The 121896-nt window shown below is 45.7% G+C and overlaps 1 protein-coding gene across 1 annotated transcript; it reads right to left on the reverse strand.

The window, feature by feature from the left end:
* Positions 1–22312: 22312 nt before the first annotated feature.
* On the reverse strand, positions 22313–121532 carry rspry1 (ring finger and SPRY domain containing 1). Its single transcript, XM_038806861.1, has 14 exons — positions 120632–121532; positions 94892–94944; positions 74869–74981; positions 69357–69483; positions 67287–67345; positions 50817–50883; positions 47428–47559; positions 44081–44196; positions 39797–39940; positions 39090–39201; positions 34136–34238; positions 31115–31267; positions 30789–30893; positions 22313–23987 (listed from the first exon to the last, which is right to left on the reverse strand). Exons 1-14 carry the CDS (start codon positions 121084–121086, stop codon positions 23891–23893), a joined length of 1836 nt encoding a protein of 611 aa, XP_038662789.1. The 5' UTR covers positions 121087–121532; the 3' UTR covers positions 22313–23890.
* Positions 121533–121896: the final 364 nt, after the last annotated feature.

Here is a 121896-nt window from a genome sequence, read left to right on the forward strand (position 1 = left end):
TTTTGCCTTTGTGGTTCCTCAATTCTACCCACACAGACTCCACATCATCCGACCCTGTGTCGTTTCGTGCCATAGATTGAATTTTGTTCTTAACTAACAAAGCAACCCCACCCCCTCGGCCCACCTCCCTGTCTTTTCGATAGGTTGTATATCCTTGGATGTTTAACTGCCAGTCCTGAACCCCCTGCAGCCATGTCTCTGTGATGCCTACCACATCATAATCATTCACGATGATCTGTGCCATTAGTTCGTCTACTTTGTTACAAATGATACGAGCATTCAGGTAAAGTGCCTTAATGCTAACTTTCTTATCATTACAGATATTGGAAGTCCTAAGATGTCCAAAGTTATCCTTCCTTTTTGTTGAATTCCTAGTCTGCCTCAAGCTTAAATCCACCTGCCTACATGTTATCCTCCTGCTTATCTTGCCATTTAACTCCATGCTCCCTGTCGCTTTCACTTTCCCTTCCCCCCAACTCCGAAGTTTAAAGTCCTACTGACCACCCTATTTATCCTCTTCGCTAGAACACTGGTTCCAGATCGGTTCAGGTGGAGACCGTCCCAACGGTACAGATCCCCCCGGTTCAAAAACTGATGCCAATGTCCCATGAAGTGGAATCCCTCTTTCCCACACCAATCCCTTAGCCACGTGTTTACTTCCCTAATTTTCTTGTCCCTATGCCAATTGGCACGTGGCTCGGGCAGTAATCCGGAGATTATGACCCTTGAGGACCTGTATTTCAATTTTCTTCCTAGTGCTTGATAGTCCCCGAACAGGTCCTCCACCCTAGCTTTACCTATGTTGTTAGTCCCAACGTGGACCACAACAACTGGATCCTCCCCCTCCCGCTCCAATATCCTTTCAAGCCGGTCAGAGATGTCCCGCACCCTGGCACCGGGCAGACAACACACCTTGAACTGGATCAAGCCAAGTCTGGCACATGATGAGGGTGAATTGATTCTCTTCCAAGGCTTTTTCCCCACAGTTCAATTTCCAGCTCTCCTCCCAGTTCCTCTTCCCACTTTCTCTTCACCTCTCTGATAGGGGCCCCTTCCCACTACATCAACTCCTTATATATCTCCGAAACCCTTCCCTCTCCAACCCCTGTTTTTGACATCACCTTGTCCTGTAGTCCCCTCAGGGGGAGGTGAGGAAAGCTTGGAACCTGCCTTCGTACAAAGCCCCGCACCTGTAGGTACCAAAACCCCTTCCCACCTGGCAACTCAAACTCCTACTCTCATGCTTTAGGTCAGAAAGCCCTCCTCGATGAATAGGTCCCCAAATCTCTCAGTTATGCACGCTGCCCTCTCAAAGCCCCCATCCAGCCTCCCTGGGGCAAACGGGTGGTTATCATAAATCGGTAACCACACTGACACCCCCTTCAATCCCATGCGCTGCCTCCATTGCCCCCACACCCTTAAGGCTGCCACCACTACAGGGCTTACAGAGCACCAAGCCGGCGAGAATGGCAAAGGTACCATTAGTAAAGCCTCCAAACGCGTAGGCTTGCAGGATGCCTCTTCCACTTGCTCCCAAACCAACCCCTCCCCCACTAGCCACTTCCTGACCATCGATATGTTGGCCGCTCAGTAACTGGTAATAAACCTCAGGAGGGCCAAGCCCTCTCGACAGGACCCCATTCCAGGAGTGCCTTCTTTACTCTCAGGGTTTTACCTGCCCACACAAAACCCGATATTGCCGCGTTCATTTTCCTGAAAAAAGCCTTTGGGACAAAAACCGGAAGTCATTGAAAAAATAAGAGCAGTCTTGTAAGGACCGTCATCTTCACCGTCTGGACTTTTCCCGTCAGTGTCAGTGTCCATCTGCGAAAGTCCCTTTTCATTTGATCGGCCGCTTTGCCCAGATTTAACTTATGAAGTTGCCCTCAATCCTTAGCCACTTGAATACCCAGATAGCTAAAACTCATCTCAGCCACATCAAAAGGTAACTCCTTCAGTCTCCTTTCCTGCCCCGTGCCTGGATCACGAACATCTCGCTCTTTCCCATATTTACTTGTAGCCTGAAAATTGCCCAAATTCTCCTAGTATCTCCATGATTTCGCCCACCTCTCCCACCGGGTCTGTGACATAGTGCAGCAGGTCATCCACAAAGAGACCCTGTGCTTCAGCCCCCCCCCCCCCCCCCCCCTCCCCAACCACCCCCTCACTATCCCCCCGGCAGGCATTTGATGATCTAAGGCAGGGGTGGGCAAACTACGGCCCGCGGGCCGCATGTGGCCCGACAAAGGTTTTTATGCGGCCCGCCAATGAGTTGCCCAGAATCATAACCGGCATTTTTGAAAAGCCGCTGATGAAAAGCCGCTGAAGTAAATGCGCTTATTCAATCCCCCCGGCAGCTTTTCAAAAATGCCGGTTATGATTCCGGGCACCTCATTGGCGGGCCGCATAAAAACGCGCGTAGTGGGTGGATGAGTGGGGCTGTCTCATTGGTCGGTTTAGTTGGTTGTGCGACCAATAGGCGTCCAGGTTACAAACAATAAGCCTTATTATTGTTTGTAACCTGGACTCCTATTGGTCGCACACCCAACTAAACCGACCAATAAGGCAGCCCCACTCATCCACCCCACTACGCACGTTTTCATCGTTGACTCGGCCAGGCTGTGCTTCTGTCAGTGTTAAGGATCAGCACAAGCAACTTGACACCTGATTTCAACAAACTGGTAAATGACTGCAGTCAGATGCATCATTCTCATTGACATTTTTCTGTTACTTACTGAGTTACTTTGTTTTTCAAATAAATGTGCTTTTCTTTCTTTAAAGACCTTTTATTTTTGCTATTTCAAATATTAATTATTTTACTTAATATACTATGCGGCCCTTTAAAATTGTGAATTTCTGAATGTGGCCCTTGCACGGAAAAGTTTGCCCACCCATGATCTAAGGCATTCTTCAGATTTTTTTTCCGGGGACCAATTTTTACCAACCGGTCAAACTTCGCTACCCACGCCGGCCGACCTGCACGACACATGCCGGCCGGCCTGCGCGACCCACCATTTTCTCTTGCCTTGTTTGCTGCTGACAAAAATGGAGGAAATGGTTTTGGGTCCCTTTGGCCCTCGTACACGCTCCTCCAATGGAACCTGTTGGATGAAAGTGAAGCCTTCCAGTGTCTAAAGTCTGCATTTTTTTCCTGCAAAATTTTATCAAATAAACCCCCGCCCCCGAACTTGTGTAAAAAAAATAAATAAAATGAGTAAAATAAATGAAAAAAAATGAATAAAACCCCCCGAACTTGTAAAAAAAAAATAAAATAAAATAAATGAATAAATGACTAAAAACCACTACAGAACTTGTAAAACAAAAAGCTGCAAGCGTTTAAAAAAAATAGCGGCCGCACTGCGCACGCGTGCCCGATCGTCGTGCGTGCATGCGCAATGCGGACAAATTTTTTTTTTTTTTTTTTTTTAAAAACATGCTCGCAGCCGGCGTTATGAAAAGCCGGCTGCTGCGCGGGGATTTGCGCGATCGGGAGCGCTGCGGACAATGGCTTCGCGACCCACCTGTGGGTCGCGCCCCCAACTTTGAAGAACACTGATCAAAGGGCCATTGCTAAGGCACCCCTACAGAGACTAAAGTATTCTGATCGGACTCAGTTGGTTCTTACATTTGCCACCGGAGCCTGATATATCAATCCACAAATCCCTGCTTGAACCCAAACCTGCCTAAAATATCCCATGAGTACTTCCACTCCACCCAGTCAAAAGCCTGCTCCGCATCCATGGCTACTGCCACCTCAACATTGTGCCCCTCTGCTGGTATTATTATAACATTAAGAAGCTGTCTAATGATTTCGGGTGACGTGGGGGAGCAGGGTGGCCGCAGCGCGAAGAGCTCCCGCCGGCGGCCGCGAGCCGTGGTGTTTTCGGGGCTTTCCCCGAACTTTAACGCACCCCCCGACTATTGTCACGAGCAGCCTGCGGGCCTGTTTAAAAACTGGCGAAGAACCCCGCGGGGGTGTCGGGCGGTGGGGGTTGAGCTACGAGGAGGCCGAGGCGACATACCCCGAGGCCAGAGCACAATGTAGGTAGGGTGCTCCACATCGGATGGCTCCCACCTAGGAGGAAGAAAGAAGGCTGAAGTCCGGTCCCAGGGGGGCTCTGGGTGAATGCAGAGGAGAACGATAGAAAGTTCAAGAATGTTTGGTGAAAGTTTGTTTTTTCTCCCCCCTTCTTTCAAAAAAAAGAATAATTCAGATTGATGAAGGACAGGAGGGTGGAGGGGGAGAGAGGAGAAAAGAAAGAAAATAAAAAACAATAAGCCGCTAAAGGATGCGAAGAGCAGCGTCGAAGGAGGAAATGCGGGTTCGCCGCTGAAGGAGAAGACGAGCGCAAGTGTTGCCAGGATGGCGGAAGCCGAACCACAAGGCGGAGCCGCACTACTTACGGTGGAGAAGATGACCGAGGTGATGGCGGTGGAGCTGGAAAAACAGTTTGCGAGGCACATGGAGGCCTTGAGGAAGGTGACGGTGGTCGCATTGAAGTCATTGGTGGAGGAGGCAATCGCCCCGGTGAGGGTGGAGGTGGCAAAGGCATCGGCCAAGGTGAGAGAGCAGGCGAGAAGATGAAGGAAGTGGAGGAGGCCGTGTCACGGCACAGCGACCAGGTCACCTCGATGGGGGACGAGCTGCGGAGGGTGGTGGAGGTTAACAGAGGACTCCAAGCAAAGCTTGAAGACTTGGAAAACCACTCAAGTCGGCACAATTTGAGAATTGTGGGCTTGCCCAAAGGGACAGAGGGCCCAAGGCCAACACAATACTTCGCTAAGAAGTTGGCGGGGCTGATGGGGGAGGGTGAGAACCCCTCCCGGTACGAGCTAGACCAAACTCATCGATCATTAAGGCCGAAGCCCAAAGTGAACGAGCCACCAAGGGCAGTAATTATCTGCTTCTATAAGTTCTGCATGAAGGAGAAGGTATTAAGCTGGGCAAAGCAGAAGCACGAGGTGCTGTGGGATGGTACTGCGGTTCGGACCTACCAGGACGTGACGGTGGAGTTGGCAAAAAGACGAGTGGCGTTTGGGCGAGTGAAGGCGTTGCGATTTGGTATGGTGTACCCGGCGAAGTTAAGGGCAACGTATAACACCAAAGACTTTTATTTTGAGACAGCGGAGGCAGCTGAGGCATTAGTGAGGGCAGAAGGCTTGGGACAGACGTGAAGAGCGGAACTGGAAGAGAGAATGTGGACTGTTTGAGCAGCTGGAAAATGTATAAATGTTACATCTTTCTTTTTACGGATTGGTATTGTAATTTACTTCTCTTTGCATTGTAACAGAGTTCAAGTTAATGGTTGGGTGGATGGGCGCTCTGTGTTGCGACGGTTAAATGTTATGTTAGTGAATTGTAGGGGTTGGATTGTTGGGTTTGGGTTGTTGTTTCTTTCTCTGGGACTGGGTGGAAGGGGCAATATGTCTTGGTGGGGGGAGCCACCCACGCTAGCTAACTAAAGTCAGGTAGTGAACGGAGGTGAGGTGAGAGGAGGGCTGCGGACGTTGGAGCTTGGATAGCAGGCTTCAATGGGCCTACGAGGAGGGGGGGGGGGGGGGGGGGACGAAGGGGTTCGATGTTAACAATGGACGGGGCGGGTCAGGCTTATGGGGCAGGGCCCATGGTATGATGATGGTGGATAAAGGTGGGGGGGCAGTGAGAGACCTTCAGTAAGGATAGTCACGTGGAACATGAGAGGGCTAGGAGGTCCGGTCAAGAGGTCAAGGGTGCTTGCGCATCTTAAAAGTTTGATGGCCGTTGTGGCAATGCTGCAGGAGATTCACTTGAGGGTGAAGGACCAGGTGAGACTTGAGGGCTGGGTTAGCCAAGTGTTTCACTCTGGAATTGATGGAAGGGCTCGAGGGGTAGCGGTGTTGGTCAGCAAAAGGGTACGCTTCCAGATGGAGAAGGTGGTGGCAGATCAGGGGGGTAGATATGTGATTGTGGCCGGGGTGCTGGAGGGGAGATTAGTGGCACTGGTAAGTTGGTAAGTGTATACGGTCCCAATTGGGACGATGTGGGATTCGCGAGGAAGGTGTTTGGGGCCATTCCCGACTTGGACACACACAAGCTGATTGTGTGTGTGTGTGTGTGTGTGTGGGTGTGGGGGGGGGGGGGGGGGCTGGAACTTGGTGCAGGAGCCACGGTTGGACAGATCACGGCCGCACTCGCTGGTCCCATCGGGGGGGGGGCAAAGGCGCTGGCTGGGCTAATGGTGGAAATGGGAGGGGTAGACCCTTGGAGGTTCCTGCACCCAGGGAATACTCGTTTTTCTCAGCAGTCCATAACGTATACTCGCGGATCGACTTTGTTGTGGTGGGAAAGGCTTTGCTGGCTGGAGTCAAGGGGTCAGAATACTCTGCAATTGCAGTGTCCGATCACGCACCACATTGGGTGGATATGGTACTGGAAAAGGAGGTAGTGCCGAGACCGGGGTGGAAACTGGACGTGGGGCTTTTGGGGAACCAAGTAGCACGGTAGCATGGTGGTTAGCATAAATGCTTCACAGCTCCAGGGTCCCAGGTTCGATTCCCGGCTGGGTCACTGTCTGTGCGGAGTCTGCACGTCCTCCCCGTGTGTGCGTGGGTTTCCTCCGGGTGCTCCGGTTTCCTCCCACAGTCCAAAGATGTGCGGGTTACGTGTATGGGCCATGATAAATTGTCCGTAGTGTCCTGTAAGGTTAGGGGGGGGGTGTTGTTGGGTAACGGGTATAGGGTGGATATGTGGGTTTGAGTAGGGTGATCATTGCTCGGCACAACATCGAGGGCCGAAGGGCCTGTTCTGTGCTGTACTGTTCTATATTCTATGTTCTAAGTATTCTATGAGAAAATTGAAAAGGTAATTAAGGAATATGTAGGTTTCAACTGTACGGGTGAGGTGTCGAAGGCAGTCGTCTGGGTGGCTGCAAGGCAGTGGTGAGGGGTGAGGTAATTTTGTTTAAGGCCAGGGTGAACAAAGAGGAGAGGTTGGAGCAGCAGAGGGTAATAGATGAGATGTTGGAGGTAGATTGGGGTTATGCAGAAGATGGGGACCCAGCGATGCTGGGAAAGAGGAAGGAACTACAGGCGAGCTTCGACTGACTGTCCACCGGGAAGGCGGTGCGCCAACTGTGACGAGCAAGGGGTGCAGTTTATGAACATGGAGATAAGGCAGGCGTATGTTACCAGGTCAGCTCCGGAGGGAGGCAGCAGCAAGGGAAATTCTTCAGGTGAGGGATAGGGCAGGGAAGTTGGTGGTGGCTCCGGAGCTGATTAACAAGGTATTTGAGTTTTATGAGGTTGTACAGGTCAGAGCCACCCGGGGGAAGACTGTGAGATGCAGGAATTTCTAGATGGGTTGGGGTACCCGAGGCTAGGGAAGGGGGACAAGGCTACATTAGAAGGAGCAATACTGGAGCAGGAGTTAAAGGATGCAATTGGGAGGATGCAGTTGAGGAAGGTGGCAGGGCCGGATGGGTTTCTGGTGGAATATTATAAAAAAATTTAAGGATAAGCTGGCACCCCTGATGGTGGGGATGTTTGAAGAGGCGATAGGGAAGGAGGTGCTGCCACAAACCTTGGGGCAGGCATCGATTTCATTGTTGCAAAAAAAAGATAAGGATCCGATGGAGTGTGGGTCGTATAGGCCCACATCACTTCTGAATGTGGATGCAAAGGTATTGGCGAAGGATCTGGCAGGTAGGCTGGAGGGGTGCCCCCCGAAGGCGATAGGTGAGGATCAGACGGGGTTCGTGAAAGCGAGGAAGCTGCTGGCGAAGGTACTGGCGGGTAGGCTGGAGGGGTGCCCCCGAAGGCGATAGGTGAGGATCAGACGAGGTTTGTGAAAGCGAGGAAGCTGCTTTGGGAGGGTTTTGAACCTCGTTATGGCACCGGCAGAGGGGAAGGAAACAGAAGTGGTTGTGGCATTGGACGCGGAGAAGGCGTTTGACCGGGGAGAATGGGGGCACTTGATGGCAGTTCTGGAGCGGTTTGGGATTGGACCAAAATTTGTGAACTGGGTAAAGTTATTATATGAGGAGTCGAAGGCAAGTGTCCGCACAAACAATATTAGTTCGAGATACTTTTCTCTCCACCGTGGGACGAGACAGGGATGTCCTATGTCCCCCCTGCTGTTTGCACTTGCGATTGAGCCGTTGGCCATCGCATTAAGATGTTCGGCAGCATGGAAAGGAATAGTGCGGGGGGGATAGAGCATAGGGTGTCCTTATATGCCGACGACTTGCTGCTGTATGTGTCGGAACCGAGTGCGTCGATAGGAGGAATATTGGAGCTACTGCGAGTATTTGGGTCTTTCTCGGGGTATTTTGTGGTGTCTCGGATGGGGGTGCTCCCATTCCGGAGGGCAGGGACTCACTTTAGGTATCTGGGGGTGCAGGTTGCCTGGGAGTGGCGGAGGCTTCGCAGGTACAACATCATTAGTTTTGTGGGGAGAGTGAAAGCTGATCTGGCGAGGTGGGATGGTCTCCCTCAATCACTGGCGGGTCGGGTACAGGCGGTTAAAATGAATGTGTTGCCGCGATTTCTGTTTGTTTTTCAATGCCTACCAATTTTCCTGCCAAAAGCTTTTTTCAGGGGGGTTGAGGAAAGGATTACCTCGTTCATATGGGGAGGGAAGGTCACCAGAGTGAGAAAGGTGCTGCTACACAGGGGAAGGCATGCAGTGGGTTTGGGTCTCCCGAACCTGATGTACTACTACTGGGCGGCGAATGTGGAGAAGGTGCGGAGCTGGGTCAGAGGGGTTGATTCCCAGTGGGTCAGAATGGAGAGTTTGTGCAGGGGGTCGGGGCTGAAGGCACTAGCAACAGCGCCACTCCCGATAGCTCCAGGGAAATACTCTGGGAGTCCGGTAATAATAGCTTCATTGAAAATCTGGAGGCAGTTTCGCCAACACTTCGGGTTGGGGGTAGGGTCAAGGGAAATGCCGATTCGGGGGAACCACAGATTTGAGCCAGGGAGGTGGGACGGAAGTTTCTGGAAATGGGAAGAGAAGAGGATTAAGACGCTAAAAGATTGGTTTCTTAGGGGTCGGTTGGCAGGATTGAGGGAGCTGGAAGCGAAGTATGGGCTGGAGCAGGGAGAAGTGTTTAGATACATGCAGGTTCGGGATTTTGCCAGGAAGGAGATACAGAGCTTCCCGGAGGAACCGGCCTCTACATTGCTGGAGGAGGTGCTGACGACAAGGGGACTGGAGAAGAGGGCAGTGTCAGCGGTGTACGGAGCTATTTTGGAAGAAGATAAGGCACCACTGGAAGGGATCAAAGCAATGTGGGAGGAAGAGTTGGGAGATGTTATAGAGGAGGTCTGGTGTGAGGTGCTCCGGAGAGTGAATGCCTCCACCTCATGTGCGAGGTTGGGGCTGATACAGCTGAAGGTGCTATATAGAGCACACCTCACGAGGGCAAGGATGAGCTGATTTTTTGAAGGAGTAGAAGATGTGAGAGAGTGTTGCGTGGACCAGCCAGGGTTGGAAACGGGTGTGGAGGCAGATATCATAGCCTTCGCCTCGTTGATTGCCCGAAGGTGGATCCTGCTGGGATGGAGAGCAGCCTCTCCACGCTGTGCCCTGGCGTGGCGAGGGGACCTGTTGGAATACTTGACCCTTGAGAAGGTTAAGTTCGAACTGAGGGGAAGCTCGTTGGGGTTCTACAAGTCATGGGCACTATTTATTATGCACTTTCAAGAACTGGATGACATCGAACATTAGTTGGGGGGGGGGGGGGAAAGAGTTTGGGGAGGGGGACTGTGTATATTATGAATGACTATGGGTAATCCCTGATTCCGTTTTGTCATTTGCTTATGTAAACATGCAGGCTGATGTTTGAGGGTTGGTGGGAGGATGGGATTATTATTGTTATGGGGTTTGACATATCTGTTGCTGATTATTTTCTATTGTTGGTGGGTGTAAATTTGGGAGAAAATGTGAAAACGGAGAATTAAAATATTTTTTTTAAAAAGCTGTCTAATATTGGACGTCAGGTGCCTGCCCTTCACAAATCCCGTCTGATGCTCCCCAATTACCTCCGGAACACAATCCGCTATTTGGGTGGCCAAGATCTTTGCCAGCAATTTAGCATCTACATTCAAAAGGGAATTGGCCTGTTCGATCCACAGTTCTCCGGGTCTTTGTCTCGCTTCAGGATAAGAGAGATTGATGCTTGTGATAGCGTTGGGGGAAGCACTCCCAGCTCCTTGGACTCATTAAAAGCCTTGACCAGAAGCGGCCCCAGTAGCCCAGAAAACCTTTTTAAAAATTCTACTGGGAATCCCATCAGGTCCTGGCGCCTTACCCGATTGTTTCCCCCCCCAATCAGTCTATCACCTCCCTGAGCCCAATTAGCCCCCCAGGACTTCCACCAGCTCCTCATCGACCTTCGGGCACTCGAACCTCCAGGAATTGATTCATATCCTCCTCCCTGACTGGGGGTTCCGACTCATATTGTCGACTATGGAATTCACGGAACACGTCATTAACCATCCCTGGGTCCATCACTACTTTCCCCCTCATCCTTTATTTTCCCTATTTTTCTCACCGTCTCCTGCTTGCTCAGCTGATGTGCCAGCATCCTGCTAGCTTTCTCCCCATATTTATATATTGCCCCTTTTACCCTCCTCAGCTGACCCTCCGCCTTACCTGTGGAAAGGAGCCCAAATTCCATTTGGAGTCTCTGACGCTCCTTCAGGAGCTCCTCATTCAGAGACTGCACATATCTCTTGTTCACCTGTAAGATTTCTCCTGCCAACCTGTCCAGCTGCGCCCGTTCAGTCTTCTCCCTATGGGCCCGAATCGAAATACATTCCCCTCTAATAACCATCTTCAATGCCTCCCAAACCACCCCAGCCACGGTCTCTCCCATTTTGTTGTTCTTTGTATACCCCCGAATGGCCTCCCTCACTCGCTCACAGATCTCGTCGTCCGCTAAAAGCCCTGCAGCTCCACTGCGGGCGCTGGGACTTTCCTGTGCTTACCCGCAGGTCTATCCAATGTGGCGTGTGGTCTGACACCACAATTGCTGAGTACTCATTGTCCTCCACCCCCTCTAACAGTGTTTTATCTAGTACAAAGAAATCTATCCTGGAGTATACCTTGTGCACATGGGAGTAGAATGAATATTCCTTGCTCTGTGGCCTCTCAAATCTCCACGGATCCAACCCTCCCATGCACTACATGAACCCCCGCAATTCCTTCGCCATTGCTGATACCTTCCCTGACCTAGAACTCGACTGGTCCAGTCTATGATCCAAGACAGTGTTGAAGTCACCCCGCATAACCAGCCGGTGCGAGTCAAGGTCCAGATCTTTCCCAGCACCTTCCTGACAAATGCAACATCATCCCAGTTTGGGGCATATATATTTACCGACACCACTGCCATTCCCTCCAGTTTCCCACTAACCGTAAGGAATCTGCCTCCTGGGTCTGCCTCCATCTTCCCTACCTCAAATGCCACCCTTTGGTTAATTAGGATGGCCACCCCTCTTGTTTTAAAGTCCAGCCCCGATTGGAATACCTGTCTGACCCATCCCTTTTCGGTCTAACTTGGTCTCCCAGCTTCAAGTGTGTCTCCTGTAGCATGGCCACATCCACCTTTAGCTGTCTCAAGTGTGTGAACACCCGAACATCCCACACAAGCAGTGTCGATCAGCCATGACGTTTCCGCGGCCAGCCCTTAGCCCATGTCCCGCACCTTCTCAGGCCCGCCCCTTGGCAGCCGCCACCACCTGGTCTCCATCTCCAACCTCCTAAAAGTCCCCTAGTCGTCAGCAGTCCCTCACTCTCTCTCTCTCCAACCCCCCCCCCCCGGTCTCTCTTCAGCTCTCCCCCTACTTCGCTCCCGTGAACCAGCTGTCCCAGCTAGCCTAGCAGCTCCCACTCCTGGCACCTAGCATCCTACCACATGCTGGATCCTCATCCCCCACCCACTCTTATTGCAAGTTTTCAAAACAATAACAAATGAGAGAGAGCAAACAAACAATCCCCAAAAGGTCCGGGTGCAGAGGCCCAGCCCTCCTCCCTTTACAACATCTTATCAGTCCCATCACCTTCAAACAGAGCCAAAAACAATACAAGAAAAATCCAATGGGATAAGAAAAAAATCTATGCATGCAAAAACTCAAACTTTTTTTCCCCCACCCCCTGGAACATCGCAACTTAAAAACTTTTTTTTACTGTACCTCGGTACATACAGCAACGTATCAAATTCAAATCAATGAGACATCCTTCTTTTCCCAATAACCGCAACTTAAGTTAGTGAAAAGTTGAGATTTTTTCAATATAAAGCAACACAAAACTTTAACTCGGCCCACTACCATCTAGGTTTTAAAGTCATTCTGCCTCTACCAGATTATTGTCCTTCATAAAGACCGCCAGTTCTTCCGGTGAGCCAAAATATAGTTCCCTGTTCTCGTAGGTCACCCAAAGACAGGCCGAGTAGAGCAGTCCAAATTTTATTCCTTTCGCATACACGGCCGCCATAACCTTATTAAAACTCGCCCTCCTCTTTGCGAGTTTTGGTCCCAAGTCTTGATACACCCAGATCTCAGCTTCTTCCCACATGAGCCATTTTGTCTGCCTGGCCCACCTCATAACGCGTTCCTTGTCCAGGAACCAATGCAGCCTCACCACCATCAGCCTCAGGGCACACGACCCTGGGGTTTACGCATGAGCATCCTGCAAGCCCGGTCCACCTCTAACGGCCTGTCGAACGCATCTTTCCCGAGCATCTTCTCCAGCATCTTCCTCATATACGCACCGGCATCCGATCCCTCCTTTCCCTCTGGCAGACCGACGATCCGGATATTCTGCCTGCGAGAATGATTCTCCAGGTCCTCCACCTTCTCCATCAGCCGTTTCTGCCGATCCTGTAGGATATTAATTTCTATTGCCATCGCAGTGGACTGCTCCTCTTGTTCCGCTGCCAGCTCCTGCAACTTTTTTTCGATCGCCTGTCCCTGGGTCGTCACTTTCTCCTCCACCCGGTCGACTAACTCCTTAATCGAGGCCACCGCCCAGGTTAGGTCCTCCACAGCCCCAAGGTGGGGTCTGATGGGAAGATCCTTACGATGCCAGGCGAACTTCTCATCCAAGTATTGAACCCACTGATCCATCGTCCATTAAGCTGGCGTGATCGAACTTTGCTTCTCTGCCATTGCATCCACCAAACTCTGAACTTCACGTCCAACCAACTTTTGATTTCTTCTTTTAAAACTATTTCTTGGGCACAGCTCCATAAACTGCAGGTCGTCCTCCTCTCGCTTTTGTCCACTTATGTTGAAAAATTCCCATGGAAATCCAGCTTAAAAGTCATTAAAAGACCACGAAGAGCAGGAGCTGCTAAATGTGCGACCGTTCACTCCATGGTTGCCACCGGAAGTCCTCCGGTTTTCAAGAGTGCACAACGATTTCTTCTTAAAAACCAAACCATCCTCTCTCTGTACATTGCAGGAATGTGGTGCTACTTCTAGTACAATGACTTTTTTCGACCAATTGCCTGAATCTTCTACTCTCACAATGTCATCACTACTCAAGAGATGGTAAAGTTCTTGGCACTATCACATAACTGCTTTTGTTTCTCTAATGTTTTGCATTTCCTGCAGTACCACTGCATTCTCCTCCTTCTTTGCCAAGTATGGAAGGGTAGTACTCAACCTTCTATTCATGAGTAATTCTGCTGGCGATCTACCATGTGACAATGGTGGTGCTCTGTAACTCACTAGTGTGAGATATGGATCAGATTGGTTGTCCATTGCTTTCTTCAACAATTGCTCAACAATATAATAGGGCGGCACAGTAACAGCGGTTAGCATTGTTGCTTCACAACACTAGGTCCCAGGTTCGATTCCCAGCTTGAGTCACTGTCTGTGCAGAGTCTGCACGTTCTCCCGTATCTGTGTGGGTTTCGTCCGGGTGCTCAGGTTTCCTCCAACAGTCCAAAGATGTGCAGGTCAGATGGATTAGCCATTCTAAATTGCCCTTAATGTCCAAAATGGTTAGATGGGGTTACTGGGTTACAGAGATATGGTGGAGGTGTGGGTTAAGTAGGTGCTCTTTCCAAGGGTTGGTGAATATCCGATGGGCTGAATGGCCTCCTTCTGCACTGTAAATTCTATATAAATCTAAGTAATATATACACCTTTTATGACTTTTCCATTGGCTTGAGGGTACAACAGACTTGACGTGATTGAAATCATCCGTGACTCCGAAGTGTTGCCACTCTTTAACAGTTGAAACAAAGACCGTTGTCACTCATGACGACTTGCAGAATTCCGTGTCCAGCAAAAATTGACTTTATGCAGTATTACACTGCTTGCCGTTATGCTTGACAGTAGAGCCATTTTGGGATAGTTTGAAAAATAGCCTATGATCATTAAATAATATTTCCCTTGTAAGTGAAAGAGATCAATAGCTACTTTCTGCCATGGTGGTGTAGGTAAATCAGATATTTGTATAAGTTCTCTTGTTTGCTTGCAACGATGCGTCTGGCGTCACAACAACTGACCATCCTTTCAATATCCTGGTTTGTACCTGACCCGTAAAACATCAGTTTACATTTTTCGATCCCAGGATGTCTTTCCTGTATCCTCTTTAATACATCCTGGTGAAGAGATTGAGACATAACTATAGTGTTCAAACAAAGCACCACGCCATTACTGATACGGAGTTCAGATCTTATATTGTAGAACTCCATACATTGACCTCTGGGCCAGTGTGAGTTGATGTTCCTCATAACCTCTTGGAAGATATTCATTCTTCTTGGGCTAGGGAGATCTAATAGAAACGTACAAGATAATGAATGGCTTGGATAGGATGGGCGTAGGGAAGTTGTTTCCATTAGCAGGGGAGACTAGGACGCGGGGGCACAGCCTTAGAATAAAAGGGAGTCACTTTAGAACAGAGATGAGGAGAAATTTCTTCAGCCAGAGAGTGGTAGGTCTGTGGAATTCATTGCCACAGAGGGCGGTGGAGGCCGGGACATTGAGTGTCTTTAAGACAGAAATTGATAAATTCTTGATTTCTCGAGGAATTAAGGGCTATGGGGAGAGAGCGGGTAAATGGAGTTGAAATCAACCATGATTGAATGGTGGAGTGGACTCGATGGGCCGAATGGCCTTACTTCCATTCCTATGTCTTATGGTCTTATTCTTGCATCTCACGTAGTTTCGTATCTGATCCTTGTAGTAGTGTGGAAATTAGACCTCAGTAATTTTACCACCAATACTTTGCATCGGCACTCTCAATAATGCATCTGCTAAGAATAAATATTTGCCTGGCGTGCAGATGAGTTTGAAGTTATAGCGTTGTAATTTCATCATCAACCTCTGAATGCACAAGAGACATCTGGTTGAGATTTATTTTGGCGATGTTAACCAACGGACGATGATCTGTCTCAACTGAGGTTCGAAGCCCAGAGACGTAGTCATGGAATTTCTCCAAACCTACAACTAAACCCAGGCATTTTTTTTTTTGATTTGAGCATACCTCTGCTCTGTTGTGGTCATGGATTGTGATGCATACGCGACTGGTTTCCAATTGTCATGCTTGAGTTGCAGAAGAACTGCACCCAAACCATCTTTTGACATGTCTGTTGACACTTTAATCTGCTTAGATGGGTCAAGAAAATGTGCGAACTAGTGTGGTGGTTAGTAAAGTCTTGAGCTTCTAACACTCTTGCTCATGTTGCTCAGTCCATGTGGAATCCATTGTCTTGTGCAGCAGATCCTGTAGATGTGTTGTTTTTGCTGAGAGTTTTGGAAAGAATTTCCCCATAAAATCAACGAATAAACGGGCATCGTGCGACTATCAACAGGCAGGACTGTTCCCTTCCAGTTGGGGAACACTTCAGCAGTCAAGGACATTCAGCCTCTGATCTCCGGGTCAGCATTCTACAAGGAGGCCTTCAGGAGACGCGACAACGCAAAATTGCTGAGCAAAAACTTATAGCTAAGTTCCGCACGCATGAATGCGGACTCAACCGGGATCTGGGATTCATGTCGCATTACATTCGGCCCCCACCAACAAGCCTGGACTTGCAGAGGCCTACCGACTGAACTGGCTTGGGACAATTCACACCTCTTTAACCTGGAGTTACCTCTCTCTCTGCATCTTTGATGATTTGATTGCCTGCAGGTGCTCGCATTCCGGGGCATCTCTGACTGTGTCTATATAAACATTTCTGGAACAAGCCTTTCCATTCACCTGAAGAAGGAGCCGTGCTCCGAAAGCTCGTGTTTGAAACAAACCTGTTGGACTTTAACCTGGTGTTGTAAGACTTCTTACTGTGCCCATAAAATTGATCATACCCATCACTCTGAAGATAGTTTTCTTATGGTGTGGTTTTGGCATGTTAAGAAATGCTTGGATTTTGTCGTCAGCTTCAATTATACCAAATTAGCAATTTTGCTTGTTGAGCATCAGCCCTCCTGACATTGGTTAGAACTCTAAGCAACTCACATTGTGCTCTTCTATGGTTGAGCCCCAAACGATATCATCCACGTATACACATGTAACCTTCAATGCCTTCAATTATGTGCTCCACAGTATGGTGAAAAACTTCTGATTCCAAAATGTCAAACAGCATTTTCAGAAAGCACTACCGTCTAAATGGCGTATTGAAAGTACAGTATTTTGTTCCTCTCGCTTTAGTCAGAAGAAACCCTGAGATGTGTCAAGTTTCGTAAAGAATTGTACACCAGCCATCTCAGATGTGATTTCCTCACACTTTGGTAAAGTCCTCTTTTGATATTCTTGTTCAGATCTTTAGGATATGTACATATGAGAATATCGCCGTTCTTTTTCTTTACACAAAACATTGAGTTTACCCAGTCGGTAGGTTCTTCTATTTTTCTGATTACCTTTAATTTTCTCATTCTGTCCAGCTCCTTTTTGAGGCGATCATGAAAAGGTGCAGATACTCTTCTGGGTGCCTGTACCACAGGTTTTGCATCATCCTGGAGTTGTATCTTGTAGGTGAATGGTAGTGTCTCAAAATCTTTGAACACATTGTTGAATTTGCTGATAATGTTCTCAGAATTGTTGAAGTGTTGATCCAGTCTGTTGTAGATGCTAAATACCAACTGCACTCGACCGAATTCTTCACAGAACCGATCACCTAAAAATGAATCTAACTCCTCGGCTACAATACAGAATGGGACGGAATAAACTGTGTTCTTCACCACCACACTTGGGTCACAAGCACCATAACATTTAATGCTTGAACCATTATAATCTCTCAAGAGATATTTTGCAATTTCTTCTAATCGGCTGAATGTTTAGATTTTTAAAGTCAGTTATGCTGATTAAATTGGTTTTGGCACCAGTATTTAAATTCAATTGGACCACTGTACCGTTCACTTCCAAGTGATTACAGGCATTTCTCCTCATGAATATCAGTTTGCATTTTTTTTTTTTGAAGCGTTGGAAAAATTTTTGATGTCTCCAAAAAATTATTCTTCTGTGCTATTACTCTAACAAACAATGACGTCTCATCAGTGGAGTCTGCACCTTCCACTGTGCTTACTGGTCTGGGGTTGAGCTTAGATTAACAGTTCTGAGCATTTTATTTCTTTGCATCTGGAACAAAACTTGCCAAACGCTGGACACTGCCTTAATTTGTGCCTTTGACCACATCTTTTACACAAAAATACTTCATCCTGATCTTTAACCTGTTAGTTGGTGTGCGAAGAGCTGCAGGAACTTTCCCGCCGTTTATCGAAAGTATTCCGCTTTTTTGGTAAAAGGGCGGCAACCGGAGTTTTCTCCTCCAAGAAGACACTAACATTAATGAGAAACATTTCAGAATGATGCGTTGCTTGCTCATGAACCTGACAACTCTTAACTGTTTGCTCCAAAGACAGTTCCGATTCCCTCAGCAACCGTTCCCTCAGCTTATTTTCATTCATACCAAACACAATCTGGTCCCGAATCATGGAAGATTCCACTGCAGAAAAATTACAGGTTTTGGCTTTTAACTTTAAATCAGTGATGAACTGATCTATGGACTCTCCTGTATCCTGCAAATGTGATCTAAACGCATGGTGTTCATAAATTTTATTCTTCTTGGGGCTGCAATGAGCATCAAATCTTCGAATTACGTCATTAAAATGTTTACTATCTTCAGTTTGCAAATTTAAAATGTATTAAACACAGCAATTGCTTCTGGCCCTGCAGGTGTTAGGAGCATCATTACCTTATATGAATCTGATTGATCTTCTAAATTTACTGCAATAAGAAACAGGTTAAATTGTTTAAATATTTGCCAGTTGTTGCCTACATTACCATGAAAGCCGAGACTCTTTGGTGGCTTCAACAACTCCATGTTGTTAAATTCTTGCAGCCTGCAAAATCTTTAAATCTCTGTGGCAGGCTGATAGTTTTTTCAGTGGTTAATACCTTCCCAACCTGGTACCATCTAATGTTATTGTCGGATGGCCTTATTTATTACAAGAACGCTTGTAGTAGTTAAAGCCATGAATGTTTAATTAACTTTAACTGTGCGTAAACTATATACAAGAGAACAAATGAAAAAAAGTGAAATCATACACAAACAGCCTCTCTTCAACTTCCTCTAGCCACTCAGGGGTCAGCTGACATTAACTTATATACTAATGAGATTCATAGTGGTCAGTCGGTGAATTACACACAACCATATCACTACGCCCTGTTCCATCAGGGAGACAATCAGACTGTTTGTGTGCTCTGCTCCGCCAGGGGAACAATCTGTACGCTCTGCTCCACCAGGGGAACAATCAGACTGCTGGTGTGCTCTGCTCCATCAGGGGGACAATCAGACTGCTGGTGTGTTCCGCTCAGCTAGTGGGATAATCAGACTTGCATACTCTGCACTGCCAGGGGGACAATCAGACTGCTGGCACACACTGCTCCGCCAGAGGTACAATCAGACTGCTGGTACGCACTGTTCCTCCAGGGGGACAATCAGACTGCTAGTGCGTTCTGCTCCGCCAGGGGAACAATCAGACGGCTGGTGCACTCTGCTCCACCAGGGAGACAATCATCATAATAATAATAATCTTTATTCGTGTCACAAGTAGGTTTACATTAACATTGCAAAGATACGGTGAAAATCCCCTAGTCGCCACACTCCGGCGCCTATGCGGGTACAGAAAGAGAATTGAGAATGTCCAATTCACACAAGTAAGTCTTTCAGGACTTATGGGAGGAAACTGGTGCACCCGGGCGGAATCCCATGCAGGCACGGGGCAAACGTGCAGACTCCGCACAGTGACCCAAGCTGGGACCCTGGCACTGTGAAGCACAGTGCTAACCACCGTGCTACCGTGTCAGCTCTGAAACATTAACTGTTTGGCTTTCCCAAGATGTTATCAGACTTGCTAATTATATCCAGCACTGTGGCTCCAGGGGACAATGTCACCAATAAAAACAATCATGCTGTTGGTGCGCCAAACTCCACCAGGGGGGGCAATCAGACTGAAGGTGCACTTTGCTCAGTTAGGAGGGCCATCAGGTTTCCGTTTAGAGTTGTTAATTCCTACTGCCTTCATCAGCAAATGATCATAATTCATAAAATGATTTGCAGACTGTTACCTCCAAATGTTATCTCGCCAAATCCCTTCATGGTCTCCAGAAGATTGTATTTGTTCTTCTTTTCGGACTGCTCCTGTCATGACAAAATTTACTGACCAATTCAAGCTACTTTAAAAAGCAGGTGCCTTTTCCTGAAGAACCTTTTTGAGAGGGGATGTCCGGCCCAGAAACATGGCAGTTATCGCTTGAAGGGATTAGCAATTCAGACTCCAATGCATGAACACATTAACTGGAACAAGCTGCGACTATACTCTGGAAAAGAGCCACCTCTCAATATCTAACCCCGTGCACAATTGGGACTCCTGGTCCTTTGAAACCAAAATAACTCAACTGGAATACGATAGATTTCTTTTCATCGTCTCATAAAAAGCAAAGCACATCATCCCATGCCCACATTTCCTTAAAAAGGGCAATGTGCAAGGAGGAACAGTGCAATGTTAGCAAAAACAAAATTTGGTTTTACTGGTGACATCATAGAACATAGAACATAGAACAGTACAGCACAGAACAGAACAGGCCCTTCAGCCCTCGATGTTGTGCCGAGCAATGATCACCCTACTTAACCCCACGTAACCCGTATACCCATAACCCAACAATCCCCCCATTAACCTTACACTACGGGCAATTTAGCATGGTCAATCCACCTAACCCGCACATCTTTGGACTGTAAAGATGGGACGCACCTAAAGCAGCTCCTGGCAAGGTCGCATACTCAGTCCCTTTTCTCCATTCCCCCCCCCCCCCCCCCGGCGTTTATGGTGCCCAAACCTGGTGAGGCTGGTAAGGAAACCTTTCTCTACAGGAACATGAAGTCAGCAGCAAAAACTCCCAACACAAAAAAGACTCGGGGGAAAGCCCGTCGAAGCAAGGTGAAGGAGGGAAGATGGCCGCTGCTGCACCCATTACACTAGACACGTTGGCTGCGGTAATGGCACAAGAATTTGAAACATTCGCCAAGCAGCTAGATAGGCAGCTCAAGCGGCAGGGCCAAGATATTTAAGAAGCTTTGGCCTCAATCTGTGAAAAACTGGTGTGAACGTTAAATGCGGTGAGGGCACAAGGCGAGATGTTAAAGGGGTAGAGACACGAATTTGCCTCGATGAAGGCAGGTGTTGATGATGACAGAAAACAACAAAAGCCTGAAACTGAAAGTGGAGGACCTCGAAAACAGGTCACAGCGGCTAGACTTCAGGTTGGTGGGGTTGTCAGAGGGAGTGGAGGGTTCAAAGTTGAAAGTAATTTTCTGGAAAGATATCTAAGCTGGTGGGAGGAGATGAAGTGTTCACTCCTCCAGAATTGGACATATACATTGGGTGCTTAGACCAAAAATGCCACTGCGGGCGGTTATAATCTGCTTCCAGAGTTACAAAAAGGAAAGAAAGGGTCTTGCGAGTAGGTGTGGAGGGCTGGGAACATCGACTGACACAGGTATATGGTCCAAAAATTCATCAGGATGTTAGAGCTGAGTTGGTAAAAAGAGCTGCTTCAACAGGGCAAAGGCAGTGTTTTAGAAGAAGGTTGTCAGCTTTGGAGTGGTGTACCTGGTGTGGTTATGGGTTACAATTAATTCGAATGACTACTTTTTGCCACTCCAGTGTCATCCGAGAGAAGAAGTTGTGACTGTTGTGACAAGGCCTATCTTTGGACTCTGTCTCAAGGAGGATGTAGATATGCTACTGTTTTTACCCATTTCCATTTGGGCTCTGTTGGGAGAAGGGGTGTTTGTAAAAAGGAGATTGGTACAGGTTCCTTGGGAGAGAGGAGTGTTTTTTTCTGGGCCGTATTACAATTGGGACTCGTTACTGTTGTTTTTTCTGATATATGTATTGCTACTGTTGTACTGTATAATTGTTTCACATTTGATATAACATGCTAAAAGTTCAATAAATATGTGGCAAGGTAGCTAGCACTGCTTCCTGGCCCCGGTCACTGTGTGTGGAGTTTGCACATTCCCCTCACAAACCCAAAGATGTTCAGGGTAGGTGGATTGGGCATGCTAACGTATCCCTTAATTGGGAAACAAAATGAATTGGATACTTTAAATTTATTTTTTAAAGTTCAATCAAAATAGTGTTAAGAAACATAATCTGGATTGCAAATTAACACGGAGTACTGAAATCAAAACAGAAAATGCTGGATAACAGGTCTGGCAGCATCTCTGGAGAGAGAAACAGAAGTGGAGACTGTGACACCCAAGACTCAAAATGTTAACTGTTTCTCTCTCCACAGATACGGACATACCTGCTGAGTTTATTCAGCATTTTCTGCTTTGATTTCAGATTTCCAGTGTCCGCAGTATTTTGCTTTTACCAAGAATACAGAAAGCTAAAGTTTATTAAAAATCATAGGACATATTTGCAGTCTCCAGTTGAACAGTCTCCCGAAAACAGTAACTAATCCTCTCAGCTATGATCAAACATAATTTCCAAGCCATGTCAAAAGGTATTCTAACATCGCAAGCTTTTTCACATCCAGTTTTGTAAGAGCAATAGGAATCAATATATTTTAAAATATTTGACAGCAATAAGGGACTGCATTTCAGCATCAGGGAAGGTATTTCTAACTGCCCAACAGAAGGTTCATTTCTGATCGTAACATGTCACATATAAAATATTCCTTTTTCTAGGCAGTGGAACTAAATCTGAATGTTATATATCTGTTCAGGTAAAAACGTGCAATGTACATACAAAATTGAATGTGAAGATGTCACTCACTTTTTCCAATGTTCCAACAAATGTTTCTCAAGTCTTCAAACATTTTCTGTATTCAAATTTATTATGCAAATAAATTTCTGAAAACACCAGTTTTCATGTTTGACATTGGACAAGAATACCATTATCTGATTTTTGTACAGTGGTAAATAGGAATGTAGTAAAATCTTGTAAAGTACTTTTGGTGCAGCATAATAATGATCAAGAGTAACCAGTGGAATTGTCCACCAATAAAACCCAACATGACATACCAAACTAGTCCAAAAATGGCACTATGCTCCATTTTTAAGCCTAATTATTCAACAATTGTTCCTCAAACTGCTTCATGAATTTTTTTTAAAACAAAAGTTGCTATATCCCTTTCCTGCCCTAGATTTGAGAGAAGTGTTTTTGAAACAGACTTTCATAATTCATTGCTCCAGCAAGTGCTTTTCTGGTCCGAAAGAAATTAGAGGCGGGGAGGGGCGGGGAGAATGCACAAATCTGTTGCATTACAAAACTTGGCAAATGCAATCATTAATGTTAAAGATGAATGAAAAAAATCTTGCATCAGTGAAACACGCATCGTTTCATTAAATAAATAATTTATAATTTTGCTATCCACAAGGCTTAGTTCTGTCGACAGATTACAAATGTTTTTGTGATTAAACAAAACTTGAAAGTATGTTGATTACCAGAGATTTCTTAATTTTTTTTAAACGTTCAATGTTCTTTGGATCCATCAGATCTCAAATTCGAAGTAATTTGGCAAATCTTGCAGTTTTGCGTAGCTCATCTTCGATGTCATTTTTCTCCAGCAGAAGGTGATACTGTTAATCTTGACACAAACTTGTACCTTGTGGAACACTGCCCATGAAAGTAAACATTTCTGCATATAGGTAATAATGGAAAGCAGATTTCTCAGTATTCATGAATGTTTATTCTTGATTTGCTGCCATTGCATATATCTTAGAGCCTTCTGTAGCCCTTCAGAGCTATTGATGGATGGGATGATGTACCAGACTGATGCGAAATTAAAGTACGTATGGTGGGCAGCACCTTCTTATAGTGAGGGCAAAAAAACAGAAACAAGTGATCTCTTTCTTCTTGAAACAAGGTGGAGTTTGCATCTTTTAAAAACTTCAGATTTTTTTGTGCTCTTCAAGAGGAAGGATATTAAGTGCTCAGGAATAGAACACTTCCCATTGCAGGTACCCAATATCCATGTCAAGCACTCTCAGGTCAGATGTTTTGTTAGATTCAGAGTAAGGTTTCTCCACACTGCCCCATAATGTGCCTCACCCCAACCACTGAACCTCAAACCACCATCACAGCACTCTACTGCAACAATATGACATTTTATATATTCCCACAGTAGCCAACATGTGGCATCAGCTAGATCACCAATATAGTGCTAAAATGCAGCCAGGTATGTGCTGAGAGTCCATGCACACTCGGAACTTTGCTGAAACTGCCCAAACTTATTCCATTGGAATCTATGCCAAGTTAGCCCTTTTTGGCCAATGGACTGATACTAGCATCCACAAGCATTGCACTTGGACAGTACATGTCCCTGCTGGAGTTTCAGTTGTTAGCACTTGGTACACTTATGTTGATCAGAACAGGTCATAGAAGCAAAAGTTCAGGAAACGTGTGAAATCAGCCTGACCCGGGTCTTTATTTCTTGTCGACACAAGGGACAGGTGTCCAGCTGCAAGGCACATTCCATGCATAGATCACTGGTAAACAGAAAGATCAACTGTTAAGATAAACTTTCCAAAATATCTGGGTGACCATTGTAGCGCCACACATATTGCAAAACTAGATTATCCTCAATTAAAACTGCATACTTGTAATTTAAAGTGTGAAAATACTACTGTACTTGATTACAGAATAAAACATTACACTGCCCCAATATTTAGTGCCACTGTATCCCAGTCCAGCACAGATAAGAGTACTGCAATTTTAGGGAATCTGCAAGACTAGTTTCCCCCATTATACTTCCCATGAATTATTCTGGCCATTTCCTTAGGAGATATCCTAGTGTACATTAATGGGAAAGCCAGAGGCTTCCTATAACTCGGGAAAGATTTGTTCAGCCAACAGGGAAATGGATCACTTCAGAAAGTTATATTGCTGGCAATCTATTCGGCCATTACAGCTCATGTTCCTGGGATGAACAGAGATAGAGTTATAACGCAGTTGCTAAGAAATCTTGTGGGGTTGTCCCAGTCAGGTGGGGTAGTTTCAGCTCGGACAGAACTAAAAGTTGGTCTCTTCAAAGATGAACAGGTCTCAAATGAACCATCCTCATCCAGTTTGCTGGTCTGCGGGTCTATGGACTGGACCTTGGAGCACCAATGAATTTTTCTTTTGTCTACTCAACAGCCCTCAAAATGTTCTATAGTCACATACAAGATTGACAGCTGACAAAATAAGAATTAAAAAAAAGGGACTCAATACTCCAGCCATCACTGGATCAGCAGTACTTGCTGGGCCATGAAACTGCAGTTTAGAACCGAAGGGACATAGCAGCCTTTATAGAATGGACATGCTATACACCGGCACATCTTCCTTCATTTCATGACTTCATTGGCATTTTATAAAATCAAATGCACTCATTCTTCAGGGACAAATGAATGGTTTGAACATAGTAGAACAATTTTCTTAAATATGTTTCAAATAAATTGGGGCAACTTTATGCATGTTAATACTCACAGGGAAAACTGCAGCAACAAAATAATCATGCTTATACACAAGCGCTTTTATTTACATAAATCTGAAACTGATTTACAATGCACACTGCAGAGTGGTCAGCAAGCCATAAAAAGGCTTTTAATCTTTGGGAGGGATAAGACAGTAAGCTTTTTTATAGTATCAATTTTGAATTGAGCGTTAAAGGGGTACATCATTAAGCACCTCCTTTTACAGATTAGATCACTAATTTTCCCTTCTTTTACCAAGTTCTTTCCTTCGGGCCACAGAATGCTGGTTAGTGAAGGTAGCCCATCAGGTTTTAAAGACAAATAAATGAAAAGGCATCATGCAATGTCCAGTGGACATTGTGCAATATCCAGTGGTTATCTGAAGTATCCGCCCAGTGAACTAACGGACACTACAAATAAATAACCAAAGATTCATTAGCCACACAGCCAGATCAGTTTAGTCGAAGAATTAATCATCAGCAATTTAAAGAACCATAGTCCGATAAATATATTATGTATGCTCAACAAGCTGAGGGGTAGACACCAAGAATGTGAGCAGCATCGATTAAGAATTTAATTTACTGAAAACTCCTGGCAAAAGGGGTTGATTTTGTTCCTGGTGCATACCAAGACAAAAAATGGTAATGTGGGTGTTAACAAGGCAATTTGCTATTGTAAAAGGTGCAGTTTCAGAGACTATTAGTGAGCACAAAAAGGATTTATTAACAAGAAATGTACAGCAGCCACATGGCTGCAGCCAGCTCTCAAAATGTCTGCCTAGGAGCCTTCCACTATGGGGTGATCCAAAACCGAGCCCCGATTGGTCTCACAGGCCAGGTGACCCTTACTCCGCTGTACTGCCCTGGAAGGAACAACCACCACAGCTATTTAGGTGTTAGAATGCATTAACAGGACAGAGTTAAAGTGGTATGAAAGGAGGAAGAGCATTGAAACTTTAAGCACCAGGCTGTACTTTGGTCTACGCCTGCAAAGGTTTATTTTACATGTGCAACTGCCGAAATACTTTGAGTTAAAATTCAAAATTTAAGAACTGTCAAGAAAAATTTGTATGGAGGTCGAAAACAGTTAATTGCACCTCAGGCTTCTAAAAGCTTTGTTGTCTTTCAATCCAAGATTCTTAAAAACATGACTGCAACAGTCAAACAGACTAACCCAGGCTTTTAACCCGTACTTCACCAAACATGTACATACCTACATTCATCACAAGCTGGTGATTTCTTCCCTAATGCAGGGAGTCTAGTAAACCAGACAGATGAGCTGAAGACCGATAGAAATACTTGGAAATATAGTATCATAGCTCTTCTTACTGAAATGTGGCAAGGGCAGGAATGGCAACTCATCATTCCAGGTTACAAGGTTTTTAGGCAGGATAATAAAGAGACTATTTTTTTTTTAAATGATAGGGCGACCATACTGTTGGTTAAAGAAACCCTCATAGCTGTGAGGAAGGGTGACATGCTCCAAGGAGCATCAAATGAGATCACATGGGTTGAACAAAGGCAGAAAATAAGGTCATGATGTGGAGATGCCGGCGTTGGACTGGGGTGAGCACAGTAAGAAGTCTTACAACACCAGGTTAAAGTCCAACAGGTTTGTTTCAAACACGAGCTTTCGGAGCACGGCTCCTTCTTCAGGTGAATGGAAAGGCTTGTTCCAGAAATGTTTATATAGACACAGTCAGAGATGCCCCGGAATGCGAGCACCTGCAGGCAATCAAATCATCAAAGATGCAGAGAGAGAGGTAACTCCAGGTTAAAAAGGTGTGAATTGTCCCAAGCCAGTTCAGTCGGTAGGCCTCTGCAAGTCCAGGCTTGTTGGTGGGGGCCGAATGTAATGCGACATGAATCCCAGATCCCGGTTGAGTCCGCATTCATGCGTGCGGAACTTAGCTATAAGTTTTTGCTCAGCAATTTTGCGTTGTCGCGTCTCCTGAAGGCCTCCTTGTAGAATGCTGACCCGGAGATCAGAGGCTGAATGTCCTTGACTGCTGAAGTGTTCCCCAACTGGAAGGGAACAGTCCTGCCTGTTGATAGTCGCACGATGCCCGTTTATTCGTTGTCGCAGTGTCTGCATGGTCTCGCCAATGTACCACGCTTCGGGACATCCTTTCCTGCAGCGTATGAGGTAGACTACATTGGTCGAGTCGCACGAGTATGCGCCGCGTACCTGGTGGGTGGTGTTTCCACGTGTAATGGTGGTGTCCATGTCGATGATCTGGCATGTCTTGCAGAGATTACCCTGGCAGGGTTTTGTGGTGTTGTGGTTGCTGTTCTGAAGGCTGGGTAATTTGCTGCAAACAATGGTTTGTTTGAGGTTGCGCGGTTGTTTGAAGGCCAGTAGTGGGGGTGTGGGGATGACCTTGGCAAGATGTCCATCCTCGCTGATGATGTGTTGGAGGCTGCGAAGAAGATGTCGTAGTTCAACTACGACATCTTCTTCGCAGCCTCCAACACATCATCAGCGAGGATGGACATCTTGCCAAGGTCATCCCCACACCCCCACTACTGGCCTTCAAACAACCGCGCAACCTCAAACAAACCATTGTTTGCAGCAAATTACCCAGCCTTCAGAACAGCAACCACAACACCACAAAACCCTGCCAGGGTAATCTCTGCAAGACATGCCAGATCATCGACATGGACACCACCATTACACGTGGAAACACCACCCACCAGGTACGCGGCGCATACTCGTGCGACTCGACCAATGTAGTCTACCTCATACGCTGCAGGAAAGGATGTCCCGAAGCGTGGTACATTGGCGAGACCATGCAGACACTGCGACAACGAATAAACGGGCATCGTGCGACTATCAACAGGCAGGACTGTTCCCTTCCAGTTGGGGAACACTTCAGCAGTCAAGGACATTCAGCCTCTGATCTCCGGGTCAGCATTCTACAAGGAGGCCTTCAGGAGACGCGACAACGCAAAATTGCTGAGCAAAAACTTATAGCTAAGTTCCGCACGCATGAATGCGGACTCAACCGGGATCTGGGATTCATGTCGCATTACATTCGGCCCCCACCAACAAGCCTGGACTTGCAGAGGCCTACCGACTGAACTGGCTTGGGACAATTCACACCTTTTTAACCTGGAGTTACCTCTCTCTCTGCATCTTTGATGATTTGATTGCCTGCAGGTGCTCGCATTCCGGGGCATCTCTGACTGTGTCTATATAAACATTTCTGGAACAAGCCTTTCCATTCACCTGAAGAAGGAGCCGTGCTCCGAAAGCTCGTGTTTGAAACAAACCTGTTGGACTTTAACCTGGTGTTGTAAGACTTCTTACAGAAAATAAGGTGGAAACACACTTCTGGGAATATACTATAGACCTCTAGGCTGAAGGATGTAGAAGAGCAATTATGTAGTCAAATTGCCAAGAATTGCAAAAAACAAAAAGGACAGCAATGGTTGGGCAATTCAACTATTACATTAACTGGGAAAAATTCAGTTTAAAAGATACAGGGGCCTCACGGTAGCATGATGGTTAGCATCAATGCTTCACAGCTCCAGGGTCCCAGGTTCGATTCCCGGCTGGGTCACTGTCTGTGTGGAGTCTGCACGTCCTCCCCGTGTGTGCGTGGGTTTCCTCCGGGTGCTCCGGTTTCCTCCCACAGTCCAAAGATGTGCGGGTTAGGTGGATTGGCCATGCTAAAATTGCCCGTAGTTACGGGTTATGGGTATACGGGTTACGTGGGTTTAAGTAGGGTGATCATTGCTCGGCACAACATCGAGGGCCGAAGGGCCTGTTCTGTGCTGTACTGTTCTATATAGAACACACAGAATTCGTAAAATACATTCAGAATTCCTTCAGTCAGTTTGCAGCAAGCTCAACACGAGGGTTAATTCTGGACCGAGTTTTAGGAAGGTGCATCAAAATAATGCATTTCAGTAGCAATTATTCTAATGCAGCTCAATTTAGGGTAGTTATGGAAAAGGTTGAAGATAGATCAAGAGAAGGAATCTTAAATGGAAGAAAGGTCACTTTTACTCTGGAGCGGAAATAGCTACCGTCAGGGCAGTGGAAGTCATTGGAGGAGGAGTTAAAGAGGATTCAGAACAAATATATACTCGCAAATAAGGACAAGACTCACAAAGCTAGACTCCATTATAACCCCGAGGACCAATTAGAGAGCAAAAGACTCGTGTGTAGAGGTGGAAGATGTGGGCATGGTTCTTACTAAATACTTTGCATCCGTCTTCGCAAGAGGGATGATGCAGGCATTGTACTTAATCCAAGTGTGAAACATTGGATGGGATAAACAGAGAGATAGGAGCAATTAAAGGTGTTATGCATCCTTGAAAGTAGATAAATCATCAAAGAACAGTACAGCACAGGAACAGGCCTTGCGCCGATCATGATGCCCGTTTAAAATTCTGCACTTCAGGGGTTTGTATCCCTCCATTCTCACCCAATTCATCAAGATGCCTCTTAAATGCTGCTATCCTATCTGCTTCCGGGGGTGGGTCAGCTGATTAAGGAGCTGCGCTCCTTAACATTTGACAAGATACCCAATTGGAATCATAAAAGTAAAAGCTCATGGGGTTCAAGGGAAATTGACTCAGTGGCCATGAAGCAGATAGTTATGGTTAATGGGTGCTTTTATGATTAGAAGGCTTCCAGTGGGGTTCCACAAACTCCATAGCTGATTTCTGTGCTGTTGGTAATATACATCAACGATTTATAAATGAATGTTGAGGGCATAATAAGTTTGCAGATATAAAAATTGACAGTGATTGATAGCAAGGAAGAAAAATGTAGACTGCAGAAAAATATCAATGGATTGGTCAGATGGGTGAGAAAAAATAACGCAAATGGAATTCAATCCAGATATAAAGCATTAGAGGACAAACAGGGCAAGGGAATGTATAATAAATGATCGGACTTTTGAGAAGTGTTAAAGACCTTGGACTGAATGTTTATAGGTAGGTAAAATGGTCAAAGCAAATGAGAGATAGAACCTACGTTAATAAAATTGAGGGGCTGACATCAACTTAAAAAGGAGGAACCCAGGCCTATTTCTCTTAAAAGAGTGTGTCAATAACCACGTAATTAGAAGGATTTTAGAGTCATAGAGAAATATTTTCACCCAAAGAATGGTAGGGGTCTGGAACTCACTACATGAATGGGACAGTATAGATAAGAATATTCATCACCTTTTTAAAAAATCATTTGGATATGCACTGGAGATACTGTAACCTACCAGGCTAGGAATCAGAAACCGGATCGTGTGATTAGACTGAATAACTCCGCTAGCATGGACACGATGGGCCACGTGGCCTCCTTCTGTGCCATAAATCAAAGTTGCAAAAGACTCAGGAAGCACATGAATAAAAATTCAAAAAATTTGAAGCTTCTCCGAAAACCTGTGAACATAATTCAAACCTTTCCCTTTGAGGACTTGGTCTTCTAGAAGATACAATGCGAGGATCAATTTTCTAATGCCAGAAATTATACAAGCATTTTCAGGAATGCCACTTAGAGGCTGGACCCTTATAAGGGTCATTCTTGTACAACTCCTACAGGCCACTGAAGCAACAGATGAATTGGGCATGGCAGACATTTTATTTTGTTCAGACCCCTCTATTCTGGGAAAGATAGGCAAGGGCAATTGAAGTCACCCCCTATAACAGCACAAAGACGTCAGTACCCAGAATAATGGAAAGGTATGAAAAATCTGGTATGTGAAAGGTAGCTTGCTTCAAATATTAAGAAAAAAAACAGTGGTTCCAATGTGAAAAGAAGAAACTGTAAACATGGACAACCATGATAAATAAGCAGAGATGCTTTGGCTAAAACAAGACTGTAACATACCTATGTCCACATGGTTTGAGTTCTGTATCAGCCATCTCATCACAGCACAGTGTGCAGCAGTTTTCCCGTATGCTCACTTGTTTTAATAAAGCTAGGCGCCTGTGCCTGAAACACAACACAATTGACAGTTTTATAAACCATTATACTAGATCTTTGATTACATTCACTTTCTAATCATTACAACATACAGGCATCTTTTGAGGACCCAACAGAAGAACATCTATTGGTTATTTAAAATGGGGATTTTTTTTAAAGCAAGGCCTCAAGACCTCAAATATAGCATAGTGCAGTTAAGTCTTTTTTTGTTTGATACTAATTGTACTCACCTTGGAAGAATGATTTTTTCTTCTGGCGAGAGGGAAGCATATTCATTAAATGTGCTGAACTTCACTGTTGGTGGATACTTAAATGGTTTTGCTCCAAAATTAAACTCACACTGTTGGTAAGACATGAAACTGGCAGCAGCAAAGAAGCCAGATCTGCAATTGAATGCAATGTTAAGAAAATAGTAAATATAAAACCATACTCGACATTTAATCTTCACAATTTTGGAAATGCAATAAAAGTATACTCTGTATATCGAAAAAAGCAGTATTGTTATTTTCAATGGTGACATTTGCATTCGATGTTGACAGGTCAGCGTCGCTTTAGTTCTTCAGTGGTGGAAGTGTCGCAAAACAGTGGGGGCCAAATTCAAGTTGAGATGGCTGGACAGCCTTTAAACACTGGCTGATCCAACAAAAAAAAACGGTGGGCTCCACCGGTGGGATGCTCCGTCCCACCGCGCCTCATTTCTGCCTCACCCCACTGGTGGGATGTTCCGTTACACCGGTCAATGGGGTTTCCCATTGTGGGGCAGCCCCACGCTGTCTGGAAACCCCCAGGCTGCCGGCAAAACGGAGCATCCCGCCGACAGAGAATCCCGCCCCACATACAGGTTGTGAAGTAGGCATACCACCATGGGATTTAAAATATATCCAACATATTGTCTCTTCTCTGTCCTTGGGTTGTAAAGCCATGTCTCTAATAATCTTAGTCATACCTACAAAACCCAAATTTATTTGTTTATTCTTGTAAGCATTTCGGCTATGACTCTCGAAGGAACTCTACTTCCAGCAAATGTAACTCCTCTATTCAAAAAAGGAGACAGAAAGCAGGAAGCTACAGGCTAGTTAGCTTAACATCTGTCACAGGGAAAATATTAGAAACTATTGAAGACGTCATAGCAGGGCACTTGGCCACATTCAAAGTAATCAGATCGATTTAACATGGTTTTGAAATCATTTTTAATCCATTTATTGGAGCTCTTCAAAGTAATAAAGTATGGCGTGGATAGAGGGGAACTGGTTGGTTGTGTACTTCGATTTCCAGAAGGAATTTGATACGGTACCACAAATGACATCACAGCAAATAAAAGCTCATGGTGTCAGGAGTAACATAATATTAATAATAATGATAATAATAATCACTTATTGTCACAAGTAGGCTTCAATGAAATTACTGTGAAAAGCCCCTAGTTGCCACATTCTGTCGCCTGTGCGGGGAGGCCAGTACGGGAATTGAACCCGTGCTGCTGGCCTTGTTCTGCATTACAAGCCAGCTGTTTAACCCACTGTGCTAAACCAGCCCCTTTATTGGCATGGATAGAAGTTGGGCTAGCTAACAGGAAACAGTAGGCATAAATGGTTCATATTCTGGTTGGCAAGATGTAACAAGTGGGATCAATGTTGGGGTCTCAAGTCTTTTACAGTATACATGACTTGGCTGAAGGGAATAACAGTTTGTTTGCTAAATTTGATGATACAAAGTTAGGTAGGTAAGTTTTGAAGAGGACACAAGGAGGTTACAAAGGGATATAAATATGTTAAGTGAGTGGGCAAAGATTTGGCAAATATAGTATAATGTGGGAAAGTGAGAAATTGTCCATTTTGGCAGGAATAATAAAAAAGCATATTATCCACATGAGATATTGCAAACCTCTGACACAGAGAGATCAGAGTGTTCTAGTGCATGAATTGCAAAAGCTTAGTCTGCAGGTACAGTGAATTATTAGGAAAGCCAATTGCTTATTCGGAGGACAGCTAAATCCAAAAGTAGAGGTGTTATGTTGCAGTTATATGCTTCACTAGTTGGAGTGCTGAGTATTGGTCTCTGCATTTAAGGATGGACGTAAATGCTTGCAAGCAGTTCAGAGAAGTTTTACTAGACTTATATGTGGAGTGCAAGGGTTGACTTATGGAGGAACGGTTGGACAAGTTAGATTTGTTCTGCTGGAGTTCAGAAGAGTAAGATGCAACTTGATTGAAACATGCGAGGTCCTGAAGGGTGAATGTGGAAAGGATGTTAATTTTGTGGGAGAATCTAGAACTAGGGGCTACCGTTTAAACTAAGTGTCATCTTTTTAAGACAAGAGATGAAGAGAATTGTTGTCTTGAAGTGTCAAGAGTTTTTGGAGTTCTCTTCCTCAAAAGGTGGTGAAACCAGAGTCTTTGAATATTTTGATGGCGGATAGACTTCTTTGTAAGCCATGGGGTGAAAGGTTATCAGCGGTTCGATGGGAAGATGGGGTTGAGGTATCAGATCAACCATGATCTTATTGAATGGCAGGTTCAAGGGGACGAGTGGCCTAATCTTGGCACTAATGTTCTATCTCAGTTCCTCCCCCTTGGCTTCTTGCACTCTTAACTCCCAATGCCTCCCCTTTCCTTTACAGCAGATATTATTTCTCCCTTCTCTGTTACTTTTTCTCCCTCCCACCAATCCCTGGTGGACAAGCTTTGGGGAAATCAGGATGAGTAACTCATGTCCAGCCTCTGACCTATTCTTGTTGTCAGGTCATATTTGTATGGTTGGCTCAGTTGGGAGTTTCTGTCAATGGTAACCTCCAGGATGTTGATAGTTTTTTTTGGGGGGGGGGGGGTTTGTACACCCAGAATAAGTTCTGTGTTCTTGCCGCCCTTCTTACAATTGGTGTTCAACACGGAGGAGTTTTGATTCATCAGCTGTGCGAGTGCAGTAGTGGTAAATAGGTTTCCTTGTCCACTGTTTGACATGACTCCATGAGACTTTATTTGATCTACAGTCAATGCTCAAGACTCCCTCCTTACTGTACGACTGTGCCATGAGCTCCAGTCACAACACAATGAAGGCAATTGGCCCATTATATCCCTGCAAGCTCTCTGCAGGTGTAATGCCCCGGCCTTCCCCCATAGCTCTACAATGTTTTCTTTTCAAATAATTATTCAATTTCCTTTTGAAAGCCATGACTGAATTTACCTCCACCACATGCTCAGGCAGTGCTTTCCAGATCGTTACCATTCGATGCATTTAAGTTGAAATTTACTTACATGGCTGATGAAAAGACTTGCTTCTCTGGGGGTAGCTGGTTTCCATTAAGATAGAAAATCATTGCCTTCTTATTCAAGTCTAAAAGAAATCCTATTGTGTCCCCTGCATGGAAAGAGAACAAGGAATATTACTAGTGAATAATCTACATGAACCATAAAATGTTAGGTCGTTTCAAATTCAATTTGAAGGGCATAATGTTTCTGGATAAAGTCCACAACAATTCACCAAAAAGATAATCAGATGGATGGATTTTTGAATTCTTGAATTCTATGCAACTTATTCACAATAAACAGGAGCAAAATGAGAGATCTTTTATGTTCAGTTAATTTATGTGATCATTTACTCACTAAGACTCTAAGGACCTCAGCTCATGTCATCACACAATCAATGTCAGAATGCATCAATATGGTATCAATTTGTCTACACCAAACTTATCAATATGCAACTCATCTCACAGCAATCATTTATTAATTTAAAAAAATTAACGGGTTAGTCTGGAGAGAGGACAACGCCCGCTGTGGAGGCTGGATGTGGGGTTGTTAGCGGACGAAGCAATCGGTGGACGGGTTAACAAGTCCATCCAAAACTATCTGGAAACAAATGATACAGGGGAGGCAGCGACGGTTTGGGAAGCTTTGAAGGCAGTGGTCAGAGGGGAATTAATCTTGATATGGGCCCACAGAGAAAAGGCGGAACGGGCAGAGAGGGGCAAGTTATTTGAGGAGATACTCTAGGTGGACAGGAGATACTCGGAGGCCCCTGACTCGGGGCTCCTGAGGGAGCGGCGTAGATTGTAGGCGGAGTTTGGGCTGTTGACTACAGGGAAAGCGGTGGAACATCTGATGAAGACAAGGGGGACGATTTAGGAGTACTTGGAAAAAGCATTTAGAATGTTAGCGCACCAGTTCAGAACAAGGGAGGCGGCCAGGGAGAGTAAAGAGTAGAGTTGGGAATACGGTCCTAGACCCAGTGGGGGTGAATGAGGTGCTTAAGGACTTTTACAGCAAATTAAATGAGTCGGAACCCCCGGCGGGGGTGGAGGGGATGAGGCAGTTTTTGGATCAGTTGAGGTTCCAGAGCGTGGATGAGGATCTGGTGGAAGGGCTGGGAGCCCCAATTGAAATTGAGGAAATAATTGAGGGGCTGGAGGGACTGCAGTCGGGCAAGGCCCCGGGGCCAGGCAGCTACCCGGTGGAATTCTATGAAAAGTTTTCAGATATTGAGCCCACTGCTGGTGGGGACATTTAATGAAGCAAGAGAGAAGGGATTTCATTGATCCTGAAATGGGAGAAGGATCAATGCGGGTCATACAGACCAATTTCTCTTCTGAATGTGGACGCCAAACTGCCGACTAAGATACTGGCCACAAGGATAGAGGATCGTGTCCGGGGGGATCTTAAACAACACCAAGGGACAAGGCAAGGGTGCCCCTTTTCCCCGCTACTGTTTGCTCTGGCCATAGAGCCATTGGCCATGGTGTTAAGAGCCTCAAGGAACTAGAAAGGGCTGGTTTGGAGAGTGGTGGAGCACCAGGTCTCGCTTTACGCAGATGACCTGCTCTTGTATATTTCAGACCGTTTGGAGGGGATGGGGAAAGTAATGTGAATCTTGGGGGAATTTGGTAACTTTTCGGGATATAAATTGAACATGGGGAAAAGCGAGGTTCTCGCGATCCAGGCAAGAGGGCAGGAGAAGAGACTGGGGAGCTGCTGCTTAGAATGGTAGGAAAGAGCTTTCGGTATCTGGGAATGGGAGCCACTGCACAAGTTAAACCTATCCCAGATTGTAGAACAAATGAAAGAGGACTTTGAGAGATGGAACATGCCCCTGCTACCACTGGCAGGGAGGGTACAGACCATGAAAATGAAGGTCCTCCCCAGATTTCTGTTCGTCTTTCAGTGCCTCCCCATCTTCATCCCAAGGGCCTTTTTCAAGCAGGTGAATAAGGTTATTGCAGGCTGTGTGGGGGCGGGTAAAACACCGCGAGTGAAGAAAGTGTTTGTAATTACTACTGGGCGGCTAATAGAGCCATGATTAGGAAGTGGGTATGGGGGAGGAGTCGGTGTGGGAGCGGATGGAGGCGGTGTCATGCAAAGACACAAGTTTGGGAGCACTGGTAACGGTATCTCTTCAGTTCTCGCCGGCCCGATACTGCACAAGTCCGGTGGTGATGGCGCCCCTGAGAATCTGGGGGCAGTGGAGGAGATATAAGAGAGAGGAGGGAGCATCGGTTTGGACCCCGATTGAAAATAACCATCGGTTTGTACCGGGTAGGCTGGATGGTGGGTTCCGGAGACGACAAAGGGCAGGGATTAGGAGGATGGGGTATTTATTTATAGATGGGAGCTTTCCCAGCTTGAAAGCCTTGGAGGATAAATTTGAATTGCCAGCAGGGAATGGGTTTAGGTATTTGCAGGTGCGAGACTTCTTGAGAAAGCAGGCTCCGGCCTTCCCGGTGCTGCCACCAACGGGGATACAGGATAGAGTAGTCTCCTGTACCTGGGTTGGAGAGGGGAAGATATTAGGTATTTACCAGGAACTTTTGGATGCGGAGGAAACTCCGGTGGAGGAGCTTAAGAGCAAGTGGGGGGAAGAGCTGGGAGGAGAGATAGAGGCGGGTCTGTGGGCGGATGCCCTATGCAGGGTGAATACAACCTCATCATGTGCCAGGCTTAGCCTGATACAATTCAAGGTAGTCCACCAGGTACACACGACAGTGGCCCGGATGAGCAAGTTTTTTGGGGTAGAGGACAGGTGTGTGAGGTGTGCAGGAAGCCCAGCAAATCATGTCCACATGTTTTGGGCATGCCTGAAGCTTGGAGAGTTTTGGCAGGGTTTTGCTAAGGCAATGTCCACTGTACTAAAAACACGGGTGGTGTCGCGCCCGGAGGTGGCAATCTTTGGAGTGTCGGACGAGCTGGGAGCTCAGCGGGCGAAAGAGGCCGACATCTTGGCCTTTGCCTCCTTTGGCTTTGTCTTTCAGAATTGAGCCAGCTCAGTCAGTTATGGTGCCACAGGGTCTCCCTTTAGAGATGGACATTGAAGTCTCTCGCCTGAAGTACATTTATACCCTTGTTACTCCAAGTGATGCCAACGTATAGGAGCACTGATTCAATAGCTCAGGGGGCAGTATCCGAGAACCAGCTGATTTTTTTCCCCAGGTTTTACCTGATGCCATAAGACTTGAAGATCAAGACCATTGCCCATTACCTCCTGACTCTATTACTGCTGTACTGTCACTTTGATTGGTCTGCTTGCCAGTAGCAGAGGGTACACCAAGAAATTCTGATGGAGGACTCGGAGATGTTGGTTCAAGAGTATGATTTTGTGAATGTAACGATTCTGCTGTTGCTTGACAATTTTGAGGGATAGTTTGCCCAATTTTAGCACAAGTCCCCAGATATTAGTTCAGAGGCAGCTAAGAGCCAACTAGATTGTTAGGAGTCTTGAGTCACATTTAGACCGGCCTGGATAAGGATGGCAGGTTTCCTTCTTTGAAGGTCATTTTCAGCTACTTACCAAGCTTCCAAGAAGTGCATGGAGAAGTCTTTAATTATATCTCAATTTTAACATTAGCAAATGTGATCTCTCAAATTTCACCATTTCAAGTAATAACTTGGTTGAGAATTTGGCGGCAGTTTCGACAGAACTTCGGGTTGGGGGAAGGGTCAAGGGAAATGCCGATTCGGAGGGATTTGATTCGGATTTGAGCCAGAGAAGTGGGATGGAAATTTTTGGAGATGGGAGGAGAAAGGAATTAGGACACAAAGATTTGTTTTTTCGGGGTCGTTTTGCAGGATTGAAGGAGCTGGGAGCGAAGTATGCATTGGAGCAGGGGGAAATATTTAGATACATGCAAGTTCGAGACTTTGCCAGAAAGGAGATACAGAGCTTCCCAGTAGAGCCGGCCTCCACATTGCTGGAGTAGGTGATGACGACAGGAGGAGGAGAAGGCGCCGCTAGAAGGGATCAAGGCAAAGTAGGAGGAAGAGTTGGGAGAGGGTATGGAGGAGAGGGTATGGAGGAGAGGTTCTGGTGTGAGGTGCTCCAGAGGGCAAACGCTTCCACCTCGTATGCGAGGTTGGGGCTGATACAGCTGAAGGTGGTGTATAGAGTGCACCGTACAAGGGCGATGATGTGCCGGCTCTTTGAGGGGGGTAGATGTGTGTGAACGTTGCGGGGGGCCCCCACAAACCACGTTAATATGTTTTGGTCCTGTACAAAGCAGGAGGACTACTGGAAGGAGGTGTTTAGGGTAATCTCTAAAGTGGTGCACGTGAAACTGGACCCAGGCCCTCGGGAGGCCATATTTGGGGTGTTGGACCAGCCGGGTTGGAAACGGGCGCGGAGGCAGATGTTGTAGCCTTCGCCTCGTTGATCGCCCAACGGCGGATCCTGTTAGAGTGGAGATCAACCTCTCCACCCTGTGCCCTGGCGTGGCGGGGGGACCTGCTAGAATTCTTGACACGTGAAATGGTCAAATTCAAACTGAGGGGAAAGATGGAGGGGTTCTACAGCTCATGTCCATTATTCACTTTCGAGAACCAGATCACATCGAACATTAGTTTGCCGGGGGGGGGGGGATTTTCATCATATCAGATTGAGAAGGTAGACAGCCAGAGAGTTGTGGGGACAAGGAAGCAAGAGGGTGATCAGGGACACGCACACACCGGGTCCTCAACGCCACGCACCAGCAGTGCTAAACACTGCTGTCATGCCGCCAAAAATGCTGATCAATACTACTCAATCATTAGAAAGCAAGTTCCAGGACCTTGTGGGCTGCATAGTTTTGCTATTTAGAGCTTTCAAGAAGTAGAGAGATATGTTCATTATATTCCAATTTTAACATTAGCAAATGAAATACGATAAATCCCAAAAGTGTCTAGTAATCAGAAACTGAAAGCTAGAATATAAAGTTCAGTATGCCTGATTGAGCAGCATTTAACACAGTACCTTCTTTCCAGCAAGGGTGGATGTGTGGTTCACTTCTGGCATTGTACCAAATCAGCTGCCGGCAGCCATCATATGCACACGAGTATTCATCATCTCCAATCCCATAACCTTCCTTTAAAAGAACACACACAGCAACTAACTAAAGTACTTCACTTTTGAAAAAGTTAATTATCTCAATGTAGCCCAGGAAGTAGTTTCTAGGATATTGCGACCAATAATTATAGATATGTTTACCAAAATAAATGTTTGATGTATTGAATGTTAGAGGTTAGGAAATATAGATGAAATTTCAGCAAGGTACAATTTATTCAATTGAATAGCGTTGACTGTATGCAAGTGATCACAGGTTACCATTTTGACAGCATTTGCTTACAAATAAAAGGGGATTCCTACGCTTCCCACAGGTTTATCCAAACCAGGAAAGCTCCAGGTTAGATTCACATGTATGGAATTTGGGATGGTGCAAGGGTACTGAAGTAAAAAAGGACAGATTGATAAGGCTCATAACCATTTTGCAAAGTGCACAACCAGGCAAATTTGGAATGGGTTGAAAATAAAACGTATTACCCACACTTTAATGAACTGATTCACGACATATCATCTACAAGAGTCTAGTGATGCCACCTGCATGAATTTCCTATCAAAATTTAGAATTAAAAAATGTGGAATTGGAGTTTTTTGTTCACTTGAGTACTTTGATAACTTACATGATTAAGAAATTTACTATCCTTGGTCGCCCAACCAATCTGCATTACACCAGAAGTAATTACAGTTACTTCATAGTACCAAATTCCAGAGTCCACACAGAATGTACATCGGACACTCTCAAATGAGGATGCATCACATCGTGCCTGCAAGAGAAAACACATTGAAACTCAACTTATGCAATAACTGACTAGATTCAAGCCCAAATTTTCATGCATTAAATCAGAATACCAGCAAAATTAGAATTCAAAATTGAGGAAGGATGCTTCAGTTATACCAGTGGCGGGCAACGTGCAGCCCAGGAGCCACATGTGGTCCATCAGAGGTAGCACAACCTAGGAGACATTTTGTTGACCATTGCCCACACGCAGGGTTGCCACATTCCACTGGTTTCCATTCATGTTGTTTTTTCATATCTGTACAACTGAGTGATACGCACATGAAGAGAGGTGCATGTCGATTACACACAGCATTGACTGTGAGAATCATGCGCACTCTCAGAATCCAATCAAGTATAAATTCAAGGGCAGCACAGTGGTGCAGTGGTTAGCACTGCTGCCTCACAGCACCAAGGACCCAGTTTTGATCCCGGCCCCAGGTCAATGACCGTGTGGAGTTTGCACATTCTCCCAGTGTCTGCTTGGATGTCACCCCCACAGCCCAAAACGATGTGCAGGGTAGGTGAATTGGCCATGCTAAATTGCCCCTTAAGTGGAAAAAAAATAATTGGGTACTCAGTATTTATATTCGACAACTTTAAAGCAGAACTGCTAAATTGCCCAATGTTCAACCCCAGCCTATTTAATCTCAATCAGGAAAACTGTGAGCAGGGTTCAACAGACTATGATTAGTGTGTTGACAGGTAGACAAGTTTTTGATTTTGTACTAGGTCTGCACGAAGAGCAAAGCAAAAATCTGGTAGATCTGATCAAAATGGAAATGGTTACTTCCATCTTTTACAAAGGGTACATCCAACAACTTCACTTGGTCTAAACTGCAATGTCAGCTCTTCAGCTTTATAAACTGCATTAACTATTCCATAACATGACAACTTGACAAAGCCTACAAAAAAAGGGAGATAGAAACAGAAATCTTTAAAAAGAATTCTCCATCCCAATTTCCCCTATCATCTTCTCACTCCTGAAGCTGCAAATGCATGCCCAATGTACTCCTGGGTAATTCAGCAATTCAGCCTTCCATTAACCCAGTCTCCATAGTCAGTTTCCAAAAAGAATCAAGTGCCAGTAATTGACAGTTGGCTTCATGGCTACGTTTTCCCTTTCTGGACTCAGAATTCCTACAGTGCAGGAGGCCATTCAGTCCATCGGGTCTGCACCGTTCCTCTGAAAGAGTATCTTAGCCTGTTCCCCTGCCTGATCCCCATAACCCCGCCTAACCTGCACACCTACACAAAGGGGAATTTTAGCACATCTGTGGACTGTGGGAGGAAACCCACGCAGACATGGCGAGAAAGTGCAAACTCCACACAGACAGTTACCCACGGTCAGAATTGAATCAGTGTCCCTGGCACTGTGCCACCCCTTGACATCACAACTGGATTACACAGTGCTTTTCTTATGGAATTGCTTTATTATCATAATCATCCATTCTAATATTAAACTGAAGTCGTCACACATGGCTACAGGTGCTTTAAAACATTTCAATGTCAGGTAGAAAATCACGCATTGAGCACAATAGGATTACAATGCCAACATCCTATTTAATGCCCTGTTGAGGTCAGCTAAAGACTGGGGGATCAAACCAGAGTGCTGGTTTGTGTGTCAAGGTACCACACACCACAGAATATAACTACCTCACCTCACCACCTCCACAATTCCATCAGTGGATAAAATAAACAGTTAGTTAATCCAGTTATGCACGAGACACAGTGGGTGCAAACCATGAAGTACTGGGAGCCATGTAAAACTTAAATCATTAGTTTGCATACATCTCTATCTTTGGACAACATATCTGAGGTGCTTCTCATGCTTTATCCACCAATACAAAATGCTACTGAACCAGTTCCAAAGCCCTGAGCTGACAAAATTCAAAGAGGACAAACCAGACAATAAGAAATTAACACAGAGAAAAGCAGCTCCATAGCCAAAGTAGATCATGTTGACAGGCCATAGTTTGGATATTGCTGAATTAAACAATTGGAATAATTCATTAATGTGTATTCAACAAATTCAAATGTTTGTGATGCAGACAAACTTCCACTTTCATGAATAAATCCCAGCAGTAAACTTGTGCGTAATAGTAAAGGTAAATTGAAGGGCAATAGAAATGAAAGGATTTTGTCTTCATTAGAAAATTCTACTCAGACAAAAAAGTCAGCCTGCAAATTCATTACTTGTATTCTATGCCATGGATAATAAAGGCAAGAATCCAATATGACTTTTTAACCACCTTATTTAGCTGTCTTGCTGCCTTCAAGGACAGACACCCAAAGGTCCCTCTGGCCTTCTGTACTTCCTCGCGTCCTACTGTTCATTCCCTTGCCTTGTTAGCCCTCCCAAAATGCATCACCTCACACTTTTTAGGGTTAAATTCCATTTTCCACCGTTCTGCTCAGCTGACCAGTCTATCTATATCGGTCTGAAATCTACAGTTTTCCTCCTGACCATTTACCACACCGCTAATTTTTGTGTCACCGGCGAACTTAATGATCAACCCCCCCATATTTCCATCTAGATCGTTAGGTACACTACAAACAGCAAGGGTCCCGGCACCAATCCTTGCGGTACACCACTGGACACAGACTTCCAGTCCCCAAAAAAATCTTCGACCAATACCACTTTCTATACCCCTCTAGACAATCAACTTTTTACCTCCCTGTAACTGCCTTCCTTTTTTTCTCCTTATCCAATCCTTTCCCTTGGCAGACAGGATTCTCTGGACCCTTTGGTCCCAACCTTTACAGGAACACGTGGGCTTTGTACTTGTATCCTTTTGAATGACTCCCACTGCTCTGATGTGGATTTTCCTAAAAGTAGCTGCTCCCAATCCACTTGAATCAGATCCTGTATTATCCTAGTAAAATTGGCCTTCTCCCCATTCAGAAACTTTATTTCTGGTCCATCTTGGTCCTTCTCCATAACTACCGTAAATCTTACTGAATTATGGTCACTATCACCAAAATGCTCCCCCACTGACACTTTTAACAACTGCCCGACATCATTCTCTAATGAAGGCCAAGTAACACCCCACTCTTGTATGACTTCCTACGTGATGGCTCAAAAAGCTCTCTAGGATGCACTTTAAAGAATTCCACCCCTCTTGGCCTTTCACACACTGCCTATTCCAATTAATACTGGGAAAGTTGAAATCCCCAACTAGTGTTTTTACACTTGAGATTTGTTTTTTCGCTCATGGGATGTGGCATCACTGGCCGAGGCAGCATATGTTGCCCAACCCGGAAGGCATTTAAGAGTCAACCACATTGCCGTGGGTCTGGTGTTACATGTAGGCCAAACCAGGTAAGGATGACAGATTTCCTTCCCAAAAGGACATTAGTGAACCAAATGGGTTTTTACAAAATAGACAATGGTATCATGGGCATCATTAAACTTTTAATTCCAGATTTTTAATGAATTCAAATTCCACCATCTGCCCGATGCTCAAGCTCTGAAATCCAGCTCTCAAGCTGGTCAAACCAGTGGCACTTCCTACAAATGTGGTCATCCAAACTGCAAGGAGCATCTAGGAATTCCCACATACTGCAGACCGTACAAAACACAGGACTGAACCTGTTATACTTTAAAAGACGCTTATGAAATTAAGTTATTTTTTAAAAAGCTAGTACTCTAGCTTTTCGTTAACATAGCTTTAAATTGGAGCAAAACAACTTACTCACTGCTTACCAATCAGTTCTGTCCAGCTCTAGGTGCACTTTTGTCGCTTGCATTCTTTTGTCTGTGTGATTACTTGTGTGCAAGTTTGATAAATAATTTTGACTTGATTATAGTCTGACCAGAAAGGTAGTTGCTATGATAACTAGGAGTGGGGGCAGACTGCGCAATTTCCTCATGAAACCTCACAATAAAAGAACAATGCAAATTGCGTTACATTATTCGTATTGCATGAAATAACTGTCTATGGATTTTTTTCCAATATATGGAATCAGATTTTTTGTCTCAGTTCTATATTTTTTGGCAACAGTAACAAATATCGCATTGTGAATTGCAATTTGAGCAAAATTCAGATTTCACGTGATCCCCGATACCCCCAAAAATGTTAAGGAAATAAAATGAATTTGTGTAACAAATAAATAAAAATGCACTCACCTCTAGTCCATCTGGTGAAATTTTGAGGTATTCACTAACGTCATTGCTGTTCAACATAGCATTAACGTGGCTGAGATTTACTTTCTCATATGTGAACTGCCTTTTCGGTTTCAAAACTGCATTATATTAAAAAAAAGAGAGCAGGTTGCATTAAAGGGAACAGCATGCAGAAACATTGTGTTGGTCAGCAAGGATGCGAAGAGTAGGAGACAATTCTAAACTGGTTAGGCCATGCACTCGTGCAGAACTGTGATATACATGATACATCCTCTCATCAAATAGCTGCTTTTAGATTTTCTTAATCATATTATTTATATACAGTAATTGCAAGTCCTAAACTTGCAAATTCTAAACATGGTGAGGATGGTCAGTGTATGAGCTGCGTAGGACAGGTTAGGCATCACTTCTGAAGTTGCCTCTAATTTTACTGGTTTTCACATTGTTCAGCTTTACTTCTAATTGTCACATCACTGTTACCGTGTATTTTTGTGAAGCCATCTGTTGCTGTGATAGGCTTTCAGGAACCGCAGAAAAGGAATCGCTGCAGTCATGACTTGTTTTTTTTTTAAAAAGATACTTGCCACTATATTTTTGAAGAGGGGAATAAATACACATGCTGGCATTCTGATCTTGTGCGGTATTTTTAAATTTTTGATATACAAACCATGCATTAGTTGGAGAAAAAAAAGCTTTCCTCGTTAATGACCGGTTACACCTTCAATAAAAATTCATGAAGGGAACAGGAGGCGAGTCAGGTCAACTGTTCTTTTCAGGAAGTGAGAGTTCTAAATACTCATGATCTTCAGAGAATTTTTCCTTTGCCTGATCTCAGTTTTAAAATGGACGACCCATTATTTTTGAACAGTCAAGGGGCAGTGAGTAGCACTGCTGCCTCACGGCGTTCAGGTTCAATGCCAGCTCTAGGTCACTGTCCGTGTGGAGTTTGCACATTATCCGCGTGTTTGCGTGGGTTTCGCAGCCATAATCCAAAGATGTGGTTAGGTGGATTGGCCACACTAAATTGCCCCTTAATTGGGCAAAATGAATTGGGTACACTAAATTTAGATAAACAAATTAAAGGTTTTTGAACAGTCAGCCCTAGTACTAGGTTCTCCTACAAGAGGAAACATCCTTTCCATCTCCACCCTGTCAAGACCTTTCAGGACCTTATATTTCAGAACCTCTCAGGACTTTAAAGCTCCAGCAGATACAAGGTAGCCTGTCCACCCTTTCCTCATAAGACAGCCCGCCCATTCCAGGTATTAGCCTGGTCAACTTTCTCTGAACTGCTTCCAATGCATTAGCATCCTTCCTTAAATAAGGTGATCAATACTGTACACAGTTCTCCAAATGTGATTTCACAGGTGCACATGACCTCCTTACTTTTGTATTCCATTCTATTTGCAATAAATTAAATATTCTATTGGCTTTCCTTGCTATACCTGCATCCTGGTAGTCCTTGTGATTCATGAGGACTCCCAGATCCCCTTGTAACTCAAGAGCTCTGCAATCTCTCACTATATAGATAATATGCTGCTCTTTTACTCTCCCTGCCAAAATGGTCAACTTTCCCACACTGTACTCAAATTTGGCAGATCATTGAGCACTCACTTTATCTATATAGTTTTTAGCCTCATTATGTCGTCTCGACAAATTACTTTCCGACCTATATTTGCAACAGCAGCAATTTTAGCAAGGTTCCCACTTAGCCCTTCATCCAAGTCATTTATATAACTTGTACACAGTCGAGGTCCCAGCACTGACCCTTGCACACCACTTATTACTTCTGGCGACCTGAAGACGACCCATTTATGTCTACCCTCTGCTTCCTGATAGCCAGCCAGTCTTCTATCTCTGCAAATACAAGGCAGCACAGTGGCTAGCATTGCTGCCTCACGGCGCTGAGGTCCCAGGTTCAATTCCGGCTCTGGGTCACTGTCTGTGTGGAGTTTGCACGTTGTCCCAGTGTTTGTGTGGGTTTCGCCTCCACAACCCAAAGATGTGCAGGGTAGGTGGATAAGCCATGCTAAATTGCCCCCGAATTGGAAAAAATGAATTGGGTACATATATATATATATATATTTTTTTTTTTTTATAAAGTCCATGCAAATACGTCACCCCCTACACCAAGGACTTTTATTTTCCACAACAACCCTTGATGCAGTACCTTTTCAGCTGCCTTATGGAAGTGCAAGTACAGTACATCCACTGGTTCCCCTTTATCCACAGCACATTATTTCCTCAAAGAACTCCATAAGTTGGTTAAACATGATTTTGCTTTGACAAAACCATGCTGACTCTGTCTGATTATTTTGAACTTTTCAAAGTGCACTGCTATCAATTTTATAATAATAGCTAACATTTTCCCTAGGGGATGTTAAGAAAATTGGCCTGTAGTTCCTGCTTTCTGTCTCCCACCCTTTTTGAATAACAGAGTTACATTTGCTATTTTCCAATCGAATGAGACCTTCCCCGAATCAAGGGAGTTCTGAAAAATGAAAACCAATGCATCAACTAACTCATGGGCCACTTCTTTTAAGACCCTAGGATGTCGTTAATCAAGTCCTGGGCACTTGTCAGCCCGCAGCTCCAACAATTTACTCAGTATAATTTTTCTGGTGAATGTAATTATCCCCAAGTTCCTCCCTCCCTCGAATATCCTGAATTACAGCCGCTTCTGGTACGTTGCTTATCCTCCATAGCGAAGACTGATGCAAAACACCTGTTCAATTCATCTACCATTTCCTCTTTTTCCAATTCTCCAAATTCATTTTCTGTAGGACCAATGCTCACCTTGTTAACTTGCTTCTTTTCAAAGTATCTGCATAGCTCTTACTGTTATAATATTTATAGTTAGCTTTCCCTTGTACTATAATTTTTCCCTCATTATTAATCTTTTTGTAATCCTTTACTGACCCTTACATTTTGTCAATCTTCTGGCATTTCCGCTATCTTTGGATAATTTATTGCACAAGGCGTCCATCATAAAACAGCATTCTAAACCGTATGACCCACAACTTGAGAAAATCATTAGGATACAACTACTGAGATTTAAAAAAAATTATGTTATGAAATGGCACCTTTATTAGAAATTAGTGGAGCAGGGAATATAGATGGCTCAACTTGAAGAACTAGGACGGTGATTATCCTGTGTAAAAGAGACACGTGGTTTCTTGGATTAGTTTTGATCACCTGAACTAGGATGGGCAGGGGCAGAAGAATTACTAAATCTGTCAGTACATTAAGAATTTTCAATGGATGTAACATCAATAACTTTATAAGTTTCCAACAGAATGTTGCCAAATGCTTTAGTTTGTGAGATGCAAGCAATAAAATCTCAAACTTACACAAATTATCGAGGCTCCACTGTGCACAGAAGCCAACCTGCCTTTTCAGGAAATCCGTGTGATTTACCCAAGACTCCAGCGTAAGCAGTTGATCACTAATACACGACTCAGAGACTGTTAATTTATTTTCACCTGCAATTAAAAATTGCATTGTTTCAACAAGTGTCCGCTGCTGATAATTTAATCAAAATATTTTATCATGCTTTACCCACAAGAACTTTCATTTGATAATGCTTGTAGTTATATAAATCAGCATTAAATTACGCAAATACTAAGTAAACAGAATTTGTTCTCCAAGTTTAAAAATAAATATTTAAATTGTGTAAAAGGTGTCTATATACAATTGAGTAATAAGGATTTGTAGCAGCATTCCTGACATCTGATGCAATAAATACATGTGCTGATTTCGGTTTGCAGTTTGTTTTGTTTCTTTTCCCTTTTTGCACGGTTATGTAACTTGTGAATTGCGAAATACAAGATGTGAAAACCCCAATAAAAACACGTATAAATGATGTTTAGGACTTCCAGTGGCGGCCATGGAGTGCGCGGTCACACACTAAAGCAGTCGCTCCCACTAAAGGTGGCCTTTCCTGGTCCTTTCCCTGTCTGAAGGTCAAGGTTTCTGGATGGAAAGATGTGTAGGAGTACCTGAAGAAGATGCAACTCCTCTGGTGTGGCTGGTGGATGGATCCACGAACTAGGAGTGGGATGAGAAGAAAAGAGCTGTTGGAACAGGAGAGTCTTCGTGGTGTGCCACAGGTTAAGGTGGCGGAGGGCAACTGCATTGTTCTGCCCACCCAGTGGTCAACAGAGCAGTTAGTGGAGTTTCTGAATGCTAAGTTTGGACTGCAGAGGGAGGCAGCTGTGGAAGACCTGGCCAAAGTGGTGGAGCCGATTAAAATAGGGATCGAGAGTGTGGAGCAGAGGCTGGAGGCTGCAGAGGGTCGGCACGCTTGTGGCCAAAATTTGGAGCAGTTGATGGGGGAGGGGGCCTTTGAGCAGCCTCTGGAGGTCGACCGAGTGCACAGGGTACTGATGAGGTGGCCGCAAGTGGGTGAGCCACCACGGGCAATGATGGTGTGGTTGCACATTTTTCTGGATAAAGAAAAGATTCTTTGGTGGGCGAGGAAATGCACCTGGAAAGGGTATGAGCTGCGGGTGTACCAGGACCGGGGTGCAGAACTGGCAAAGAGGGGCGCCGGGTTTAATCGGGTCACAGTTGCCCTCTTTAAGATGGGGTGAGGTTTGGGGTACTGTACCCGGCCTGCCTCTGGGTGACTTTCTAGAAGCGCGAGTATTATTTTAGCATGCCAGAGGAGGCGATGGAGTTCATGAGGGACAATGGACTAACAGGAGAAGGAGGAAATAAATGGTGGTTAGATCATATTTGGATCAGAAGTCGGCATGATACTCTATTACCAAAAATAATAAAGAAGCACTGGAGAAGTGCCAAAAAGGATGATGCCAGAACAGAGAGCGTACGTTGTAAAGAAAGAAAAGGACAAGGTGACCCTACAGCGGTCTTCAAAATTAGGAAGAGAATCAAGAGGGTAGATGCAGCAAAGATGTGTGAGAAATCCAAGACTAGGGGCCATAAATATACATAATCTCACTGATAAATCCAAGAAGGAACTCAGATGAAACTTTACTCAATGATGTGAATGTGCAACTCTGCCAGTTGAAGTGATTGAGGCTAAGAGCATAGAGACATTAGTGGGAGCTAGCCAAGTACATTAGGGAGAAAGGAATAAAAGAGTGGGTTTTGTGGGGATGATATGTGGATGAAGTAGACTGTGGGCTCCTGCAAAGCATAAACACCAGACACATCTGTTGGACTGAATGGTCAGTTTTAGTGCTGTAAATTTTGTGATGAATTTCACCCACACATTAATTTTTCAGAGAGCTACATTGGTGAAAATCCATCTTCTGGATGAGACATTTAACAGCCATCCAAATAGCCAATCTCATGGATTTAGATCCCTTGATACTCCAGTACAGAGCCATACAGGCAAATTGTTCAATCAGATTGTTTGAATCATACAATCCCTGAAGTACAAAGAGGCCATTTGGCTCATTGAGTCTGCCAATCCTTTGAAAAGTGCACCATACTCGGGCCCACGCCCCCACCCTATTCCTGTAATCGCAACCATCCTTTTGGACACTAAGGGACAATTTAGCATGGCCAATCCACTTAACCTGCACATCTTTGGACTGTGGGAGAAACTGGAGCACCGGGAGGAAACTCATGCAAACACGGGGAGAACGTACAATCTCCACAGACATAATCAAAGGCTGGAGCTGAATGCGGGTCCTTGGCGCTGTGAGGCAGCAGTGTGCCACCCTGAAGGACAAGTATTGGTGGAATTTTGTTTGGAAAGAAGGTTTGAAAGAGAAAGGAAAGTATGAGGGAAATAAGCAGAGAGGCATGATTCCTGGTGTCCCAAGTTACTCCATCACACAATGATGGAAATAATAATAATAATAATAATAATAATAATAATAATAATAGCTTATTGTCACAAGTAGGCTTCAATGAAGTTACTGTGAAAAGCCACTAGTTGCCACCTTTTCGGGGAGACCGGTACTAGAATAGGTCTCCAACACAAGATTTCTCAAATATTAACTGCATTATTGAACAATGATGGCTGCTGAGTGGAGGCCTGGTACTTTCAAGGTCGAGTGGAAATGTCATGAATCTATTATTATTAGGAAAAAGGGGAATAAATTTTTACAGCAAAACAAATTCTTCTCCAATAGATTAGATTTAGGCCCAACTCATGCATGAATATAACACTCCCACAGTGATTTATGCTAAGTGTATAGTTCTGGAAATCATTAAATCAATTAGGAAACTTTTGTCAAGTGAAAAGGACAAATTGAGCTAATTACAAGGTTGGTTGACTGAATTTCCAATAAGCCCACTTGACTTTCGTGCAAACTGAACATAATTGGCTGGTCTTGTTACATGTTGTAACTCTGCAACAAGTACAAGACCATTGACTATAATGAAATTCCAGGGCACTCTGCAGTCAGAAGTGGCTGAGGCAGCTGGACTACGTCCTTGAATGCTGCTAAGCACAATCACCAAGTCAGCCCCAAGAATTGCAAGCAGAGGCAGACGTTCAAAGGCATGAACTCAAAAGTACTGACTTTTTTGTGTGGCTAGATGCAGTTTCTAGGAGACTAACCTTCAACACTTGAAGACTTCTGCAGGACTGAAAGCCTTGTTAAACACAATTACTTTTAAAGACTGCCATGAACCACCTTATTTTCATACAAAACTGAATATGATGGACAGAGTTAATACAATGCAGAATTTGACCGCAAATTTACTTTGTTTTAAAAAAAGAATCCTACCAGGGTTTGTTTCTATACAAGCAAAAACTTACTTGTTTGTGCAAACTTTTCCAGGGCAATAAGGGAGAAAAGCATGACTGTGGGGTGAGACTGCCCACTCTGTAATATTAAAGAGTCAAAAAGTAAATATAAATTTACACAGATTTAATTGATATGCCACAAATATTTTTAAAATGTAACTTTAAAATAAAAGAAAAACAATTTGGACTTGGTCAATTGTGAAACACAACATTTTGACAGAGGATATGCAAAGAGAAAACATATTTACATCGCTTCGGCTATATGAAACAAAAATAAATTGGTTTGAAAACAGTGACAAATTTCAAAAGTAATTCAATGGCCGTCAAATACTTTGGGGTGCCCAGATAGAGTAATAAATGCAAATTCTTTAACATTAAATTATTTTAACACATTGAGATTAAAAGTGGGGCAATGTTAAATAATTAAACTGCAATAATGCATGTATCCAAGTAATCATAAAATTATAATCACATTCTACCAGTTTATACTCAAGTACATATTCTCTTGAAATATTCTATTTGAAAACAACTAAGGTGAAATAAACTGTCTACTCTACAGCCTCACATATAGAATTAACCACAAGCAAAGATAAAAGCAATTGCATCTCAACTTCAAATGATAATTTACTCAGTTAGGTCATCTGTAGCCTCTGAAAGAATAATTGTTTTAGGTTGACTTATGATATTGGTCATCATGTCAACAAATCAATAAATGACAGATGGATTTTTACTGTACATCCTGCAACAATAGTCACGGAGCAGTTTTCAAGAAATTGGTTTCAATTTAGCAAGATAAGTGTTAGATGAAAAGTATTCACATACACCAAGACTCTCAGGAACATAACAGGACTATGCCATTTAGCTCCTCCCGCATGCTCCACCATTCAATGAGGTCATGCTTGATCTGTGACCTAACTACATTTGCCCACCTTTACACCAATAAAATCTAAATCTCAGATTTTAAATTAATATTTGACGCAGCATCAATTGCCTTTTACAGAAAGGTTCTAAACTTCTTACCACACTGTGTGAAACTGTCTCCTAAATTCATTCCTGAAGTTCATGGCTGTAACCTTTAGACTACACCTTGAGATTGAGACTCCTCACTGGAAACATTGTCGAGCCTCTGTATTCCCTTTAATATTGTAAACTTAAATGAAATCCCCTCTTGACTATCCAAATTCCAAAACACGCTACATTCATCCATGTAATCTTGCCTCAGTTTAATCTAGGAGTCCAGGCACGAGTCTGGTAAACCTACTCTGCGCTCCCTTCAAGGTAATATAGCCATTCCAAAGCATGTACCCAGAACTGTTCACGATCCTTTAGGTGTGGCTCAATCACACAATACAGAAGGCTACGGGGCCTCACGGTAGCATGGTGGTTAGCATCAATGCTTCACAGCTCCAGGGTCCCAGGTTCGATTCCCGGCTGGGTCACTGTCTGTGTGGAGTCTGCATGTCCTCCCCGTGTGTGCGTGGGTTTCCTCCGGGTGCTCCGGTTTCCTCCCACAGTCCAAAGATGTGCGGGTTAGGTGGATTGGCCATGCTAAATTGCCCGTAGTGTAAGGTTAATGGGGGGATTGTTGGGTAATGGGTATAGGGTGGATACGTGGGTTTAAGTAGGGTGATCATTGCTCGGCACAACATCGAGGGCCGAAGGGCCTGTTCTGTGCTGTACTGTTCTATGTTCTATGCTCTATGCTACTCCAAGAATTGAGAAAGAGCTTCAATAACTGTTATTCAGTAAGAGGCTTCAGAGTTAATTTTAATCTTTTTATTATTCCAGTATGGCTGTATCAACTCATTTATCAATATTCATTATTAGAGCAGATGCAAATTCTAGTTACTTGTCAGCTAAAGAACTAATAGCTCGCCTTAAGTCAGGAACCAAGGCAATATCAATCCAATTAAAGATCACGCAAAAGTAGAGTGAAATGGTTACTGAAGTAAAAGTTAGGAGAGCAATTTTAAAAGCATCATGTATAACTCTATTTAGGAAATCCAAGCAGAACCACCACTTTATTGAAAAAAAAATCAGAAAACAGTTAGACAAAAGCTGCGATTCAGCTCAAAATTCTGAATGCAACACAGTTGACATATTGGTAACTCTGCATGCAGTCCACATCAAGACAGAGTGTCCAAATGCAGTACAGTAAATCAATGAGAATACTTTGCATCTGAAAGGTCCCTAAAAGGAAAGCAGAGTAACACTGCACCACTATTTGCTTTAATAAAATAAAGCCTGGTGTGCTGAAACAAAATATCAGATAAAGAGGTATTATCAGTCTACTGAAGGAATCAGTGTTTAAACTTGATTCTTTTCAGAACACCCTTTACTTGAGTATTACTGTGCTGTTATCTGGCCTCCACATTGGAGAAAGAATACAGTGGCACAAGAGACCCTGGAATAAAAGTTTGTGATAATGATTTCAGAACAGAGTTCAGGAAACAATTAACAAGCTTTGCTCTAGATGGTGGACCTGATAAGAGGTCTTTAAAATTTTAATGCGGTTCAATAAGACGTTTGTAGAAAAACATTTTTTCAGTTGTATCGCTGTAAACAAAAAGACATGCTGTCAAATCTTTTCATCTCTCACTCACGAGAATAAATTCATAAGACCAGAGTCCACTCATTAACCAATCAGCAACTGTCTTCACATGGAGTATAAATTGTTCCTTTTGAGATTTAGTATTCTTATGAATCTGCCCTGCTGCATACAAGACAAAAGCCATGACAGCATGAAGTTCTGCACTACAAAGTGACTATTTGTTTTCAGTTGTGTGGGAGCCTGAAACTGTGGGTCATAAATATAGATTATGGGGTAATTTCGTTAAATGGCGAGGATATGTAACTTGCTACCATGTGCAGAAATTAAGGCGAATAACAGATGCATTGAAGGGACCGTTATGACAAGAAGGCAAATGGTATGTTGGCCTTCACGGCGAAAGGTTTGCAGTGTAGGAATAGGGATGTTTTCTGCAATTGTATAGCATTGGTGAGGCCAAACCTGGAGTAGTGTGCGCAGTTTTGGTGTCCTTATCTGAGGAAGGAGGTTCTGTCGGGTGAGAAAATGGTTAGATTCTATTCATTGATTCGGAGTTATGTGGAGAAATGATATGGGGGAGCCTTCGGAAGCCAAGGTATGGGAGGCGTTGAAGGCAGTGGTCAGGGGGGAGTTTATCTCGATACGGGCACATAGGGAGAAAGTTGAACGGGCGGAGATGGATAGACTAGTTAAGGAGATTCTTCAGGTTGACAGGAAGTATTCCCCGGCCCTGGAGGCAGGGTTGTTGAAGGAACGACAGAAGCTGTAGATGGAATTTGGAGTGATATCCACAGGGAAGGTGGTGGGGCAGTTGAGAAAGGCGAGAGGGACGGTGTATGAATATGGGGAAAAGGCCAGGAGGATGTCAACACACCAGCTTAGAAAGCGGGAGGCGGCTAGGGAGACAGGGAGAGTGAAGGATAAAGGGGGAAAAACACAATCATGGACCCAGTGGGGGTGAACGCGATGTTTAGGGAATTTTATAGTAGACTGTGCGAGTCGGAACCCCTAGCCGGGGTGGAAAGGATGAGGAGGTTTTTGGAAAGTCTCGAGTTTCCAAGGGTGGAAGAAGAATTGGTGGAAAGTCTCGGGGCCCTGATTGGGCTGTTCGAAGTAGTGGAGGAGCTGGAGGCTATGCAGTCGGGCAAGGCCCTGGGGCCGGACGGTACCGGTGGAGATTTACAGATAGTTTTCAGGGGTGCTAGAACCCTTGCTGGTAAGGGTATTTAATGAGGCTAGGGAGCGAGGGGTACTTCCCCCAACGATGTCACAGACCTCAATCTCCCTTATCCTGAAGCGCGAGAAAGACCCGGAACAATGCAGGTCATCCAGACAATCTCCCTTCTGAATGTGGACGCCAAATTGTTGACCAAAACCTTGGCCTTGAGAATAGAGGACTGTGTTCCAGTGGTGATAGGAGAGGTTCAGATGGGATTTGTGAAAGGGAGGCAGTTAACGGCCAACGTCAGAAGGCTTTTAAATGCGATTATGATGCCTTCCGAGGGAAGGGAAGTGGACGTCGCCACTGATGCGGAGAAGTCCTTTGATGGTGTATGGTGGGAGTACCTGTGGGAAGTCCTGGGTCCTTGACCCCACCGAATTTTGGGAACTACTACTGGGCGGCGAACATAGCAATGTTCAGGAAGTGGGTAGTTGGTGAGTGGTCGGTATGGGTGTGGGTGGAGGAGGCATCGTGTCGGGGCACTGGTAACGGCACCTCTGCCGTTCTCCCCGGCTCGGTACTCCACATGCCCGGTGGTGGTGGCGGCTTTTAGGGTGTGGGGACAGTGGCGGAAGCATATGGGAGTGGGGAGCAGCAGTATGGGCTCTAATTTGTGACAATCACCGGTTTGTGTCAGGGGGCTAGATGGAGGTGGTGGCAGCGAGCTGGGACTGAGCGGTTAGGGGACTTGTTTATTGATGGCAGCTTTCCATGCTTGGAAGAGGTGTTTGAGCTGCCAGGTGGGAATGGGTTCCGCTATCTGTAGGTGAGGGATTTTGCACAGAGGCAGGTCTCGATCTTTCCGCTCCTACCGCCTCAGGGAATACAGGACAAGGTAGTTTCAAAAACGGGAGTAGGGGATGGGAAGGTCTCGGAAATTTATAACGAGCTCATGGAATGAGGGAGAACTCCGATAGGGGAGGTAACACGAAAATGGGAGGAAGGGTTTGACAAGGAATTAGAGGCGGGTCTGTGGAAGGATGCCCCGAATAGACTCAACGCGTCCTCATCGTGTGCCAGGCTTAGTCTGATACAATTCAAGGCATTTCACAGGGCGCACATGACTGCGGCCCGCATGAGCAGGTTCTTTGAAGGGGTGGGAGGACGGTTGTGGGTGGTGTGCGGGTGGGCCCGTAAATCATGTCCATATGTTTTGGGCATGCCCGAAGCTTAGGGGATTCTGGCAAGGATTTGCCGATGCCACGTCAACGATATTGAAGATACGGGTGTCTCCGAGTTCAGAGATGGCAATTTTGGGTGTGTCAGAAGGCCCGGGCGTCCAGGGGGCGAGAGTGGCTGACGTTTTGGCCTTTGCTTCCCTGGTAGCCCAAAGACAGATCTTACTGGCTTCACCCGGAGGTGGCAGCCGTTTATCAAATTCTTTAGCAAATATTAAGCTGTCAGCAGATATAAAAAAGGGGGAGGGGTGGTTGAGGCGAATTGGTGAGTGGAGGATGGGGGCTGGGGAACTGTGTGTGTAAGCCATGTTGGCTGGGTGTGATTGCTGGTTGGGGGTGTGTTACTTACGTTGTGTTTTCTCTTGAAATTGTTAAAACATTTCAAATGCGTTTATAAAATGTTTTTTTTTTTTTAAAAAGGATTATATTCAAACAGGATTACACAGGGTAGATTCAGAAAGAATGCTCCAGAGGGTGGGGGAGTCCAGGACTAAGGGTCATAGTTTGAGGGTAGTCGGCAAACCTTTTAGGAGAGGCGAGGAGAAATTTATTTATCCAGAGTGGTGAATCGGTGGAATTCATCACCACAGAAACTTGTCAAGGTCAAAACATTGTGTAATATCAAGAAGGAATTAGATATAGCTCTTGGGGCTAAAGGGCTCAAGAGATATGAGAGGAAGACAGGCGCAGGATATCGAACTTGATGATCAGCCATGATCATAATGAATGGTGGAGCAGGCTCGAAGGGCCGAATGGCCACCACCAGCTTTTATTTTCTTCTATGTATGTTTCTAAAGTATACGAGGAAAAGGGAGTAGGATATGTTCACCCTCTCCAGGGCGTCCGACCACGTTCCATCCTCAATCTCTTCCTCCCACTTCGCTTTGAGCTCCTCTACTGAGGCCTCCTCCTCCTTCTGCATCAACTGATAAATTGCCGAGATCTTCCCCTCACCGACCCACGTCCCCGAGAGCACCCTATCCTGCACCCCCCTTGGCGGTAGCCGCGGAAACTCCGCCACCTGCCGCTTAACAAATACCCTGATCTGCATATACTTGAAAGCATTCCCAGGGGGGAGGTTCCACTTCCCCTCCAGTTCCTCCAGAGTCCCGAACTTCCCATCAAGGAAGAGGTCCCCAATCTGTCTGATGCCTGCCCTGTGCCAACTCCCAAATCCACCATCCATTTTCCCCGGTGCAAAACGGTGATTGCCCCGTATCGGGATCCAGACTAAGGCCCCCCCCCCCCCCCCAATGCCGCCTCCACTGCCCCCAGATTTTGAGGGACGCCACCACTACCGGACTCGTGGAGTACTTTGCCGGGGGGAGTGGAAGTGGGGCCGTCACCAAAGCCTCCAGACTCGTACCCACACAGGACGCCACCTCGAATCTCTTCCATGCGTCACCTTCCCCCTCCATCACCCACCTGCGAATCATTGCCACATTCGCCAGCCAGTAATACCCACAGAGGTTGGGCAACGCCAAACCTCCTACCTCCCCTCTTCGTTCCAAGAATACCCTGCTTACTCTCGGGGCCTTCCGCGCCCACACGAACCAGAGAATAGACTTATTCACCCTTTTGAAAAAAGCCTTCGGGATCAATATGGGGAGGCACTGGAAAAGAAACAAAAACCTCGGGAGCACCATCATCTTAACCGACTGGACCCTGCCCGCCAACGAGAGCAGCAGCGCGTTCCACCTCCTGAACTCTTCCTCCATCTGCTCCACCAGCCTCGAAAGGTTAAGCCTGTGCATGGCCCCCCAGGTCCTAGCTATCTGGACCCGAAGATATCTAAAGCTCCTCTCAGCCCCCTTCAACGGGAGCTCACCTATCTCCCTCTCCTGATCCCCCAGGTGCAGGACAAACAGCTCACTTTTCCCCACATTGAGCTTGTAACCCGAAAAGTCCCCAAATTCAAGTATCTTCAACACCTCTGTTATCCCTTCAGCCGGATCCGCGACGTACAACAGTAGATCAGCAGCGTACAACGACAGCCGGTGTTCCTCCTCCTCCCCCCCCTCGCACAATCCCAGTCCAACCCTTCGAATCCCTCAGCGCCATGGCTAGGGGCTCAATCGCTAAAGCGAAGAGCAGGGGAGACAAGGGGCACCCCTGCCTCGTCGAACCTACGGTTGTTGCAGGTGGGAGCTTTGTCTGACATTTTGGTCAGGCCAAATTGCTGCCGCAGTTGGTTCCAGGATTGGAGGGTGGCTATCACCACCGGGCTACTGGAGTGTTTTTGGGTGGGGATGGGAGTGCTACCGTGGCGAGGGCCCGGAGGGAGGTCCCCACGTAGGAGGCCTCCTCCGCGCGCACCCACTCGTCCTCTGTTATGTTAGGGGGCTGTCCAGGATGGCCGTTGTCGCTGCTCTCTCCATGTGGTCGGGTCCCTGCGCTCCGGGGTTTCCCTTTGTCCCGGGGACACCCGCCATGGCCGCCCACTGTGCGGCCGCCACTCGGGTAGTCCCCTGCACTCGTGGTCTCCCTTCGCCCAGGGACCGTACTGGGTGGGTGCTTGCAGCGGTTCCTTGTTTTGAGCCCTTGGTTGTGGCACTTTGTAGCCCTGTTCCTTTTCTAGCCTCGTTTGTCCCTCCTTCCCTGCATCCCCCTCCCCGGTCTCTTGCTCCCTATGTACCCCCTGCCCCCGGTCTCTCCCTTTTCCCTCCTCCCCCGTATACCCTTCCTTTGTCCCTCTTTCCCCTGTTCCTGTCCCCGTTTGGTCGAAGAGGTAACTTGACAGGTCTTTAAAATTATGAAGAGCTTCAATAGAATAAATGTGGTTAAAGTGAGTCCAGACTAGAAGCCATAAATATGCTAGCAGCTTTACTCTGTGGTAAACTGTGGAACTTGCTATCACATGCAATAGTTGAGGCAAATAACATAAATGCGTTTGAGAGGAATCAAGATAAGTACACGAGGGAAGATGGAATACAACAATGTGTTGATGAGATGAAGTACGGTGGAAGGAGGCTTGTGTGGAACATGAACATGGGGCAAAGACCTGTTGGACTGAATAACCAGTTCCTGTCTGTAAATATCAAGCGTGTAGCATGTTTACTTAATAAATACACGGTGTGGCCTTAAAGAAACATTGCTGCTCTTCAGTAGCCAAATAATTGTGGAGAATGCTTATGTGATTGTAAAACAGTATCATCTATAGTGTATGATCTATATCATCTATGTATCATCTATGAATAGTGTTATGGTGTGCCTTTCACTGTAGTACGTGCTACTCTGAAGGTGCTGCATAGGGCGCACATGACAGGGGCCAGGATGAGCCGGTTCTTTGGCGGGGAAGACAGGTGCGGGAGGTATTCGGGAGGCCCAGCGAACCACACCCATATGTTTTGGGCATGTCCGGCCTTGGAGGGGTTTTGGAAGGGGGTGGCGGGGACTTTATCTGAAGTAGTCTAGGGTCAAGCCGGGCTGGGGGCACGCGATTTTTGGGGTAGCTTCGGAGCCGGGAGTACAGGAGGCGAGAGAGGCCGGCATTCTGGCCTTTGCGTCTCTAGTAGCCCGGCGCGGGATTCTGCTACAGTGGAGGGACACGCAGCCCCCGAGTTCAGAGGCCTGAATCAACGACATGGCTGGGTTTATCAAGCTGGAGAAGGTTAAGTTTGCCCTGAGGGGGTCGGTACAGGAGTTCTTTCGGCGGTGACAGCCTTTCTTGATTTCCTGGCGAAGGGGTAGAATGACGTCACCTTCAAAAGGTGGGGGCAGGACGGAGGGACACTGTCAGTCAGGGACCTATACACGGACAGCAGGATCGCAACACTGGACGAACGGACGATAAATTTCAGCTAGCCAGGGGGAACGACAGCTTAAAAACTTCCTATGAAAGGAGACAAGGACGTACCCACAACCACCACGACACTACTGGAAGAACTACTGGACGTAAGCATACTAGACAAAGGAAACTGTAGTGACATGTATGACCGACTGATAGAAAGGGCCGACACCAGACTGGACGCAACAAGAAAGAGATGGGAGGATGACCTGGGGATTGAGATAGGATGGGGACTCTGGGGTGAAGCACTGCATAGGGTCAACTCCACCGCCACGTGCGCAAGGCTCAGCCTGACGCAGCTAAAAGTGGTACATAGAGCCCACTTAACAAGAACCCGTATGAGTAGGTTCTTCCCGGAGGTGGAGGATAGATGTGAACGGTGCCAAGTAGGCCTGGCCAACCACGCCCACATGTTCTGGTCTTGCCCCAGACTTGTGGAGTACTGGACAGTCTTCTTCGAGGCCATGTCCAAAGTGATTGGGGTGAGGATGGAGCCATGCCCGAAAGTGGCGGTCTTCAGAGTCTCGGACCAGCCAGATCTATTCCTGGGGAGGGTGGACGCCCTTGCCTCCCTGATCGCCCGCCGTAGAATCCTGTTTGGCTGGAGGTCAGCAGCACCACCCAGAGCTGCAGACTGGCTGTCCGTTCTCTCGGAATCTCTCCAAATGGAGAAAATCAAATTCGCCATCCGAGGGTCAGACGATGGCTTCCACAGAACGCGGGAGCCATTCACGCAACTGTTCCGGGACCTGTTTGTGGCCAACAAACAAGAGGAAGAATAGCCAGGCAGCCAAGAATCAGGGGAAAGTAGCCATGGCATGAAAGGGAGAGATAGACCGGGAGGGAGGGAGGAAGGGGGGAACACAGCTAAACCGGAGGAAAGAAAGGCGAACCATGGAGGGGGGTGGGACAAGAGAGGAGAACCAGCGAGGTGGGGGGAGCAGGATAATGGGAGCCGGAAGGAAGGCACGGGGTACCAAGATACCAAAACGAGCATGACATCTCCAGGAGCGGGGAACGAGGAAAATAAAGACAGAGGACGGGAGGAGCAGCAGAAGCGAGCACTAGACGGCAGCGAGATCCATCCGGGAGAAGCAGGCGACAACAACACGAAACACAGCCAAGTATCGTACACTGTAATTATCTCCCCGGCACCCAAATGTATATTTGCCTCCCCAATATCCCCCCCCCCCCCACAAACAGTCGCCTACTTACATGTTGTAAATAATATTGCCAGGTGTACAGAGCTGGCGCTGTCGAGCTGGTGCACAATACCCTACCAGTTATTCTATTTCATTTTTTGTTTTTGTTTTTTTTTAAACTATGTACTATTTTCTTCTCCTTGGTATGTTTGGGTGTGCCCTCCTCTTCTATATATGTGTGTATATATTTTATATATATATCTATATATATGTTTCTTAGCCTGTGTACATAACTGTAATGTTCAAAAACCCAATAAAAAAACATTTATAAAAAAACAAAGTTACCTCTTCGACTTCTTTCCTAGAGAAATAAGCTGGCAGTGTCAACTGATAGTCATACCGCTCACTTCTAATATTACTCGTGTAAATCTATTTTTTGTATATCCCTGCCTGTAATATGGAGACCAGAATGCAGCATAGAACTCCCTTGGTTTACCATAGTCCTCTAAACACCTTAACTGTTAAGATGATGATTATAAACTGCCAAAGGTTTACTCGGATGGTTTATGACATCTAAACCATTCTATGAGATTACTAACTTGTAATCACATACTTGTAGTCAAGCTTTTCTGTTCGATTTTTGATTACCAAGAGTTCAATTGCACAAATTCATACGTGCATCTGGACTGTATGTGAACCTACCTGCAAGTTAAGGCAGTTTTGTCTAAATAAGCTTTATTCAATTTGAAAATGATTACGGATGGATTTCAAAATTAAATTGATATCCAGTCAGAAAAAAATTTGGTGCCTGTAACCTTGTGAAAAATATTCTTACATAAAGAATAATATTATTTACATAAAATTTCCACCGTTTTTTTATCCATGTCCAGAAGATCGTATTAGCCCCCATCGGCAACACATTCCGGCTGAATAATCCAAAAGATGCACGGCACCATCTCACCAGGATGGCCTAGATGTTTACAGCATGGAAACAGGCCCTTCGGCCCAGCTTGCCCATGCTGCCCAGTTTCTATGACAAAGCTTGTCCCACTTGCCTGAATTTGGCCCATATCCCTCCATACCCACCCTGCTCATGTAACCGTCCAACTGCTTTTTAAAAAGGACAAAATTGTACCTGCCTCTACCACTGCCTCTGGAAGCCCACTCCTGATGCTCACCACCCTCTGTCTGAAGAAATTTCCCCTCCGGTCTCTGTTGCATCTGTCACCTTAAACCTATGCCCTCAAGTTATGGACTCCTCCAGCTTTGGGAAAGATGTTGACTATCTACTTTATCTATGCTCCTCGTTATTTTATAGACCTCTACAAGATCACCCCTAAGCCTTCTACACTCCAGGGAAAACAGTCCCAGCCTATCCATATAACTCAGACCATCAAGTCCTGGTAGCATCGTAAATTTTTTCTGCACTCTTTCTAGTTTAACAATATCCTTCCTATAATAGGGTGACCAGAACTGAACACAGTATTCCATGTGTGGTCTTACCAATGTCTTCTACAACTTGAACAAGACATCCCAACTCCTGTATTCAACATTCTGACCAATACAACAGAGCATGCTGAATACCTTCTTCACCACCCTGTCCATCTGCAACTCCACGTTCAAGGAACTATGAACCTGTACCATAGATCTCTTTGTTCTGTAACTGTCCCCCAACTCCCTACCATTAACTGGATAGGTCCTGCCCTGATTTGATCTACTAAAATGCATCACCTCAGATTTTTCCAAATTGAACTCCAACTGCCATTCATCAGCCCACTGTCCCAATTGGTCAAGATCCTGTTGCAACCTTGTTTAACCTTCTTCACTATCCACTATGCCACCAATCTTGGATGTCCTCATGCAAACTTGCTTACCATAACCTCATACATTCTCATCCAAATCATTAAAGTAAATAATAACAGTGGACCCAGCACCGATTCCTGAGGCACACCGCTAGTCACAGGCCTCCAGTTTGAAAAACAACCCTCCACAACCACCCTTCGGCTTCGGTCGCCAAGCCAACTTTGTATTCAATCGGCTACCTCACCCTGGATTCCGTGAGATTTAATCTTTTGCAACAACCTACCATGCAATACCTTGTCAAAGGCCTTGCTAAAGTCCATGTAGATAACTTCGATTGCACTGCCCTCATCTACCTTCTTGGTTACCCCTTCAAAAAAACTCAATCAATTTCATGAGATAAGACTTTCCCCTGACAAAGCCATGCTGACTTTTCCTAATTAGCCCTTGCCTGTCTAAATGCCTGTAGATCCTATCCTTCAGAATACCTACAAACAATTTACCCACTGCAGAAGTAAGGCTAACCGGTCTGTAGTTCCCAGGCTTATCCTACAGCCCTTCTTAAACAAGTGCACAACATTTGCTACCCTCCAATCTCAGGCACCTCTCCTGTGGCTGTCGATGATTCAAATATCTCAGCTAGGGGGCTGGCAATTTCCTCCGCTCTAGCCTATCACAATGGCCCGGGACAAATTGCCCCCTGCAAACTCTACCAGCGAGAAGGACAAGAGGACCAGTATCATGGGAAGCCATCAGTTCGGAGTCAAATATCATTACTGCAGAATACCGTAGGGGGCCTCACGGTAGCATGGTGGTTAGCATCAATGCTTCACAGCTCCAGGGTCCCAGGTTCGATTCCCGGCTGGGTCACTGTCTGTGTGGAGTCTGCACATCCTCCCTGTGTGTGCGTGGGTTTCCTCCGGGTGCTCCGGTTTCCTCCCACAGTCCAAAGATGTGCGGGTTAGGTGGATTGGCCATGCTAAATTGCCCGTAGTGTAAGGTTAATGGGGGGATTGTTGGGTTACGGGTATACGGGTTACGTGGGTTTAAAGTAGGGTGATCATTGTTCGGCACAACATCGAGGGCCGAAGGGCCTGTTCTGTGCTGTACTGTTCTATGTTCTATTACAATCTGGGCAGGTACCAGCACCGAAACATCAATGCACCAACATCCTAGAATTCGATATCTAACAACAATATGCGGAAGCAAAGACAGCTGTAACTTAGGATGGCCCACTACCATTAGGCTAAGTAGTGATAATTATTCTACTCTTCTGTGTAGCACTAAAAATGCTCGGTGTCCCTCAAAATCTGGCTTCTTGCACATCTTTTGACTGTTGTACTTGTGCCTTCAGCATTCTCGGCCTCAAACTCTGGAATTCCTTCTCTAAACCTCTCCACCGTTCTGTTCAAGACACCTCGTAAAACGTACCTGCTTGGGGCGGCATATGAGTATGGGGAGAAGGCAAGTCGGATGCTGGCCCACCAGCTCCGGAAGCAGGAGGCAGCGAGAGAGATAGGGGGAGTCACAGATGAAGGAGGGAACTTGGTGCGGGGTGGCAGGGACATTAATGGGGTGTTCAGATCCTTTTACGAGGGGCTGTACCAGGCGGTGCCCCCTAGGGAGGTGGGCGGGATGGACCACTTTCTGGATAGGCTGGAGTTCCCAAGAGTAGAGGATGAGCGGGTGGAGGGTCTGGGGGCTCCAATCGAGTTGGAGGAGCTGATGGAGGCGCTGGGGAGCATGCAGACAGGGAAAGCACCGGGACGTGACAGGTTCCCGGTGGAGTTTTACAAGAAGCTTTCATATCTGCTGGGCCCGCTGCTTGTGAGGACCCTGAATGAGGCGAGGGAAGGGGGGCTCTGCCCCCGACGATGTCTAGAGCAATAATTTCACTGATCCTGAAGCGGGATAAGGACCCCCTCCAGCGTGGGTCTTACAGGCTAATTTTGCTCCTCAACGCGGATGCAAAGTTGTTGGCGAAGGTACTGTCCAGAAGGGTGGAAGATGTGGTCCCGATGGTTTTCCATGAGGACCAAACGGGGTTTGTGAAGGGGAGGCAGCTGAATGTCAATGTACGGCGGCTTCTTAATGTTATGATGATGGCATCGGCGGCTGGGGAGGCGGAAATAGTAGCATCGATGGATGCGGAGAAAGCTTTTGGCAGGGTGGAGTGGAGCTACCTGTGGGAAGTGCTGAGGAGGTTCGGGTTTGGTGAGGGATTCATCAGCTGGGTGAGGTTGCTGTACAGCTCCCCGGTGGAGAGTGTGGTGACGAATGGGAGGAGGTCGGAGGACTTTCGGCTTTCCTGGGGGACGAGGCAGGGGTGCCCCTCGTCTCCTCTTCTCGTTAGCGATTGAGCCCTTGGCCATGGGATTCGAAGAACTGAAGGGGGATTGTGCCCCCCGGGGGGGGGGGAGCAGCACCGGTTGTCGTTGCACGCAGATCATTTACTGTTGTACATCGCGGATCCGGCGGGGGGGATGCCAGAGGTGTTGAAGATACTTGGGGAGTTTGGGGACTTTTCGGGTTACAAGCTCAATGTGGGGAAAAGTGAGCTGTTTGTGCTGCACCTGGGGGACCAGGAGAGGGAGATAGGAGAGCTCCCGTTGAAGAGGGCGGAGAGGAGCTGTAGATACCTTGGGGTCCAGATAGCTAGGGGGCCCTGCACAGGCTAAACTTTGAGGCTGGTGGAACAGATGGAGGAGTAGTTCAGGAGGTGGAATGCACTGCCTCTCTCTTTGGCGGGCAGGGTCCAGTCGGTTAAGATGACGGTGCTCCAGAGGTTGTTGTTTCTTTCTAGTGCCTCCCATATTGATCCCAAAGGCTTTTTTAAGAGGGTGAATAAGAGTATTCTGGGGTTCGTGTGGGCGCGGAAGACACCGAGAGTGAGGAGGGTATTCTTGGAGCGAAGAAGGGGAGGCAGGCCAGTTTGGCGCTGCCCAACCTGTGTGGGTATTACTGGGCTGCGAATGTGGCAATGATTCGCAGGTGGGTGATGGAGGGGGAAGGTGCCGCATGGAAGAGGATGGAGGTGGTGTCCTGTGTGGGTACGAGTTTGGAGGCATTAGTGACGGCCCCGCTTCCACTCCCCCCGGCAAGATATTCCACGAGTCCGGTAGTGGTGGCGTCCCTCAAAATTTGGGGGCAGTGGAGGCGGCACAGGGGGGAAGTAAAGGCCTCAGTGTGAGCCCCGATACGTGGCAATCACCGGTTTGCACCAGGGAGAATGGATGGTGGGTTTTTGAGTTGGCATAGGGCAGGCATCAGGCGGATGGGGGACCTTTTCCTCGACGGGAAGTTTGCGACTTTGGAGGAGTTGGAGGGGAAGTGGGGCCTGCCCCCGGGAATGCTTTCAGGTATATGCAGATTAGGACGTTTGTTAAGGGGCAGGTGGCGGAGTTCCCGCTGCTGCCGCCTAGGGGGGTGGAAGATAGGGTGCTCTCGGGACGTGGGTCGGTGAGGGGAGGATCTCGGCGATTTATCAGATGATGCAGGAAGAGGAGGCGGCCTCGGTGGAGGAGCTGAAAGCAAAGTGGGAGGAGGAGCCAGGGGAAGAGATTGACGATGGGACGTGGGCGGATGCCCTGGGGAGGGTAAACTCATCCTCTTCTTGCGCACGGCTCAGCTTAATTCAGCTGAAGGTGCTGTATCGTGTGCACATGACTGGATCCATGTCCGGCATTGGAAGGGTTTTGGAAGGGGGTGGTGGGGACTTGTACAGGGTGGTCGGTTCCACGGTGGAGCCGGGCTGGGGGCTCGCGATCTTTGGGGTAGCAATGGAGCCGGGAGTGCAGGAGGCGACAGAGGCCTGTACCCTGGCCATTGCGTCTCTAGTAGCCCAGCGTAGGATTCTCTTACAGTGGAGGGACGTGAAGCCCCCAAGCCCGGAGGCCTGGATCAATGACATGGCCGGGTTCATCAGGCTGGAAAAGGTTAAGTTTGCCCTGAGGGGGTCGGTACAAGGGTTCTTCCGGCGGTGGCAGCCTTTTCTCGATTTCCTGGCGGAGGGGCAGTGGGTGGTCAGTCTCAGCAGCAACCCGGGCGGGGAGGGGGGGTTGTTTTTTGCGACTGTGTGTTTGCTACTTTCTTCTTTCTTGTACTGCTATTAGTTATTAATCTATTACCTTGTATTGGGGGGGGGGGGGGGGGGGGGGGGGGGGGGAAGAGAGATTTATTTTTCTTTTGTTTAGTTTTACACTTTGTTTACTTTAACTGTTGGGAGAAAATTTGTTGAAAAATTTGAATAGAAAATTTTTTAAATTTTTTTTTTTAAAACGTACCTGCTTGATCCAACATTTGGTCATCTATCCTTTTTTAAAAACTAAATTTAGAGTACCCAATTATTTTTTTCCAATTAAGGGGCAATTTAGCATGGCCAATCCACCTAGCCTGCACATCTTTAGATTGTGGGGTTGAGACCTACACAGATACTGGGAGAATGTGAAAACTCCACATGGACAGTGACCCGGAGCCGGGATGGAACCCTGTTCCTTGGCACGGTGAGGCAACAGGACTAACCATTATGTCACCATGCCGCCCCTTTGGTCATCTATCCCAATGCCTCATTTATTGGTTCAGTCAGGAATCAACAACAATTTCATTGACATGCAGTCCAGATTATTTAAAACTGAATAATGTGTAAAGTACAGATATGATCCAAAAACACTCAAGTGTCACAAATTAAAGTCAACATTAATTGATCTTACAATGTAGAAAGACTTTCATTTACCAATTCTATGAGTTTGAGAGGTACCAGTAATTGGCTCTTAGGGATTTACTAGTTGCACATCTAAAGTACTCACCAAACTTTCCAGTAGATATTCCAAGGTCCCCGGGCTGAGAAGACCTATGCTGGTAGGACCTGCAAATGTTAGAAGTTTTATCAGAGAATCTGCATGTTCGCTATAAGAATGAGTTGCCATTGAAAATTATCACAATTAATCCAAACTTCATAATTCATTTCAAAAGTTGCTATTTTCTTTTTTTTTTTAAATAAATTTAGTGTACCCAATTCATTTTTTCCAATTAAAGGGGCACTTTAGCATGACCAATCCACCTCGCCTGCGCATCTTTGGGTTGTGGGGGCAAAACCCACGCACGTTAGGGGAGAATGTGCAAACTCCACACGGGGCCTGGATCGAACCCAGGTCCTCGGTGCCGTGAGGCAGCAGTACTAACCACTGTGCCACCCATGGCACATGTATATATTAAGTGGGCACACAATCTGTCCCATGTTTAGCACCATACCTGCACTGCAGAAACTGACAGTTTGCCAATGCCCAATAGTCCAGTAGAGCATCTATTTTTGTGTTTCCAATACCAAAGGCACACTTAAAATTACACATGTAGGATTTACATTTGCAAAGAAAGCAACCGCCTTTATGATCTGTTCTTCCCAGTGAAATCAGCCAACAGGAGTATAAAACCAACCATCAGCAAATATATCAGATCACTCTTTGCAAGTTTTTATTTTCCCTTTCTCCCACCTTCTTGTAGCACCGATACTTATTCATTCTCTGGATGGGGCACCACTGGAAAAGCCACCATTTATTACTCACTTGATTTTTCCTGATTTAGTGACAAATGTTTAACGCATGTAGTGGTGAAGGGTATCCAACAATGTTTTCTCGTTATTCTTGTGTATAGCTACAAGTGGATTCCTGGGCTATTTCAGAGAACTACTAACAGGCTATTCTTTCAGAGAGATATGTCCAAGATAGTTATCTATTGAAAAAAATAAGCAATATGCAAGACCCGTGTAGGATGAAGAACAGGATCCTTGGATGATTTTGCCTCTTCTTAGACTAAGGTCAATGTTGGCTTTCTAGGGCAGCACGGTGGCGCAGCGGGTTGGCCCTGATGCCTCACAGCGCCGAGGTCCCAGGTTCGATCCCAGCTCTAGGTCACTGTCCGTTTGGAGTTTGCACATTCTCCCTGTGTCTGTGTGGGTTTCGCCCCCACAACCCAAAGATGTGCAGGCTAGGTGGATTGGCCACACTAAATTGCCCCTTAATTGGAAAAATTAATTGGGTATAATAAAATTATTTAATTAAAAAATTAAAAAATAAAAGAAATGTTAGCTTTCTAGAATTCTAATGATGAGGAAAAAACCTGCAGCAATTGATTTTGGGATCTTTTGATCCAAATGGCTAACAGGCACACTTTTTGTCCATTGGTAGCAGTTTAACAGTTTTTCCCCCCAAAAATATTGAAGACTTGCCGAGTACAAAAAATGACGGTGATAAACGCTATTCTGGATGGTCGCCAACAGAATTATTCTCTACCACCCAAATCTTTTGGAAAATGGTTGTGACAAATTTGCTGCTTTTGAAAACCGTTTTGATTATCAAAATTCCATCTTTCTCTTTCCCACAAAAGTAACTTGCAATTTTAATTGAGGCTGTTGAGGGATGCCAAAATATAATTCAAATCAGCTATTATTTTTGGAAAGCTACAACAAGGGATACAGTTAGACAATTTAGTAAGATATATCATGCAAGGCACAACCTTCCCCGCAAAATAAAATTCCCAGTCTCATCACTCAGCCACTTCTTCCTCTAGAAACCGTGAACATAATTAATGCAGCCTGCAAGTATTGAGTACATAATGTACAAATGCATCAAAATCCTGCTTTACACATGATTGGAAGACTTGAAATACAAGTGCATTATGTGAAGCAGTGGTGATAGCAGGTGATCACAGCATTAGATCTGCTGTCCTAACCTGACATGGTTTTGTACACCACCAATTCATACCTTTAAAATGTAATAACTAGGCTTATGTTTAGCCAAAGATCAATTCAAGTACATATAATAATTGTGCTCAGCCAAGAAAACCCAAGAAATCAGGGAGTAAACAATTGGTTGCCATACCTGCTAGCTTTTCAGCCAGGCATCCCAGTACTGCAGTAGTGTTGCGGTGCTTAGCTGGATTGCAAGCATCTTGCTTTGCTAGAGATGCACTTAAATTTAACATGGCTGACAGTTTCTGTAATGCATCCTTTAAAAAAAATTACAAAACTAGTTAGTGTGTTCTCACATTTATTACTCAATCATGTGTTGATCAAAAGCAATTTGCCATATCAAAACAAAACACAACATTAAGTGCAGCATGGTGGCGCAGTGAGCAGCACTGCTGCCTCACGGCGCCGAGGTCCCAGGTTCGATCCTGGCTCACTGTCCGTGTGGGGTTTGCACATTCTCCGAGTGTCTGCATGGGTTTCGTCCCCACGACCCAAAGATGTGCAGGGTAGGTGGATTGGCCATGCTAAATTGCCCCTTAATTGGAAAAAATTAATTGGGTACTCTAAATTTATTTTTTAAAAACACCGCATTAAATTTCATGGGAACTTCACTAATCTTGGTTTTATCACCAGTTCTCTCAATTCCCTTCAGTGCAAGTCAGATTCAAAAACAGGGCTAGTTCTCTCCAAAATATGAACTATAAATTGCAAGGATTATAGTCACCATCTATTCTAAAATCAGACCTGATGGTATTGATTACTGGTGTCCACTTTCCTGCTGGTGTCCTGTTTTCATTTTATATATTTAACCTGTAGGTGGGCAGCACGGTGGCACAGTGGTCAGCACTGCTGTTTCACAGCGCTGAGAACACAGGTTCAATTCCAGCCCCGGGTCACTGTTCATGTGCACATTCTCCCCGTATTTGGGTACTCTAAATTTATTTTTAAAATATTTAATCTGTAGGTAATAGTCAACCTGTGATATTGTCATACTTATTAAGATGAAAGCCGGGTGGGTTATCCCAAAATATGTTTAACTAATAAGCTTAAATTCAGAGCTATCTAACTGGACAGTAAAAGAGAGACTGCTGTTCCTAAGACATTGCCTGTTCATGGAAACTGGTTTAATCTGGAGCACAAGGCAGGTGTCAGGTGGCAAGAGTCCCAGCCATAACACCCACTTACTCACAACTAAGAGTACAGGTTAAATGAAAGCATCAAAATAACTAGCTACTTAATACCACATTTTAAAAATTAGAATAGGAATGGTGTATGGTGGGAAAGCTAATTTAACTATACAGGCAGATGTCCTACTCAGACCATGGAAAATCAATTTGGCTGATAGTAAAATACAAATCTTTCATAACTATTTAATCTGAAAAGTTTCAATTGCAATTAGAGTTACCAATTTTACGTAGTGTTTCACTAAATTAAACGATGGACATAACTTACATATTATGCCTCAGGCTATTGGACCATTATATGCCAAGTGCTTAGTTTAATTTTCATTTACATACTGCCTGGAACCAATCAGTGGTTAGTACAGTTCCTTCACAGTTCCAGGGTGCCATGTTCGATTCCGAGCTTGGGTCACTGTGTGGACTCTGCATGATCTCCCCATGTCGGCGTGGGTTTCCTCCCACAGTCTAAAGATGTGCAGGTTAGGTGGATTGGCCATGCTAAATTGCCCTCAAGTGTCTAAAAAGGTTAAGTGGGGTTACCGGATTATGGGGACAGGGTGGAGGCGTAGGCTTAGGTAGGGTGCTCTTTCCATGGGTCGGTGCAGACTCGATGGGCCGAATGGCCTCCTACTGCACTTAAAAATCTATTATCCAGACAGGTTACAGCACAGGAAACGTCCATTTGGCCTGTCAAGTCCATGTAGGCTGGCTGCAAGTGCAAGTTAGCTCATCCCAACATTGCTGAGGACTGATAGGATAGCCATTTGAATTGTTTTCAGTTGATTTGCCTGGAATGACAGACACTTTCTGAAGTTTTTATTTTTGGGTTACTAAACATGCATACAGTGGCTTCCCTGAACAAGGTTCTTCCTGTGGTTGACAGAACACTTTGCTGCAGTGAAGCACCAGCAGGTTCATGTGCTCATCCTTTCCCCAAAGTTGCCGATAGGCTTGGCCCATGAGGCAACATTGATTTTATGAAGTTAACTGCATTCAAGCTCTCAAGGTAGCTGATGGGAACTAATGGAATATTTAAATAGTATGACCATACTAACAAAGACTCTCATGTACGGTGTGTAACATCTGACTGCATTTTCTGAAGCACATGAAACTAGGAGTGTGCGGTGCACACACACAAACCAATCTTGCAAAATATGCCTGATGTATATATATTTTTAAAATTTGAATTACCTGGGCTTGCATTGGTCACATGACCAGCCCATTTCCAACTCCTTGTTTATAATTAGGAGAACACGGAGCAGTCTGATGCTCTTGAACTCCCTCAGTGGTCACCCTAGGGGCTGGGAGCATGAAATTAACAATCTATTAATGTTTTACATGCATTGTGTTGGGTGGGGTGGTTTTTGGAACTTCACTCCTATGTTTTGACACATTTTAGAAGCTTTACATTTAATTCAATATTACACTTCATGTAAAAGCTGGAAAACATTTGGATTATTACGATCCAGTTAGGGGCCAGTAACTTTTTGTTTTAAGTAAACAAAGTTTGAAATCTCAGGTACTTAAGAGAATGAATGCAAGTCTCTCAATCTCATTAAAACAGTTTCCCTCAGGAGGAATTTCAACTTTGAAGCTCCAGCTGCTGAATTCCCTCCAAAAACGCTCATACTCTGACTGCCATCACAGCTGTTACCCTCCCTGTGGATCAATCTCTCCTCCTGACACTATATCCCACGGAATGTACAACGCTGCAATTCCACCTTGAATTACCAGCACACACTTTTGCAGACTGCAGGCTTCACTGAGCTGGCACTGCCCAGGATATCTCCAGTCACCCAGCTGCAGTGAACTATAAATGGGTCCCAGGGCTTGGAGCCATAAATGCCTGGCACAGAACCAATGAGGTTCTGCTATTTTCTCAGCTCCCCAGGACTTCTACGAGCCCTAACCTCTTGGATCCTGGTAACAGCTCCCAGTGCTTCTCTGCGAGCTGCAAACCTAAGAGGTCAAAACTGCAACAGTCAGCTACACTGAAAAGGACTCAAGAAACCTTGGTGGCAAGATCCTGCAAACAAAGGCATCCCTTCGGTACCCACTTCCCCTGCTGCAAAAGACTCACTTAGCAAGTAAACACAATAATAATAATTTTTATTAGTGTCATAAGTAGGCTTACATCAACACCGCAATTAAGTTACTGTAAAAATCCCCTAGTCACCACACTCTAGCACCTGCTCGGGTACACCGAGGGAGAATTCAGAATGTCCAAATATCCTAACAAGCACATCTTTCGGAACTTGTGGGGGGAACCCGGAGCACCCCAAGGAAATGCACGCAGACACGGGGAGAATGTACAGACTCCCCACAGACAGCGACCCAAGCCGGAAATCGAACCCGGTTCCCTGGAGCTGTGAAGCAATAGTGCTAACCAATGTGCTACCAAGAGTCTCTGATTTGCAAACTCCACCCATCTCCATAATTACACAGCCTTTCATGGCTCACTTAATGCTTTCAAACTAATTTAGCTCTATTTCCCAAAAACAACCATCTCTCTGGACTGCACTTCTTTGCAAGCAGTATTGGCACATCTCTCATTTCACCTGCGAAGCAAGTCCACCTGCTGGTTTATGATCTTGCATTGCTAGTTGTTGACCTTTTATAACGACATGGTGGTAACCTTTAAGTGCAACAGACATCAAGTTGCTTTAGTTGCATTTACCTAACTTTCTACAGTTAAATTTCAATCTCTGCAGAACCCAACATTGTTTCCAAAATATTAACATGAACAAGAACTGGATATTTAGCACAGGATTCAATATGGATTTAAATTATTAATTTACAAAATACAAAGCACACATAGGGCTTTGGTCAAAACACAGAGCATAATGTGCAGTTCTGGTCTCCATATTAGAAGGACATCACTGCAAGGTTCACTAGATTGACCCATGAAATTCATAGATTCACACATTTAGAGCACAGGAGGCCAATCGGTCCATTGTGTCCACGCTGGTCAACAAAAATTTGACTACACTAATCTCATTTTCCAGCACTTGACCCACAGCATTGGAGGTTACAACACAGCATTGGAGGTTACAACAACGCAAGTGATATCTAAATACTTCTTAAATATTACTAGAGTTTCTGATTCAGCCATCCTTTCAGGCTGCAAGTTCTAGACTCCCACCACCCTCTATGAAGAGGTTTCTCCTCAACTCCCTTCTTGGCCTACTCCCTCGAACTTCAAATCTAAGCCCCCCCCCATCCATTATTGACCACTCTACAAATGGACAAAGTACCTTCATATCCACCCTATCTGTACCCTCAATCTTATACATCACTTATCAGGTCACCTCTCAACCTTCACTGCTCCAAGGAAAACATTCACAACCTATCCAATCTTCCCTCATTAGTTCAGACCTTCCAACCCAGGCAACATCCAAGTGAATCTCTTTTGCACCGTTTCCAGTACAATCGCTTCCTTCCTATAATGTGGTGCCCAGAGCTGCACACAATACTGCAGTTGTGGCCTAACAAGAGTTTTAGATCATTCCCTTCCCTGCTCTTGTACTCTGGCATCTACTAATAAAGGTAATCACCCCATATGCCTTTCTAACCACCCTATATACCTGCCCTGCCACCTTTAGGAATCTGTGGATATGCACTTCAAGGTCATTCTGATCTTCGTACTTTCCAGGGTTCCACCATTCATAATGTAATCCTTTGCATTGTTAACCCTCCCAACTGCATTATCTCCCACTTTTCCAGGATGAATTCCAGTTGCCACTGCTCTACCCACCTGACCAGTTCATTAATGTCCTCCTGCAGTCTATGGCAATCCTCCTCACAATTTACCACTCAAGCAAATTAATGTACACCACAAATACCAAGGGCCCCAGTACCAAGTCCTGCGGATGAGAGGGTTATCCTATGACAAAGGCTGAGCAAATTGGACCTTTAATCTCGAGAGCTTGGGAAAAAAAAGATGGGCAATTTTACTGAAACATCCAAGACTCTGAAGGGATTCAACAGCACTTGCCTCTCCCAACTAAGGAATCCAGAACTCCAAGGCAGAGCCTCTGGTTTAGTGGGGTATGGTGGGGAGGAAGGGTCAATCATTTAATACTATGATGAGAAGAATTTTCGTTACTGAGAGGGTTGTCAAAGTTTAGAAATATTGGAAAGTTGTGAATATGATAATCATTGAATATATGCCATGTTGAAATAGACCAAAAATTGATCTGTCACAAAATTAAAGGATTATACCAAGTGGGCAAGGAAGCGGTAGAACAAGATGATCAGTCAAAATCGTTACAAATGGCCCGAGAAGCCACATAGGCTATTCATGTTCAATAATCTTGCAATTCTTAAACATTCCTGATAATTCCACCTGCAGCTAGATAGGAAATTGTATTTCTTTTGAATGGAACAGTGTGTATGATATTAAAATGCCTTATTAAAAAAGACAAACAATAGCATCGATGTGGAAAATAATGCATCACTTACTTTGGTTGGCAATGGACACTCATCGAGCAGCAAAGTAATAACAGCAGGCCCTAAAGGATCTTCGAGAGGAATAACTCTGATCAGAGACTGTACTACTTCCAGCCAACCTTCATCTGTCATCAAGGAAGAAAAATGTACATTAGATCCAGTTCAAATTTAGTGAAGTTTTAGAATATACATGAAAATCTTCAAAAAATTATCATTCCATACTAAAATGAGATTTTGTTTGGGCTGTTGGGCGATTTGAAAAATATAGCTGAATCGTGTAACCGAATAACATCAAAATATCACTTTTCGAAAGGCTTTTCAAAGATAGATAAGTGAACAATACATTGAATCAAATACCATATTTGTTGACTTTTCAACGACAGTAACTCGTGAAAATAAACTACAACCGAAAGCTCCCTAGGGACATATGGGTTTTTACTTTTCAAATGAACACCTCTTTTGAAAGCATTAATATTTTTATAAGATGATCAAGTCTCCGATGTGTGAAAAATAGCATCCATTCCATGAAAACATGTTACTCAATTGTACAATAAAATTGGCACGGAAATATATGCTCCACTGGCTCTCTGCAAGGTGACCCGTTTTACAAAAAATAAATTCCACCACTGTTCCTCTCTAATGCAAGTGTAAGTTTCAGATCTACAGTAATGGCAAAAAACAAGCGCCCATCTAAATTATAAATTTGTTTTCCCCCATACCAAATCTGGTACCAGATTTACTCTGGCTTTGCAAGGTGCAGAAGATTCCTGTAGAAGCAACTAAAGTTTGCTTATGTCAGACAGACAAAGCCATTTGTTTCAATGTTGGTTCACGTGCTGTTACAGGACTGTAGCAATATGAATAACCTCGAACGTTTTAATTTGCTCCCCGACAGGCAGTCCTGCATACATACAGAAGCTCAAATTTAATGCCCAAAATACCTAGAAAGAAATCATGGTAGTTGTGGGGTAGATTGATTCAGTTTACTACTAAATATTTCTTTATACCACCATAAGTAATGTGGTTAAGTCTCCAAATCAACATCAATAATTTGTAGAAACCAACAAACCACAAAATAAAAACCGGTCTGAAGCCACAACCCCATTGAATTGTCTGTTATTAGTATAAAATATGCCCGAATCCTCATACTTAGCAACATTCCCGTACCAGCCTCCCCGGACAGGCGCCGGAATGTGGCGACTAGGGGCTTTTCACAGTAACTTCATTGAAGCCTACTCATGACAATAAGCGATTTTCATTTTTCATTCAAAAAAGACTAGCTGGTCCTTCACACGCCTGTTTCGGATACACTTCAACTGGTCGACAAATCAATGTTCCTCACTCCACCCACCAAGAACATGTAATCTCCTGAGGGGAACAAAAACACAGATTCTGGGGGACAAAATAACACTGGGATATTCTTGTGACCAAGGCAACTCAAAAAGACAAGGGTCCAGGAGATAACCACGAAGCACACCACCTAAGAATCTAACAACTTCTCGCACTTATCAACCTCCAGCAGGAACTTGCCTGGCTCACTTTTGGAATGTTTACATCCACTGTTCAAGCAGGCAATCCATACTGAAGCACCAAAAGATCAGAAAGAGCAATTGGCCAACTGCACTTTCTAAATTTAGTTAGTTAGTGGGAGAAGCATTTTGAATGTTCGATGCACAAATTTAAAACTCGTACTTTAAATAGAAATCTTATGACACTTAGTTCCTATTTTAATAAATTTATATTTTTCATTTTTGTTGCCAATCCTATGGACCAATAATCCGAGCAAGTAAAATGTTTGCATGGCAGCTTCTCAATATAGAATGGTTGGGAAGAGCAAACTGCTACCATCAGATCTTTTAAATCTCTTCCCACCTTCTGAGGTAAAAATTAATGCTGCCTCCTCTATCACACACAGAAAACAAACACATAGGTGAAAGATATTTAATTACAAATTATACAGAAATGTGACATGAATTACAGAATAAACGGCTTGATATTTTGCAAAATTCTTTATTCACAAATGTGGAGTGTAAAGAAATAAACATCAATGATATTTGACACAAAGATTAAATTGCAGGTACTCCATTCACAACATGGTAGCCTGAGCATGGGCTTTAAAAGCTGTTATAAAGCTATGGTACATACATGTTGAAAATAAAAGGAAGCACGTGTTTGGATTAAATTAATGCCATGGATTCAGCTGTGTCACACAGTAGTTCAGCTCCTCCTTTATGCAAGCTGTTCATGTTATGCCATTCTTACTTTAAATTCTTTATTCAAAATAACAGGTTAAAATAGTTAGTCACTAAACAAATAGTTAATTAACTTCAGTAGACCAATTTGATTTGTTCGCAGGAAGTTATGATTGCTGGGGCATAGTTCCATGTGGGTGGTGGTCATCATTTACCTAGCTGAAATGACTCAAACTCCTTAGGTCAACTTAGACATCACCACCAGGTTAATCAATAATCCAGGTCAAGGCAAGCTCTCCATACCAAGGTCAACCAACCGATACACATACACAGGCCAAGGAGGAACAAGAACCCTGCCTGATATTTTCCCCTCCATGGCCTGACAACCAAAGTAATATCTTCATCACTGCTGGAACTTAAATCAGTTATCTCCATACAGATGGGAAATTGAACTTGGGAGCTTCCTGATCTGTAGTGTTCAGTAACATAAGACTTAAGTCACTAAGCTGCTCGATAATCCACTTCAACCACCAAATTGAAGACATACAATATGCAAAAATTAATTGAGATGCTCGAGCTGTTTACTCGATTAGGCGCCTTAACCCTAGAATCGAGTCAGTCATAGGGGAAATGTTCAGAATCTTGAATAGACTTTGAAACATTTCAGAACCTTTTCCTAATGCCCCTTAGTTGGAGAATTATATATATATATATGTCTGTGTGCATGTGGTTATTAACTCAACTTTCACAATGCCATTTCATAAGGAAAGAGGTATTTGAAAAGGAAGCATATAAAAAGGTCAAGAGCAGATACTTGCCTTTGAGGAGTTAGTGCAGTGTTAATGATTCAAATAACTTCTGTTGTAACTTTGATTCCATGATATGATTTCGAATTTAGGGCTAAGACTTCAAGCTAAAGAACCACAAATTATGAAAAACTGAAATTGAAACAAAGAAAGCACAACCATATTTTACTATTGAATTAATCACTCCATCTCCAACTAAATCAAAGCAAGCCTAGCATTCAAAGGTACATTGATGGTTGAACTAATTGAGATGACCTTTAGCATTCCAAAGTATCTGATTAAGTTACTAGCTTTCCTAGCAATGTGCCTGATTCTTGAGTTCAGGAATGATCTAAATATCAAGAAAACCCAATACAAATAAACACTTGGGCGAATAAAAAGACACTTCAGTCTGAAATAGTAATCTCCATATACGGTCCAAAATACGTCAGCTTGGATCTGCAGTTCAAATTACAGCAAAATGGTCAACATTCTGTTAAATTGACAGCAATTTCTGGTAACTGCGTATGTGCAGTTAAATGCAGAAAAGCAGAAGTTGCTGTCAATTATTTCTCACTCCTATGTGCCCTGAAGTCCTTCAAGGTGCAAATCAATGTTTTGACACTATTTTCACTATAAATACCCTCGAAAAAAGCGACATCTTGATATATGAAATGTAACTGGGTTTTTAAACTGCATACTTGGTAATAATTATTTCTCAAGCTACCAGGCCTAAAACTAATTTCATATTTTTCTATTTATGCATGGGAAGGGAGCATTGGTGACAAGGATAACCCTAAAGCTTTCTATAGGTATGCCAGGAATAAAAGAATGACTAAGGGCCAGTCAAGGACAGTAGTGGGAAGTTGTGCGTAGAGTCCGAGGAGATAGAAGAGGTGCTAAATGAGTATTTTTCGTCAGTATTCACACAGGAAAAAGACAAAGTTGTCGAGGAGAATACTGAGATACAGGCTACTAGACTATAAGGGCTTGAGGTTCATAAGGAGGAGGTGTTAGCGTTTCTGGAAAGTGTGAAAATAGATAAGTCCCCTGGGCCGGATAGGATTTATCCTAGGATTCTCTGGGAAGCTAGGGAGTAGATTGCTGAGCCTTTGGCTTTGATCTTTAAGTCATCTTTGTCTACAGGAATAGTGCCAGAGGACTGGAGGATAGCAAATGTTGCCCCTTGTACAAGGGGAGTAGAGATAACCCCGGTAACTGTAGGCCAGTGAGCTTTACTTCTGTTGTGGGAAAAGTCGTGGAAAGGTTTATAAGAGATAGGATGTATAATCATCTGGAAAGGAATACTTTGATTAGAGATAGTCAACATGGTTTTGTGAAGGGTAGGTCGTGCCTCACAAACCTCATTGAGTTCTTCGAGAAGGTGACCAAACAGGTGGATGAGGGTAAAGCAGTTGATGTGGTGTATATGGATTTCAGTAAAGCGTTTGATAAGGTTCCCCACGGTTGGCTATTGCAGAAAAAACAGAGGCATGGGATTCAGGGTGATTTAGCAGTTTGGATCAGAAATTGGTTAGCTGATAGAAGACAGAGTGGTGGTTGATGGGAAATGCTCTGACTGGTGTCCAGTTACTAGTGGTGTGCCACAAGGATCTGTTTTGGGGCCGTTGCTGTTTGTCATTTTTATAAATGACCTGGAGGCGGGCGTAGAAGGATGGGTGAGTAAATTTGCAGATGACACTAAAGTCGGTGGAGTTGTGGACAGTGCAGAGAATGTTACAAGTTACAGAGGGACATAGATAAGCTGCAGAGCTGGGCTGACAGGTGGCAAATGGAGTTTAATGCAGAATAAGTGTGAGGTGATTCATTTTTGAAGGAATAACAGAAAGGCAGAGTACTGGGCTAATGGTAAGATTCTTGGTAGCGTGGACGAGCAGAGAGATCTTGGTGTCCATGTCCATAGATCCCTGAAAGTTGCCACCCAGGTTGAGAGGGTTGTTAAGAAGGCGTACGGTGTGTTAGCTTTTATTGGTAGAGGAATTGAGTTTCGGAGCCATGAGGTCATGTTGCAGTTGTACAAAACTCTGGTGAGGCCGCATTTGGAGTATTGTGTGCAGTGCTGGTCGCCACATTATAGGAAGGATGTGGAAGCATTGGAAAGGGTACAGAGGAAATTTACAAGAATGTTGCCAGGTATGGAGGGAAGATCATATGAGGAAATGCTGAAGGACTTGAGGCTGTTTTCGTTAGAGAGAAGAAGGTTAAGAGGTGACTTAATTGAGGCATACAAGATGATCAGAGGATTAGATAGGGTGGACAGTGAGAGCCTTTTTCCTCAGATGGTGATGTCCAGCACGAGGGGACATAGCTTTAAATTTAGGGGAGATAGATATAGGACAGATGTCAGAGGTAGGTTCTTTACTTAGAGAGTAGTAAGGGCGTGGAATGTCCTGCCTGCAACAGTAGTGGACTCGCCAACACCTAACGCATTCAAATGGTCATTGGATAGGCATATGGACGATAAGGGAATAGTGCAGAGGGACTTTAGAAGGGTTTCACAGGACGGCGCAACATCGTGGGCCGAAGGGCCTGTACTGCGCTGTAATGTTCTATGTTCTATAACTGTTGTCCAACCCCTCATTGCTCTTGAGAAGGCAGTGGTGAGCCACCTTCGTGAATAGTTGCAGTGGTAAAATCCAGCCTATTATTCATATCCTATTATTCATATTCTATTATGCAGACAGGCCACTTGAAAGGTGCAGAAAACAAAACTTCTAAATTGTAAAACTGAGTAATTAGACACAGCATCTTCAAATATGACTGTATTACAGATTGCTGATTTGACCAGGAGGTAGAGATCATGGGCAGGATACGCAAGATAGAAATCTCCTAAATCGTGAGCCAAAAGCTAAACAACCTCATCAACTTGTGAATCTTAGTTTGTTTAAACAAAGGATTTATTGTTCAGTTAAACCTTCAAAACTCAAGTACACTGATGCTTTAGAGCAGGGTTCTACACACACACACACATACATACAACCCCCCCCCCAACCGACCATTGCAACCCACTCATTTATTTACCTTTAATGTGAAAGGGGGAGTTTGCTTGGTCCTCATGATCTCACTCCAATCAGGTTCACAGGAGGAGAGAGCAATGTGTATATAAAGGTGCAGACATCAGCCAGTTACTTTGTGCTATCTTCTTTGTGAGAACAGAAAATCCAACCCCACACATGTATATGGTCGTGGAGGGCAATATAAACAAAATGCTTGTTTCACTCAGCACTGAATACTCCTGAGAGATACTACTCCACAATGTTGACAGCCTCATGGGCTTTTGGTGCGCTTTCAATGTGGTATCACACTTAAGGGACAGCAGCTTCGTTCTTTCATTTCAGTTAGCTGTGAGTTAAAAAGTGACCCTGGGGTCTCAACCTCAAAAAGGAATTATTCACACACCACTTCTCTTTCAAAATCTAAATCTTCTCCTCTCATTTGGTAGTATTTCCCTGCATATAACCATGAGCTTTGCATCTTTTTGCATTGTTACACTTGACAAAACCATGTCTCAAGAAATGATTTTTATATTGCTTTGTTCCAGAGTTAAGTTTCTTCTTTGTAGGCTGTTAACCAGAGATCCTGAACTCAGTGCAGAGCTAACACTAGCACTGCTCGGTCCTGCTGTGGACCCTCATGACCAGCTCTCTCCAGCAGATTCAGTTGTGAGATCTTGTCCAGTAAGACACAACCAACCTATTTTAAGAAAACAACCAAGCAGTACTCTTGCCTTGCTTGCTAGAAGCTAGAAAATGGAAGTATTCCTCAGTGATTTTGTGGCAAGACACGAACAAAGATTTGACATCAAATGTACATGCAGGATGCATGACCTGCTCAATGCTGCCACTTCTGGCCAGATGTTGAGGACTCCTAGAGCAATTCTCTCCCAACTTCATACCACTATGCTGCCACTTCTGCTGGGTCTGTCCTGCCGGTGAGACAGGGCATACCCAGGAATAGTGATAGTGGTGTCTGGGGTATTATCTGTAATGTATGATTCTGTGAGCATGACTATGTCAGGCTGTTGTTTAACTAGTCTGAGAGACAGCTTTCCCAACTTTAGCACAAGCCCCCAGATGTCAGCAAGGAGGATTTTGCAGGGTCGACAGGGATGGGTTTGCCGTTGTCGTTTCTGGTGCCTGGTTCGATGGTGGTTGGTCCGCCCGGTTTCATTCATTTTTTATGTTTTCGTAGTGGTTGAATACAACCGAGTGGCTTGCTAGGCCATTTAAGAGGAAACCACATGTGGGTCTGGAGTCACATATAGGCCAGACCAGGTAAGGCAGATTTCCTTCCCTAAAGAACATGAGTAAACCAGATGGGTTTTTACGACCATCGACAATGGTTTCATGGTCATCATTAGACTTTTAATTCCAGATATTTTATGGAGTTTAAATTCCATCATTTGCTGTGGTGGGATTCGAACCTGGGTCCCCAGATCATTATTCTGGGTCACTGGATTACTAGTCAAGTGATAATACCACTATGCCATCACCTCCCCACGCCTTGTATAATTATAGCATAACCTCCCTACTTTTGTATTCAATCCAATTTGAAATAAAAAATAACATTCTATTACCTTTTCTAATTACTCGCCCTGCCTGCATACCAACCTTGTGATTCATGCCTTAGGATACCCAAATCTCTCTGCAATCTATCATTTAGACAATATGCTTCTTGTTTATTCTTCCTGCCAAATGGACAAATTCACACTTTTGCACATAATATCCCATTTTGCAGATCTTTGCCCACTCACTTAACCCATCTATATCTTTTTGTAGTCTCCTTAAATTCTCTTCACAACTTTCCTGTCCATATCTTTGTGCCAGCAGCATATTTAGCAACCATACCCTCACTTCCTTCATCCAAGTCATTTATATAAAAATGATAAAAAGTCAAGACCCTAACACTAATCCCTGAAACACACTCATTATGTCTTAACCAGAAAATGACTAGTTTATGCCTACTGTTTCCTGTTAGCTAGCCAATCCATGCCATTGTTATCACCTATACCAGTGATGGGTAACATAGGCTAATGAGCGTGCCATACGAGTGGCCCTCCAAATTGAAATCAGGCATGTTCACTACAATGGCCCCAAATAAGATTGAATATGTTTCATACACGCTGACTATTTCCACAACAAATTACAGAAAATGCTTAATCATTCATATAGTAATAGAACTATCGACCTCAAATGGTAAAAAAAATTATACTTGATTGGGTGCAGAGGGAACACATGGTTTCACAGTCAATGTTGCGTGTAATCAGCACGCACCTCACTTTCACTTGCCCTTTCTTTCAGTGCATATCAATCACTTCAATTGTACCGGTAGGAAAAAAACTAGGTGGATGGAAACCAGTGGAATGTGGCAGTAGTCAACACACTGTCTCATTGGCCAGCCAGAACCACAATGGGCCGCCTGTGCCCACCAGTTCCCACCACTGCCCTATACCATGAGCTTTCATTTTCCTTAATATTCTTTGATGTGGCCTCAATCACTATAGGGGCTCCTTAGGGCAGTGTCCAAGTGCCAACCAACCTCAGCTGAATACAATTAATACAAGGGGAGGCTAGTTTGAACGTAGGAGGATACAAATCCCACATGCGGTATACACGTATTGCCTGTTAAGACTGTCCAACACCTGTGCACAATCTGTAACAAGGAAATCAGCACAAGATAGCTGCAGTCAGGCAATCTGCATCAAAATGATGAGCAAACATCGTACTCTTTAAAAAAAAACTTCAATAATCTGGACTATAAAGGAAATCAGTTCACCCAGTTGGAGAAAGGAAACTATTATTCCTTCACCAGCGAAGGTCAGAAAGGTTAAAAAAGTTAGCACCAAGAACTGTGGACCTTTCTGACAGGTTAGCGAAATGGTAGAGTGACAGAAACAAGTTTAAAAAGAAAAGCAATGTAAACTTGTAGAGATTTTTAAAAATCAGAACAAAATGGTGTCAAATTCATGTTAATTGTCTCTCCTATTGGAGATTGTTCAAAGTTTAATAATAGTAATAATAAGTCACAAGTAGGCTTACATTAACACTGCAATGAAGTTACTGTGAGTCACCGCATTCCAGCGCCTGTTCGAGTACACAGACAAGAATTCAGAATGCCCAAATTACCTAACAGTCTTTCGGGACTTGTGGGAGAAAACCGGAGCACCCGGAGGAAACCCACGCAGACACAGGGAGAACGTGCAGACTTCACAAAGGCAGTGACCCAAGCCGGGAATCGAACCTGGGACCCTGGAGCTGTGAAGCAACAGTGCTCCCCACAAGGAAAATACAGTAAACTTTTATGAAACTGATTTGCCCTCAGCTAGAATTGTTTCCAATTCTGGGCACCACACTTAGGAATGGTATGAAGCTTCAGGGAGGGTGCAGATAAGATTTGAATGGTTCCAAGATGAAGGATTTCAGTTCTGTGGCTAGGCTGGAGAGTTGGGATCTTTCTTCTTAGAGAAAGTGGAGAGAAGATTTGATGGAGATGTTCAAAGCCATGAGGGGTTTAGAAACAGAATAGAATGGCTTCCGGTTGCGGCTATGACCAGCTAAGTCGCACGTTTGGCTGCTCCTGCTACAAAGGTGTTTTCGGGCCGATTGGAGGGCCCCAACGGCGCTGTAAGGACAAATCCCGGTGGGGGAAGGCTCCCTGAAGAGAACCAGACCAACTTTATGGTCGGTACCCGGAGTGGGGTGGTAAAGAAAGCAACAGCAGCTCCCAAAAAAAAGCGGGGGAAGAAGACCAAAATGGCGGCCGGTGGAGCACCCGAGGAATGGAGGAAATGGGCGGAGGAGCAGCAGGCCGCTCTCCTGCGCTTCTTTACGGAGCTGAAAATGGAGCTCTTGGAGTCAATGAATGCGACGACCACCAGGCTGATGGGAGCCCAGGCGACCCAAGAGGCGTCGATTCGGGAGCTGCAACAGGAGATGACTGTGAGGGAGGAGGAGGCCACGGTCCTCGTGGGAAAGGTAGAGGTGCACGAGGCACTCCACCTGAAATGGCAGAGCCGTTTTGAGGAGCTGGATACCCGAATGAGGCGGAAGAACCTGAGGATCTTGGGCCTGGCAGAAGGCCTGGAGGGGTCAGACCTCCCGGGATATGTAGCAGAAATGCTGAGCTCCCTGATGGGGGCAGGGGCCGTCCCTTCGCCCCTGGAGCTGGAAGAGGCCTACAGGGTCATGGCTAGGAGGCCAAGAGCAAATGAGCCCCCGAGGGCGGTGCTGGTGCGGTTCCAGCGACTCAGCGACCGTGAGAGAGTGCTGGAGTGGGCCAAGAGGGAAAGGAGCAGCAAGTGGGAGAATTCGACGGTGAGGGTCTACCAGGACTGGAGTGCGGAGGTGGCAAAGCGGCGGGCCCGGTACAACCGGACGAAGGCGGTGCTACATGCAAAACGGATCAGGTTCGGAATGCTGCAGCCAGCGCGCTTGTGGGTCACCTACAGGAACCAACACCACTATTTTGAGTCCCCAGAGGAGGCGTGGGCCTTTGTACAGGAAGAGAAACTGGACTCGAATTAGACCCAGGGGATACTTGGCGGCCGTAGCCGCTCGGGTACTTTCAGCTGAATTCTTTGTTTGGATTTTGAACTCTTGCTGTGGTTTTTCTTCTGATGTTTTTTCCCCCTTTGCCAACTTCCCTTAGTTATTGTTATTGTGGTTATTCATGGTTATTTATGGTTATTTATGCTGTTTGGTAGAGGGCGACTGTTAAGTACATTGTTATTTGTTATTTATCTGTTATTTATAATGTTAAGTTGGGGAGGTGGGACGGGGGGGAGAGCAGATCGGGGATATGGGCTCCTAGGGGGGGTTCTTTTACAGGCATGGACGGGGACGGGGGTGGAACTGAAGATGGCGGGGTGGGGTGTGGCAGGGCGAAAGCGCGGGCTTTCCTCTGTTTTCCCGCGCGCGGGGCAGAGGAGGGGGGAGGGGAGGAGTGCGGGGCGTGGCTAGCAATGGCGACCTTTCCCGCGCTGGAGCGGGGCCAGGGAGGAGTGGCAAGGGGGGGTGAGGCCCCCCCCCCGAGCCGGGGGGAGTCGGAGTGGGGCAGGAGCAGCCGGGTCAGCGTGAACCAGCTGACTTACGGGAGTACGATGGAGGGTACATCGCGGCTAGGAGGGGTCCTAGCCTGGGGGGGGGGGAGGGGGGTTAGGGAGGGACACCGGGTTGCTGCTGAAAAGACCAGAAACGGGAAGTGGAGGACTGGAGAGGTGGGGGGAGGGGGACATCGCCATGGGGAGCGGGTCAGAAGGGGAGGGTCGACCCGGGGCGAGCAGGGAACAGGACATGGCTAATCGGCAGGGGAAGGGGGCGGGTCGTCCCGCGACCCGGCTGATCACTTGGAACGTGAGGGGGTTGAATGGGCCGGTCAAGAGATCAAGGGTATTCTCACACCTGAAGGGACTGAAGGCTGATGTAGCAATGTTACAGGAGACCCATTTGAAGGTAGTGGACCAGGTTCGCCTGAGAAGGGGGTGGGTGGGACAGGTGTTCCACTCTGGATTGGACGCAAAGAACCGGGGGGTGGCGATTCTGGTGGGAAAGAGGGTGTCGTTCGTGGCGGAGGAGGTGGTGGCGGATAAGGAGGGTAGGTATGTGATGGTGAAGGGTAAGCTGCAGGGGGAGAAAGTGGTGATGGTCAACGTATATGCCCCGAACTGGGATGACGCGGGTTTTATGAGGCGCCTATTGGGCCTCATTCCGGGACTGGAGGCAGGGGGCTTGATCATGGGGGGGGACTTTAACACAGTGCTGGACCCCGGGCTAGACAGATCGAGCGCAAGGACCAATAGGAGGCCGGCAGCGGCAGAAGTGCTGAGGGGGTACATGGAGCAGATGGGAGGAGTAGACCCATGGAGGTTTGGTAGGCCGAGGGCGAGGGAGTATTCCTTTTTCTCCCACGTCCATAGAGTGTACTCCAGAATCGATTTCTTCGTGTTGAGCAGGGGGCTGATCCCGAGGGTACGGGAAGCTGAGTACTCGGCCATTGCGATCTCTGATCATGCACCGCATTGGGTGGATGTGGAAATGGGGGAGGCGCGGGACCAGCGCCCGCTGTGGCGGCTGGATGTGGGGCTGTTAGCGGACGACGAGGTGTGTAAAAGGGTCCGGAAGAGCATTGAGAGCTATCTGGACTTGAATGACACGGGTGAGGTGCAGGTGGGGATGGTCTGGGAGGCCCTGAAGGCAGTGATCAGGGGAGAGCTGATCTCCATAAGGGCGCATAGAGAAAGAAAGGAGAGGCAGGAGAGGGAGAGGCTGGTGGGGGAGCTATTGGAAGTGGATAGGAGATATGCGGAGGCACCAGAGGAGGGGCTGCTGGAAGAACGGCGCAGCCTGCAGGTCAAGTTCGACCTGCTGACCACCAGGAAGGCAGAGACGCAGTGGAGAAGGGCACAGGGCGCGGTCTATGAGTATGGGGAAAAGGCGAGCAGGATGCTGGCACACCAGCTTCGCAAACGAGATGCGGCTAGGGAGATTGGGGGAGTGAAGGAGAGGGGCGGGAAGGTAGTGCAGAAGGGGCAAGAAGTGAACGGGGTCTTCAGGGATTTTTACAAGGAGTTGTATCGGTCTGAGCCGCCGACGAGGAGAGGGGGAATGGAGGACTTCCTAAACAAATTGAGGTTCCCAAGGGTCCAGGAGGGGCTGGTAGAAGGGCTGGGGGCGCCAATAGGGCTAGAGGAGCTAGTCAAGGGAATAGGTCAGATGCAAGCGGGGAAGGCGCCGGGGCCAGATGGGTTCCCGGTGGAATTCTATAAGAAAAATGTGGACTTGGTGGGACCGGTACTGGTACGAGCCTTTAATGAGGCGCGAGAGGGGGGGGTTCTGCCCCCGACAATGTCGCAGGCTCTGATCTCCCTGATATTGAAGCGGGATAAAGACCCCGTGCAGTGCGGGTCCTACAGGCCTATCTCGCTTCTGAACGTGGATGCCAAGTTGCTGGCAAAGATCCTGGCAGCTAGAATAGAGGATTGTGTGCCAGGGGTAATCCATGAGGACCAGACGGGGTTCGTGAAGGGGCGGCAGCTCAACACAAACGTGCGGAGATTGCTGAATGTAATTATGATGCCGGCAGTGGAGGGGGAGGCTGAGATAGTGGTAGCGCTGGACGCGGAGAAGGCATTCGATAGGGTGGAGTGGGAGTACCTGTGGGAGACGTTGAAACGGTTTGGGTTTGGGGAAGGGTTTATTAAGTGGGTGAAGTTGCTCTACTCGGCCCCGACGGCGAGTGTAGTGACAAACGGGAGGAGGTCGGAGTATTTCGGGCTCCACCGAGGGACCAGGCAGGGATGTCCCCTATCCCCCCTACTTTTCGCACTGGCGATTGAACCGTTGGCGATGGCACTGAGGGGTTCAGGGGGGTGGAGAGGACTGACTAGGGGAGGGGAGGAACATCGAGTATCGCTGTATGCGGATGATCTACTGCTGTACGTGGCAGACCCAGAAGGGGGAATGCCGGAGATAATGGAACTATTAGCAGAGTTTGGGGACTTTTCGGGGTACAAATTAAATTTGGGCAAAAGCGAGGTTTTTGTGATACACCCGGGGGACCAGGGAGAGGGTATTGGGAGACTCCCCTTCAAGCGAGCAGGAAAGAGCTTTAGGTACTTAGGGGTGCAGGTGGCAAGGAACTGGGGGACCCTCCACAAGTTGAACTTTTCCAGGCTGGTGGAACAGATGGAGGAGGAGTTTAAGAGGTGGGACATGGTACCGTTGTCGCTGGCGGGGAGGGTGCAGTCAATCAAAATGACGGTCCTCCCAAGGTTCTTGTTTTTATTTCAGTGCTTGCCCATCTTCCTCCCTAGGGCCTTCTTCAAAAAGGTGACGAGTAGCATCATGAGCTACGTGTGGGCGCATGGCACCCCAAGGGTGAGGAGGGTCTTTTTGGAGCAGAGTAGGGACAGTGGAGGGCTGGCACTGCCCAATCTCTCGGGGTACTACTGGGCGGCAAATGTGTCAATGGTGCGCAAGTGGATGATGGAAGGGGAGGGGGCAGCTTGGAAACGAATGGAGAGGGCGTCCTGTGGCAACACAAGCCTGGGGGCCCTAGTAACGGCACCATGGCCGCTCCCCCCCACGAGGCACACCACGAGCCCGGTGGTGGCGGCCACCCTCAAGATATGGGGGCAGTGGAGGCGACATAGGGGTGAAATGGGAGGTCTGTTGGCGGCGCCAATAAGAGGGAACCATAGATTCATCCCGGGGAACATCGACGGGGGATTTCAGAGCTGGTACAGGGTGGGCATACGGCAGCTGAAGGACCTGTTTATAGAGGGGAGGTTTGCGAGCCTGGGAGGGCTGGAGGAGAAGTTTGAGCTCCCCCCGGGAAACATGTTCAGATATTTACAAGTGAAGGCATTTGCTAGGCGGCAGGTGGAGGGGTTTCCCCTGCTCCCCAGTAAGGGGGCGAGTGATAGGGTGCTCTCGGGGGTCTGGGTCGGAGGGGGGAAGATATCAGACATCTACAAGATAATGCAGGAGGCGGAAGCAGCATCGGGGGAGGAGTTGAAAGCCAAGTGGGAAGGGGAGCTGGGAGAGCAGATAGAAGACGGGACGTGGGCGGATGCACTGGAGAAGGTCAACTCTTCCTCCTCGTGTGCGAGACTGAGCCTCATTCAATTTAAGGTGCTGCATAGAGCTCACATGACGGGGACAAGGATGAGCCGGTTCTTTGGGGGTGAGGACAGGTGTGTCAGATGTCTGGGAAGCCCAGCGAACCATGTGCATATGTTCTGGGCATGTCCGGTGCTGGAAGGGTTCTGGAAGGGGGTGGCAAGGACGGTGTCGAAGGTGGTGGGGTCCAGGGTCAAACCAGGATGGGGGCTTGCGATCTTTGGGGTCGGGGTAGAACCGGGGGTACAGGAGGCTAGGGAGGCCGGAATACTGGCCTTTGCGTCCCTAGTGGCTCGACGAAGGATATTAATTCAATGGAAGGACGCGAGGCCTCCAAGCGTTGAAACTTGGATTAACGATATGGCTAGCTATATTCAGCTAGAAAGGATCAAATTTGCCCTGAGAGGGTCGGTACAGGGATTCGCCAGGCGGTGGCAACCTTTCCTTGACTTTTTAGATCAGAGATAGACGTTCGGGGTCGTGGCAGCAGCAACCCGGGGGGGGGGGGGGGGGGGGGGGGGGGGGAGGGGGGGGGGGAGGGAGGGGGGGGAGGGGAGGGGGGGGCAGCAAGGGTCGTGGGGGGACACGCACGACTGTAACGCGGGCAAGCCTGCTCGCTGCTCATGTCTGAAACTGTAGGCTGCCTTGGTTGTTAAGGTTGCCTGGGGGGGGGGGGGGGGGGGGGGGGGGGGGGGAGGACTGGTGCGCGCGAGAGGGCGGGCGAGGGAGGGACATTTGCCTAGAGGGATTGTGTTGTAAATAATTTAAAAATTAGTAGGGGTAAATGTCTGTATGGAAAAACTCTTTCAATAAAAATTATTTTAAAAAAAAAGAAACAGAATAGAATGGGAGAAACTGTAGCACGGTGGCACAGTGGTTAGCATTGCTGCCTATGACACTGAGGACCTGGATTTGAATCCCGGCCCTGGGTCACTGTCCGTGTGGAGTTTGCACGTTCTCCCCATGTCTGCGTGGGTTTTTCCCCCACAACACAAAGATGTGCAGGATCAGCAGATTGAAAACGCTAAATTGCCCCTTAATTGGAAAAAATAATTGGGTACTCTAAATTTAACAAAAATTTTTTTTTTTAAAGAATGGGAGAAACTGCTCCCTTTGGTTTTAGTGAATAAAAACCACTATAGATTCAATGTGATTAGCAAAAGAACCAAAGGAGACATGAAAAACTTTTTAAACACAGCCAATGATTTGGTTAATAAATACACTGGTGGTAGACAGATGCAATCGTGGCTTTTCAAGATTTGAAAATAAAAAGAGAGAGGGGGTGGGGGGGGGGGGGGGGGAAGAGAGAGAGAGAGAGAGAGAGAGGAGAGAGAGAGAGAGAGAGAGAGAGAGAGAGAGAGAGAGATAGAGGAAGGACGAGCTGAACTACTCTTGCAGAGATCTGGCCACAGACCTGAAAGGCTCCTTGTGTGCTGATAACATTCTTTTTATAAATATGTATGCTTTTTGCCACACAGAAAAATACGTTTCAACAGATTGTTTACAACATTTACTCCGATATAGAATTGTGTTAAAGATTACAGGTTATTCAGTAGGAATCATTTATACACTGCAAAAGCCATTGACCCTGCCAACATTTCAGCAATAGTGCTCAATATTACTCAAAATTTATGCTCCAGAATTATCTGTCCTCTCAGCCAAGCTGTTCCAGTACAGCTGCAACATTGGCATCTACCCTGCAATGGAAAATAGTTCATGTAGGTCCTGTCCACAAAAAAAAAGGACAAATACAGCCCGTCCAATTATTGCCCCATCAGCCCACTCTCAATCATCAGCAAAGGTGATAAAAAAATATCGTCGACAGTGGTCAAGTGGCACTTACTCAGCAATAATCCATTTACTGATATCAGTTTGAATTCCAACAGGTTCACCCAGCTCCTGACCTCATTACAGCCTTCATGCAAACATAGGGCAGCACGGTAGCATGGTGGTTAGCAGAAATGCTTCACAGCTCCAGGGTCCCAGGTTCGATTCCCGGCTGGGCCACTGTCTGTGCGGAGTCTGCACGTCCTCCCCGTGTGTGCGTGGGTTTCCTCCGGGTGCTCCGGTTTCCTCCCACAGTCCAAAGATGTGCGGGTTAGGTGGATTGGCCATGCTAAATTGCCCGTAGTGTCCTAAAAAGTAAGGTTAAGGGGGGGGTTGTTGGGTTACGGGTATAGGGTGGATACGTGGGTTTGAGTAGGGTGATCATGGCTCAGCACAACATCGAGGGCCGAAGGGCCTGTTCTGTGCTGTACTGTTCTATGTTCTATAGGCAAAAGAGCCGAATTCATGAGGCGAGAAAGTGACTGCCTTTGATATCAAGAGACCAAGAGTGGCAACAAGAAGCTTTGTTAAAAATTGAAATCAATGGAACTCCCTGCTGATTGGAGTCATACCTAGCACAAAAGGATGGTGTGGTTGTCGAAGGTCAATCATCTCAGTTCTATAGGGTAGCACGGTGGCCTAGTGGTTAGCACAACCGCCTCACGGCGCTGAGGTCCCAGGTTCGATCCCGGCTCTGGGTCACTGTGGAGTTTGCACATTCTCCCCGTGTCTGCGTGGGTTTCGCCCCCACAACCCAAAAATGTGCAGAGTAGGTGGATTGGCCATGCTAAATTGCCCCTTAATTGGAAAAAATATTGGGTAATCTAAATTTTTAAAAAAAATAATAAAAAAATAAAAATCATCTCAGTTCTATGACATCGCTACAGAATCCCCTCAGTGTCGTGCCCTTGCCTAACCAGCATAGCTGCTTCATCAATGAACTTCTTTCAATCACAAGATCAAGAAGTGCTTTCCTGCACATCTCCTAAGAATACACATTCATATTCTTCAGACATTAAAGATGGGGAGTGAGCATTAACAAGCTATTTGGTTCTCGCATGTCACATGCAAGTTTGATGTTATCGGCACCAATGCTCAGTCACAGATAGGTTGGTAGCTATCAGGGGCAGAAACCAGAGGGAACTTCCCAACTCCTTAATGCAAAGTCTTGCTGCCATAGCACCCTCATTGATGTTCTGCCAGAGATTAACTTCAACAATGAGATGGCATCCATCCCAAGAATCTTCTAGTCTGTATTGCTTCCACACTGACTATGTTATGCACTGATCGAAAGGAATTTTCCTGAACGGAAGGCCATTCATCCCAAATTTCTTTTCCTCAAAAAGGAATTTAATTTTCCAGATTAAAAACAAACATAAAAACACAATGCATACTTGAAGATTAGGTTCAGCAACAGCAATTCCTGTAAGAAATTGATAGCATTTTCATTTGCACCACTGATCCATATCAACAAAGGAAGCCACGGTTACTGTTACTACAACATTATTTATTTGCTCCGAAAAAAGGTTGCTCTGGAACACTGTTTCAAAGCTGATCAAATTTCCCGTTTGAGATTTGCAGAACTTCTCTGGACAAATGCAGAGGCAATAGAAAGCATTGCAATGCTCCAAGCTTTAACGGTTGAGGACATCAAAGATAGAATATGATTGAGAGCAACGTGTCTATTTTGTTTCAAATGTTAAGTATATTATATATAAAAGTTCAACAGGAATGCCAATTTGAAGCAGGCAATTATTTAGCAGTTAAACACAAAGTCACATTTAGTTGCTGCTGAGAATATCCCAGGCATCACTCGGGTGACTCAATAAAAAGATCACACGATAGCACCATTAAAAAATTTTTTATTTTTTATATAAGAGTACCCAATTATTTTTTTCCAATTAAGGGCCAATTTAGTGACACCAATCCACCTACTCTGCACATTTTTGGGTTGTGGGGGCGAAACCCACGCAGACACGGGGAGAATGTGCAAACTCCACACGGACAGTGACCCAGAGCCGGGATCGAACCTGGGACCTCAGCGCCGTGAGGCAGCTGTGCTAACCACTAGGCCACCGTGCTGCCCTAATAGCACCATTTTGTGTTATAAGCTTGTTTGCAAGTTGGCAATTCCACTTTGGCACCCGTCAACCCCGCATCACAGCTGAATAAAACCCAATGTTTCACTGTTAAGGACACCAAAAATGTTGTGGCATGCATTGCAACAAATTTCAATTGGATTAAATTTCACGTGATTAAATAAATGCTCTTCATTTTACCACATGAAGTAGCTGAAGCAAAAGCATAGATGTATTTAAGGGCAAGGTAAATACATTAGTGAGAAAAATAGACGGAGATATTGATAGGGAGAGATGAAAAAGCACCAACCCGTTGGACAAAATGGCAGACATCCATGCTGTGAAATTATCAGTAAATCATTTCCTCTTCAACAATTTTATTCTTAGTTTAGGTAGCATGGTCCAAAAGCTGATTTTAAAATTTCCACACTAAAGTTATCAGAAAAATACATGCCCAATAACTTATTTTCTTAGTTCTCCTAAATAAAATGAATTTCAATATGATTCAGACAAAAGCTAGATATATAATAATCTTTTTTGTCACAAGTAGGCTAACAACACTGCAACGAGGTTGCGGTGAAAAGTCCCCACGCCTGTTTGGGTACACAGAGGGAGAATTCAGAACGTCCAATTCACTTAACAAGCACGTCTTTCAGGACTTGAGAGAGGAAACCGGAGCACCCGGAGGAAACCCGCACAGACACAGGAAGAAAGTGCAGACTCCACAAAGACAGTGACCTAAGGCGGAAATCGAAACTGGGACCCCGGCGCTGTGAAGCAATAGTGCTACCCACTGTGCTGCCCAATTATAAATGGGAAAGCAAAGGGGAAATAAAAAAATCAACCTTTTCGATCATTGCGGGAGCTACACATTTGTAACTTTTGGTAATGCGCATACAACTGCACGTTTGTTCAATTTTATGAATGTTATTTGCAACTATTTCTTACATTTAGGATTCCCAAGTTTTCCCTCCTCCCACCACACATCCCACCCCACCTCAGCAATTTTTAGTCAAGGCAGTCCTCAAGTACCAAGTTGATCTAATGCAAAGCTGAATTGCACAAACCAGTGAGATCCCAGTACCCACCCTGTCTTAAGTAGTGATACCTGCTCTTAGCCACAGGAGTAGAGTCACAGTTCACATCAACATCCCTGGATAAGTTGGGGTCAGTCATATGGTCAGATGTTGATGAGGTTTTAAAAAGACAAAAGGATTAAGGAAACCCAGTTCTCATCTTTTTTGTTTCAGGTAATGCTTCACAGGGAGGCAAAATCATTGACAGTTGCTTGTTTATTTAATCAGATTCAGAGCAGTATCACTGGACTTCCCACTTAACCAAGTGAGCCTTAAAAGTATGTTGAATTACAGGAAGAAAAAGATGGGCTGACCTTAAATTGGACTTCATTATTCCCCAATAAAATCATGTGATGACATTGATAAAATTAGTGAATGTTATTCCATCTCTGTCTCAGTTTGTGGGGCTTTGTATTTTTTTTTCAGTCCTGTAGTTACCTGTCTCTGCCATTTCGTGCAAGGTGATCATTGAATATGGAGGTTCTTGGTCACTGAAAGAAACAAAGAAGAAAATGTTATTCAACATATTGCTCAAATATACTTTTTTTGCTTAGAAAATTGAAGACAACTTGCAGGGATAATCATAGAATCACAGAATTCTAATAGTGCAGGCAGCAGTTATATGTCCAATTGTGACTGCACCGGCTCTCAAATGAGCAACTCACCAAGTACCATTCCCAGCTCGTTCTGTCTGTCTGTCTCTCTCTCCCCTCCCCTCTCCCCCCCCAACCTTCTCGCACCCACACAAGTAGCACTTCCACTTTGCGATAAAGCCAGGGGAGTCGAACAAGCTTCTGAAAAGTCCTTTATTTCAGCAACAGCATCATACATTCACAGGGCCCGGTTACCTTTCACCAGGGCCTCATTCCTCTTCAGCTGCCTGCCTTTTATGCTCATGCTGGGTTAACTCAGTTCAATTGAGCACGGGAACAATCATCCCCAGCTGGATGAGTCCTGTGCAGGTTACTACAGGTTATTGCACACTTCCTCGCTAATTACATTAAATCTGTGCCCGCTCCTTCTCTATCCTTTGAGAAACGGTATCGACTCTGCCCAGACCATTATTTTGAATACCTCCATAAATTGTCCCTCAGCCTAATCGCCAAAGAAAAGCAATGCAAACCACTGTGCAAACGTGCTGCCACTGAGGAGGATAGTGATGATATCAAATTTTAAAGGGACATGGGCAGGTTGGGGAATGGGCAGGCTGGTTGATGGTACATGAAGTTCAAAGCAGGGAAATGTGAAGTGATCTATTTTGGTAGAAAGAACAAGGAGAGACAATATAAAATGTACAATGGGGATGCTGGAGCAGAGGGACCGGTTGAGGGAGCAGTTGATAACCCCCTTGCTTTATGTCCCTATTAATGAAGCCCTGGATTCAGCCAATGTGTCGATGGTGCGCAAGTGGGTGATGGAGGGGGAGGGGGCAGCATAGAAAAGGTTGGAGATGGCTTCCTGTGGAGGCACAAGCCTGGGGGCCCTGGTAATGGCGCCGTTGTCGGTCCATCCTATGAGGTATACCACGAGTCTGATGGTGGCGGCTACACTCAAGATTTGGGGGCAGTGGAGGCGACATAGGGGGGGAAGTGGCGGGCTCGATGGAGGCTCCGCTAAGGGGGAACCATCGGTTCGTCCCGGGGAACATTGATGGAGGGTTCCTGGGGTGGCACAGAGCGGGCATCAGAAAGCGGAGGGACCTGTTCATTGACGGGAGGTTTGCGAGCCTGGGAGAATTGGAGGAGAAATTTGAGCTCCCCTCGGGGAACATGTTCAGGTACCTGCAGGTAAAGGCGTTTGCCAGGCGGCAGGTGGAGGGATTCCCTTGGCTGCCCGCGAGGGGGGCGAGGGACAGGGTGCTTTCGGGTGTCTGGGTCGGGGATGGGAAGGTATCTGATATCTACAAGGTAATGCAGGAGGTGGAGGAGGCGTCAGTAGAGGAGCTGAAGGCTAAGTGGGAGGGGGAGCTGGGGGAGCAGATCGAGGATGGGACATGGGTGGATGCCCTGGAGAGGGTTAACTCTTCCTCCTCATGTGCGCGGCTTAGCCTCATCCAATTCAAGGTGCTGCACCGGGCCCATATGTCCGGGACTAGGATGAGTAGGTTCTTTGGGGGCGAAGACAGGTGTGTCAGGTGTTCGGGGAGTCCAGCGATCCATGCCCATATGTTCTGGGCATGCCCGGCACTGGAGAAGTTCTGGAAGGGGGTGGCGAGGACGGTGTCGAGGGTGATAGGATCCAGGGTCAAGCCAGGCTGGGGACTCGCGATTTTTGGGGTTGCGGTGGAGCCGGGAGTGCAGGAGGGGAGAGAGGCCGGTGTTTTGGCCTTTGCGTCCCTAGTAGCCCGGCGGAGATCTTGCTACAGTGGAAGGATGCGAAACCCCCAAGCGTGGAGACCTGGATCAATAACATGGCGGGTTTTATTAAGCTGGAGACGGTCAAATTCGCCCTGAGGGGATCGGTACAAGGGTTCTTTAGGCGGTGGCAGCCTTTCCTCGATTTTCTGGCTCAACGATAGGGAACTAGGTCAGCAGCAGCAGCAACCCGGGGGGGGAGGGGGAGGGTGTTGACTATGTTTATTTAATTTAATTTATTTTCACGTTTTCTTGTTGTTTACCGGGTTTGGGGGGGTGGGGGGGCTTGATATATGCGTTGTTACGGTCTTGGGGGTGTTATGCTTATTATGTTGATTTATTATTGTTTGTTACTGTTTGTTGTTATATATTTTGTAAAAGATTTTCAATAAAAATTATTTTTTTTTTTTTTAAATGAAGCCCTGGATTCTGGATGCTGAAATTGAATTGTGTTTAAGGTCAACAGAATTTTGGAAACTTCACTGCTAAACCTTCGGCATGGACAAAATAAATCCATCGACCACACTCTCAATTTCCTGTTGCTCAGCCAATTCTGTATCCATCTTGCTACTTTATAAAAGTCCCTTTTATTCCATCAGCTTTCACTTTACTTACAAGTCTGTTGTGTGGCACTGCATCAAACGCCTTTCAGAACTCCATGCACACATCAACAGCATTGCCCTCATAAACCTTCTCTGTTGCCTCTTTAACTAACTGACTCGAGTTTTTTTGAACATCATTTCCCCTGCATTTGTCCACGTGACTATAGGTTTTGGCCTGAACTATTCTTTCCAGAAGATTCCTCACCAACAAAGTTAAACAGATTGACCTGTCATTGCTGAGCTTATCTTTACACAAGGGTGTAATTTTCCAGCCCTCAAGTGACCACCCCTGAGCCTAAGTAATGTGAAGTTTTAGGTGGGGTGGGGGATCCTTTTCATCAGATAAGGTTCTTAAGATTTTCAGTTTTCTTTCTGTTCACTTGCTTAAATTGCAGCATGCAAATTCATTTTTGATCAACTGAATTTTATAGCACACAGTTTACATAGCTGAGTACAAGCAGATTTTTCACCTACCCCAATCATCTCAGCAAAAATTAATTCGTAAATGTAATTAATGGGCAGCATAATTGAAATGACTGCTAGTTCAAATCATGACTCATCCCTCACACTTCATAAAGATAATCACAATTAAAGTTAAAAATGCAAATATTCTTTCCTACACAACATGGAAGCAATCACCATTACCAAATAGATTGCCAAGATATAGTATTTACTGAGTGCTATATTGGATCCTTTAGTGCGATTGTTTACACATTAAGTTCTGTCTATTTAAATATTTTCAAATATCCAAGTACTTTTTCCACTCTGAAAGACAGATTTGAGAGTACAGTATGACAACACTGGCTATAAATGCTTCTGTTGATTAATTACATGGATTTCCTCTGTAGTTTCCTTCACAAATCTCCCATGATTTCTCCTGCTGCTTTGTTCATCAGCTTCGATCCATCTTAAAATACACTGTATCCTCTACAGTCTAAAAGGAACTAACCACCTCGTGACAAGACTGGGACTGCAGTTTTTTGGTAGACCATTTGCAAATTGTGCTGCTACTGTGGTTTTTGTTCAGTTGCCAAAAGAAATGACTGGATTATCTGCAAGGATTTTTCAACCCGTGTTACCCGAGCTTCTGGTCTTGAACAGCGAGCAAGAATTGCCTGGAGACTAGAGACAAAACACTTAGTATTGTAGTAAAAGCTAGAGAAGCAGATACCCTACCTAGAATTCTGACTGTGCAAGGCACAAGACAAACATGGCAAAATAACATTTTCAATACAGAATTTTCTTCGCAATATCAAAAACAACATGTCAAAATACAATATCTTTACTCAAGAGCAGTATTAGAAATTATATTGCATATATTTGGGCAGCACGGTAGCACAAGTGGTTAGCACTATGGCTTCACAGCGCCAGGGTCCCAGGTTCAATTCCCCGCTGGGTCACTGTCTGTGCGGAGTCTGCACGTTCTCCCCTTGTCTGCGTGGGTTTCCTCTGAGTGCTGCGGCTTCCTCCCACTGTCCAAAGGCGTGCAGGTTAGGTGGATTGACCATGATAAATTACCCTTAGTGACCAAAAAGGTTAGGAGGGGTTATTGGGTTTCAGGGATAGGGTGGAAGTGAGGGCTTAAGTGGTTGGTGCAGATTTGATAGGCCGAATGGCCTCCTTCTGCACTCTATGTTCTATATTTTCACTCCTTTCCATAACCCCTTGACACCTTAAACTACCTCTATATCCAAGCCAAGATTGTGTGAACAAGTGTTTTTCTTCCATTTATGTTCAAATTTTAACAGGACTCACCAGATATCAGTATTCCCTGCCTTAACCCAATTCTAATGCTCTACTAATGTTTCAGCCAAGATGAAGTAACAGTAGAGAACGGTCTTTATGTCTCACTACTGTAACTACATGATCCAGAATTATGATAAACTTGACAGCAGAAACAAAACTTTAGATGCCAGAATGCACATGAAAAAAAATCTTAATGGTTTAACAGGGCAAAACTTTAACCAAGTTGGATGAGCAATAGAGCTTAGTTTAGAGATATGACATTGGCAGTTCTGGATGACCTCAAGTTAATGGGCAGTGGAAGATTGGCCAGGAGTGTACTATGTTTTATGGATTGAGGTTTCAACAGATACGCTGACGCAGTAAAATCACCCCCATTTAATTAAGCACTGCCAGTGTTTGTATTTCATCTCAGCCAAGGATATCTTTATGGGTACTTCTAGTTTTCATTCAGTAAAGTACTTCCTGAGATCTTAAGAGGAGTAAGCCATTCAGGCTCCTTCAACCTGCTCTGCCATTCAATAAGATAATGGTTGATCTGATTACAGCCTTAACTCCACTTTGGCGACTGCCTCCCATAACCCTCAATTTCTCTGTACTTCAAATATCTTAATACATTCAAGGCAGAGCTTCCATGAGGGTGTAATAATTTCAAAGATTAATGACCCTCAAAAAAAAAGAAATTCCTCCTCAACTCTGTTAAATGAAGGGCAGCACAGTGGCACAGCGGGTTAGCCCTGTTGCCTCATGGTGCCGAGGTCCAAGATTCGATCCCGGATCTGGGTTACTGCCCGTGTGGAGTTTGCACATTCTCCCCATGTTTGCGTGGGTTTCGCCCCTGACAACCCAAAGATGTGCAAGCTAGATGGATTGAGCACGCTAAATTGCCCCTCAATTGGAAAAAATTAATTGGGCACTCTAAATTTAAAAAAAGAAAGAAAAAACTCTGTTAAATGGGAGACTCTTTTAAACTGTGCCCATCAATTCTAGACACCCCAAAGGGAAACATCCTCTGAGCATCCACCCCATCAAGTCCCCTCACATGTTAATCCAATGAATATAGGCCCAACATGCTTAATGTTTTGTCAAAGACACTCAGCTTTGTCAACTTTCTCTGGCCTGCCACCAATGCAAGTATATCCTTCTTTAAATAAGGTTGGAGTACTGCAGGTACAGTCTCACCAATTCACTATTCAGTTGCAGTCAGACTTCCCTACTTTCATAGTTCATATAATTAGGAAGGCAAACTGCTATCTTTTTGTGATTCATGTATAAGGAAACTCAGAATCGTCTGTATGGCAGCATAAGCAATCTCTCAATTTAATATTCTGCTTTTCTACACTTTGTAAAGTGGACACGTTCACTTTTTTTTTGAAACATAATACTCCACTGCCCAAATTTTTGTCAACTCAAATAGCCTACCTATATCCTTTGCAGCCTCTATGCATGCTCCTCAATTTGTATTCTTACCCATCTTTGCATAGTTAGCAAACTTGGCAACAGTACACTCTGCCTTTGTCCAAGTCACGAATACAAATTCTAAATAGTTGAGGTCCCTGCACTGATCTCGGAGGTATTTCACTAGTTATTTGCCAACCTAACAATGACTCATTTATCCCGACCCTGTTTCCTGTTAGTTAACCAAACCTCTATCCATGCCAATATATTATCCCCCAACACCATGAGCTCTCATTTTGTGCAGTGACCTTCTATGTGGCACTTTATTGAATGCCTTTTGGAAATCCAAACATATTCCAGTCACTGGTTCCCCAACATCCACCCGACTTGTTACAACCTCAAAGAACTATGCTCACCCCAGTCCAATGCCGGCATGTCCACATCAAAATACTGTTAGATGACATTTCCAGAATTTTGATCCAGCGACACCATAGTGGGTGGTTGGGGCTTGGAGGGGAATGTGCAGGTGGTGGTCCTATGCATCTGATCCCCATGTTCACTGTAGGTGGTAGAAGTCAGTGGTTTGGAGGATGCTGTTGAGGAAGCCTTGCTGAGTCGTCAGTGTATCTTGTAGACAGTCCATTGCTGTCAATGTGCGTTCATTGGTGGTGGAGGCAGTGAATGTGGACGGTGGTGGATGGTATGCCAATCAAGCATCACGAGTGTTACTGGAGCGGCACTTTTCCAGGCTGAAGTGTATTCCATTATACCACTCATTTGTGCTTTTTGGGGAGTTTTCTGGTGATGCTGCTCACAGCAGAATTCCCACATTCTGACCTGCTCTTATAGCCAGAGCAATTATATGGCTAGCGTAGTTAAGTTTCTAATCAATGGACCTAGTGGGCCCCTTGCTGGTGCGGACACTTAATGAAGCGTGGGAAGGGGGGAATTTGCCCCCGACGATGTCGCGGGCGCTGATCTCGTTAATTTTAAAGAGGGAGAAGGACCCCCAGCAGTGTGGTTCATACAGGCCCATATCTCTCCTCAACGTAGATGCCAAGGTGCTGGCAAAAATCCTGCCCACCAGGATAGAGGACTGTGTGCCAGGGGTTGTACACAAGGACTAGACAGGTTTTGTAAAGGTAAGGCAGCTGAACACGAATGTGCGGAGATTGTTGAATGTCATCATGATGCCGGCGATTGAGGGGGAAGCAGAGATAGTGGTGGCGCTGGATGCGGAGAAGGCCTTCGATAGAGTGGAGTGGGGGTACTTATGGGAGGTGTTGGGCAGATTTGGATTTGGTGAAGGGTTTATTAGATGGGTGAGGCTGCTATACGAGGCCCCGATGGCGTGCGTGGCCACGAATGGGAGGAGGTCGGAGTACTTCCGGCTTTACCGAGGGACCAGGCAGGGTTGCCCCCTGTCCCCCTTGTTGTTTGCACTGGCAATCGAGCCGCTGGCGATAGCGTTGAGGGATTCAGAGAGGTGGCGAGGTTTGGTGCGAGGTGGGGAGGAACATAGGGTGTCATTGTATGCCGATGACCTGTTACTGTATGTGGCGGACCCGGTGGGAGGGATGCCAGGGCTGATGGAGCTGCTAGCTGAGTTTGGGACTTTTTCAGGTTATAAACTAAATTTAGGAAAGAGTGAGGTGTTTGTGGTGCACCCTGGAGACCAGGAGGAAGGAATTGGTATGCTCCCGCTTAGGCTGGCAGGGGAGAGCTTTAGGTACCTGGGGGTGCAGGTGGCCAGGGACTGGGGGACTCTTCACAAACATAATTTCACCAGATTTGTAGATCAGATGGAGGAGGAGTTCAAGAGGTGGGACATGCTGCCATTGTCGTTGGCAGGGAGGGCGCAGTCCGTCAAAATGATGGCGCTTCCGAGGTTCTTGTTCCTCTTTCAGTGCCTGCCCATCTTTATCCCCAGGGCCTTCTTTAGGAGAGTGACTAGCAGTATCTTGAGCTTTGTGTGGGCACATGGGACTCCGAGAGTGAAGAGGGTGTTCCTGGAGCGAGGGAGGGATAGAGGCGGGCTGGCGCTGCCCAACCTTTTGGGGTACTATTGGGCGGCCAATGTGTCAATGGTGCGTAAATGGGTGATTATGGGGGGAGGGGCGGCGTGGAAAAGAATGGAGATGGCGTCATGTAAAGGTACGAGCCTGGGCGCCATGGTAACGGCACCATTGCCGCTCTCCCCTAAGAGGTTTACCACGAGCCCGGTGGTGGCGGCGACCCTAAGAATCTGGGGACAGTGGAGTCGGCAGAGGGGGGAAACGGGGCTCGATGGAGGCTCCATTGGGTGGCAATCATCGGTTCATCCCAGGGAACAGAGATAGGGGATTTAGGGGGTGGCAAAGGGCGGGCATCAGTAAATTGAGGAACCTGTTTATTGGCGGGAGGTTTGCGAGCCTGGGGGAACTGGAAGATAAATTTGGGCTTCCCCAAGGGAACATGTTCAGATACTTACAGGTAAAGGCGTTTGCTAGGCGACAGGTAGAGGGATTCCCTTTGCTGCCCTCGCGGGGGACGATGGACAGAGTGCTTTCGGGGGTGTGGGTCGGAGAGGGGAAGGTGTCTGACATCTATAAGGTAATACAGGAGGTGGAGGAGTCGTCAGTGGAGGAGTCGTCAGTGGAGGAGCTGAAGGCTAAATGGGAGGAGGAACTCGGGGAGCAGATAGAGGACGGGACTTGGGCGTATGCCTTGGAGAGAGTCAACTCTTCCTCCTCATGTGCGAGGCTTAGTCTCATCCAATTTAAGGTGCTGCACCGGGCCACATGTCCGGGACTAGGATGAGTAGGTTCTTTGCGGGTGAGGACAGGTGCACCAGATGTTCGGGGAGTCCAGCGAACCACGCCCATATGTTCTGGGCATGCCCAGCATTGGAAGAATTCTGGAAGGGGGTGGCGGAGACGGTGTCGAGGGTGGTTGGATCCAGGGGCAAACCAGGGTGGGGACTCGCGATTTTTGGAGTTGCGGTAGAGCCGGGAGTGCAAGAGGCGAAAGAGGCCGGTGTCCTTGCCTTTGTGTCCCTGGTAGCCCGACGAAGGATCTTGCTGCAGTGGAAGGATGCGAGGCCCCCAAGTGTGGAGACCTGGTTCAGTGACATGGCGGGATTTATAAAATTGGAAAGGGTCAAATTTGCCCTGAGAGGTTCAATACAAGGGTTCTATAAATGATGGCAGCCTTTTCCGGGGGGGGGGGGGGGGGGGGGGGGGGGGGGGGGGGGGGGTGTTCCTTATTGTAGTTTCTATTATGTAACTTAATATTGTGTTAATTTGCATTGTCAATATGCTGTGTTGTTCATGGAGGTGGGGCGAATGTTTATGATTGCTATTATTATTGTTATTTTTGGTATTTTATTATGGTTCGTTGTTGTTGTATAAATACAAAATTTTTCAATAAAAATTATTTTTTTTAAAAAGTTTCTAATCAATGGTATCCCCAGGATGTTGATAGAAGGGGGATTCAGCGATTGTAATGCCACTGAATGTCATGGGGAAGTGGTTGGATTCTCTATTGTTCACAGGGTCATTGCCTCACATTTTTCTGACGTGAATGCAACTTGCCACTCATTAGCCAAAGCCGGAAGGTTGTCTAGGTTTTGCTGCTTATGGGTGTGGACCACTTCAGTATTTTGAGTTGTGAATGGCACTGAACAGCCCCACTTCTGACCTTCATAGGGAAGGTCATTGATAAAGCAGCTGAAGATTATTGGGGCTAGGACACTACCCTGAGGAACTGCAGTGTTGACCTGGTGTTGACGGCTGATGGCCAACAATCATGACCATTGACCTCGTGCTAGTTATGATTCCAACCAGTGGAGAGTTTTCCCCAATTCCCAGTGGCTCCAATTTTGCCAAACCTTCTTGATATCATATTTGATCAAATGCTGCCTTGACGTCAAAGGGCAGACAATCTCACCTCTGCAGTTCAGCTCTTTTGCCCATGTTTGGACCAAGGCTGTAATGAGGTCAGCAGCCAAGTTATCCTAATAGGAGCAAAACCAAGCATTGGTGGACTGCAGCTGTTTAAGGCGGCAGTTCACAACCACATAGAGCAATTAGGGATGGGCAATAAATGCTAACCTTGTCGTGATGCCCATATCCCTCAAATTAATTTGAAAATATTGCAGTTAAGTGCCGTTTGATAGCACTATCAACGACACCTTCCAACACTTCACTAATGGTCAAGTGTTCTGTGTGAATTGGGCAGACCCGAGAAATTTTTCACCTTGCTGGTAGATTCCAATGTTGCAGCTGCCCAGGAACAGCTTGGTTAATGGCTTATTCTTGAACACAAATGTTTTTAGTGCTATTACCAGAATGTTGTCAGGGCCCATAACCTTTGTAGTATCCAGTGCCTTCAGCAGTTTCTGGATATCATGTTAAGTGAAGTAAATTGGCTGAAGACTGGCATCTATGATGCTGGCGATATTAGAAGGCAGAGATGGATCATCAATCGAGCACTTCTGGTCGAAGATGGTTGCAAGTGCTTCAGCGCTATATATTGCACTGATGTACTCGACTCCCCCATCATGGAGGATGGGGATATTTGTGGAGTCCTCTCCTCTTGCTAGCTCAATTGTCCACCACATTCACAATGAGATGTGCCCGGACCTGATCCATTGATTTGTGGAATTATTCAGCTGTCTGTTGCATGCTGCTTCTACTGTTTGGCTTACAATTAGCCCCATGTTGTAGATTCACAAAGTCACACCTTATAGAACATAGAACAGTACAGCACAGAACAGGCCCTTCGGCCCTCAATGTTGTGCCGAGCCATGATCACCCCACTCAAACCACGTATCCACCCTATACCCGTAACCCAACAACCCCCCCCCCCCCCCCAACCTTACTTTTATTAGGACACTACGGGCAATTTAGCATGGCCAATCCACCTAACCCGCACATCTTTGGACTGTGGGAGGAAACCGGAGCACCCGGAGGAAACCCACGCACACAGGGGGAGGACGTGCAGACTCCACACAGACAGTGACCCAGCCGGGAATCGAACCTGGGACCCTGGAGCTGTGAAGCATTTATGCTAACCACCATGCTACCCTGCTGCCCCCAAAAATGAAATGAAAATCGCTTATTGTCACGAGTAGGCTTCAATGAAGTTACTGTGAAAAGCCCCTAGTCGCCACATTCCGGCGCCTGTCCGGGAAGGCTGGTACGGGAATCGAACCGTGCTGCTGGCCTGCTTGATCTGCTTCAAAAGCCAGCGATTTAGCCTGGTGAGCTAAACCAGCCCCTTATGTTTAGGTATGCCTGGTGCTGGGCATATGTTTAGGTATGACTGGTGCTGGGCAGTCCAGTGGCGCAGTGGTTAGCTGCCTCACTGTGCTGAGGAACCGGGTTTGATCCCGGCCCCAGGTCACTGTCTCTGTAGAGCTTGCACATTCGCCCCATGTTTGCGTGGGTTTCACCCTCACAACCCAAAGATATGCAGGATAAGTGGATTGGCCATGCTAAATTGCCCCAAAATTTGAAAGACAGACAAATTGGGTACTCTAAAATTTTTTTATTTTTTTTTTTTTTAAAAGGTATGCCTGGTGCTGCTCTTGGCAGGTCCTCGTGCACATTTTGTTGAACCAGGATTGATCCCCAACTTGATGACAAAATAGGAAATGTGTCAGGCAATGAAGTTATAGATTATGGTTGCACAATTCTGCTGCTGACGGCTCATTATGCTCAGTTTTGAGTTGCTGGATCAGTCAGAAATCTATCCCATTTAGCACAGTGGTAGTGTGCCACACAACACAGCAGACGGTATCCTCAATATGAAGATGTGATTTGATCAACAGAAAGACTGGTGATCACTGCTACTAATACTGTCATGGAGATACATCTGTGACAGGTAAATTTTTGAGAATGAGATCAAGCTAGTTGTACCCTCACCCACCTGCCACAGACCCAACATAGCAGCTGTGTCATTGAGGACTCCGCCAGCTGTGCTACTGAGCTACTTTTATGGACATTGAAGTTCCCCAACCAGGTTACAATCCGCACCTTTGCCACATTTGGTGCTTCTTCCAAGCAGTGTTCAACATGAAGGAGCACTGATCCATCAACCGAGGAGGGAGGGGTGTGTGGTTTGTCTATGTTTGGCCTGATACCATGAGACCGCATAAGGTCCAGAGTCGAGCTTGAGGATTCCCAGGCAAACTCCCTCCACTATGCTGCCACCTCTGCTGGGTGTCCTGTCAGTGGAACAGCTGATAATGGTGTTTGGGATATTGTCCACAAGGTATGATTCCATGAGTATGACTGTCAGGCTGTTTGTCTAGATTGTGGGACAGCTCTCCCAATTTTGGAACAAGAGCTGGTGGAGAGCTGTGGGAAATACTCATAAATTTCAAAATAAATCTAGCATGGAAAAATTCTCTCCACACAAATGCTGTGAATAGATCTTTACCTGCACCACTGCTGCAATAAAAACATCTAACCATCACAAATAGGTTGAACTAATAAATCAGATTCGGTCAACAGAACTTACCTGTTTTCAGTTTTAAATTATTTTCCACATCACTGCAACTTCATTCTTGCAGGATTATCATTTGTGACAGGTTTTCAGAGAAAATTTATTGTTTAATTGTTCATCTGCAAGAAATGCTGCATTGAAACCAGTGGCAATAATGCAAACCCCCAATTGGTAAACCTGCAGTGAAATGCTCAGAGTTCATTGTGTAGATTATTTTTAGAACTGAATCTTATTTTGTTTTCAGCATTCTATTTCCAAGAATCAACAATTAATTTTGAAAGATCAGGCCATCATGGGAATATAATGCATTTCCCAAAATATCTGACAGTCAATTGCAAGAGGCAATCACACTGACATCAACCCAAAAACTGTTAAAAATAAAGCTACACAGGTAGTTCCCAGGGAGGTGGGTAGAAATATCAACAGAGATAAGGTAGATAGAAATGTCAGCAAAGCTTTCCACTTCTGCTCACAATTCAAATCACCCTGCTAGAAAAAGTGTGTGTGGATGCAATTAGGCTAGAGCTCAGCTGAACATTCACTTAAATATCTACAGGGAAAAGTGTTTCAAAAGTAGCTTAAGAGCAACATCACGCATCATTTCTATAAATAAGAAACAAATACAATTTTGTTTCCTAACCTACAGCCATCCAGAGTTAACATTTTCGGTCAAGGTGACTTTTCATCAGAACTGTTGCAGTCACCTTGAACCGAAACATTTGCTTTTGTTTCTCTCCATCCACAGATGCTGCCTGAAATGCTGAGTATTTCCTGCATTTTGCTTTTAGCTTAGATTTCCTGCATCGGCAGCATTTGCAAAATCTACATATTAAAATCGGGGGGGGGGGGGGTTTTAAACGTCTAATAATAACCATGAAACCATTGTCGCTTGTCGTAAGGACCCACCTGGTTCATTAATGTGCTTTTGGGAAGGAAATCTGCCATCCTTACCTGGTCTGGCCTATATTTGACTCCAGACCCACAGCAATGGGCTTGACTCTTCAATGCCCTCTGAAATGGCCTAGTCAGTTGTATTCAACCATGACAAAAACACAAAAATGAAATGAAACCGCAAGGACTACCCATAAACGACAACAGCAAACCCACCCCCATCGACCATACAAAGTCCTCCTTACTAACATCTGGGGGCTTGTGTCAAAGTTGGGAGAGCTTCCTCACAGTAGTTAAGCAACAGCCTGACATAGTCATACTCACAGAATCATACCTTACAAACAACATCCCAGACAGCACTATCACTATTCCTGGGTATGCCTTTTCTCACCGCAGGGCAGACCCAGCAGGAGGTGGTGGCACAGTGGTAGACAGTCAGGAGGGAGTTGTCCTGGGGGTCCTCAACATCGACTCTGGAGCCCATAAAGTCTCATGGCTTCAGGTTAAAAATGGGCAAGGAAACTTCCTGCTGATTACCACATACCAGCCACCATCAGCTGCTGAATCCGTAATCGTCCATGTTGAACACCACTTGGAGGAAGCACGAAGGGTGGCAAGAGTGCAGAATATGCTCTGGGTGGGGGACTTAATGTTCATCACCAAGAGTGGCTTGGCAGTACCACCACAGACCAAATTGGCCAGGTCCTAAAAGACATAGCTGCTAGACTGGGACTGCAGCAAGTGGTGAGGGAAAAACACACTTGACCTCTTCCTCACCAAGCTACCTGCTGCAGTTGCATCTGTCCATGACAGTATCGGTGGAAGTGACCACCGTACAGTCCTTGTGGAGACAATGTCCCGTCTTCACACTGAGAATACCCTCCATCGTGTAGTGTGGCACCACTACCATGCTAAATGGGATAAACTTGGAACATATTTAGCAACTCAAGACTGGTATTCCATGAGGAGTTGTGGGCCACCTGCAGCAGCAGCAAAATTGTATTCAACCACAATCTGCAACCTTGTGGCCCAGCATATCCCCCACTCTACCATTAGCACCAAGCCAGGGGATCAACTCTGGTTCAATGAAGACTGCAGGAGAGCATGCCGGGAGCAACATCAGGCATACCGAAAAATTAGGTGTCATCTTGGTGAAGCTACAACACAGGACTACTTGTGTGCCAAACAGCATAAGCAAGTAACAGACAGAGCAAAGCGATTCCACAACAAACGCATCAGGTCTAAGCTCTGCAGTCCTGCCACATTCAGCCTTGAATGTTGATGGATTTTTAAACAACCCACTGGAAGAGTAGACTCCACAAATATCCCCATCCTCAATGATGGAGGAGCCCAGCACATATGTGTAAAAGACAAGGCTGAGGCATTCGCAACAATCTTCAGCCATAAGTGCCGCGCGGATGATCCATCTCAGTCTCCACGGAAGACCCAGCATCACAGGTGTCAGTCTTTAGCCAATACGATTCACTCCACGTGATGTTAAGAAACGGCTGATGGCACTGGATACTGCAACGGCTATGGTGTTCTGATAATAGTCTGGCAATCATACTGAAGACTTGTGCTCCAGAACTTGCCGCACCTCTAGCCAAGCTGCTCCAGTACAGCTACAACAGCTAGCATCTACCCAGCAATGTGGAAAATTGCCCAGTTGTGTACTGTACACAAGAAACAGGACAAATCCAACCCAGTCAATTACCGCCCCATCAGTCTACTCTCCATCATCAGCAAGTGATAGGAGTCATCAACAGTGCTATCAAGTGGCACTTACTCAGCAATTCACAAGTGCTCAGTATGGGTTCCCCCAGGGTCACTCAGCTCCTGACCTCATTACAGCCTTGGTTCAAACATGGACAAAAGAGCTGAATGCCAGAGGTGAGGTGAGAGTTATTGCCCTTGACACGAAGGTAGCATTTGACCGAGTATGGCATCAAGGAGCCCTTGCAAAACTGGAGTCACTGGGAATCAGGCAGAAAACTCTCCATTGGTGGAGTCATACCTGGCACAACGGAAGATGGTTGTGGTGGTTGGAGGTCAATCATCTCAGCTCCAGGACATCACTGCAGGTGTCCATCAGGGTAGTGTCCGAGGCCCAACCATCTTCAGCTGCTTCATCAATGACCTGCCTTCCATCCTAAGGTCAGAAGTGGGGATGTTTGCAGATGACTGCACAATGTTCAGCACCATTCGCGACTCCTCAGATAATGAAGCCGTCCATGTTCAAATGTAGCAAGACCTAGACAATATCCAGGGTTGAGCTGACAAGTGGCAAGTTACAGACAGGTGTCAGGCAATGACCATCTCCTACAAGAGAGGAACTAACCATTGCCCCTTGACATTCAATGGCATTACCATAGCTGAATCCCCCACAATCAACATCCTGGGGGTTACCATTGATCAGAAACTGAACTGGCAAGGGCAGCACAGTGGTTAGTGCTGCTGCCTCACAGCGCCAAGGTCCCAGGTTATGGGTCACTGTCCATGTGGAGTTTGCACATTCTCTCCGTGTTTGTGTGGGTTTCGCCCCCACAACATGTGCAGGGTACATAGATTGGCCATGCTAAATTGCCCCTTAATTGGAAAAAATTTATTGGGTACTCTAAATTTATTTTTTTTAAAGAACACTAAAAGCAATGTAAATTTAAAGTTTTAATAGTTTAACACAGTTGGCAGCATGCTCATTGAAGTTAAGCGCAGTGGATTCAATTCCTATTCAAGACGTCAGGGCTGACACGCAGATTAATGAACAAGTGCTGCGCTGTGGTATTTCTCTTTTCAGCTAAGATCGACCCCCCCACCCCCACCCCCCGAGCAATGGTTTCTATGTTTGAAGTGAACAAAGATACCATATTATTTGAAGAACAGCAACAATACAATTAAAACTGACAAAATAAGAGGCAACATTAATAAAATTGTTGAATGTTGCACGATTGGCAAAATGAAGTTTGTTTGCTGAAGTGCAAGATGGCATACTTGGCAAAGAATAAGGATATTACTATTCTTTGGAAAATAAATGTCCAATTGGGGTAGAGAAGCAGAGGATGAGTGGGAAGTTCTTACAGATAAGAGATCACCATAAAAAAATTACATATTAGCAAGGCTATATAAAAAAAAACAAATAATCCCATCGGGTTCATTTCTAGAGGGACAGAATTGAAAATCAGATTGGCTATGAACCTTGTCTAGAACCTTGGTGAGCTCACACTAATGCTGTGCACAGCTCTGGCCTCCATATTATAAAGTGGAAACAGCAAATGAAGGGGTGAAAAGTTTAATTAAAAAACAACAGAAACACAGGCTATATCCATCAACTGTTCAAGAGACTGGGTTCACTTCACTAGAAGACCGAGCAGCCATTTGATAGGAGGTATTTTGGACTATGAAAGTATTTGAGGGAACAGGGGTGGAGAAGATATTTCCACTTGGGTGAGACCAGAATTACTGGCCCTTAAGATTGTTATTCATAAACCCAACAGTAACTTTAAGAGATTTATTTTATACCCGGAGTGTGGCTAGAATGTGAAACATTACAAGCATTAGAGGCGAATAGCATAGATGCTTCTAAAGGAAGTTGGATAAACCAGAGGGAGAACGGAATAGAAAGATACATTGATCGGGGGTTAGATGAAGTAGGGTGGGAGGTATGTTCTATCTGATTCGTCTGGAGTTTAAGGATCAACAGGCCTGTTTCAGTGCTGTGAATACTATGCAATACATTCAACTTCAAAACAACTCAAAGTTACGACATCGAAGGTTTTCAAAAATGTGGGAGCAAAATGTCACATTTAAAAGATGACTAGCACTCAAAAAAACACATCACAACCTATGTACACGAGTCAGCGTGTCCTCCAAAATCGCATTTGAATATTATAGAAGTTTTAATAATATCTGCAAGCCCACATTAACCCTCAATGCACTCGATGTATCAAAGGCACACCACATTTCGTGGAAACCACTTCCCAAATGACCTATATAAATATCTTTGACCACAACAAAGTCATCACCCAAACAGGAACAGGTCATAGAGCCAATTTGTCTATGCCTATGCTTACATTGCAGACGAGCCTTTGACTATAAATTACCTCTTTCCATCTTGCCTCCATATTCCTCTACCTCAGTCTTACTTGCAAATGAGTCAAATCTCTCCATAACTGTTCCATACTATCTGCTGCAAACCGTTCATGCAACAAATTCCATACCTTTACCACCATGCATCGAACAAAGGTAATTTGTTGTAGTGCACGAAAGACCATTGGCATCTCTCTCCATAACAAAAGCAATTGGTTTATAACTTCAGGGGCACCACTCCACATCAGGCATGGGCCAAGGCAAGGAGCAGGCCTCCATGAACTCCCCGTCAGTACTGGGACTGAACCCATGCTGTTTGGAATTAATCTGCACTACACCCTAGCCAGTCAGTTGAGTTAAACAACCCACACATCATGTACAGAAATTCCGCTTAATTCTTCATTGGATCCAATTTTGACAGCGCATCACACAACTAGAAAATAACTGCACAACTGGAAATAATTTGGCGACAGCAACTATATTTTACTCAGCCAAGAATTAGGTAACTGAATAATACTACAGTTTATAGATCAGCAATTAAGACTCAGTAACGGTAACATTTCAAATAAATTTCAATATCTATCCACATGCAAATTTACAGCAGACTAATAATGTGCCAAAAACATTGAAGCACCAAGTCCAGCATGCTTGTTACTAACTGACCAATTGCAACTGACAGAATGTTGGCGCCAGAACAGCTGATTTGATCAGACTGCAATGCAACCCTGAGGAAACCAAAGTTCGTGAATTTATGATCACCTGTTGGGTGGGGCCACTGACTTAGCTCAGCATTTATGAATCATAACCATTACAACTCCACTGTGCTGTTTTCAAAGGAACTGAAACTGTGCCTGTCCCATTCTACATTATGGGGAATTGTCTGGATATCTTCAACACACCATAACACAAGGATAGGAGCAGCAAATGATGTGGCCCGTTAAGCCTGCTACACCATTCATTCCAATCATGGCTGATCTTAAATTTTAACTCCACTTTACTGCCTGCTCCCCATATCCCTCTATTCCAAGTGATCAAAATTCGGTCAATCCCAATCTTAAATATATGCAATAATGGAACATCCACAACCATCTGGGGTGGAGAATTGCAAGATGTCAATCCTTTGAGAGAAGAAGTAATTTCTAGCCTCCAGCCTAAGTAATTAGCTCCTTAGCCAGAGATTGTGCCTGCTTGTCTTGGATTTCCCAACCAGCAAAAATCAGCTCTCATTGTTGACCCCGTCAAACTACTTCAGGACCCAGTATTTATTTATTTTTTAATATATTTATTTTAACTTTTTCGTAATAATTAACACAAACCAGAACAAAGAATACAAGAAAACATAAGCTAATGTAAGTCACTCAACCAAGCAAAGGCACTGGGTGGAATGGGAGACCTCTAACCAAGCAATATGCGCCTCCGGGCTATCTGCGAAGCAAAGGCAACAACATCCGACTGTACCCCAGACTGAATCACTGGAGAATCCGACATCTCAAATATGGTCAACGGACACAGGTCTAAATCTACATGGAGTATCTCCCATGCCAAAGTCCAGAAACCTACAGGTTTTGGACAGGACCAGAACATGTGTGCATGGTTAGAGAACAGCAATCACACCTCTCAACATTTGGGGAAAACTCACGAGTCTTGCGCTAGTCAAGTGCGTCCGATATAACACCTTAAACCGAATAAGCTCATCCAAACACATGAAGACATGGAGTTGACCCAGTGAAGGGCCTTGCTCCACGCATCACCATTAAAAAAGGGACCCGGCAGCACGGTAGCACAGTGGTTAGCAATGCTGCCTACGGCGCCGAGGACCTGGGTTCGAATCCCGGCCCTGGGTCACTGTCCGTGTGGAGTTTGCACATTCTCCCCGTGTCTGTGTGGGTTTCACCCCCACAACCCAAAGATGTGCAGGGTAGGCGGATTAGCCACGTTAAATCGCCCCTTAATTGGAAAAAATAATTGGGTACTCTAAATATTTTTAAAAAGGGACCCAATCTGCTTTCCCATTTTTCCCTCACGCTGCTTAGTGGAACAGAATCCGATGAAAAAATATGGCCATAAAGGTCCAAAATAGACTCCACACCAGGGACAAAAATCAAGGAAGATGTTGACACCACAGGAAGGAAAATCCTTTCACGAGAAGTCACAAACATAAAAGTACTGAAACGGGTTGGAGCTTGGGAGCTGGAATTAATCAGCAAACTCGCCAAAACTAGAAAATCTCCCCTCCACGAACTGGTCCCTAAACATTCCAGGCCCTTTACTTCCCAAAAGTTAAATGTTGGGTCCAAACCGAAAGGTAGGAAACGGTTATTATTGCAAATAGGGGCTAGTGAAGCCAGAGAAAGGAGCTTAAAATGGTGTCTAAACTGCTTCCAAATCCGCAGAGAGGAGACCACCATGGGTTTGAGGAAATTCCAGCGGGGAGAAAAAGGGCAATGGGTGCAGTGACTATGGCAAGAAAAGTAGAGATAGTGCAGGAATGGGCCTCCCATTTTTCCTCAAACAGAATCAGGGTCACTGATCGACCCACAACATTTGACTGTTAACTGCCCAGTAATAAAACAATAAATTGGGGAAGGCTAAGCACCCCCCGGACTGCCGATCCCTTTGAAGCAAACTGCAACATATTCTGGAATTCTTATCAGCCCAAATTATAGAGGATATCAATTTGGGCAGCATGGTGGCACAGTGGTTAGCTCTGTTGCCTCAAGGCACCAAGGTCCCAAGTTTGATCCCGGCTCAGGGTCACTGTCCATGGAGTTTGCACGGGTTTCGCCACCACAACCCAAAATGTGTAGGGTAGGTGCATTATCCATGCTAAATTGCCCCTTAATTGGAAAAAAATAATTGGGTGCTCTAAATATTTTTTAAAAAGAGGATATCAATTTGCTGACTTTATAAAAAAGGATTAGGGAGAAAAATGGGAAGACATTAGCTCGAATCTGACCCGCCAAGGATAGAGGAAGGTTGTTCATCTCTGCAAAACTATTTTAGTGGCTTGTGTAATTCAACTTATGAAGTGAGGGCCAGTTGCGGGCCACCCAGACCCAAGTGTTAAAGCCAGAAAGGCAAAAAGGTAACATCCCCAATTGGGCTCGCCTCCCGGTGGGGGTTAACTGGGAAACAGTCACTCTTATCTAAATTCAATTTGTACCTAGAGGAGCCATTCAGGTGTTAAGCAACTTCATTATGCCATCGATGAAGGGAGCTGGGTCTGTAATATAAACCAGTGGATCATCTGCAGACACACCCAATGTTCCACCCATTCCTAACTGATACCCTCCACAGACTAGAGGACCTCAACGCTATAGAAAGTGGCTCTATTGCCAGGGCAAACAAAAGTGAGAAAGTGGGAAATCCAGTCAGGTGCCACTATTCAAGGGAAAATAATCAGAATTCAAAGCAATCATACGAACACTGGCAGTAGGGGCATTATATAACAGGCAAATCCAGGGGGCAAATTTCTGTCCAAATCTCCCGAGAATCTCCAATAAATACTCCCATTCCACTCTATCAAATGCCTTTTTAGCATCAAAAGATACTATCTCCTCAGGTTGGGGTACTGGACAGGGGGAAAGGATGACATTTAACAGGTGACGTATATTGTTCATGAAGCCTGTCTGATCCTCCAAAATTATATTTGGGAGGCAAGGTTCCAACCAAAGGCCCAACACCTTAGCGAGTAGCTTGGCACCCACATTCAAAAGTGAGATAGGAGCTACACTCAGGAAAATAAAGGCTTGAGTGACAGTTGGAGACAGCAACCCCAGGGATAGGGAATCATTGAACATGTCCAATAACAAAAGGTACAAGCTGCTCAGAGAACATCTTGCAAAACTCAAACGGAAAGCCATCTGAACCAGGGGCCATGCCAGACTACATCAGCTCAATACATGCTAAAATCCTATTGGGGCGCAACAGGAAGTCCAACTCACTGCTGCTATCCACTTCAACCAGAAAGTCAGAAATTCCCCATCTGCAGGGGGCTCCGATCTATAAAGATGACGGTTAGAGGATTGAAAAGCTGCATTGACCTGGGGAGGCGTGGAGAACAAGGTTCCAGCCTCAATCGAATATCTGAGTGATGTCCCAGGAGGCCACCTGCCACTCGAGTTGGTGAGTCAAAAGACGACTGGCCTTCTCCCAGTGTTCATAAAATTGCCCCAGGAGCATTGTAACTGGCGTACTGACTGGCCTGCTAATAGACAATAGTACAAAATGAGTCTGTAATTTTTTTCCTACTTAGCTACGCGGCTCCAACTTTGTTATCTTTAGCATATATGCTCTAAGAGATAACAAGAGACAAGAGCCATTCAAACCACTAACGTTCCAGGAGACAAACGAATTGGAGGTCTCCCACCAGCTCTTAATCCAGAGTCAGCCATTTGCACCGAGAGAAACCCAGGGACACGGAAAAAGTAAAGAAAAAAGATCCACCCAAAACGATCACCAAATCTAATCAGAAGGCTGGGCAAAGAAAAACCAGCAGACACTGCTGGTAAACCAACCCCCCCCCCCCCCCCCCCCCCCAAAAAACGCCAATGCCATTGAATGTTACCACACCCAAAAATAAATAAAAGCGAGGCAAACAAAGACTTATCTGAACACTAAAACCTACATTGAACAAAACCAAACAAAACCTCTAAACATTACTATAATGAGCTGCAGCAACCCATCCAAACCCACTCCCATTAACTAACTCCTTAGTTAGCAAGACTCTGAACTGAAGAGAAAAATAGATTAAAAATTTTAAAATACCAAAATCCCACTTAACTTGCAAGCCCCACTGACAACAAAATGTCACGCCGAACAACAGTGTTGAAAAAAAAAGGAAACTATATATTAACATAAAGAACAAAATCCCACATAGTAGAGAACCTCAAATCTAATTCAAAATAATAGAAACACAACGCCAACAAGAACAAAAAATACCAACATTACAACATGCCCATCGGCAGAGCCAAAACCAAATTACACTGCACACAACTTGTGCCTTCAACAGTCTCCCGGCACGTCAAAAAAACAATCTTTTTCCTCGAACTTAACTGATGAGCTCCACTCTTGTACAGGGCAGCCTCTACTTCATTAAATGCTCATGTCCTAATACAATCTAATGGAGCGAGTGGCCTTCCAACTTGAAATCAGTGTTACCTTGCCCATTGCAGAACCCTCTCTTTTTCCTTACAACTGTGGCATTTCACAATCACTGCACACCAGCCTTCGGCCGAAGAGAGGGATGGGCCTGGCCTAATTCAAGCAGGGATGCCAATCCACCCTCACCCACCATTTTGAGTGACACACATTTTGAGAGAAACACAGATGTAGTATATTACAATGAAATCACCCAAGATCATTTGTCTAAAATCCAGAGAATTTAAGCCCAATTTACTCAACCTCTCATTATAGAACAGCCCTCTCATCCCAGGGACCAAGTGAAACTTCACTGCACTGCTCCCAAGGCTAGTATATCCTTCTTAAATATAAAGACCAAACCTGCACAAAGTGCTCCAGGTGTGGTCTCACCAAACCCCTGAACAGTTGAAGCAATACTTCCTTATTCTTGTAGTCTAATCCTTTGCAACCAAGACCAATATACCATCTGCCTTCATAATTGCTTGCCGCACCTGCATGCTAACATTCTGTCCTTGTTCAAGTACACTCCTTGTAAAAAATATTCTACTTTTCTATTCGTGACCAAAGTAAATAACCTCATGCTGAAAACTTCTATAACTCTAACCTCACACTTCCCCACATTATACTCCATCTGCCACCTTGTTGGCCATTAATTTAATCTGTCTACATCTCTTCATAGCCTATGTGCCCTTCTCAGATCTCCACCTAGCTATGCATCAGCAAACTCCGATAGATTACTTTACTCTGTACTTCACACAAGTCATTATATAGGTTGCAAATAGCCAAATGCCCAGCACTGAACCCTATGGCACTCCAATCACTGCCTGTCATCTTGAAATTGCTAAATTTAAGAACATTCTTTTGCTTTCTGAAAATCATACTATTTAAGTATTTTTATTAAGGTTTTGCAGAATTTTTCATAATGAAACAGTAGAAACAATAACAAAACAAACTAGAGTGAACATTAACATAGAATACACAATAACAATTAAATAGACATTACCCCATGTGACCCAGTCTTCCCACACCATCCCAATGAAGCACGCACCCCACCCCCACCCTCCCCCTACGGATTGCTGCTGCTGCTAACATTTTAATTTTCCCCAAGAAAGTCGACGAACAGCTGCCACCCCTGAGAGAACCCTAGTGTAGACCCTCATGAGGCAAACTTTATTTTCTCAAGGCTGAGAAAGCCAGCCATGTCATTAACCCAAGTCTCTACACTCGGGGGCTTTGAGTCCCTCCGCATTAATAAAATCCGTCTCCGGGCTACTAGCGAGGCAAAAGCCAAGACGTTGGCCTCTTTCGCCCCCTGAACTCCCGGGTCTTCTGACACTCCAAAGATCACTATCTCTGGACTCGGCACCACCCGTGTGTTAAGCACCTTGGGCATTGCCCTCGCGAACCCTCGTCAGAACTCTCTGAGCTCCGGTCATGCCCAAAACATGTGGACATGGTTCGTAGGGCTGCCCTTGTACCTCATATAAACGGTCTTCTACCCAAAAAACCTTGCTCATTCTCGCTGCCGTCATGTGTGCCCAGTGGACCACCTTAAATTGAATTAGACTGCGCCTGGCACATGATAAGGAGGAATTAACCCTGCCCAGGACCTCTGCCCACAGACCTGCTTCTAACTCCTCACCTAGCTCTTCCTCCCACTTGCCCTCGAGCTCCTTCACCTGGGTTTCTTCCGCCTCCTGTAGTTCCTGGTAGATATCAGACACCTCCCCCGCCCAGGTGCCAGAGACCATCCTGTCCTGTATCCTCTGTGGCGGCAGCATCGGAAAGGCCACAAACTGTTTTTTCAGGAAGGCTCATACTTGCAGATATTTAAAGCCGTTTACTGGCGGCAGAATAAATTTGTCCTCTAGCGCCTTCAAACTGGGAAAGCTTCCGTCTATGAACACCTCTCCCATCCTTCTGATGCCTGCCCTCTGCCAGCTCTGGAACCCACCATCCATCCTACCCGGGAAAAACCTGTGGTTGTTACATATCGGGGTCCAGACCAACGCTCCTTCCACCTTCGTGTACCTCTTCCACTGTCCCCAGATCCGCAGTGTCGCCACCACCACCGGACTTGTGGAGTAACGGGTCGGCGAGAACAGCAAAGGAGCCGTTATTAAAGCTCCCAGCTGTTAATCATACTATTATACTTCCATTAATGCCACAAGACCCAGGGCAGCACGGTGGCACTGTGGTTAGCACTGCAGCCTCACAGCACCAAGGTCCCAGGTTCAATCCCAGCTCTGGGTCACTGTCAGTGTAGAGTTTGCACATTCTCCTCGTGTTTGCGTGGGTTTCTCCCCCACAGCCCAAAACATGTACAGGGTAGGTGGATTGACCATGCTAAATTGCCCTTTAATTGGAAAAAATGAATTTGGTATTCTAAATTTGTAAAAGAAAAACGCCACGAGACCCACTCCCAGGTATAATGACAATGCCATTACACGCACTCCCCTGCCCTATACCCATAACCCCATCTAACCTGCATATCTTTGGAAATGGAGGTTCAATTTAGCATGGCCAATCCACCTAACCGGCACATCTTTAGACTGTAGTAGGAAATCGGTGCAGCCAGAGGAAACCCACGCAGATGCAAGGACTACGTGTAAACTCCACCCAACCACCCAAGCCAGAATTGAACCCAGGTCCCTGGCACTATGATGCAGCAGTGCTAGCCACTGTGGCATTATGCTGCCCCGACAGTAAACCTTTGCGACACCTTGTCGAAAGCCTTTTGGAAATCCAGGTACACCAAATCTAATGGTGTTCTTTTAGTTACATCCTCAAAACACCCCAATAAATTTGTCAAATGTGATTTACCTTTTGTAGAACAGTGTAGATTTGTCTGATCATACTATGACTTAAGTGCATTAAAGACCTTCCGATTCCAGCACATTCTACTGACTACTAACAGACTAATTGACGGAGTTCCCACTTTCTCGCTCCCAATAGCAATGCGACGTTTGCCAACATCCAATCTGCTGGAACCATTTCAGAATCTGAGGAATATCGTAAAATCACAGCCAGGAAGCTATCTCAACATGGGTTAGGTCCCGAGAATCTCAGATTTTAGTCCCTGAAAAGTTTCTCCAGCTCTTTTCTCGATTCATATTAATTAACTTAATTTAATCTGTTTCCTCAGCCTTTAGGATTTCAAAACTGCCATCGGCGCCCTGCACATGCCACAATATTGGTTTAAAATTCCAAAAATGAAGAAAAACGGCAAGTGTGACTGACATGGGAATCTCTGACAACATGTGGCCAATTTGACCCCAAATGATATAAAGACAAAGCAACCAATTTCTGACATTTGAATATAGTTTTGAAGAACACTACACAAAAAAGTGACTAACTTGAAGGGTTCCCAGACTATCCATGGACGTAGGAAAATGTGGAACAAACAGGCTAGTTAGTTAGGAGCAGTGCTGGGTGCAAGACCCCAGACTGGGAAGGGGTTGGGAGGCCAAACTTACTTGTCCACCAATGTACGAATGACGGCCAGCGTATCCAACACCAGGCCGTCCACATTCTGCTTCTTCCTGCGAGGTTCGTGGGGACCCCGTCCCCTCCTGGGCGGTCTGACCGGGTCCCGGGAGCGGCTCCTGGGCTCGCCCTCGGCGTTGTTGCTATGGTGGTGGTGGTGGTGGTGAGAGTGGTGATGGTGGTGATGTGAAGACGACGACGACGACGATGAAAGGGGAGGCGGGTGCCGGCGCTCAGCCGCTCCGAACTCGCCCGGGGGGCCCGGGTTCTCCTCGGTGTCGCTGCCGTCCCGGCACACGCAGCTATTACCCATCCGGCCTGTGGCGTCGGAATCGGCGGCGACGGGGGAGGAGGCCGCGGCAGAGCCGGGTGGCTCCCGGGAAAGCAGTAACCCTCGCACCAGGCTCCGAGTAGCGTGGAAGACGGTCCAGGCCGCTATGATCATCTAGGAAGGCCGCCGCCACGATAGGGTCACCATCCTGTCTCCCCACCCCGGGGGTGGGGGAAGCGCCGCCTCTCACTCCTGCTCTAACCGCGCACACCAGAGGCAGCGCACCAGGCCGCCCGCCATCTTAACTCCGCCACCCCTACCGACGGACAGAGGGCCGCCGCCGCCGACATCTTTTTAAAAAATAAACAGCAATCTGCCCCAAAACGGTAAATATACAAATCACCGGGGACAACAATAACTCCAACCCTCTTCCTCCCGGTCAGCCGGCTACCGCCACCTAAATGTTTCTTCTGCCGGCGAGGCCGGGAACCGAACCCGATACCGCTCACTTCGGGCCGGCCGCCCGCTGCTGACGGTTTATTTGCAAAAGGCCCGCGCCGCTGCCCGAGCCTCCGGCCGCTTTGATTGGCTGCGGATTCCGTCTCGCTCTCGCCCGTCCGTGCGGAGAAAGCTTCCTGCGCCTGCGCCAACTCCCCTCAAAGTCAATTTGCATCAGTTCAATCTCTTGGTTTTGTTTTAATACCATAATTGTTTTGAATGGGGCAAAGAACAAAAAAAGGCAGCCGGTCGCGTAGTTATGATTTGGGTTTGGATTGCCGCCCGCGCTTTGCTGTTTGATATAGTGGTCCCTCCACGGTGTCACAATCTGTGTGTGCGCATGAAAGACCCCACTGCTGTCAGAGGATTGAGGAAGGTTTTGCCCGGACCCGGGTTCGATTCCGACCTTGGGCCTTGGGTGACTGTTTGCACGTTCTCCTCCTGTCTGCGTGGGTTTCCTCCCATGGTCACAAAGATGGGCAGGTT

The sequence above is a fragment of the Scyliorhinus canicula genome, chromosome 9 (genome assembly GCF_902713615.1).
Source record: "Scyliorhinus canicula chromosome 9, sScyCan1.1, whole genome shotgun sequence".
Classification (NCBI taxonomy): Eukaryota; Metazoa; Chordata; class Chondrichthyes; order Carcharhiniformes; family Scyliorhinidae; genus Scyliorhinus; species Scyliorhinus canicula.

What these genes read in the sequence shown, in the direction of transcription:
- rspry1 (XM_038806861.1), bottom strand. Translation starts at nt 121,086, where the DNA reads ATGATCATAGCGGCCTGGACCGTCTTCCACGCTACTCGGAGCCTGGTG. An exon ending in AATATCTACTGGAAAGTTTG is followed by an intron (nt 50,884 to 67,286) that starts GTGAGTACTTTA and finishes TTAATATTACAG; the next exon opens with AGTGGGCAGTCTCACCCCAC. An exon ending in GGAAAAGTTTGCACAAACAA is followed by an intron (nt 47,560 to 50,816) that starts GTAAGTTTTTGC and finishes TTTTAATTGCAG; the next exon opens with GTGAAAATAAATTAACAGTC.